This window comes from Oxyura jamaicensis (genome assembly GCF_011077185.1).
Source record: "Oxyura jamaicensis isolate SHBP4307 breed ruddy duck chromosome 5 unlocalized genomic scaffold, BPBGC_Ojam_1.0 oxy5_random_OJ106518, whole genome shotgun sequence".
Taxonomy (NCBI): domain Eukaryota; kingdom Metazoa; phylum Chordata; class Aves; order Anseriformes; family Anatidae; genus Oxyura; species Oxyura jamaicensis.
The window spans coordinates 1-144179 of record NW_023303969.1 but is presented as its reverse complement, the minus strand read 5'-3'; the positions used below and the strand labels follow the sequence as shown (position 1 = coordinate 144179).

The following is a 144179-nucleotide window of genomic DNA, read 5'->3' as shown; positions in this document are numbered from 1 at the left end:
GCAAAGGTTTGCAGCTGCTGAAAACTGCCACAAACCAATCTGAGTCAGAAATTGTTACCAAAATTCACGATTGAGAGAACCGATCTCAGAACTACGTGACTGCATGTATTAAAAACAGCTTTCCTGTAAATGAAATTTAAGGTAGCATTTCAAAAAATAATAAAATTGCTGACACAATCCTGCTGATTCTATGGATTTGGTCATCTAGGCTTTTTTGAAGTCCTCTGAATGTGTTTACATATGTATTTACACTGAGATTTTTTTCCATGTATATATATATTGTTATTATTTTTCACCCATACTGGATTAAGCAACTCTACTGCTTTACTTTCTTCAGGTTCTGTTGTAGCAGCTTCGGTCACTGGGCATTTCCATTCTTCAGGAGAACTGTGCTGTTTTAAGGCATTCCTTAATGGCTTCAAAATTGTGTTTTAAGGGCAAGTACAACTTTCAGTGCAGAATTTACTCAGAACTGCATTGTACTCTGGTATGTATTTGCACTTCAGTATGCATTTCATTTGTGGATATGTTCATTTTGGTAAAACACAGATAAACAAATGTGCCTGAATCTTTGAGGCTTATTAGTTGTGTTTTTAAATCACATATTAGCAAATAAGATCCTGAGTAACTGCTTCTCCTGTGTCAATTCTGAATACATTTGTGTGTTGTTTTTCTGGTTTTGGTTTAAGGGGATTTATTTTCAGGTACATCTGCAAGGACAGACTATCTGGCTCTTAATCTCCTACAGATCTGTACAGATTCTGTAGACGAATAAATAAGTAAAAGCTTCTCAATTGCACCCGACAATATTCCATATGAATTCAAATTGAATTCTACAAAACTGCAAAGATTAAAACCAAAAAGCCTGACCCCATGTCCTGGAGTACAATGAGTTAGTGACAGTTCTTTTACTGGGAGCCTGGCAGACTTCAGGCCATGCTCTCACAAGCACAAAGGAGCATAACCATAGTGCATTGTTCCTTTTATCTCTTTTATACATCCCCCTGCAGAATCTCTAATGCATTATATTGGCTGAAGAGGTGACTCAAATTGAGTTTATTCCATTAAAATGTGTTTTCAAACCTTTACACAGACTTTATACGATCTTATTTCTGTGCATTTGAGTTACTCAGCTGAAATAATGTGAAGAAGCCCCAGAATTTGATATCAGCTTGAGTATTTGTTGGGCAGAGAAAGATGCTAGATAATTCAGCTATGAGAAGGCTTATCCGTGGAAGTCAGGGACTAAAATTCCTGTTCACTTCTCCAGCCAGGGGAAAAGCACAGATTTGAGCAGGTGTCTGTCACATCACAGCTGAGATTCGTAACTCCTCAGCCAGCATGCGGTCATGGCCCAAATACAGTTCTGTGGGGCATTTAGCTTATACATACATGGTTTATTGAGGAGGGACCAGATAGCAAAGCAGAACACCCAAGGTGAGACTCCTCGCAGTCTGTCACTACAAAATGAACAGCATAAACTGCATGTGCCAACCCACAGACATGTCAGTGATAAAGCATTAGGTGGCAGCTGGTCAAATTTTAAACATGCTACCTAAGTATTAGATCTGAGCATCTAAACAGGTGGATTCACACTTTTTGAGTATTTGGGGAAAAGTCTTCAGAAAAGACCTACAGCATCAGGACTTACCGGGTTACTAGAGTTGGTCTGATTCAAAGGGATTCATGTTGAATTGCTTTTGCCAAACCTGTTCTTAAAGTGTCCAGGGATACAGGAACTCCACACTCTGGGTAAAGTGTTGCTGTGCTAAACTGGGGAAATCTTTAGGAGCAGGATTGCAGCAAGGCTGGCCTTACTGCTTCTATTTCAAGCTTAATAAAGATTTATATGCCATAAAGTTTGTACATCTTTATCATATCAGTCGGTGTAATAAAAGATACAAACCGTTTTTATTTCATCATGGCCACCACAAGCAGAGTAAACATTACCACTCCATTTTAACTTCCACAAGCATTTTACATACTTGGTGTCTGTTATCAAAAGACCTCTGGTCTTTTTTTTCCTAGACTAAACAACCCCATTCCTTTCAGATTTTCACCCTCAGGCCTGTTTTCCAGACCTAGATTCATGCACTTGTGGCTGTCTGCTGAATTTTCTTCAGCCAGGTCTCATCTTCCCCATGGTGCAGCTGGATCTCAGCTGGATGGTTCAGCAGGTCTAAGGACACCTTCCTCTGTTTTACAGGCTGTTCTCCCTTTTCAGCATAGTGTTTGCCTTCTTTTGCAGCCATGTAACATTTTGACTCCTATTCAGAGAAGCATCGTGGTCTCCAGAGTGATTCTTGTTGCTTCTGGCTTTGTGCCATCTGCAGATTCAGCAAGTGCACTCTCTATTGCACACTCCAAGTCTTTCATGAGACGACAGAAGAAATTTTGAATCACAAGCAGAGCCTTTACAGTTTGATCTGCAATTTGTCCAAATGAATTCTTTACTACTCCCAGCTTACAGTTCTTCAAGTGCCTGTGCACCACTATAATATTTTTATCAGGGCAGTGAGCAAATAAATGTTTGGTGAAAATGTAGTTCTGAAAAGAGACAGTATAGTTTTGATTAATTTATTCTGTAGTAAATCTTAAGTACACTGTTTTAGCCATTTAGGCATATATAGCTTGTATTTGCTGACCTGAAGTAAAAAGTGTTGTGTATTTAATCTGAGTAGGCAGATCTTTGAAAGTTTTTCTGTGAAACTGCAAAAATAAAGCATTTTTAGGTGGTTGGTTCTAATGGATGAGCTCCGAGGTACAGGCAGCTCCCCTGAGATCCTAATACTGATTCTTTGTCAGGACCCAGCACCAGGGGACAGGGAAACCATATACCTGCAGCCTTTACAAGTCCCATGTCACTCTGCATGGCCTCCCTGTTAATCTCATGCATTTCTCAATCTGCAAGTCAAACATTTGCTTTGAAGAGAGCAAAATCTACCTTTAAGATTAGATTTTTTTTTCTCATGTCAAACACAAAAATGCATTTAAATCCATTGATTTCAGTGAATTTGAATTTGGTTTTAAATTGGTATAAGAATAAATCACTTCAAGTCATTAACTTCTTCTATGCTGAGTTAATGTATTGAACTTTTATAAAGACATTTTTTTCTCCCAGTAGATCAGTTTGTTTGTAAATTTTTCATTATTATTTTCACAAGAAACAGCTTATGGAAATGGAAGGTTTAATATTGCTAGCACTGGAAAGAAAATGCAGCTGGAGTTTCTGAACATCTCAGAAATACAGTGGATATCTACAGAAATGCTGAAGAGAATATCAAAAATTCTTCAAACTTCCTAAATCTGAAACAATGTAAAAGAAAAACAAAAAATATTTTAAAATACTTTTTTGGCTATGAAGAGCTGAGAAGCTGCACCTTTCTTTGCACAAAAAGATGTGCAGAAATTTCCTCCAAACCAGTCAAGGGCTGAGAGACACAAAGAAAAGAAAAAAAGAAAAAAAAAAATGAAAACACTGTCATCTGTTAAAAAGGCTAGATTCTGTCCTTAAGCAGGGCAATTTACATATATTCAGCCCAGAATATTTTTTTGGTAAAAACAAAACAAAAAAAAAAACACAGCATGACCAACTTTTGCTCTGTGATGTGAGTTCCTACACCAATAGATAGAAGATATGATAAAGAGAGAAAAAAGCCATGCAACAGTGGCAATGCTAATGCCACAAAAATCATTACAACAAATATAGCTGTGAGATCCTATCTGTCTTTGGAGTGTAGTTCTGTGCAGGTTCTCCTGCAGAGAAGGGTATTTTTATATCCTAGATGTGTGGAGTTGTGACAACTGAGTGACACTGCTGATGATTTTTGCTGTTTACAAACCATAAAAAATCCATAAATGTAATGCCTGACAAGTAATTATTCAATAATGAGATGACTCTCTTTATTATTTAACGAATAAAATGATTTTGCTATTAGGCAGCAAAAAACCTGGAAGATTTGATGGAACAGTAAGGAAAGCTTTAGAGGAAACTTTGAAAGAAAATAAAAGCCTGGAGGTGAATGAAACTGGGGATAAAGCACAAAAGGAATGAGCAAAAGCAGAAACAGATCACTGGCACAGGCTTCCTTTGCCAACTATTGAGACAGAACAAATGTAGGTAGGCACGTATTTCATTAAGATACTCAGTGTGGTACTGAATACGGGGTGAGTACAATCACAAAGGGAAATAAGGTATTAAGTAAAGAGAAGTTTAAGTCACTAACAAGAATTTCAGCTGCACAGCAGCAACAGGCTGACTGCAAATGGTTGAAGAGATGGCAGACCAGTGCAGAAGCTTCTCAGTTAGGTCCATGAGCTGCCAGTGCATGGCTGTAATGAGAAATAGAGCCAGTGCTGGCAGTTCCAGAAGGAACAAGTTTGAGCTCAGCTGGTCTGGGATGCTGGGCAGCTCTAAACTGGCTGGTACAAAAGTGAGAAGCCCAAAGAGACTCGGGTAAAGCCTATGTTTGAGTTGTGGCCAGACATTTGGTACATATGGGACCAAAGGGATCAAATATCTTAACAGACTTTGGAGGAATCTTCCATCTGAAAGAATGGTCAAGACAAAAGTAAAGGTTAAAATTTTACAGTGCAAAATTCTGAAACCCAAGCTGGAGGCTTGTATTTCGGGCCATGTTACACTGCACATGGTATCTGAATGTGAATATATATGCGAAATGCCAAGTAGCAGTATCTTGCATGTGAAGTGCAAATGGCAGAAAGAGGTAGCAGCATTTCAATGTGTGGAGAAGTGTGGGAGAGAAGCTGACTTTCAACATGTCTGTGAAACTTGACAAGTCCAGGAATGTCTTAGGTGAGATATTTCCAGCTGAGAGGAGAAGACATTAGTTCCTGTGTAGAGCAGGGAACTTCACGTGGACCACAGTCTACAATTCTAACCACCCATGCTCAAGAAACATGAACTGAGTTCATAACAGGTGCACGGCAGGCAGATGAGAAAAGGGAATTGAGAGATGAGTGAAAAACCTTACTTTTTTCAGCCTAGCAAAACAAAGTCTGAGACTGGATGTAATTCCTTCTATAAATACATATGTGGGAAAGTGAGAGGAAGTATTTAAACTAAATGACAATGTTAGCACAGAACATATGGATATAAATTGGCCAGAAGGCTAGAAATTAGCAGACGTTTCTAACTAGAACAGCTCTGGAACAGTTATTCAATAGGAACAGCAGGGTGTTGTATCATTTAGTTGACATCAGTAGCGGGGAAAACTAGACCCAAACATCAGGAGCTCGCTTCCAGTCTTCTCTTCCGTATTTATCACCTCCACTGATCAATGCCAAATACTCAGCTGGAGAACACAGAGTGTTAAATCTTCCCTCCCTCCTTTTCCCAGAGGAAATACTGCAAATGCGAGAAATGAAGTAGAGCAAATGTCTGCTCTGCTTGCCACCATGAATGCTGACGAGGTGCTGGAGCCTGGAATATGTTCTCTCCATTTCTGTGCATGCACATACACAAACTCTCACATACATGCATATGCATACAGATACACAGAGCACACAGATGGGCATTTGAAATGGACTGTGCACATTGTTATATTTTTATTTCTCAGGAGTTAATGCGAGTGTTCCAGTAGTTTCTTTCCATCCTTATACTGGCAACAGAGTGTATGAGTATTTTAGTGCATTCTGACCACTGCAAATACAACATATTTGCATGATTTCATATATATCATAGTATCTCTTCTGAGCCACAGTGTAAAATAAGGAACATGTCACTATGCCAGGAGGGGACACTTGAAAATGCTGAATTTTTGCCACTTGTGTGCTTGTGTACATGTGCGTGCAGGCATGTACACACATACACATGCCTGCTAACACAGTTGCATGGGTCTTAGTCTGGCCTGTGATCTGCCTCTTTCCAGGTTGCTTTTGGAGGGACACACCTGGGGTTAGCGCGTTAACACAGACGTCAAGCCCCTCGTGTTGGTGTGCCACACCAGGGAAGCGTGTACACCGATCTGTTCCTGGGACGTGGCCCGGCGTGCCTCACACTGAGCTTGTTCGCTTGCCTCATGATGAAGGCCCCGTGCTTTTTCAGGTCAGCGTGCGAGGGTACGCGTGGATGCATGTGTGTGTCCCACCACAAGGCTCTCGGGTGTCGCAGGCCGCCAGGGCAAGGCACGTGCCTGTCAGCGCGGTGCGTGCCTCTTCGGTGACAACACCCGCGTACATTTCAGGCGCGTGCGTGTGTCTGTCAACACGCGGCTAGCCGTGCTCCTCAGGTCAGCACGTGTAGCTGTGCCTCATGGCCACAGCCTTGTGTGCGTTGGAGTGGCCTGCGTGTCTGTCCTTACGTCGGTGACAGCTTCGTGCCACGGCACACCGAGTGTGTGTGCACACTACCCCACGTGTGCTGCTCGTTCTCTGCATGTGTCCCACAGAGACAGGCCCAGGTGCCTCAAAGCTGTGTCCTGCGGGTTCACAGGCCCAGTGTCTGTCCGTCTGTCTCACAGTGACAAGCCTGCGTGTCACTCAGGCCTGTATGTGCCTCACAGCGACCCAAAACCCAGCGTGTGTCATTCCCCGTGTCCCTCAGAGCCATGTGCGTGACTGCGAGTCACAGCGACAGTCCCCCGCACACACCAGCCCTGCAGCGACAGCCGCGAGGCCCTGTGCACTGCCTCGTCCCGATACCCCCATGCCACGGCCCCATGTGCCCGGGAGCTCGGCGTGTGTGGGAGGGCAGACGGCTGCGAGAGGCAGCGGAGGGCGAGAGCGCGGCGGCGGCGGCTGCGGCCGTGCCCGGCGGGGCTGGCAGGCAGCGGGCCCGCACGTCAGCGGGGCGGGCGGCGGCGGCGCCGTTAAAGGCCGGCGGCGGCAGGGGCTGTGCTCGGAGCCGGCGGCGGAGCGAGGCAGAGAGAGGAGGCGGCGGCGGCGGCTCCTCCGGCCACCATGTCGGGCACCCGGGCGTCCAACGACCGCACCAGCCACGCCGGCGGCGGCGGGCTCAAGCGGGCGCGCAGCGAGCCGGGCGGTAACAAAGTGACGGTGGTGCTGGGGGCGCAGTGGGGGGACGAAGGCAAGGGCAAGGTTGTTGACCTGTTGGCCACCGAGTCGGACGTGGTGTGCCGGTGCCAGGTGGGTCCCGGGCCGGCTCTCGCCCCTTTGGGGTCCCCCCTCGCCCTCTGTGCCTTGCTTTTTTTCCCCCATATCCGTCCCTCCTGTCCTGCTCCGCCTCCCCCCGCCTTCCCCTCGCTTCCTGCCTTCTGCCCTCCCTCGGCCCCGCTGCTTTTTCCTCCTCGCCCCTTCCCTCCCTCGCCCCGTCCCCCTGCTCCCGCAGCCGGGGTCGGTCACCGTGCTCTCCCCCCCAACCCCTCACCCCTCCCCGGCTGCGTATGGAAATGCCACAGGGGGAAAGAAAAAGCCCAGAACTATAAATAAAAACAGCTGACCCTCGGCGATAAGCGACACAAGATCCCCCGGGGGTGTCAGATGGCGGCCGCGGCTGGGGGAGGCCGGGCGGGCAGCCGGGGGTAAAAAGGCGTGTTTTGGGGGTAAAAACCTCCCTCTTGGGGTGGGCAGGTCTCTGGTCCTTGCACAGCGCCTGGAATTTTATTCTAAAAATAGCCGCGAGAGGAGCGTGAGTGGGTAAAATGGCAAAAAGTTGTGCGAAAGCAGAGGATTTTCACAGTTTGAAAGCGGGGAGCGCTTCCCCTGGCTTTGCTTACGTCTATTTCATTGGATATAGTGCAAGGGTTCTTAAAGCCTTAATCCACTTACTGCAAACTAAGTTAGATGCAAGTGATCACAAATAACTGCAATAACTTTTAAAAGAACCATAGTAAAACATTAATCATGAACATATTAAACTAATAATGCTTATAGCTGGCCCTGCAATTACTTCAGTAAGCTATCTGACTACGTTAATTAGTCAGCTTACTTCAGCTCCCTTGCTATATGCCATGAAATGCATTGCTTCTGAATGCATGGTAGGTATTGAAAAGCTACAGATACGATAGGTAGTGAAAAGCTACAGATATCCTTGAATCTGAGGTGATAAACCCAAGGACATCGGTGTAATTAAGCCTATTGTATAAATAAATGTTGCCCTGTGAGTTAAATATTTAGAAAGCAGAGGAAGTATTTTATATTGGAACATTAAACTCCTGTAATCTTGAATCACCTTGGGGAGAAGTTGCCCTGCAAAAGTTAGCTGATTAATATGTATTAACAGGGCTAATAGCAACTTTTCCATCTTTTTTTTTTTTCCCACCCTCCTCCAAGTTGTTGCTAGGAATTTCCCTTACTCATGATTGCTTTGGGGAGTTTACAAGCCCTAGCAGCGGAGAAGCACTTCACATAGGCCGCAGTCGTGTGTTTGCCATTACTACTGCAAGAAGCCGTATTGGCTCTTCTTAGGCTGTCTTTTGAGTGATGCCCTGAGGCTGCTTTTTCAAGACAGCTTTGCTGTCCTTCCAGAGGGCTGTCTCACAGGCACGGCCTCAGGCACAGCCACAGAAAACCAGTGGAAGGATGCGGGGCTGTGTGTGCATGAGCATGCTGCAAGGGTTGGTGTGTTAACAGCAGACTGGATAGCTTAGGTGGCCTAATATGCTGCTGGGCACATCTAGATCAGCTTGTGGTTCCATGTCTGTGAGACCAGGATGGATGGAAGGCAGGTGGATCTGGAGGACCTCTGGACTCTTTTCAGAGCAGTGTTCGCTGATACAAGTGCGCACACCATGTATATGAAAACACAATAGGGTTACTAATGCGCTGATTTAACAGAAGCATCCTTGGGGTTAGAGTTCAGGGAAGAATGTAAAAGACCTGAAAGAGGAGATTCAAGGAATTAATTATTTGTGAGTAGCAAAAAATGTACAACTTAAAAGTGATCTTTTAAAATATTTACATGCTTCTTTAATACACCTTGCAATACAGAGGATGCTTTTTAGAAGGTGCTTCTTTAATAATTTAATACGTTATACTTTCAAAGAGAGTCATGCAATTAGATAACAGTTTAATTTTTGTCTGTGTTAGAACTTGGATAAAGGATCTGCATGTTTGTAAGCCTGTGAACAGTACTAACTAGAGTTCTCTCAGTGGGGTAATGGTACCTGATTATCTTATAGGAGCAACTAGTTTCAGGGGAATTTATTAATCATATTATTGACATCATTTAGAAAAACAAACAGCAACAACAACAAAAACCTTCAGCATTTGGGCCAGAACCTTGCTTATTTCCCATTCCTCCTGGAAACTAAGAAAAAGCTTTCTTCATGCAAGAACACTTGTCTACTGGAATAGATTGCTTAAACAAGAAACACTGAAGGTTCCCCTTACTAAAGAATTCAGAAGTTCTCTCAGGAACTGTTGATGTCTTAGAATATGATGATTGACTAGGTTGCTTCCTGATGTCCCATTTGCCCAATTTTTTGAGACACTGATGGAAACAGTGTTCAACAGCATGTCTTAGTCCTCAGCAAAATGGAAATCGGGAAACTAGAAAACAAATAACTGAGAGGGAGATATTTATGTCTTTTAAAACATTGTCTCAGTGAGGCTAATTCTTCATCACTGTAGGGTTCTCTTTGGTCTAACATTTTAAAAAGCTTTTTTTTTTTCTTCCCCTTTTTGGAATAGAATTTAAGCTCAGGGCCAAATGGGATTTTCAAGAGCTTTCTCAGAATAGTAGTTCCCTAATATTTCTACGAGAGGAAGTATAATTTTCATTAAACATTTCTCAAGTATTTTTAGCTTGTTGATTTAATGAAGAAAATCTGTTGCAGCTGGATTGCTGTACAAGAAATAACATGATATTTCCTGGGATACAGGAGGAAGGGCAAGCAAGCAAATGAGAGCAGGGAGTCAGTCCTTCACAGGCACAAGGAGGGTTTCAAGTAGTGTTAAATAAAGAAAATTCAACATTAAACCCCTGGCATCTTTAATTTCCCTGAGTTTTTGGAATTTGATTTCAGATGAATGGAAGATTCTCAGTTTGATTGCATTGTTTCAGTTTTTCTCAGTACTTCAATTCTACACGATCCAAGTACAAAACATTATGATGTATTCCATAGTTTATTTTTCGTATTAGTGATACTGAAATGTTTAGTATAAAATTTTAGCTCACCTGAAGAAATTGATCTCAATTCACCTATATATTTGAAGAATTCTTCCTGTAAGGAGGATATTTCAATAACTTTAAAGATCTCTGGATATTATCATAGAAGATGCAGAACAGAGCTTCTTACAGGCTGGTTTCATAAAAACACCAGATATGTGGGCATGCTTTTTTTTTTTTTTTTTTTTTTTTTTCCTAAACAAAACAAAGAAAAGGCATTTCCAAATAAATGAGTAACAGCAGGCAATTTAAGGTTGTTAAAGAACCGAGTAGGTTTCAGGTTATTAATGGAGAACATAAAGAGCATTTTTCCTCTAAATTGCTCTTTCAGCTGGTGAAGGCATTCAGAAACAGAACAATGACACGGTTAATATTTCTTCCTTATTTTGGCCTCCTGGGGCATAGAGCTGTCACATTATGCTATGCAGTGCTTTAAATCCCGTGTGTATTTTCAGGGAAAGTGTACAGTCAAAGTTCACCTGAAAATGTTACATTTTGCTGTTGGCTTTAGAAAGAGGTTTTGTGCACTTGTGTAGAGCTTTTAACTACCAGAAAATAAGGCATAAAGAGAGAAATTCACATTTTTCTAGTCTTCTATTGTGTCATAAAACAAGAAGTCCTAACTGGAGTTTAAACAATCTGCATACATATAATCATGTTAACAAGGAGAGGCTTGAAATGTGGCTTCAGACTGTGCTTTCTTCAATGACAGCTCTCTGTCCAGACACCGTATGTCACAAGCTTCTTTGTTGTGTGGCTGCCTTCAGGACTAGAGCTTGTGGACAGACTTTTCTGCCTGTTTTTTAATCATGTAATTTTACAGATCTGGTTGAGGGCATGACCAATTAAAGAGTTGACTGTCAGCTGCAGAGGTGCAGCTCCAGAGCCATCACTTAAATTATATTTGTTCCCAAAAAATCATACATAGAACTACAGTAATAAGGTCACAGTTACTTGAAGGCAGCTGGCTGGCCATACAGTTCTAGCTGTTTCCTTAAAGGAAGCTGAGGCTTTGTAAAGTACATTTGTAATAACAAGCTTTCATTGAACATATTTACTGCATGGGTCGGTGTGGATGTGAATGGAAGAGGAAATAGCATGTATTGTCAGAAAAAGGTATGAAACGTACTACTCATCTTTGCCAGTAATGGTAAATTACTCATAAGATGTTTTCTCTTTTTATAATAAAGGTGAGTGCCAAGAATATCTAAGGGTTCCTGCTGTAATGGACAGTAAACAACTCTGCCTTTCCTGATGAAGCTTTTATGTGCAATAAATTTTTTCAACGCTTTGCTGAAAAACATTGGAGGAAAATGCTCCATAAACAATTCCATTTAAAAAAATGAAGGGGAGGAAAGACAAAATAGTTTTCCAAAAGTTCAAAGTGAAAGTTGCAAAAAATGCTGCTAATAAATTCTTAGGAAACACCCTGTGATAGTAATCACTGTTTGCAGTGGATTTGACTTCAGTTACTGAACAGATTAGCAAAATAGCTGCAGTACAAATGCATGTCTTTCCTTCACTTCCTACTGAGAGCAGTCACAGTGAATCAACAACGGGGACCAGCCTGAGAGTTTTAAAGGGTTTTCAAGCCATTGTTTGGCACTGCTGTTCCAGTGTCGCCCAGGCCAACGCTGGATGTGTCAGACCCGTGACACTTGGAGTTTCTGGATGTCTGGAAACAATCTGCCTGATATTATCGGCATTCCCTTAAGAACTGGCATTGAGTGAAAACACCCACCAGCTTGTGAGAATGTGTTTGTAATAAGGAGGGTTGTTACTAGATTTGTTGAACTTTTAATACCAATATGCTTTTAATTTTCACCCAATATGCAGTCACTTCTTAAAACATTGCCTCTACCCATCACTGTTTGCTTTCAAGTTAAGAATTGCTTCAGTTTTAGAAAGGATTGTCTGATCTTTTGAGATAGAGACAAAAATTGTAGCTGTATTTTATACTGAAGAAAAGCTGAGGCAATTGGAATGGGTGCAGAAAAACTTAGCTATGGTCACTTGTGGTTGAATAATATGCAGTTATTTAGACAGAAAAGATTTAACCTAGCCAGTATACACCGAGGATGCTGAGTAGTTTTCTCAGTGTATTGGATGCTAACAAATAATGCTGCGAAGGGCTAAAGCCATAAGAAGAGCATAAGGAAGTTTTGCAATGATATCTTAACCCCCAAATTAGAGAAAAATGTAGGAAAAGGATGTACAGAATGAATGATACAAACAACTGTTGCATATTCATAAGTTTCCTATTTCCTTGTTCTAGTGAATGTAAGTACCATATGTACTAGAAATGGCACTTTGAGGAATGCAGAGGAATATACTGTGGGCAAGTGATCAAATAATGAAAACCAAACAGGCAGAAATCACAGAATCACAGAATTGTAGGGGTTGGAAGGGACCTCGAAAGATGCCAGACAGTAAGTTTTTTTTTTTCAGTGGTTTAAGTGTGAGACAAGAACGCTTCCTCCATTTCTCTGTTGTGCTGCTGAGAGGAGGCAAAGCAGCCACATGTTGTGACTGTCTCTATTGATCCTGGGCTGCTGGGACTGTGCAGCAGGGTTTAAATTAGGTCACTTTAATGCGATGAGTACGTGCAGTTGCAGGGGCTTGTTGTTTTTCCTCTGTGTTTGTGTGTATGTGTCCTGTTGCTCTCCTTTAGGTGAGATTTAACCCTGGTATTTAGTATGATTTCTTCCTACAGGATAAAGTAGCATGTAAAGACTTTAATGTCCTAATCATTCAGTGCTTAATGCTCATCAGTAAAGGGCCTGACCTTGGAGCCATGAGTGCGCAGTGACAGTAGAACTGTTGTGTTTGATTTCAGTAATGATAGTGAAGACTGATAATCCTGCTGACATGCATACATGCATTTATTTAGACAGTAGTCTTTTGTAGGTTTCCCTGCAAAAAAGCAAGTAAGATTTCTTTTTCTAATCAACACAGAAAGGAAAGGACTCATTAAGTGTGAGTATTGGTTTCCTTAACTAAAATAAAGAAGGCCACCCTTTGAATATGGAAACCTTTTGGTAAAATGTTTGACAAAATTTCACTACAAAATTTTATTTTTCGTTTTACTTATGCCTAATTAAATGCTACACTATATCATTTTAGAACTACATGGTGACATTGCTATTTTAAACCAGCCGCTGCTCTGCGTATCAGCGAGATCATCTCAGGACCACCAGGATTATAAATACTGTATGAGAAGGTCAGGTTTAAAGTTTCCAAATCTCCATAAGAAAGCTAGCTTAATTTCCAATCCCTTCATAAAACCTGATAAATTGATTATCCTCTACAAGCATTGAAAGAAAACAGCTGAAAATTAAGACGAAATGACATCTGTTCTGTTTCATTCCTAACTCACTAGCTGTTGCTGACTTGTTTACAGATATAAGAAAAGTTATGTTCATATCCTTGGGTCATATTACTTCCCACAGGGACATGACTACACTTCTTCAAAAAGAGAACTAAAGATGAGGAGATGTGTCTAGATTGTTCATGATCCTTTATTCTAGGATCCCGCTGACATTAGTCAGAAAGCCTTTTCCACTAGCATTTTCAATCCGTATGCCTCAAATTAATCATTTTCTTTACAGCTACTGCTGGAGTTCAGTTTGTGTTTTGTTGTAGCCGGCTGTCATATTAGAGTGTTTTTGTTGTTTGTTTTTTTTTGTTTTGTTTTGTTTTCCCCTGGTTTGACAACAATTTAATTTCAGTTTGAAAGAAAGTAACCAAGGGTTAAGAATATCTAGTTTCTCTATGGATTTGCCTGATGATCAGCGTCGGGGTGAATACCTGCAAATCAGGCCACCTCCTTGTCACCACTCTAGTTTTAAAAACCCTGTAGTTCTTCTTGTCTAAGTGTACTTCTGATCATCCCCTAACCTAGCCCTTAGCAATGGCTTTGGATAAAATAAAAGTTTTGATGCTCTTCTTGGAACTAAGCTGGGGGCTATTGGGTGGAAGTTCTACTGGAGAAGTTAGAAAGGAGAAACTTCCAGTAAAGGAAATGCTAAGCCCTTGTAGCAACCCCCTAGCCTGAATGGGCAGCGTTTTCAGTCATCTGGCAAAAGCTTTCACATACCCATGGTTTTGTGACATTATGTGTAAGGATATGAGCGTTCAAAGCACTTAAATGCATTATAGAATCACAGGATCATTAGGGTTGGAAAAGACCTCCAACATCACCTGCTTCAACCATCACTCTACCACCAATGTCACCCACTAACCACATCCAACCTTTAATTGAACACCCTGAGGGGAAAGTGACTCCACCACCTCCCCAGACAATCCATCCCAATGCCTGACTACTCTTTCTGAGAAGAAATTTCTCCTACTTTCCAATCTAAACCTCCCCTGGCACAACGGGAGGCCATTCCCTCTAGTCCTGTCACTAGGTACCTGTGACAGAGGCCGATCCCCAGCTCCCCACACCTTCCTTTCAGGCAGTTGTAGAGAGCCATGAGGTCTGCCCTGAGCCTCCTCTTCCCCACACTAAACAACCCCAGTTCCCTCAGCCACTCCTCACAGGACTTGTGCTCCAGGCTCTTATATTTGTCTCTGTGTTGGATTTTTTTAATCCGGTGATCCTCTGAACTCACAGTAGCATAAATCAAGAGAAATACCATGAGGGACCATGGATTTACACTATTAAAAGTTCATGTAAAATCCAGTTATGCTGGTAACGCTTCACCTGTATTTATTCAAGTTCATTCCAGGCAGTTGCTACTATAAATTAGAAATAGCCATCATTTCATTAAATTGTAAGAAGAAAGAGGAAACAATTTATGTAATGGTGCTCCTTTATTCAGAATCATGGATGAAATGCTGCAGACCCAAGGGAACTGCCCAGTCCAGTTAAGAAATCTGAAGCCTTTTTGCAGTTTCATACTAAATGAGAGGTGTTTGGCCTGCAGATGCAGCAGTATGTCAGAAATGTTTTAGTTTCATGCAGATGGAATTAGTAGAGCTGGGACACTTCTTACAGAAAGAGGTGGCCAGGAATTGTGGCATTTATTTTCTGATGCAGACCTCCCAGACTGTTGGTTTGTTGCTGGCATTCAAACTCATAGATTAGAAACTCATAGATGATAATGCCAGAAGGGATCATTCTGTAATCTTGTCTGCCTACCAAGGACACAGTATTCCAGTAGCAGTTGCACCGCTGCCAAAAGGAGAAGTAATACAATCTCCCTACTCCTACTTGATATTCCAACTTACACTTGCAAGGATCGCATTAGGCATATCAGCCCGTGTGCCGAAACTGTGTTCAGGCACCTCCACATGCTTCCTAGCGCAGATATCCCATGCCCACTGTTTGGCATACCTGTTTGTTTCTTATTAATTTATCCTAAACGTGGTCATGACAAATTGTATGGTCATGACAGAGTCACTGCTTGCACGGTTTGGATAAGGAGTTCAGACTTGTGTACTGTTGATACACCACTAAAGTGATTCTTGTGCCAGCTGCAAGTTGTCAACAACGAGTTTCTATTTTCCCCATGATATTGATTAACGTTGTTGACTGGCAGAGAACTGATTGCTATGGGACCCATCAGAAACATAAATATTTAATGCTCATCCTCTAGTTGTAGTTAGAGACTATCGGTCAGGTTTTAAGGGATTTTATATGAGCTGCGTTGATTTTTATATCAATCCAGTTTGGTAATCTAGTTAATCAATGTTCAGACATTGTGGGGAACACTGCATGAAGTAAAGGTGCAGCAACCAGTGGAAACCAGAAAAGCATCAGGAAACAGCCCTCCCACATATGCAGAACACCTTCTCTTGTACACTGGCTCCCTGGCAAGAGCAGGCAGAAATTTATCTGAGCATCAGGACATGTTTCTGCCTTATTCAAATGTGTATCATGAGGCTAGGTGGGAGCAAAGAGTTTCTGCTGCAGGTACTGAACAGCCTCATTACTGCTCTGAATGGAAACTGTTTATACCTGGGGATATTTCAACTTCAGATAATCAGATAATACAGGAGTTGATTTAAAAAATAAAATTAAAAAAATATATATATGAAGCCAGCCTTGAAATGGCTGAGCACTTTGGAAGGTGAATTTGTTTTTTAATATTTTTGGTAGACTCTACTAAAAATAAGGTAAACTGCATGTTCTCCTCTACCAACCTGTTCATAATAATTATTAATTTCCTTGAAGATATTATTTATACCAATAAGTGGTTGGTAAAACTGGCAAGATACAATAGATTGAGAAGCTATTCCATTGATGCAGTAGTTTTGTTCATATAGTATAGAATAATAATCAAAGTACATCACTTCTATACAATGATACAATATCACAAATAGGTCAGCAATAAAAAATTGGAAAAGCATTTTCTGAAGAAACTCATGTAGTGGGAAAAATCACCATATAGGATTATTCTGCTCTGAAAGTAATGCCTAGTATGTTTCTTGTTGCTTGAAAACAATGTTACAGTTCTTTCCATTATTTTTTAATGCTGTTAATAGAGCGTCAACTTGTAGAGTTTTAAAAGTTAATAAAAACTTCATTAAGCAATGCAGGTGCTTTCATAAAACTGGATATTAATATTCCACTGCAGGCTGTGAATGACTTCAGTATAAGTTACTTTTTCCCTAGACACTTGATTAAATTTAAACACCTGCTCAATATGGTCAGAAATGAGCGTTGTTCAGCTCTGAAACTCGAATACAGCCATGGCCATGCAGTCAAGAAGTATTCATGGGTCTGGGCAGTGCTGACAAAGGAAGGATTTCTGTGTGCTCTCTGGACATAAGATTCCTAAATGACACCTATGACTGTTGTAAGATATCTATCATGTTATCTTTGGCATGCTTAATACTTTCTAGTTCTCAAATTCCATTTCATTGCTGGTGTTTGTTGCTGTAATTGATAGCCCCGACCCAATCTCATCATAGAGGCCTCACCAGCGACTACAGCCTTTACAGAGCACCTAGTAGGTTTCTTGCATCTGGTACAGTTTCGGTAGTTGCTAGAGGTGCAGGTGGCTGCAAAACATGTTGGAACTGCTGCAGGAAGGCTTCAGGGTGAAGGGGTACTGATGTTGTAGATGTCATCCCAGTTGCACTCAACCTCTTGAAGCTTCAGTAGCTCTCTTAATGGTTCCTTTGGGGCACAGAACTCCCCACACCATACTAGTTTAATGGGAATGCCCATGCTTCAATGCTTCCCAGATTTTGGTATGTCACACGAACCATTATTTCTGGTCGTACCATGGTTTCACAGTACAGATGATGCCAAAGTAGCACTGGTGATTAACCTGTCAGTTGTCACCCTAACACTCCCATCAATAGAGAAGGCTTTTCAGAATCACGACAGAAGGCTGATATGACCTAGAAAAGTGCAAGCGTTGGAAGCTGTTTAAAATACAAGTGAGACCAGTGGACAGTGCTGCAATTCAAAGGACAGATTCTGTGAGCTGGGTCTGGGTATTACATGGAAGCTCATCGTGCAGAGCTGGGTGCAGTGTGCTAGGTAGGTCTCTGGGCTTTCAATCATGTAATGTTGCAATTAAGCCCATGCAAGCTTTCAGGCTCCCCTTATATATACTTCATTAGAAGAAAAATGGCTCTCAGATCTTAGATAAAAGTAGAAAAGAAGTAGGTGTCTCTAACATCTGAGCTATTAGACTGGCAATATGTCATCAGAATATCTGTGGAACTCAATATGAGAAATATATCTAATTTACTAAGGTGACCAGGTAATAATAAGAAAGTATCCCATCAGACCAGTTATGTTTTGGATGTTTGATCATGTCTGTAGGACAATTCAGTGCTCTGCTACCACTTTAATTGTATTAGTAGAAATGTGTTTAATTCAGCTGTAAAAATATACTCAGAAGATACTTCTTCAGGAAATGCAGATGAATGTGAGCAACATAAAAAAGCAGTTCCAGTGTTGTCAACTCTAGCTTTAGGTTAGAAAAGTACTGTTTTGTAGGGTCTGTCACAAAATTCTTCATTTATATTATCTGTCCAGAGGGACTGAAAGTGGCTTCAAAGATTCTGGCAATTAAAGGATGCACTATATATATATATATATATATATATAAATCTGCTGGTGTTTCTGTGCTTCAGCGTTTTTTATATATGCCAGCTCTCACAGCTGATTGATTAAGATGTTAAAATTAAAGTCTGTTTTTAAGCATTTGCTAAAGAAAGAGACAGAATTTGTTTGGGCGTCAGTTGTTCCGGAAACATTTGAAAATCATAAACTGTCTTTCATATACATTCTCATACTGTTATATCCCAGCTTCTAAAATTTTAGTATTTTAGAAAGCACTTTGATTATAATTTAGGAGTGGTTTTCTCTCAGATGGTGAATTCTCAAGCCATGATTTCATTTGTTCATCTTCCTGTTGATCAACAAAAGCAGAATATAGTTATAGTATTAGTAGCAACAAATACTTTTGAAGGAACCAGGTTCCCCATTTTCTCAGGGAGCATGACAATTGGTGTTTGTAGCAGAGATTAAATCAGTGTTAAACCAGACTGAGTTTATTTCCATCTTGCCGCCTTCCATACGCAAACAGGAAAGGAAAGCTCATTGTCTCAATAGTTACTAGCTTCTTTCTTAAGCCCCATACCTCTACAATAAAACAAGTTAGTTTTCTATCACTACAATCCATCCAATCTCTGACCTTTTAATTATCATGTAAAGGATTCTCCTGCATGATTTATTAGCCTGCTAGTTAACTCAATACCTTTGACTGGATTCAGGTTCCTATGGCTGGCCTATTATATCTGATGGGCAAGGTAAATACTTCGGAAGGTTCTGCTCTCTTCAGGATTCTCCGGACAAGTTATAACCCTGCATTAGCAAGAGACTTTAAAGTCCTTCCCAGCCAAAGGGTGACCTACCCAGATGTTTGCTAAATCAAATGAAATTTGTGCTGTCCCTTGGTACGGTATATTTTTAAACTTTACTGTTGACCTCGCATCTTCCAAAACATGAGAATTACTTTTGTCATATGTAAAGGCACTATTTCTTTTTAATGTTTTTCTCCATACATACTTCTTTAAAAGTTTTTTTTTTTTTTTTTTTTTTTATAACCCATTTCTTTTTTCTTTTTTTTTTTAGTATTGTTTCAGCATATACCCACATCTTGTAAGGAATGTTAGTTGCTATTTTCCTGTACGCTACGTGCAAGCAAATGGGCAAATGAGTAAATGAAACTCTGGATGAATGTTATGTTATTAATTGTTATAAATGACTGTCCCTTCTCACAGAGCTTTCATGTATCATTCCCAGTCATTCAGCCAACACTCTTTATTATTTGCAAATTACCAGGAACAGCATCAGTTCTCCTTCTAGTAGATGCCCTCATTTCAGATACTTCCACATCATTCAGACCTCATATCAAATCCACTAAAATTTGTAATCATTTTAGAAAATAGAAGGAAGTCCTGTAGCACCAGAGCAGACAAGCAGTCGGGTTTCCCAGCCTTATCAGTAGAAGAAAAAGCTACATCACTGTCAAAACAGCAGCAGGCATTATGTCTACTGAGAAAACAGGATGTTTAATTTGTAAAGTTCTTTGCTGTTTCAGTTTCAATCAAGGCATGACCTTGATTTATTTACTTCTTCCCAAGTCTGTGGTGTCTTACCACCATCTTTTAAAGCCTTACTGGTAAAAATCTGTTTCTTGAGAAAATAACAGCTCCACTCCAAGGTGTGGTAGATGATCATCCAAGCTAAGAATTGCAGCAGGCTCTGTAAAGGTGAGGTGATGGTGTTTAGCGGGATGCCAGGGATACTCTGTGAAGCTACAAAGACTACACATTCCCTACTTTTTCCATCTTGAGCACCTAGAGAAGTGGCAGCTGCTTTTTTTTGTTAGCGGGCAAGAAGAGCTTCCATTCAAAAGGAAATCCTGGGAGATGTAGGCTTAACCCCAAAGAGATGACCAGGCGCGGAAAAGGGTGGGTTTGTGTGGGTATGCCAGAAATCTTTTGGCTTCATAATTCTCCTGTCTGAGCCCTTTTTACAGTACTCCAGTATCTCAAGAAACTATAAGGTGGAGAAAACAGTGACCTAAGACATAAACACATAAATAAAGTGCATTTAGAGTGAAGATAGAGGGTAACTAACCTTGTCTTTCTTTCTGTTGCAGGGTGGTAATAACGCAGGTCATACTGTGGTTGTTGATGGGAAAGAATATGATTTCCACCTGTTTCCTAGCGGCATCATTAATCCAAAGGCAATTTCTTTTATTGGTAAGACAAATTTGGAACTTACTTAATGAAGTAATACTTCAGGGCAGCTAGCTACAACCACAGTTTATAGTAACAAGCAAAGAAAAACAGAATTCACTTTAGCTTCAGTTGTTTGACTTTTCATTTCACTGCTGCTTTAATATAAAGTAATTCTACATTGTCTGCTGCTAGAAAACAAGCTAAGGATCCCCCTCTTTCCATCATGTTGTCCTTTCTTATACTTTGTTATAAGCTTGGATCCTGTCCTCTACTTCTTTTTTCCTGTCATAATTCCAGAAATGTAAATGCTACACTTTGAGAACACAGAAAACAACTAAATAGGCTAAATAAATATTATGTATCCCTGGCATCCGCTTGTTGACATTTTAGAAATAAGCCCCAAGATACAGGGTTCTCCTTGGAAGGTTGAAAAAAGATTATTTATATACATATATTTGGTTCACATTGCAAACTGTTTAAGCTGATGTTACATTTCACTGTAATGATATTTGATGCAAATAGCATCACTAAAAAGTTTGTTTTGCTTACTGGGCATTTACCTCATATTTAAGTGATAGGCAAACTGAAAGCCTAGACTTATCCAAAATTATGATCCTTTCCAAAAGAAAAAATGCATACAAAATGTGCAAGAAATGAGTAAATGAGTGTATTTCTGTGAGTCACAGATCTGTAATTTGTTTTGTTCCATTTGATAATTTCCAAATGGATGTTGGAAATATATGAAACTTGTTTGGTTTTTTTTTTTCATTCTGCTAAGTATGGCATACTATTTGGCTTTCCAATTTACTCTCTTGTCAAGTAGTAAAGAGTGTAACTAAGTTACCCTAAATTTAGGCAGAGACTGTTTGCAGATATTTCTGTTCCCAAGAAGGAAGTAGCAGCTGTTTTCAGCCCACTACATCATTAATCCTCCACATCTCATCAGTTCTGTATCGCTTGTGGATCTTAAATTGTAGCTCAATAGTAGGGAAGAAGGCATTGCTAATGTATTACAGCTCTGGTTTGAGCTGGGTTTGAGATAAATACATGAATACTGAGGAAAATTTAAATACTGTCACACAGACTTGTCAGTATTATAAGGCTGCAGACTTCTTTGAGCTTTCAGCAGTGAACAATGGCAACTGAATTCCTTGTTCAGAGTCCACCACAAACAATGAAAAGAATCTGCTTAAGTCAGCTGACTTCGGATCAGGCCCTATGTTCAAACTTGAAATCAGCAAGTTCTGTTCTTTCTGATCTTAGCAGACTTGCAGCTGCTTACCCAAAGTGAAGATTTATCAAAAAAAAAAAATTGCTCAAGATCACATAGTGAGAAATGTGAGAAACTTAGTCGTCTTTTTTAAATAAAATTTCAGACATCGAGTATTTGCATGCCTTGCATCTAAGAATGAGCATTTTATTGCTTGCTTTAAAATAAATCTTTTGTGTTCCCAAAGGTAATGGAGTGGTTATACATTTACCAGGCCTATTTGAAGAAGCTGAAAAGAATGAGAAGAAAGGTTTGTATCAAGTAATTTAACCTTGCCTGACATTGTCAGCCAAGTTGAGGTTTTTTATTAAGCCTTGGCTTATAACCATAAATATTCACCGCGATAACATTCTGGATTTTAAATAATGAAGAGAACAGTATTAAAAATTGTGTTATAGTCTTCAAAGAGATTTTCAAAAGTAATATTTTCATGTGTTTTCATAGCGATATGTGACATTTTAAACTATATCAGATAGAAAATAAAATCCTTAAGTGTGTTGCAAAGCTTCATTTTACCTCAAAGGGTAATGATTTAACCAAGAGTTTCTTCGTCCCTGTTTCCCCAGGTGAATACAAAGTCCTGCTTTGAGCAAGGGTTTGGAGCAGATGACCTTCTGAGGTCTCTTCCATTTTAAATTGATCTATGATTCTTTATGTAAACTCTCTATTTTCTAGGCACAAATGGAGTTTGCAAGTTGCATATAGCAAGTTAAACGAGGATCTTATTTCCTTATATACTAGATTAATATTTTCAAGAAATGTGTTTAAGCCATAGCATTCTGGTGTTCAAGAAGAACAAATAGCTTAGTCCATACCAGCATGGGAAAACTGAAAAAAGAAAATGTAAAGCTTGTTACCAAAAATTTGAGAGTCACTTATGTTTTATTAATTTTGTCTACAGTATTCTTGAGAACCTAATTAAACTAAGAAAATAGGTAGAGGAAAAACTCAAAGTAAATCTCCAAGTTTGACCAATCTGTGCATCTGAAATCCTACTTAGTTTTTTTATATACTTTTTTTTTTTTTTACAGGTTTAAAAGACTGGGAGAAAAGACTGATTATATCAGACAGAGCACATATAGGTAAGTGATGATTGAAGGGTAAAGAAAGCTAAGCAACCATTTTAGAGTTATGGTGGAATTATATTATTATTCTACAAAGCAGGCATGCATTTCATCTAATACGTCTTCATTCTGTTATGCATCTGAAATATAACAGAATTTGTACCTACTAAAGAATGATGCTTCACATGTTTTCATAGTACTGGCTTTGTTTTCACATTAGAAGTCCTTGAACTATTGTTAATAACAAATTGAAAACAAAATTAGTTCTGAAATTATAGATGTCTGTGATTTAAAGAATGTTTTTCTCCTTTGGTCTGCAGTTATGTCTGTTTGGTTTTCCATTGCAGTGTTTGACTTTCACCAGGCAGTAGATGGGCTCCAGGAAGTGCAACGTCAAGCACAAGAAGGAAAAAAGTAAATATTTTCAGTACCTTCATATCATTATTAATAATTTGGAAAACAGAAAAGCAATATATCTATAAAGAGCCTTGCTGATTTTATTAATTTTGACTATATTCTGTCCCTACTTATTTTAACGTATGAATTCTGAGGTATTACTGAGGATAAAAATTCTTACTTCAATTTCCTAGTTCTCTACAACATATAAAGACATTTTCGAATTCCTAACAAATCCTCTAATCTCATTTGTGTTAAAGTGATGCTTCCAATCCTCTTTAATATCAACTAGTGATGCTTTTTGAATAAGGTCTGAAGTGTTGGCAAGATTAGATTACACACTGGTAATTGTTTACTGTATATTCAGTTATACTTTGTGGAGATGTTTCTATTTTAACCTTACACAGTATGTAACTATTCATAATTCATTATTCTTGTTTCTGAAAGAACAAAGGTTTATGTGAACACACTATTTTTCTGCCTGTTAGTCTCCTATTAATGTTGATCCCATTGGACAATTTCAGCCAATCATAACATACAGAGGTCTCAAAATTACTATGTTTCTAAAATACACTTGAAAATAGGCATGCAGATAGGAAAGCAGCTTCATTTTTGTCCTCATCAAGGTAAAGGCTGTAACAAGAGTTCACAGGGATATGCATGGTATAAATAATGATTTGGATGGAGTTTTACTCAAAAAGACTATTGGAATCAAAGCCATAGGAAACAAGTTTAATCGCTCACAAACTGGTTGTTTACAATATAGTCTGTGCTGCAGCTGTGACAATGACATTTGTTTTCTTTCCTTTTTAGGAAGGGACTTAGTAGTACTACAGGATAGCCTAGTAACCATTCTTGCTTTGTTAAAATCTGTATATACACACACACTCTAGACTCAGCTTGTTTCAGCCAGACCCAAGGCTTAATGATTTTCTGCATACCATTAATATTGGCAATATTTATGTAAATTCACTGAAGCGTGAAAGTTGCTTTATACTGACTATTACAGAATGTTTCTGATTGTTTTTTTGTCTCAGAACTTCTGCCCAGTATATAGCACACTGAAGAGCTTTAACAAATTAATTAGCATAAAAATATTTTTGCATATGTTAATACATGTTAGGTTTTTGGTTTTGTTTTTGTTTTTTTTTTCAACTAGTATTGGCACAACAAAGAAGGGGATTGGACCAACATATTCTTCCAAAGCTGCACGAACAGGTCTTCGAATTTGTGACCTCCTTTCTGACTTTGATGAATTTTCTTCAAGGTACAACTATTTTCATTTCTAAATATTATGTTAGTCATATATTTTGGCAGGCAGGTTTACTTTTAAGGAGCTGTTTATAAAAGTGTCTGAATTTTGTATATAAATTGTCTAGAAGAGGAAGAAACTGGAAAGAATGTGTGTGTATTTTCTATACTTCTCTGAGTTTTTTGTCATTTAAATTATAGTTTTATATGTTGGGAAATGCACTGGTTGAGGTATCAAAGTTCTGTGTATTTTCTCTATATAATTGCCAATGTATACAGTGTATAATATAAACTCACATCTTGACAAAGGGTCTATGAACAGTAACTTAAAGACTGCTCTTCATAGATACAATTTTAAATATTTTACAGATTTAAAAATCTGGCACAACAATACAAGTCAATGTTTCCAACATTGGAAATAGATATAGAAGGACAACTGAAAAAGCTAAAGGTAAGAATATAGCACCTAATATTTGTTCAGTTTTGAGTGAAACTGTAGAAAAAAATATTCTAAATTGAAATTAGAAAAGAACTAATTATTATTCAGTGAATTATTATTACTGTTAAACTAATTAATTTAAATGACAAGTGTATATGTTAAGGAAATATATGTTGTCATTATAAAACTTTTTTAGTGGAAGTAACTGTTTTGTAATAGAATGTTCTTCTGTTGTGGAAATTAAAATACATTTTATAGTGGATGTAATTATTATTCCCATACAATGTTTTTCTTTTTAAACTCCAATAACTGTGTTGTGTTAAAGTAGTCAAGCAAATGCAGACTGATGTAGGCTACCTGAAAGACTTCCATACTTACTGAAGAATTGCTTGTGGAAGCTGAGTTTCAAGATCCTGGTGTTATTTATAAAAATGCATTTTTCTTATTAATTCAGAAGAGCCACTGCTAATACATCTTCAGATATGTAAGAAAAAGATACCGAAAGAATATCTCTTAACATCCCCAGGTTTTGTCTGGTACTTGTTCAGAGCTAATACCATTCCTTTAAAGATATTTTTTTTAATATTCATGGGAAGTGTTTTGTTTTGTACTGTTTTTCCTCTGGAGCTTGAACTATTTCTAAGTCCCAGTCTCTATTATTAATCAGTGTGTCTAGTCCATCAACAAAATGAGGTAGGTATACATCATCTCTGTGAACAGAAATGGTGTAGAAATTATGGCATTCCAATGCCAGAACAAACTGTGTTTTCTTGCATGACTGGTTCAATATATTAATTTGTTTTTAGTATACTATAAGCTAATCTTTGAAATTTTCAGATAAAATACAGTTAGTGAAGCTGGTATATTAGGATTTATCTGTATGTTTTGTCTTTCAAAAGCAATCACAATGTTCCTTCCAGCCATTCAGGTAGTATTATATGGGAAAGTTGACATTTACACTCAAATTTGCAGGGATATGCTGAAAAAATAAGACCGATGGTTCGAGATGGTGTATATTTTATGTATGAAGCTCTTCATGGCTCCCCAAAGAAGATCCTTGTTGAAGGAGCCAATGCAGCACTACTTGATATTGACTTTGGTAAGTTAAATTGTAAACTCGATTTAACTCCTAAGAGTCTAGTTTTATTTTGATTTGTGTTTATATCTTCTTCGTAAACAGTAGGAAAGTAGAGACACAAAATAATCTTTAATAGGATCAGATCTCCCAAAAGTAAAACACAGTAAGACCAAGATTGTATCATTAATAGGATTAAATGCCGACGGTTTAAATATTGATTTTTACTGAAGTTTTATTCCAGCGGAGTTGAAATTTCACTCTTAGATATTCTTGCTTTATCACTTCTAAATGGTTGTGCACCATGCCATACAGCTAGCCCACTGCAGAGCTGCTGAGAGTAATTCCTTTGCTGTGGAGAGAGGATTAAACCAGTGCAGATAACCTGTAAGCCTAGTTTCTTCAGTTAATCTCTGCTCTGCTCTCTTACCAGAAGTCTAATTAAACCACTTAAGTCTCCACGGAGGAGAAACAAAGAGCTGGAGAGATGCTCTGATCCAAAGTCACAGTGTGTAGATCATGACTTCCCTCCTAAGGTGTAGAAAATTTTGCAGCAGATAAACAGAGCTACTTGTGTAGGGCACTGGGAATGTCAGATTGTGACCTTTACACCAGGCTGTCTGTGGATGTTGCAGAAATACTTTCTGTGATACATAGGGCAGTGAAAAAAAAAAAGAGCTTTACACAGCAACAGCGTCCTGTAATAGATCGAGTGTCTGATGGAAGTAGTACTGAGATGCTTTTAAATTTCTCCCTTGTGAGCAGTCCTCAATGAGAGCTGTGAAGGATGAATGCAGAATATCTTGTGCATTGGAACAGATCACACATACTTGATACCTCCTCATGTGTAAGAAAGTAGTACATTTTCTAATTTGGCTGAAGTTCTTGATCAGTAATAACATGTTCATACAAAAATGCCAGGAAAAGTCCGCTATTTGACTGGAAAAAGTCATACATCGGGGGGGGAGGGGGTTGTATGTGGAGCCTTAGAAATCTAAATACATATCATTCACTATAGGAGGAAGCAACTTCGGAAAGAACAGCTTAATTTGTTCTCTTAGGGCAAAATGGGGGCAAGTAGTAAGGGATTTACCCTCCCCTTTGACTACTTTTGAGTTCAGCTTTAAAGCCAAATATACAGATGAAAACCTCCTTGAAAGGAAAACCTTCTCAGAAAGGCATGTCAGTCTTAGTTTCTTTTCATTGCTGAAACAGGACTGTGCTGTTTCTGTTTTTCTGACAGGCACGTATCCTTTCGTGACTTCATCGAACTGCACTGTAGGTGGTGTATGCACTGGACTTGGCATTCCCCCCCAGCACGTTGGTGATGTGTATGGCGTGGTGAAGGCGTATACTACTCGGGTGGGAATTGGAGCCTTCCCCACTGAGCAGATTAATGTAGGTTTACTGTTACAGAATGTAATATATACAGTTGCCAAGAAATAAGTTCAAGGGGTAAGGGTATACTGCCAAATAAATAAGCTCTGTAACAATGCTAGGCTGTTGCAATCATGAAGACAGGAGTTGCCTGATAAACTTCAGGTATTTTTCTTCAGAGGAGAGAAACACAACTGTGGTGACGTTATTTTGCAGTGACAGTTCTGTTGCAGTGAACGATATGAAAACAGATTTCATCATTTTATGTAGTCTAGTTAGGTGCGTTTCAGTGGGTTTGTTGTACACTGGAGCTGTCAGTGCATCTCAGGAAAGCTTAAATTACAAGATAGAATTTATGAGCTTAACAGCCTTTGTTCCATATGATTTACTGAATAATTTTGGTGTGTGTCAGCCAGTCATGCACAAATTCATCAATAAAAAGAGGGGGACAGATTTTGATTCTTTTAAACTCTCTATTATATTTTCATTATCATGAAACCAGAAAGCTCAGGATATTGATTAGAGCCATATACACAGCATTCTCCAGGTCAGTGATCTGAATTTGATTTAAGGTTGTAGTCACTAAAATCCATTCTCTAATGGCTGCAAATGAATTGATGGTATCCTTTAGTTTTATAGATCATTAATGTGAAGTTTTCTTAATTTTTTTTTCCATGTTGTAAAAATTGCCAACCCAAACGGAACAGTTGACGTTCTCATATTGCGGTAGAACCTAGGAGCACTAGGCATGAACAAAGCATCTGTTATCCTAGACATTGTACAAGCACTGGTCTGTCCTAAACATGTACGGTCTTGCCTCTGAAAAAAATAGATGCCGAAAGACAAGACTGAGAATGTAAATGCAAGCTCATAAAAGAAAAAAATAGTTATATTAAATAAATATATTGGAAATGCTAGTGATGGAAATATAAACATGTTGTGTTTGAGGGGCTTTACTCTCCAACTAAGTCACATTCTAAGAAAACTTTTATTTCATTTTTTATATTCTTTTGTTTTTACACACACACACACACACAAAAGCCTTGGGATTTAACAACTGCATTTTTCTTGCTATCTGCCTGTATTTGTTTATATTTTCTTTTCTCGCTGTATTTGTTTATATTTTCTTTCCTTGCTGTTCTTCAGTAAAATACCATCATCATTCTTTCTGTCTTCTTGTAGGAAATTGGAGATCTTTTACAGTCCCGTGGCCACGAATGGGGAGTAACAACAGGCAGAAAGAGACGCTGTGGCTGGTTAGATCTTGTCATTTTGAAATATGCTCATATGATCAACGGATTCACTGCGTAAGCATCACAGATTTTGCGCTACATTTGGAAGTGATTATTTTGTGCTTCGCAGAATAAATATGTAGGTAACATTAATATAAGTCAGTAAAGTGTTACATTTTAAGCAATTAAATAATTCACAGCGGGCAACTGAAAATTGTCTTAATGATATAATAATTGTCAGTGGGCAACTGAAAATCATCTTTATGCTAATAATAATTTTATCTCCTTAGATTTTTTTTTTCAAATTGAGTGATTTTGCATTATAATGAACATGATTTTTTTCATACATGTTTTCACTTTGCTTACATCAGATGACCAGTGTAGTTTGGATTGATACAACAGTTTTTGCACAAATTGTTTGCTCTAGTATTCTTGATCCAGTGCTTTCTTTTTGACTTATTTAAAAAAAAAAAAGGTTTTGAGTTTTGGTTGGCTCTAGTGGATCAGACTTGTACGACCCATTCTCCATCATTCAGACAAATTACCTCTTTAAGTAAAATAGGTGGGATCACACAGTGTACAGTAGCTGGCACAGCTCAGACAGGTTCATTTACTGAGAAAGATGTGTTCTCGTATTGTATTATAAATACTGCTTTTAATGGTCTGAGCTTTTATTTTAATTGGGACTGAGTGACTTATTTGGTTGACGAAATATATTTTCAATTATAAAATAATTTGAATTGATGTTTTAAAGGAAAAGTGGCTGTTTAAAGGAATTGGTCTAGACCATAATGCCATCAGGCTAGCTTATGGCAAATGCTGCTAACTATAGTGAACCATTTTAATTTAAGACTGAACCATTTTAATTTAAAACTGATTATCAATCTGTATTTTCAGAAGAAGTTGCATTACAGTTGTGTTCATATAAGGTGTAGACTTACTCTTTGCATTCAGGCAAATTTTCATGTATGCAGATATGTTACTTCGGGCATTTCAGTATTTTATAATCTGAGACTTAACTGGTATTGTTTATGCTGCTAGTGCTGCAATGAAACAATACGTATAATGATCTTTGTTTATTAATTTATCAGAAGGGTTTTTTAAATCCCTTTTTTTGCTTGAATTTATATTTTTCTTTTTGTTAAAACAGCTCTGGTTTATGTTGGAATATTTCTTAGGAAAATATTTCCTTTCATTTCAGTTCTGTACAATTACTTCACTTACATCAACAAAACTGTTATGTCTGGTAACTCTGACACTTAAAAACAGGGGAGACAAAATCTTGGAAAAAAAAAAAAAAAAGCTGAAGAACTGACTCTGTGTTGGTTCTTTCCCCAAAGTTGGTCTTGTTTAATCATTACATTCAGCAAATACTTACTGGGCACATACAACATGGGCTATATGTGCATAAATTTGGCCAAATCCTTCTCTATTCATGATCAGTCAAGGCCTGGCATATTCTTTCTAGAGGATTTGACTAGTTTTAAAATGCAGTTTTATTCTGATCAGTGACTGCTATGATGTCTTCTGGAGGTTCCATTTTTGTCTTCCAATACGCTCATTCAAAAGATGGAAGAGGTTCATTAAACTGATGACACTGATAGCTCAGACAGAGTACTGGAAGTCAGACTGAGATCTTCCCGACTGTACTGAATACAAGCATAATCTGGCATCTAAAACCATGTGAAGTCTGTTTTAAAAGTGTAATTTAGTAAATAAGCTTGTCTTATAGTTGTTGTGAATTGGGAAGAATAACAGAATTAATTACTATTGGTGACGTAAAGTGACGTGCCAATGTACACACCCAAAAATCCAGTAACTAGCACTTCTACACAGTCAATTGGCATTTTAATGCACTCAACTGAAAACTGTGCACCTGTATGAGCAGCCAAGCATTTGGAAATGCATCTTAGTAACTCAGTCATGTATTCAGCCAGAGGCATGAATTCAATTAACAATGTTCATATTTGTGTATTTTCTGCTACTGGGTTGTCTGAGTTGGATCTCTGAATACAGAGCTGGGGGGAAACAAACAAACAAACAAAAAAGGGCAGAAGGTATTGAAGAGGAAGATGACTGAAATATTCATCATGTGTATGACTCTAACCAATGTTTTTCTGTGCAGCTTGGCCTTAACAAAGCTGGATATTCTTGATGTCCTCGATGAGATTAAAATTGGTGTTGCTTACAAATTGGGTGGAAAAAGAATTCCATATTTTCCAGGTATGTTATTAAATGTCTATGTTCATTTTTCTCTTTCCTGCCTGTTAAGTTGCATATGTTGGGAAAGACCATCTGCTTCTTGAAGTCAGGCTTGATTTCTTTATTGCTAGACCTTGTTGTAGAAATTGTATTACTTGTGTGTGCGCAAATCTGAACCAAAATGGGAACAAAACTTTGAATAAATTTTTTTCTCAAGATTACTGCTGTAGTTTACTGACAACATAGAGGACATCTTAAGGTTTTGACAAGAGGAAACTGGATTACTGGGTCCTCTTGAATCAAAGTTATCTTCCCAACTAACAGAAATTAATCTAAATTAAGAATGATTTAACTAACCAACCAGTAAAAATCCCATGAGTTTTTGTTTGTTTATTTTCATTTATCTATTTTTAAATGTTGTCAAAAAATCTTGTTGGTCAAGAACCATAGGTGTGCTCTGTTAAGGTGGAGTAGCTAAACTCAACTGTGCTGAAAATTGTTCTCTCACAGCTAATCAAGAGATATTACAGAAGGTGGAAGTAGAGTACGAAACAATGCCTGGGTGGAAGACTGACACAACTGGTGCACGAAAATGGGAGGACCTCCCACCCAAGGCCCAGAATTACATCCGATGTGTGGAAAACCATGTTGGAGTGCCAGGTAAATCTTTCTGCAGACGTACACGTGAGGATGCCACAGTACACAGAAAAAACTATGTCAATGCACTCAATTCATTAGTCAGGGAGTGGCCTGATTTGGGCAAGAGGTAATGGAAGTGTCCGTGGTTGGGCTGATGATGGTAAATGACACCTTGCCAAGAAGGTACAAAGGGTGATGTTCTGCAGGCTGCAGTGCTGCAAACAACTCCAAGGTGCTGCTGACAAGAATTTAAGCAGAGGAAAGATGAACGCATTGTTCTTGGCAAACTGCTGCCTTCTGACAGGGAAAACTTAGGAATCTCTGCACCATGCTTCAGTGCGTAGTTAGTCTAATGTGCTTCCTTTACTAGTCTTCCTTTTGCTTCCTGCACTGCATCGCTGTTTGAACGTAGACCTCTCTACTTTTAATTTTTGTCCGTCTTCCACACTTCTCAGTGTAAGGAGATAAATGCGTAATGGGTACATGACTATTTAGCCCAATTCTTCCACTTGGGAAAATTAGAATCTTAACAGGTGTTTAGCTATACATTGTATCACTCAAGATAATGAGAGTTAAACCTGCAACAAACAGGCTGGACCTTCTCTTAGGTCTTCCATCTTCAATGTTTTAATTATTTTGTGCATTCTGAATACAGTATGTTGTGCATCTAGTCTGGTAATTCAACAGAAGTAAAGTGATTTTTGGATGGTAAAACTTCCTAGCAATGTGTTTCAGCACAGAGTTGGCTATTTTGTTTTGAAGCATAATAAAAAAAAAATTACCATTCATTCATTGTATTTACTCTCAGTAATTCTTCTAATAGATGTTTTTTTCCTCCCTAGTCAAATGGGTCGGAGTTGGAAAATCAAGAGAGTCAATGATCCAGCTGTTTTAAACAAAGGAAGAACTTCAGTGATGAGAAGCACAGTTCAGCGTTCATCTGTTCCTTACTGCTGCTTCTTCAAATGGAGACGCTGTGTAAAACCAACATGTTCTTCTAGGAATGGAATAGAAACAAAATACGTATTCTGCATTGTATCATTTTATTTATCTTAAATGTCTCAGTACGTTCACTGTAAAATCTACTTGGTGGCCATCATCAAAAAAAAGTGCATAACAAAATAAGGAAAATATATATTTTAATTTGAGCCATGTTACTATTTGAAAGACATCCAGAGTTATTCCTTCTTGCTGAAGCTGGTATTAAGCCTTTTCCAGCAGTTACTGGGTGACTTTAGAATTGTAAAGATTGCATTTATTCTTCAGGTGTTTAAAGTCTGTGTCTTTAGATTGGCAGTAATAAAAGAGACACTGTGTACTTAGAGTGTAGGATTATATAGATTTTCAATTTATAAAATACAGTAAAGTTAGGTAGGTATTTTTGACTGCACAAAGCAAAGCAAATACAATTATCTATAATTTTTATATAACTATTTTTTTAATAGCCCACTAAAATGTATGGAGAGAAGCTAAAGTATTTTTATCACAGAGCCTATTCAAGTACCTGAAGTGACATCTGCAGAGGGGCCAAGCTGGAGAAAGTTGACCTAATAATTCTTTCAAATACCCTGTGTACTAACAGGCAGTCCCTGTGGAGACTGTCAGATGTGCAGTCTTCATTTTATGCAGTAGGTAAGGAGTGAATGAAGATGGAGGAAAGGTCCTCAGGGTACAGAACACATGGGGAGAGTGGAGCCAAAACAACACGTGTTTTCTCAGTGAACCTGAGATATTTCTTCCTGCTAATGCAGTGATTGTCATTTCCAAAGTTTTACTGGAGTTATCTGTTGAGGAACTTGGGACTTGCGGCTCTGTATGGCACACTTGCTTCCACAGCTCCAATGTTTCCAAGAATAAATCAATGCATGACTTAATGATGACTGCTGCAGTATTTACACCCCTCACACATATTGACCTTCCTCAGCAAAATGTAATACCTAATAATAGAAGGGGATGACATATGGCAGCCAGGGTTCAGACATGTAGAAGCCGTGGAGAAGTCCCCAGAATCTTCAAGAAGGTTGGATTTCTTTGTGGAACTTCTATAATGGCTATATTGCAAGAGCTCTCAAAAAAAGACCTACCTCTTGTAGAGGAAAAAGAATACGCTAGAAGCTGAGTTATTCCAAAACTGGAATTTTCAGAGTAGTTGTTTCTTTTCTATATATGTCTCAGAGAGCTATAAAAATATTTTTATATCATTCCCTGAGGCTGTGGAAAAAGGCATCACAACCAGTAATGTCATTATGTAATGTGTGAAAATAATCCCTTTTCTGTGATAGTAACTCAAAGGATACAAGACAATAACATTCTTTGCATCAGAGAAGGGGAGAAACAAAAACCTATCTTGTGTAGCTCATGTTCAAATCCATTTGTGTTAAGAAACAATTGCAAAAGTACCAGTGTAAGCACATAGCATGCGCTTATTTTAACTCTTTACAGATGTGTTGCTGCTGGTAGGGCAGAATTTTTACACCTTCTCACTGCAGTACCGTCTTGTCCTACCCAGGTCACCACAGACTATGGCTTCATGCCTTAATCAAATGCTTAACATCTAATAAAAAGATCCCAAAGTTGTGAATCCATAATTCAGCCCCAATTCCTTTGTTGGTCTTTGACAAGTCATTTAATTTCTATTACCGTTTTGCAATCTATAAATTGGCAATTAGGAAAACTTCCTCACCTATTTTACACTATGTTTCAGATGTCTGTGGGACAAGTCCTGTAGTCCTTGCTCTAAAATACGTGAAGAACCTCTAGCCTTCATATTAATGAGTGCTCTTATGAAAGAGCAATGAGATTTGTGACCTTCTTTAATGTTTGCAAAGCACTTGTGAAAGGTGCTTGGTAAGTACTAATTAGTACAAGCACTGTGAAATATATGTCATTTATATGAGGTAATTTAAGCATAAGGATGCTTGGAGATGCGGTAATTAAATTTTGTTTTCATGTGGCTTAACCTTGTGACATTGGCCTACTGGATGGTCTAGATATATTCCTTTTCTTGGCCTCATTTTCACAGGTGTATTTGTGTTAGGGATGGACACTACATTTAAGCTTTATTTGATTTATAGACTAAGTCCACAACAACTAAGAAGCCACTTGGTGCACTGAATAACTGGATTCAATCTGAGGGAAGTATTTGGCATATTAAAAAGAATAAATAAATAATAAAAAACTACAGTTTTAACCTTAATTTTCACAAGATTACTCTCGTTTGCCTTATCTTTCACTTTCCAGTATTTTTTTCCATTAAGTCTCCATTAGGTGTACATTGCCTGTAGTTCCATTCGAGGTTTCTTCAGAAACACAGTGATGTTGACAATGGACTTGATACAGTAGACAATTACCCTGTGATTTACTCTTTTGCAGTAAAAATATCATGCATTTCATTTCATAGCATTTTTTTTAATGAAATTTTACTCCTACTGAATTTCACGTGTTGTCATTGAATTAGATGTGAATAAGTTCAGTTTTTTATTGAAAAGCTCTCTAATCTACTGAGTGACATAATGCTTGATTAGAACTCTTTAAATGTAAAGCTGTTTTCATTCGGGCTGTTTCCCATTATTTGTTGGATTATTTTGGATTGTTTGGAATTTCATTTTAATAACAATCACTGTGATGAATTTGACTTCTTCTTTCTCCCCAACTAAATGCAGTAATAATGACTGAAATAGGTTGATGCATCATCCTGTTAGATATCGTGATGGAAGAATAAGGGTAAATGTCTACCAAAACAACACAATTTGTTGGAAAAATTAAAGTTTTTAAAAAGCAGCAACTACTGATTCACTCATGCACATTAATATAGTTGACATATTTGCTCACACTTACCCTTATAACATGGCCTTCTTAGTCAGGTGTGTGCTTCTAACACGTGCAGTATAGGATTTTGAAGCTTTTGTAATTTTTAATTTGGCTTTCTATGGTCTGACAGTTCTGGCATGATGCACTTTATAAAAGGAAAGAAAAGCATTTCCATAGTAATGTGCAAACTATGCTTACATCTTTCCCTCTATGCAGATTTTTCAGATGAATTTTGGATCCACACCTGTTATTTTGTCCTGGAAGACACATTAAAATCAATTTGAAGTAACAGTGCTTGCTCTCTCTCTCTCTCTATCTCCCTCTCTCTCTCTCCTTTTACTTTTATAAAACGCACTTCATACAAAAACCTGGTTCAGTATTTCATGGATTCTAGAAAATAACTAGCAGCACTACTGAAAGAATGGATATTTTCTTTCAGTCTATGAGGAAAAACATCTCAGTATTTGGATTTTTTTTTTATTAATTACATGTTCTATAAACTTTATCAGACTCCTTTTCAGAAACTGGGCAGTGATCCACTTTTACTGATGCAGGGTCAAGGTTAGTCCTCTTCAGTTATCTCACAGGGATGAAGAATGGTTTTACAATAAAAACATTTCCTTTCTGCATCGATTAGGAAACGCACAAATGTTCTTTCTGTAACAGATGGCTCAGAATAACTCAAGTGAATTCCATCAACATTCACTGTACTAGAAAGGAATGGCAGATATCAAATCTACAGTGTGTAAGGGCTTCAAACAAATCCTGTTAGGGCTTTTCAGAAGGCTTTTCAGAAGCCTTGGTAGGAATGACTCTACTCATCCATTTCAAAAGCACTTTAGAAGAAGCCTTGAACTTCAGGTGAGTGACCTGTCCAGCAAACGAGAGCAGGTGCACAAATTCACAGCAATGCCTAAGAGGTGTAAAAGAGCTGTGCTGCTAATTAGCTAATGTTTCTTCATTTCCTTTGCATCGGTTATATATAAATTCATGTAGAATGATGCTTGATTGGTAGCCAACACATCTGAAGCAGTTTGATCGAACTCCATGTGACACTGGCATCACTCAAGGCAAAAAAAAAAAAAAAAAAAAAAAAAAAAAAGTTAAGTATCTGCTGAAATTACCCGCTGGGCAAGCACTCTGTTTTGTTGCTGGTCCATCTGTCGTCTATCAGCTGGAGAGCAGAGTCTTAAGGCTGGGAGGGAGGAAAGAAGGTACACAGCATGGTAAAAATGGGAACAGTGGGACCGTCTGGCCGTTGCAGCACTGCAATTAATATGACTTCTCTGCTTGTACCCACTTCCCATAACAATTTATATGGGGTCAAGCCTTAACCAGCTCCTTATGCCCCATGGAAGTAGCCTGGCTTCCTAATATTTAATATGTTTCATTTCCATCGGAGAGCCAATTTCAAGTCCTGGATGTTTGCAAAATGGATGAACTGGCGTCGCCCTTTTAACTAGGCATCAGGCAAAAAAGAAAAATACTACTCCAATCATAGTATCTTTAGAAGAGGTCCCCATTTGCGGTGCAGGCACTGTAAAAAGGGAGCAGCTTGTGGATTTGTTAGCTACTAAATATAGGGGAGTTTATCAGTGTTGGTTTCATGTCTTCATTAGATCCATGTTGCCGATTAAAAAGAAGGTGCCTGAGATGTGGAGCTGCTTGGCCGTCACTGTACTACTCAGGATTCATGGCGTGTGAGGAATGCATCGTGCAGCCTGCTTCACGGAGGTGAGAAACTTCGCTCTTTCCTTCCCAAATAACAGGTCTGTCAAAAAGAAGCTCTGGGAGGGAATACCATGCAGAAACTCCTTCCTGTTGCTTTTATTCTTTGTGAGGCTGAACCTTTACATATTGCTCAAGTTTAAAGTAAAAACATCTGTGCACATATCAGCCATAGGGACATTTAAAGAAGTAAAGCCTGAATAAGAATTTCAAGATTTTGCCTTTTACTTTCCTATATATTCACAGGAAATAAGTTGCTCTAAAATACCTTTGTGTGTTACCACTGTCTGTTCATTTCTTCAGTAGAGACTGGGTTAGATCTTTGCCCGTCAGCCCTGTGAGACTGTCCAGAAGCAAAAAAAAAAGATCAGGAGAGGAGATGTTCTGTAAACACAAAGTGTTCATAGCTTCCTTTCATATATCAAAGTTTGGCCAGCAGCTGCGTTTTGCAGTGGTTGGAAGTAGTACACACTATAAAACTGTCTACACAAATGTCTTTGGCAAGGAAATGTCCTTTTCAGGAAAAAAAAAACAATACTTGTGCATTTGAATGTTCTTGCAGTTGAGCTGATGTACCCTTACGTTGACAGGCATTGCCTTTTAGACATTGAGCCCATGTACTGAAGTTTGCATTACAGGCCTCTAAATGGTGACTCCGACAACAGCGTTAGGCTTCAGGAGACATCTTGCCCGTGCTTGATAAGTGACGGAGTGCTCGGAGGGTTTGGTGACTGCTGAAATCCTTAAAATGCCCTAGGCAGAAATACTGGTGATTTGTTTAAGAACCACGGAACAGCCAAGTGCCCTTACAGCAGAGATGGCAGTATGCATCTTCATCTTCCCCTTTATCAGGCAAAACTTTTAAGGCGATCCGGGTCTAATTCTTCAAATGTGTGGAAAAGGCATTTGCTGCTGAGGTATGGGGAAGCCCAGCTGGCCTGTGAATAGGGATGCTCCTGTGCAGGGGTGCTGTAGTGAACCTTTGGTGCACGTGGCAAAACAACAAACTGGATAAATACAGTGTATTACCAGTCCCTGTCATAGAAAGGTATTTATTGGTGCTTTTTGCTTCTGAAAAGGAAATTCTGAGTCACAAGCCTATTGTATTTAGAGTCATCTTTCCGCTGAGAATCATGAAACAGCACCATGCTCTGCCATGCATGGAAACCTGTCCTGTGATGAGTGAAAACACTTTGAACTGGGAGGAATGGCTGCCAGCAAAAGGCAATGACCTCAATAAGCTTGAGGGCTGGACAACAAAAAGCTCATGACACTGGGATAGAAGAACAAGGTTCCCCGTGTCTCGGTACAGATGGAAGCACCTGGCTGAGTGGCAGCTTCACTAAACAGGACTTGGGCTTCACAGCAGGTGCCAGGCTGGACATGAACCAACAATGCACTCGCATCTCGAATAAACCAAACAGCACGCTGGGCCACAACACCAGGAGGATAATGGCCAGGAGATCGAGGGAAGTTATGTCCAGTTGCTCATGCTGGTGAGTAATACCACTCGGCCATGCTGAAAGTCCACTGGCATCTGTTGCAATGTTTTGAGTCCCTGGTAAATGGGTGAAGAAGAACAGGAGAATCAGGCGAGATGATGGGCCATTCTTATTTCCAGAATCAGCCTCACTACAGATAAGACTAGCAATATTCCCAGTGCACAGTCACATGTACATCAGTACTACAGTTACAGCTTTACTGCTTACTTAGCACACTACAGCATCAGAAATAGGCAATGCTGGCCAAATTCTGAACTTTGCATGTTGTACTCCAACTTTTGTTTGCTTCACTTAACCCAGCCAGGAAGGCCATGTGCAAACTACAGAGTCTAGGCCATCAACCCTCAAATTGTCAGCATAATTTTTTAACTGTCTTCTTTAATATTATTACAGTTGGTGTCCTTAAAAAATATTATACTGTTCCCAATTTGAAAGATTTATTAAAAACATTTCTTCCTGCCTTGCAATCGCATACACACATTCTTTCAGAATGCTGGATTGCATTTCGTATCTGTACCAACAGAGCTGTAAACACATCTGTGTCAGATAAAATGCACTTAGAAGACTTTTATTGGATAAGTTTGCAAAAGTTTTGCCTTGCCATTCTGAAACAGCATTATGTTTCTCTCTATAAGTTCTAAGATTACTGGAAAAGGTAACTAAGAAATCAGACCCATGTTTTAGGTTAGGATTTGGTCCAATGACTTTCAGCATGTACATTCTGCAGACAAGATCTCTACCTCTGCATCAATGATCTCTACTTGCCTACAATGAGTAGTGAAATAAATTTGGGGGCTGGACCAAAAAGCATCTCCAACTTTGCCAAAAGAACCAAAGTTGGAGTAAAACAGCAGCAAACTCCTGCAGAACAGTGCAGGGTGCTGAACTCAGCCAAAAGAGCTACCAGGGACAGGGACAAGCACTGGAGGGCAGTGAGCTTTGAAGAGGGATGTCGAGCTACCCTTCCACTGTTCTGTCAGTTATTCAATGCCAACATTACAGTTTTATATTTGCATCAGATTTAGTGATGCTACATTTATAGGGTAGCTTTTTGTAGAGTCTAGGTCGCTATAATCAGGATTAAAGACAGAGGCAATATTGAATGTCTTTGCCATCAATCTGGAGATCTTCCAGATCCTGAAGACAGGAAAGATACAATAGAAGATAAGAATATGCTGTTGTCTGTCACATTGATATCTTCTCTGAAATTCTGATGCAGCAAAACAAAAGACAAAAGAAAAAAAAATCAACACAAATAAAAAACCAGAGCATATAAATGGCAGGAATGTATTGAACATAAATATACAGAATATGATGCATTTCAATATACACAACAAAAGGTCACGTGGAAGAAATAAAAGATGCTCATTAAGGCATTACAAACGAGATAAGACAATTTGCCTATTAGAGATAGCTTTGCATGAGATTACATGATTAAAAAACCAAAGCTGGTACTGCTGGAAGTCTGAGCCCTACGTAAAATGTGCTGATGATTTCCATCCCGGGGAAACACGCCAGCAGCACAAAAAAAAAAAAAAAAAAGTCTCTATTAATTGGCACCCTGGATAGCAGGCCTAGGACTGAATGTTACGTTTACAGCTTGTAGCACACCACTCGTGCAAACCGCTCAGCAGAGAGCAAAGAGAGAGAGTGAGTGCCTTGAAGACTTCGCAGCGTAAACAGCTTCCAACCTAAAAGGCTGTACAAAGAAAATGTCCACGTTAGCCCTAGTGACGGTAGCGGTGGCTGTGGCATGTTATCCTGGCACTGTTTGGACACTTGCTTTGACGCTGTGCAGTTTCTGTTTTCCAGACGGAGATCCTCTCTGTCCAGGGTTGACAAGATAGTCACACAGACTTAAAATAAACATGCTTTGGGGGCTGCTGCTGTGGAAGCGCCTGTATTACCTAGTGAGCGCAGAGTGCCTGCTTCTTTACCAGCATGTGCTAGTTCTGTCCTTTGGGGCTGAATGGGTGCACCTAGAGCTGTTCCAGCTAACGGCTGCTTTAGGGAGGGAATAAAGAGAGCACGCGAGGCACAACAAACAGCGCTGGCCTGAAGCAAGGCTTCATTCCACAGCAAAATAACGAGGCCGAGCGTGGACTGGGCGCAGTGCGGAGGCAGAGAGGTTTTCCCAGCTGTGCAAGGAGGAGAAGGGTGTCGTGTACTGCGTGGAGCTAGCGAAAGGGCAGAGGTACCTGCACACACCGAGTCACGGAACAGCTCTTCTTGGACTGTAGTTTAATGATTTTTTGCAGTCTCTTAGATGAAAAACATTGTCAGCTCTAGAGAAAGAAACCACCCCTCTGCGTCAGTAACAGCAGTTATCACTGCCTGAGCTGGCAGACGTGGGCATGGGGCTGCTCTCACGTCCAGACACTCATTCAGCTTCACACAAGGGCCGGTTACATGCCGTGGTTTTATATCCACACAAAACACGTGGATGTGCATTGCTAGTGGGTCCTTAATTCGGTATCCACTAAGTGTGTGTGCATGGTGAGCGTGCACGGGTTGTTTCATACCCAGCTGCGTGGGTTTGGGGGCTGTCTTTCTTTCTGATAGATTAAACTGGAAAGAAGCAAACTGAAAGGAAACTGTGTACAGCAGAAAGGCAGACATGACTCGAAAGGCCAGAAGCAAAAATAAAAACTGTGGAAAGCAGCCCCTTTGTACGTCGCTGTCAGCAGAACAATCACACCTTTGTAACAGCAGCAGCAGCTTACAGAGTGCCCTCTAGTGTGAGTGGGACCTTCACGTATTTTGATCTGCTCAGCAAAACTGGTCTGTCTCACAGGAACACGCTATGAAAGTCAGCCGTGCCATGCTAATTTAGGTGCAGGCACTGGCTGCGGTGTCAGGGTGGCAGAGGCTTGGCTTAGCAGCAGCATGCCTCAAGAGCCAGTCCTTAATCCTGCTCCTCCCTGGCTTAACAAATGGTTTTTGATGTGCGAAGCGACTCATCAAGATTAGGACATGAGCTGTGTTGCTCACTAGTCATAGTAAAATGACATGCAGCTGTGTGCTGGCACTCGCTCACAGGTGAAGGGTGCAGCCCTTTGATAGGGGCTGTAAACAGGTTGTCTGGTAGGGCTGACAGTGTGACACGGAAATAAAAGGGCACAGAAGAAAGGAAGCAGCCCTGAGCCATTCTAATAAAAACAGGTGTGTTCGAGACAGTTTTATTATCTTCGAATCCCTTCTGCAGATCACGGGAAGAGGAGCACAGTGAGGCTGATGGCACAGCGTGCGGTGTTGTTCTTCGGTCCTGCACAAGGAACACGTGTGCATCCTGATCCTGATACATCACCTGCCCCAAAACAGGCTGTGTGCTGCCACATGGCCGCCTACATCCACCGCTGTAATGAATGTTCTACCTAAAAGAATTTCCAGAATATTCATTTTACCGTTTTATCATGAAAATGTTAGAATAGAACTTGAGAATTGGCCAAAAGGCTCTTCTCTGCATCAGTACAAACTGAGAGGAATCACTGAGGAAACTCCTGATGTACAGTTGTGTGTAGGCAGAGCCCCACCTTTGGTACAGAGTTTTGATTTCTCTATAAATGGTCTAATAATGCAATAAGAGAATAAATCGGGAACTTTAATTACAAATACATGTAGGGGAGGGCTTTGAGAAGGATGAAATATATTTAATGCTCTCCAATGCTTATAGGAGCCTAATATTAGACCCTTGGAACAACTTAAATGCTAGTATAATCATCTGGATTGCTATTTTTCTGCCATCTGTTCCTAAAATTGAATACTTTAACTTGTTACAGTAAATGGATAAAGGTTGTTTGTAAAGCAAGGCACAGACAGGAAGATTGGAGTGATGAATATTTAGATTTGCAAAGCCAAATCAGACATTGGGAATATTTAGTCCGACACTCTGACTAAAACACAAGGCAGAATTTTCCTCAATTTGTTCTTTTCCAAATGCTTAAGTTCTTTTCCCTTTAAGAAAGCATCCAATCCTGATTTGCAATGTCTGCGATTTACATGGTCTGTGATTTCTATTCCAGACTACCCGTTTATTTCTAATTACCAAAAATTACATTTTGGAGTAGTTGAAAGCATTGGCAGACAGGCAAACATTTACCTTGATTGTGTTACTGAAGGATCAGAAACAAAAATTATCTCAGTGCTTATGGGAGTACTGAAAATCTAAATCTGCCCATTTTATAGGCAAGGTCTAATTCAGGTCTAAATGTGATGTGTTTACGTAAATTTGTCTTGGCGTGAAAGGAACGTGGTGCCAGTCTTTACAAAGGGATCACTGTGATCCTGAGGACTAACCTCAGGCAGGTTCAGGCAAGATGTCTGTGTATGTCAACATATTTATAAGCAATCTGAGAAAAGAGATGAGCAGAGAAGTATTGGTGTTTGCTGCAATATTGTTTAAAGTCAAATCTAAAAGCCAGCGGGGAAGAGGTACAGCTGCATATTTTCAATACCTTCACTACATCTAACAGGCAATAAATTGGCAGTGTCAGTAAGTGTGCAGTAACACGCATGGGGGAAAAATAACCTCAATTATATACGTAGAGCGATGGGTTGTGAATTAAGCGATTAGCACTCAGGGGAGTGATGCTGCGAGTCATTTATGAACAGTTCAGTGAAAACATCGGTTTAGTTCTTAAGCAGTAATCACCATGATCAATTAGATGTTAGGAATTATTAGGGAAAGGGCCAAAAAAAAAACATCCTTAGGCTTATGCTGCCCGGATACAAAGCATGTTCACAGCTGGAGCGCTGGCCACCCTCCTTCAGAAAGGACGTTAGGGACTGAGAGGTACAGAAAATGATTGGTTTGGTTTTTAATAACATTTTGCAAAGTTGTACATCTTGCTGGACCAAAGAAGAAATTAAATATTATCAGTTTTGAGATGAGGACTGGCCAGATTCACGATGAAGGCGCTTACTGACAACTATGAAGCATTAAGATCCAAAGGTAAATTTGGGCTCAGAAAGTTTCTAGTCTCTAAACTGGTAGAAGAAGCCTTGAAGTTAAACTGTGGCCAGAATCCTCCTGTGTGTGCCCCAACTTCACTGAAGCACTGGTAGAAATGGAGTATTAGAAGAGACAGAGTTAGTGAGCACAGCCCAGTCCATTTTGCTCTTCAAATTTGCTTGCTGGAAATGGAAGCTATTGAAAATTTGAAATGCAATTTTTCTTTGTTCTATAAGAGAGAAAGCTATCAACCAGACAATTTGTCTGTAATATTCACACAGGCACGGGAGAAGCAAAGTAGCAAGAAAAATGTTGTCATTTTTATTCTCTGCTTCCTTTTACAAACATGTTTTCGAGGATAAACCAAAATTATCATATTTCACAATTGCCATTAGTGGTTTGGGATTTGTTTGGGCTTCTTTTTCCTATTCAGAAGCTGTGTAACAACACACAATCTCTACAAATAACCTGGGAAATTGTCAGCATTAATTTTCATGAATGCTCAGTGCCAGCAGTCTTTGCCAGATCAGATCTCAGCCTTTTTTCTACTTCCAAAACACCAGTGGATCTTCCTCAAGGCTTAATACTATGGCATTAATAAAATACCGGGAATCATCCTGTTGGGTAGCAAGTCAACAGACCGGCAGGTGAACCAATTCCCTCCCTATAGGATGCTAAGATACATTGATACAGGCAAAACAAAATTATTTTGCCTTAGTAGCTCTCACAAATAGGAAATATCTGATCAGTAACTGATGTTATTAAGGTTGAGGCTTGCAGAGCAATTAAAAAGGAGTTGTCAACACCCGCAGGTGACTCAGTGGCAATCAGATTTCTGCGTTTGCCCTGCAGCGGGGTGGTGGTGGCAGTCTGCAAATGTAACAGCCCTCAGAGAAACTGTCCTTAAATTTCCTCTTCCTTGACAGCTCCAGCAGTGCCACTACAGCACATGCTGCTCACTTTCAAATCTATTTCATATCCGCAGATCAGAGTTTCGGAGCACTGCAGGCAGAACAGCGCTTTTAACGTTGTTCTTTGTGTCTCATCCAGTCTGCAGGCAGCTGAGCTCCATCTTTTGCCATGTTAATGAACCGTGTGTGGCCTAGTGCTCTCTGTCCTGGCGGGGCACGGTCTGAGCCAGTTTACATTTCCGCTCACTCATGTGCCTCAGAGAGCTTCAGGGACACCAGGGCATATATTTAAAGATTATTTACAAAGCAAATTCCTGAGAGATAAAGAAAAGACCATGAGTTTCCACAAGTAATGAAAAATTTTCTGTAGAACGTGTTCAAGCACATATTCAGAAGTACATACAGAAAAGGCCAAAGTATAAATCTTTGCAGCTGTGTGTGGCAGGAGCCAGACCTTGCAGTGTGGAAGGTATTTTCGTGAATTACAATGTTGTGCATTACAACTGTAGCTTCTACTACAGGCAGCAGCTACTGGAAGGAAGCATGGTTTTGTTCATCAGTGCAGAACCCCCTCCTACACTGACTGCTACTTGGCTTTGGATGTGGCACTTAAGCTACAAAATAAGTACATTGCTGCAGCCAGCTTAATAGGAAATTAACTGAATTATTTCCACATCAAACAGCGAAAGCAGCAAGTACTAGAAAACTTGGAGATTTTAGTGAAACTGAGCAGCAGCCTCTGGGATCCGACTGAGCCCAGCCTGGTGGCCCTACATGTTTAACCTGGGGAACTGAGAGTCTCCGACCAGCCTGAGGCTCTCAGACCTCATTTCAAAACAGTAAATTCTTGTGTTTGTGCACGTTTTTGGTAGTTCTACAGCATTTGGACTGATACAGCTTTAGGAAGCAGCTTAAGGAGGAACTACTTGAAGCTGTAAACAACTGTGACACACACGACATTTACGTAGGTAGATGAGTCCAAAACAGCCAGCGAGGAAGGAGGATTTATCGAGAAATCCACACCCCCAAGCCTTGCTGGCGTTGCGGTGCTTTCCACAACAACAAAAACTTTGGAAGTGTGTGGGAGGCGACCTGAGGCGCGCTGACGGAGCCTGCGGGTGGCGCAGCCCCCCGGCAGCTCCCACGCCCCCTGGCCAGGCACGGAGGGGCCGGAAACCCGAGGGTTTGACTGCCAGAAGGGCTCGGCAGAACCGATCGGCTCCCGCCGGGGCGCAGCCCCCAGCCCTCAGAACCCGGCAGCGGCAACTCCCCTCACGGCGAGCGCGTCCCGCCCGCTCCCCTCAGGCGCAAGTCCCGCCTCCTCCCGTCAATCTCCCTCTCCTCGCGTCGCCATTGGCGGGGAGCGGCGGCGGCGGCGGTTGGCGGGCGGGAGCCGCCGTTACGGGCCGGGCCGGCGGGGAAGGGGGGGGGGGGCCCGGCCGCCATGCCGAAGCGCTCCTGCCCCTTCGGGGAGGTGGCGCCGCTGCAGCTGAAGACCCGTGTGGGGCTGCGGGAGCTGAGCCGCGGGGTGCGGGCCGAGGAGCTCCGCAGGGAGATCTTCGGTGAGACGGGGCGGGCGGTAAAGGCATGCGGGGGATGGGAGGTGGGGGAGAACTACACCGTCCCGTTCCCTCAGAGCCCCCCGGAGGGCTGAGTGGCGCCGCCGGTAACGCTCATCTCGTGTCCCGCGGCAGAGCGCACCCGGCGGCTGCTCTTCAGGGGCGCCCAGGCGTGTTCTGAGGGCGCCTGGAGCCCGCTCCCCCGGCCCGCTGCCGGCCGCTCAACGCAGCCCGACGGACAGGGCCCGGCCGCCGGCCCCGGGCGGCGCTGGAGCGGGCAGCTGCGCATCGGGCACGACGGGAGGCTGCTGAGGAGCGCGGCCGGCACGGAGAACGGTGAGTGGGGGCCCGGGGGTAGAGGGGTGGGTTTGGAGCCATGGAGTGTGTCCAGAGAGGGGCTACGAGGCTGGTGAGGGGCCTGGAGCACAAGTCCTGTGAGGAGTGGCTGGGGGTGTTTGGTCTGGGGAAGAGGAGGCTCAGGGGAGACCTCATTGCTCTCTGCAACTGCCCGAAAGGAAGGTGTGGGGAGCTGGGGGTCGGCCTCCGTCACAGGTACCTAGTGACAGGACTAGAGGGAATGGCCTTCAATTGTGCCAGGGGAGGTTCAGATTGGAAATTTGGAGACTTTTCTCCTCAAAAAGAGCAGTCAAGCACTGGAATGGGATTCCCAGGGAGGTGCTGGAGTCACCGTCCCTGGGGGTATTCAAGGAGAGGTTGGACGTGGTGCTTAGGGACATGGTTTAGTGGGTGACATTGCTGGTAGGGCGATGGTTGGACTAGATGATCTTGGAGGTCTTTTCCAACCTTAATGATTCTGTGAGGTGCCCCTGCCCGTGGCAGGGTCATTGGAATTAGATGATCTTTGGAAATGGTTTCAGGTGTGGTTTGCTTGTTACTGTCTAAGTGATCTCTCCATTAAGAGGAGTGGGGGGATAAGCCAATAATGGGGTAAGCAGTTGTGTTTTTCAACGCGCTGCTACCTGTAGCTGTAATATCCAGCAGAGACACCGTGCTCTTGCAATTCTTAGAGTTTTCAGGTTCTTTCTCCATTTTGCTATAAAGTACTTATCTACTTAATTGCATCTTTTCCAAGCAGTTCCGCCAGTGGGAGTTTCCAAAGCCTGCTCGTCGTGTGTAAGAACTGCCGATGTCAAGGAAGCGTGCTCGCAGTGTGACCGGTTCGTATGCCAGAGCTGCAGCAGGCTCTGCAGCTGCTGTAACACAGTCACCTGTTCTTTGTGCTCAGTAATTGAGTAAGTGCCTTTTGAACTTCTCAAACTTGTAACTCTGAACATCGGTTGTAGCTTATGAAGTCCCAGCAGTTACCTAGCTCATGCATCCAATTGACTTAAACTCTTTGGTTATTGAATTAGGAGCAGTAAAACTGTCTGAAGCATGAGAAATAAAGTGCTTGTGTGAAGTTGTCTAATCAGTCTTAGTACAAGTTTAGTTCAGCTTCTAATTTAAATGATCTAGGAGGCAAATGTTCCTCTTGCTTTTTCACCAGAAAAGTATGCTAGCCAGTGACGAATAAATACACTATAAAGGAGTCATCTTAAGTTTTGGACACTATTATTAACAAATCTGTGATGTAAAGAAAGTGTGTTGGAGTCCTGTGGTTACAGTTGCTAATAGAATAGGATGGCATTCTTTATGTTCCAAAAGCAGTAGACACTGACTTTGTTTATCTGGTTTTCTTTTTTTCTTTTTTCTCCTAGTTATGGTGATGTTGGTGAGCAAGTTCTCTGCAATGGTTGTTCAATATTTCAAGTCTGAAACCTGATGAAATAGCCCTCAGGGCTAAGATGTCCGTAAAATTCATGAAGTCTCTTCCTTATGGCTGATCAATTAATCCTTTTAGCATGTGAATTAATTATGGAATTTCTATGTTTTATATCTTTATATTGTACTTTTTAATATTGTAGCTAAATAAACTTTTATATTTTGAGGATGTCTAGATTATTTTGAGTCAACTTTCTGCTTTGTCCCCCCATTTGTGATATGTCTATCTAGAAGGGACTACTTTGTGCTCTTAACTGGTATTCCTTGTGTTATAGAGAATTCCAAATATCTATTCAGTTTCTCTCTGCTGCTCATGTCAGGACACCCCTTTTATGGATCAGAATAGAAATAATTTGCTCCTCTTGTGCTTCCAGGTGAGTGTAAATCTGTTCTGGACACACAACCTTTTGTTTATGAGCTAATTTGGACTATCAGTCATGCCTGAAGACTTCTCCTAATAGAGAGTATGCCAATATCTGGTTAAATTTTCATAAACTGTCACAACCATTTTATGATTACTGGCAACTTGAATAGTTTTAATTATTTCTATCCCTTCTTTGATAGGGAAGAACACTGGTGCTAAAGCTTTTGAGTGCAAATGGAAAGCCAACACTTCTCCGAGAGTGTAGTGTCAAAGACTAATTTTGCTGTACCTTCCTTACTAAGTCACTTGCATAGAAAGCAGCTCATTTGTATGACTTGATCATCTCTATTGTACACTTAATACTGTCCTGAATACCCACTAGAAATAGCTCATCTATAGGGGTCTGAGAAATGGTCAGCACTCAAGGATGCGCCTCCACACACGAGCATTCCTCATTTTCCTTTCCTGACATAGCAGAGACCAGTTTGCTTAGTATTGTTTGTGCTGTAGGGGTATGACTGTCATTAAGTACTACTGGAAACCTCCCCCCCCCCAGTAATTTTCTTTTACTATTTTGCTACATTAAGAAAACAAAACTGACCAGACCTTTCATCTTGTGAACCAGCTACAAACCTAAATGGCCTTTATCTTAGTAAAAGGATGACTTAAGTGGATACAGGGAAAAATAAATGACAGATTTGGGAAAGAACAAGATCCTAATATTACTTTGAGCTAAAGCTCCATTTTCCCTTATTACTTGCCTTGAATTTCTAAAACAAGGCCTATCACTTTTGCTTCCCTGTCTTCTCAACTGTCATTAGTCTGTTTTGCAAGAAGTAACTTTCTTACCTCTTTCTAACCACTATAGCAACTTCTGTTTGAAGAACCTCGAAGGCCCTTGCAATGCTAGCTCAGTTGAGAGATGTATTTGTCTCATGGGGAGCTGTTGAAAAAGAATCATAACATCAGGGAATGGCTTAGGTTGGAAGGGACCTTAAAGCCCACCCAGTTCCAACCCCCTGCCATGGGCAGGGACACCCCCCACCAACCCAGACTGCCCAAAGCCCCATCCAGCCTAGCCTTGAACGCCTCCAGGGATGGGGCAGCCACAGCTTCTCTGGGCAGCCTGTGCCAGGGCCTCAGCATGAATAATTTCTTCCTTATACCTGATGTAAATGTACCCTCTTTTAGTGTAAAGCCGTAACCCCTTGTCCTGTTACTACATGTACTTATAAAAAGTCTCTCTCTGGCTTTCTTACAAGCCCCTTTAAAGCACAGAACGGCTGCAGTAACATCCCCCTGGAGACTCCATGCTGCAAATCTTCAGTTTCAGAGCAAATACCGCAGCTCACCAACCGGACCGGTGAGCACAACCAGGTGGGACGTTAGCTGCCACTGAGCAGCAGCACCTCGAGGTGCACGTAGCGGGGCTTTGGGTCTGTCAGCCACAACGCGGCGTGGGCTGCCATTCTCGCTAGGCAGGGAGCGATGCCTCTGTACCTGTAGTGACACTGTAACATCCTTGCGCCCTCTAGGGTGCCCGGGGGGGATTGTGCTGCTACCGTAGCCTGGCTGGTGCTACGTTTCCTCGTTCCGCATACTTTGTAGCCAGCTGGAATGGGAGAGAGCTTACTAGTTGTTACTGCAGCCTGGAACAACTGTAAAATGCGCCTCGTTTCCACCTCTAAAGCAAGCAAACAAGCTGCAGCACGGGCAGTTTAAGTCGGTTGGGTGAGCTAGTAGTGAAAGGATTTGTCAGTCTGTAGTAATCCCATGGCGTTATCTATTCTTTCAAAGCTATCATAGATTCGGAATGACGGCGGCACTCTGGTGCAGTCCCCGGTTGTCAGGATCACAGGGCAGGCAACAACATTGTTCCTATGGTAATCATTGAACACAAAGCTGAGTTTTGTGAATGGGAGGAATCTGAAGCTACCGTGTTTAAATGCTAGTTTGGGGAAACAATTTTAAAACTTGGCTTTGCTTCATTTGAAGCTCTAAGCAGTGAACAAAAATGTTTTTCACTCCAGCGTATTTTTCAAACTGAAACCTTTAAGTGTGTTTCTGTGTTGTTGTTTTTTTTTTTCATTCTCTGGAGAGTGAGAGACTGAAAGCACTGTTTTGCTTCCAGGCTCCTGGAGAGAAGAGCCTTGTTGTTTACAAATGATTTGTGTTTCAGAGAAGTTGATATGTTTTTTGGCTCAGTCACTACTGTATTTCACATAAAGCTGTCTTCTCTAAACCAATGACATGGAATTTGTGGCTTAAACTTGTATTATCCTCTAGCCTGGCCCTTTGGAAGGTGTTTGCTCATCAGACTGAGGAGCTGGTAGAAGAAAAAAGCAGGAAGAGTAGAGTCAGGAAGAGACTGGTGAGAGACTGGGAGGAGTAGGGATGCTCTTGCATTGGGGTTGTGCATCATGTGTGTAAGAAAAGTTTTTTAGTGGTTACCAATTCCTGTGCTTGTCTGGATTCAGAAGGTGTGAAAAACTGCTTCTCATGGGCTTGTATTTCCCAAAGCTTCATTACTGAGGAAAGCTCCAGCTCTTGTTTTGCAGTTCTTAGATGAACAGTCAGAGGTAGGACTGGGGACTGGTTTTCAGTTTTTGTCTTGCCTTAAAAAAACAACAACAGCAACAACAAGAAACTGTGAAAGGGAGAGATGTCCAAGCTTTTTTTCCTTTGTCTTGTTAATGTCTATTCACAAGGCCTTGTTGTCTGTCACTGGTCACAGAACTGTATGTTGTGTACTCAGTGGACTACGTGGTAGAGCCAAAGAAATCATCTGTTCTATTAACTGGGCAGGAAGATGTTCTTTTATCCTGTGCTTTGCTGTTTTGTTCTTCCCCTCCTCTTCAGTGCAAAGTACTAAAACTAAAAGTTTTCGTGGCGTTCAGAGGAAAGGGGATTAGTTGAGGAGCTAGCGTATGGATGGGTGAAAATATCCTACAGTAAGGTTTTGGGGGATGGAAGCAGAACTTCTTTTAAGGCCTGTCTATCATTACTGGTGAAGTAAATCTCAGAGAACCCAATCTGATGTCTAAAAGGGAGCAAACTCATCTGATTAGGATTGGCCAACGCTTTGTTTCTGTGCTATGTTTGCTAAGTTTCCCATCAAGCTGAGATCCCAAGCTGTCATAGAAATGTGTGAGGTTGTCCTGGAGCGGGAACAAACCTCAAACCATCCAACGGAAGCAGTCTACCAATGGGAAGAACAAAACCCATACGGGTCGTATAGGCAAACTTTGGGTATCACTGTTTTGTAGATGTGAAACGTGTGGGTTTGGTGGCAGACTCGTCCATCTTTTATTCCTCCTTCAGGCTTTTGCATGAGGACAGATAAGGCTAAGACTGACCGTGTATACTTAGGTTCCTTATGCTGTTTCTTCCACTCTTTATGGTTTTTCCATGCTGGTTCTTCCAGGAGAAGGCAGCAAAGCTTTGAGTATTGTTTTGTTCATATTGAAATAAATTGGTTAACCTATTAAAAGTAGCCAAGAGGCTTCAAAAAGTGTTAATGCTAGTTTAAAAAATAAATAGAAGCAGTGTAACTCAAAGACCAACTCTGCTTATAGATAGAAAATAAGAATACAATTACTCTAAATGTTACATTCCATTTTATGTTAATAAAATTGTTATACAGTGAGGGATCAGATAGTTGCTAGGTATTTATAATGTTTTAAGGACTATCACAGCTATACCAATAGCTTTCTTTTATATAGTTATTTGTAAAAATGTTGAAATATGCTCCCTACAGTTGATTGGATTTTGAGCTGCTACCATTGTAATACAAGTTTTAATGATATTTGTTACTGCCATATTCTCTGGGCGTTTGTTATTTTGTAAGGTTTGTTTTAGTTTTGTTTTGTTTTTCCCTTAAGGAAAGTCCTCAGCTCCTGGAATCAAATGATTACATTTTTATTACAAGTTTAGATCTCATGGTTGTAATTTCCACTAAAACCTAGTGACAAGACATTTTATTGCATACCTCTCACAGAGGTGGTTATTGCTTAAAGATCTTATGGTTGCAGGATTTATTTTAAACGTCAGGATTTCTTTAATTCTATTTTCTTACATTGCTTTATTCAAGTGTAATAGCTGAAATCACAATTCTCATCTCATTTGTTATTTTCTGTAAGAAATGGGTGTTTCTGCTTCTTTCCCGGACAAACCCACTTGCAGGTAGCGAGGCCAGTTACCTACTTGATAAACCCGCACAGCGATGTAAAAATCACCGCCGGTCCACCAGGCGGTGTCTCGATCTGCTCTACAGACACATGCGCTTAAATCTGCAGTCAAGTTCTGAAAATCGCCTGAGGCTCCCTGAGCAGAAGTCGGCTTTAACCTGATCAGCCTCGGGACGAACGAACGGCCGTGTTTTCTCGCCTTTTCAGAAGTTTCGCGCTATATCCACAAGGTGGCATCACTTCGCTACTTTTGAGTAGATTTTTGCCAAAGTTCCCTTTGTAGCCCTTACAGTTTGATCCATACCGTTATAATTGTGCTGACAGTTTTATTTTTCTTTTGTTTTGCCTTTAAATGCCCGCCTTATAAATCCGTAGGTCCAAAGCAGATATTTACAAAATAATAGTTTATCCAAAATAGTAGTAGTTAAATATAGCCTGAAATTCACGATGAAACTCACCTTCTTGCTGTCTACAAAGACGAAAGCAAACTGTAATGTATGTGCATAAACATGAATTAACAATTTTTTTTCTTTAAATTTTAAGGTGTCAGTATCATAAAACACATTTATTATTTATGCATATGCCAGGCAATATGCAAGTTGTTTTTTTTTGTTGTTTTTTTGTTGTTGTTGTTGTTTTTGTTTTTAAAGGAAAAAAAACTACGACCTTGCATCACATTCCACATCTTCGTTAAATTAACATCACACACAAGTTGCTTCTCAAGGACGTGACAGTTGTGCCAGTGGCAGGAGTGTGAAGCTGTGTTTGGAAATGTACCAGAGGGTGCAGAGTGAGGAGGACAGCGTCACTACGAAGCTGCAGGCCATCATCTTTGGAAGGCAGTGCTACCTGGGGAATGGTCCTGATGATTGCAGAAAGATGAAGGTTTGTGCCATTCTTCAAAGAGAACAATTTGAGGAACTACGGGCTGGTCAGTGTGACCGAAGTCTGTGGAAAGGTTACTGAGTGAATCCTCACAAAGCTGCGTCCAGCGCTATGTCCAGACACAGAAAGGTTAAGAACACAACTGGGAGCAATCAACATGGATTTATCAAGGGCAAATTAGTCTGACCAAGCTTAACTGCCTTTTGTGATGAGATGAGCAGCACTGGATGAGAGGAGAGGAAGCAGCGTCATTTACCTTGATGTTAGAAAGGCATGCAGCAGTCCCCAAAGCGCTCTTGTGGAAAGCAGAATAGGAGAGGTGCAGTTTGGACACATGAATGACAAGGTGGGTGGAAAGTTCACTGAACTCTCAGACACAGAGGGCTGGGACAAGCAAGGCAAATGCCAACAGCAGCATTCCCTGGGACTTGCTGCTGGAGCTGCTGCTGTTGAACATTGAACACCTCCACTACTGACCTAGGTGATGGGGCAGAGCAGACCCATAGCAAGCCCCTGGCTGGCACCAGCCCGGGAACAGTGCGGGTGAGCTCTGCAGGGCAGGAGCTGGGTGTCCCAGTGGGCAGGGTGCACGTGAGCCACAGACCAGGTGGGCAGCGTGAGCGAGAGCAGAGCCAGCGTGGTTCTGGGCATGAGATCCAGAGGTGCCGTTCCGCACAGAGGCTTTCCTCATCCCGAAGACCCCGCAGTGCAGAGGCAGGCAGGAAGCCTGGCTACTTCCGTTGCACAACAGGGCACGTCTGCGGCCTTCGCAGGCTGTCACAGGCACTAATGTTTTAGGATTGTAAGGCTGACTCTTCACATGTGGTGCTTTTGAAGACTGAAGAATTTACAGTACTGGTGAAACCCTCTGACACTCTTTGACCTGCTCCATTCTTCTATGCGTTGATTACTGATATCTCTCAGAAATGAGGAACTGGTAAAAGGATATGTGGTCTGAGTATGTCCACTCTTGCATCCTGTTTACTCTGCTAGAACTACTCGTATGATGAAAATTACCCATATCCTTCTGTGTTTTGGTGTGTTGTGCTGTAGAGTGCAGGACTTTGCAGAATGCAGGTTCCTGAGCCTATAGAAATTGATAAATTTTCAACCAAACAGCTTATATACATAAATGCATTAGTTTCTGTATCTCAGTCCCAGCAAGTTTCATTTTAGGAGCTTGATTCTCCCACGCTTTCTTGCACTGAGTAATAGCTTGCTAAATGAGTAATCTAATTGTTCTGATTTCTCTTTCAATGATACCAAGATTATTTACTGCCGCAAACTAGATTGGAAAATGTTTTTAAAGCCAGTAAAAAATAAGGTTAGAAACCTGGGATGGTACTTGTTTTGGAGGAACGCTGTAAGGAATTATTGCGGTATAGTAAAACATACGTCTGAAAGTGTATTCAATGTGCAAATTTTCACAGTCTCCTCACTAAAATGTTAAAAGAAGAAAGCTCAAACACTTTCTTCATAATGTTTCAAATTCAGCTGAGTGGTTTAATTTGAGGTTGTTCTAGAAATCTTCACTTCTCTGAAAATGAGAGAACTTGCTTTCAGTTGGCTGCAGTCACGGTGATGGTTACTACTTAAGGAGCTGGTTCAAGATACTTGTGTGTTTAGATGGGTCAGATTTTGACATGAATTCTAATTCAGCAATTATATGGAGTAAAGTAAAGAAGCTCTATAGAATAGTACTTAGTTCATATTAGCACTGTTCAACAGCAACTCTAAGTCCTGAAAATACCTTTGAGATCTTCCTGAATTGTTTTGGGTCTTTGCCTAATGAGTGCAGCGTCTTAGTGAGACTGAGAACTAGAATTTACTGTAAACCAAATTAGGGGGGATTTCCTTCTTCACTAGCACAAGTCTCCTACCCTTTATTTACTCTGTGTGTTTTCATAGACTGACATATTCATGTTTATAATCATTGCTATAACCCTGCATTTCCTCATACGTCGTCTACCCGCTCTGTCCATTTTGTGCTGATACAGCAATGACTCCTGCACTTCTGTCCACTTCAACACTATTAATTTTTCTTTCTGTTGCTGTAGTTCTGTCCCTTTTCCTGATGAAGAGGCCAGCTGAGCTCGTGATGCTGTCCGTTCATTGCTGATGGTGTTTGTAATCTGCTGCCAAACGATGTCATTTCTGGTTCTTTGATCTTTTCTGGAATGCCAGGTATTGTCTTCAGCTGTTTTACAGTGCAATCACAGCTTAGTATGCAAGAGTCGTGACTTGGAGCTTTATCTGAAATTTCTGGAGTAAGAATTTCACGGGCAGGCTCTTCTATCCGAGTTAAATGAAAACTTTGATAACGAGTGCTTCGGAACTGAGACTACCTTTTAATGTTTTTAGTGGCGTACATCACTTGCACATGAAAACTAGTTCAAACCTCAACATTTGCTCTCTGTATTTCCTGAGAATTTCAGTTCTTGCAAGGATTTTAACTTTATACCTCCGCTCAGAATATTTTCGTAGTTTGCTTAACTCCTGCTACCATCTGTTGTTCACTAACTACTCAGAGCCAAGAGGGCTGATGGAGATCTGAGTTCTCTTAGATCAGCACTTGGCACTGCGAGTTTTTTCACAACCCAACAAGCAGTTCCAACAGCTGCATGTATGAATCACTTAAGTTATAGTACCCTGCAGCACTCGGTTAAGAATGGTTTTTGACAATCTGGTCAGATGCCACACAAGTGAAAGTGCTGTGAACTGAGCTTCTTGGAAGGTGTGACATAAATGTAAGATCATTATTTTGATGCTTATTTTAATGTAATGTGCTCTAAAGTTTCATTCTTGTTCAGAATGCTTTTGAAATACTAGATTGCACAAAGATTTACCATTAACTACAAAAAAAGTCAGTAGGTTGGGAGGGTTGTTGTTGGTTGTTACAGCAAACTATTCTGGCACGTTCCCCGTGGTATTTCGTATTACTGAGATAGTTTGCCCCAGCAGTAGAACTGCTCTTCACGTGCTCTTGTGTTAGTCTATATTTAAACCTGTCTCCAGCAGTATTTTATTTCAGTTGTTTTAGTCTGGTTTGCTGAGCTGTGGATATATTCTTGATTATGTTGTATATTTATTGAGAGATTTGCTACCATTTACTGTTCTTTTGCAAATGCTACAAAGCCTCATTTCATTCAGCATTTAGCAAGCTACAAGACCACTTCAAGTTTTATCAAGGGGATAGCGTGGATTCCGTGTTGGTTTTGTAGCAGGTAACTGCGTGTACTAACAGAGAGCCCAAAGGATCGGCTTTTCTACAGGTGTAAACCAGCCCCGTGTCATTGAGCAAATAGAGCTACACAGCTGAGGATCTGGTCCTGCGTGTAATTTGTTATGCTCTACTATTGTCGTTGTTTGTTTAACGATAACCATTGCTTTGGCTGAGCATTTTACCTGAGACCATTCACAGAAGAATTTACGGAGTCCCTATGTTTGTATTTCACTTAGCTGCCTAAATGGGGAGGGCACATCAAGACACAATAGATAGACAATCAAGACGATGTATTATCTTGATTCTATTTTGAAGCTCATCTCTAGACTGGCTGGAGCCAAGCAGGGTAACTGGGACAGTATCATTCAGGAACAGGGTGTTGAATTTTCCCTTGCCTCTGGGCAATTTCCCCAGAGCTGCCTGTCAGGACTTCCCCATGGTTTCTCTTCGAAAATGACACCAGTGGGTACCCAGGGGACAATGAGGAATGGGCGCCAAAGACAGAAAGCATCAGTCATTCCCATAACTAGGGTGGGAAAGGGCATGATTAAGTCTTCTGTTTCAAGGGTTTAACTTTTTTTTTTTTTTTTTTTTTTTTTTTGAGTCAGACTGCCGGCCTTTCACACCACTAGAAGAGAGGATTAAATTGGTTTTAGGATGTGCAGGCTGCAGCCCGAGACAGTGAACTTGAACATGGCGAAGAAGGTTGGTGTTAGTTTCCCAGATTTTAGAGAGTTCTTAAGAGTTTATGAGAATTTTAAAGAGTTAAAGAGAATACGGAACAGGTTGGAGGGCCTGATCTAGTGGGTGGCACCCCTGCCCGTGGCAGGGGTTGGAACTGGGTGATCTTTAATGTCCCTTCCAACCCAAACCATTCTATGATGCTAAGTAAATGTCTTCCAGCTGAGACTTTAAGTCAGTGTCTTATCAGGGATTTAAGTGCAGCTTGATATAGCACCCTGGATATGTTAAACTGTACTTCTTACTACAATGAAAAGATAAGCTAGATAAAGGACTGAGAAATGGTCGGGTTTGCTTTTCCCAGATTTGTTATGTTTACCAGGTGGAAGATCACACAGCTTAGGGATACCCTGGAACAGAAATGGATGCTGTGCAGTGAGGGATGACCAGAGTTCTTTTAAAGCAACTCTATTCTAATTCTACTAAAGAAAAAGGAGCAAATGACAAAAGGTGTAAGGCAGTTATCTCTTCTTCCTGCCCTAGTCATTTCTAGTTGTGGATTAACAACAGAGTTAATACTTAAAATACCAGGAAGAGGAGGAAGTAATTTTAAAACTCAAGGGGAGAAGCGCTCTTTGCTTTGGTTGGGCCAGTACTGCATGCCAAGAGGTCATGTTTCTACAGGAAAGCCTGAGGATGTAGGTGTATAGAGAGTGTAAGGTAGGTTTGGGACAGGTGACAAAAGTTCAGTTTACCTAATGTAAAATTAAGATTTATTGCTTGAGCACGGGTAGAGCTGAATACTTAGAGCCAAGTACTCTGCTGACTTCAGTATTGTGTGTCTTCTAGGAAAGTCCCTATGCCCAGAGAGGCAGCAGACGTAGCCCTGACCCCACTGGAAACTACAGCTAGGGCTTTCTTCCAGTCCGTACGCCGTACCAGGTAGTGTTAATGGGGGAAGGAAGTCGTGCACCACAGGCCATAACTGCCCTAACTCCTTCGGTCATTCCATCCACACCTGTCTGAGAGATGAAGGAAAGAGTGTTGCAGCTTCTTAGTACCGTTTGAAATGGAGCATAGCTGTATGTTGGGTTTCTGAAGTCTCTGTAGTGACCTGAGGAGCAGCATCAGGATACCACCCAAGAAACAAATAATTATTTAAATTAAGAGATACTGTCAGTTCTTAACACACCCGCTAGAAGGGACTGCAGAAGGTCTGAAACAGGCTAAGGCGGCATAACAAAGAATGAATGAAGGCAGGGGGAAAGAGGGGAAAAAGATTCTTGTCTGCTGCAGAGAGATGGGAAGGACAGTGTGAGAAGGAAAACATCAAAAGGCACAATGAAGAGAATGGGGATTCAAACAAAACTGACTTAAAAGTAGGTGAATGGGGAGAGGGTACAGAACAGTGGGGCCTGGTCTTTGTAGGTAAGGCACAGCAATCTGCATCCAGGCTCAGTGCGGCGGGGAAGTGAAAGCCCACCTCCATGTGCCAGCTTTTTTCTGCTCCCAAGAGAGGAGATCTGCTCTCCCGAAGCCAGACAGATGGCATTGCCATTGCCTGTGCTCCTGTGGGGGATTTTTCCAGATGGGGAGTTGGAAGCTTCTTTGTGCTGTTACAGCCTTCCTCTCTAGCAGCTCTCGACTGCTCGGGGCCTCCACCAGTCTGTGTACCCATATCATATGCTACTTGCACATGCACACACATGCGTCTTGGTACTGTGCGAATTTCAGCTGAACCTGTTGGAGATTGCTAACAAAAACTGAGTTACCAGCGCTGATCTTAAAGGAAAGATGAGGTGACTGCTTTGCACAGAGGAACCGCAGGCAGCGCCGCCTCACACAGGAACTTCATCGGTCAGTCTCTGTCCTTTCCCACCTCTGACAGATACAGAAGATGGCACAGAAATGACAAGTTTCTTTAAGTTACCTGGAAAACCACTGGGTGATGCAGGAAGCATCACCTTCATCACAACTCAATGAGCTGTTCACTGGCATAAAACAGGACAAATCAAAGGAAGGCCATTTTAAATAATACACAGCCACCTTTGATCTCTGCTTCCTTAACAGCTGAGCAAATGAGCACAGAAAGTAAAACTCTGGAAAGGTAATGTAATTTCAGGTTTTACAATCAAGTAAAGGGAGACACTAAGTTTGTTCCTTTTATCTTGGTTACACATTAAATTTATGACAACCTCACCACTGTACATAAGTACATTCTGTTTTGCTTTCTTATATTTCCCTTCCTCTGCAACTTTGCAGCCTGCAGTTGCACCTTCCCTCTGCTTTCATTCAGTTTCATTTCATGCTTGTTACCGGATTGTCACCAGGTATTCCTGGCTTCCTGGTTAGCTTCATTTCCCCAGGATTATCAAAAAAAAAATACATGGAAAGCCTACTATATGCTGCAACTGCCTTAAAAATAGTGTTACTCTATTTTCATTGATAAAAGTCACAAAACGGCAAGTGTTCTGGTCTTTTGCTACATCAATACATTCTATAAAATAATCTCATCAATTTATCAAACAGTAGGAAAGTTCATCTATCATTTAGAAAAGCGGCCAGGCCAGGCCTATGTGTGGGAAAAGGCGTTGTAGTTGTCCTTCAACATCAGATTCGCACTTCGTTGAATTTAAATAAATAAATAATAAACAATAAAAACAGGCTAAGGAGCAGCACAGACCTTGCCCTCAGACATTCGTGGGCTCCTGAGGCACTGCTGAAATGCAGAGAGCTGCTGGAGTCGGTTACGTCAGGCACTGTAAATCAAGCTGCCATTTTCAAGAGCAGTCAGAGAACTGGAAGCATCTGGAAATCTGTGGGGTACAGCTGCAAAGCTCGGGGTGCAAGGCACCTTCAGGGAGCTGGCAGCCGCAGCCTGCACGAGAACTTGTGAGTGACCTGCATCAGATAGGTGAACAAAGCATTAAAGGGATGGAGATATCTGGGGCATGGCACTGCGGAAAGAAACAGCTGCAAGCTCCACATCCAAGCAGGGATGGAAGTAACTGGTGGCGATCCTGCTAATGCAGCCTGTCAGAAACAGCCAGAGGGTCCTGCTCGATTGCAACTCCTGCAAAGCAGACATCCTCCCTCACTTCAAAGTGCAAATGTCTGTTAAGGTTTTCTCTCCATAATTCACTGCATTATGCCAGGAAGGACTATCGAGCATCCCACCTGCCTGCAGCCAGCTTAAGCAACGCAAGGGCAAGTATTGGTGCTCCTGCTTTAGAGGGCTGCTCTGACAAGCTCCAGCTTGGTGAGTAACAACGTGCTAGGTACAGCGTACTTCTCATACCCCTGGGACAACTACCCGCAAAAAAAATCTCCAACCATAACGCAATAAAACGTGCGTGAGTTTAACAAAGATCCATACTTTGCTTAAATCAGTAATTACAGTGAACTTGGGATGACCAGCACCAGCAACAAAGTAAAATGATAAAAAACAGGTGATTTGTACTACTGGGAGCATCCAAAGCAAGGATGGTGCTCGGTCACACAGACTTTCATGAAAGTAGCATAGAGGTCTTGTCAGTCCTGAGGTACAAATACACACCAGAGAAAAATGCACAAAGAACCTCTTTCACTGAAGTGTGGGCTCTCAAATTCAGAGAAAAATTAATTTCTTAAGTTGTGTTTCTCATCTGTTTCTGTGATGAATTTTCACTCTTGTTCTCAAAATAGTTTTAGTACCTGCTGCAGGGTGAGCATGTAACTTAAAAAAATGCAGAACTGTAAAGACCCTCAGAGTTCTGAAAATACCTCATCCGCAGTCTGTGAGATCTGTGCTTAGCTTCTTGAAACAAACTCAGAGACCCAAGGAAGATGCAAAATACAAGCAGGGACAACGATGTGACAGAAGACAGGAAGAAACAGTGTGAAAAAAAAATAAAAACCAGATCACTGGGCTTACATTTAACACAGGAGGATGTTCACAAAGTCCATCTCTAGGGAAAGAGGTAGTGAGCAGCAGCACAACCACGTGAAGCAATGCTTCAGTGAAGGAAAAACACCAGAGCTACAAGCACTCTGAAAAAACACAGAGAAGTGTTTTCCCATACAAAGTCCTTCATCTGGTCCTCAACAGAGGACCCACCATGCCCACAACACCAGGAGGGCGACCAGCAGTAAACAACTAAACAAATAAAGAGGAGGAAGAGAAAAAAAGCACGCAGGGACTACTGTAATAAAATGGCTTTGTTAAAATGATTTCAGACACAGAGCAACCAGTCATCACCTGATTAGAATGCAACATATGTTCCATTAGACAGAACTACGAAACGTCTGTACACTCAGCTGCATTTGGGATAATAAGCTCTCATTTGCTATAGGCACTGTATGTTCTTTTCGTTTTACTTCTAGTGGCAATTAACCTCCCTGTTATTAAGAAAATTGAGCTCGAAGTGGAAGACAAACACACTCATTTGCAGCGCTGAAGAAACAAGATCCTTTTACATAGGCTCATTTCTTCAAATGTGTTTTTTACCTCCCTAACTCTTTTAGACAAAGTGAAGCAAATCCAACCTTCCTCTGAACTTACCAACTCCCAGACTCCTGGCAGAAGCCCCGTGCAATGCTCTCAGGTGCTTTTTGCTTGCGAGCTTCTCTTCTGCAACCCCATCTCCCTGGGGTCTGTGTTCCCACCATACATTGGGACCTCTAATTTTGGACCACCATCCCAAGTTGTGCTACTGGAGATAAAACCTCACTTAGCACAGGCTTGTCAAAAAGAAAAGGTTATTTTATCTGACAAGGATTTTCTTTCAGGAACCACGAGTATTAAGAGTACAGCACTCTTGCACTGATCATTTAAGTGCACGTAAACAATCCAAGCTACATACAAGGAACTTCACCCCCAATTTCAAATAATCAAGGAAAAAATTCACCTCAAATCTCAAAAAAAAACACCATGGTTTGGAAAACTGGGAGCAAATTCAAACAGCAGAGTATTTCAGGCCTGCATGAGAGCAGCACAGCAGCTGGGGAGCATGCAGAGCTTACCTTCTGGAAAGATGATGATGCACAAAGAAAAATGAAGAAAGAGCAGTTTGTTTTGCTTTGGAGGTGAGAGGTCAGAGTTTGTGCAGAACTTTGGATGCCATAAACCACAGCGGTCATCTCCCAGTTTAAAGAGAAAACAGCCTGCCAAGCCTGATGGGATTGCAGTGGATGTTTCGGTTTCTCAGGAGAACACAAAGTGGAATGTGCACAATCACACAGGTTTGGCCAAAGCCTCTCAGCCCCAAACAGCACAAGCAGCAGTGTCTGTGCTGACCAGCACTCAGCTGGCCTTGTCTCCTGCCTGCCCTCAGTGGCACACAGAGAGCCACGGTACTTACCTGCAGCTGCGAAGGTTGTGTTGTTTTCTTTTTCCCATTTTCCTCCCAGCCTGAGTTTACAACCAAGTTCCTGGGCTGCAGTGCACGCATATGACCAAAGTGCTGCAGGCAGACGTTATAGCGTTTGTCCCAGCACAGTGCTCAGGAGGCACCATCTTCACCTCAAAATGGGATTCAACTACCCTAACCTCTGCAGATGCTTCGGGGTCAAGGATTAGACGCAAGACAAAAAATAAAGAGGGAAAAGGCAGGAGATGGCACAGGTCCGTTTGACCAGCCAGGATACCTGACTTGCCATCACAACAAGGAGAGTTTTAAGCATGAGTTCAAGGAAGGGAACAGTTCAGTAGATGTTTGGGGGACATTCCTCCCACGTACAAGTAAAAAACTGAAGGCAAAAATGGCTGCACAGAAATAGGGGTTAGAAGACACTGAGACCAGCATTGCAGCAGTAGAGGAGAAACACTGACAGCGAACATGGGAGAAGGCTGTAAAAAGGAGGACCAGTAGCACGGTCCAGTGGAGGAGTCACACTCAGTACAGGAACACATGGTGAAAAAGAAAATAAAGCATCAGATCAATGATCCTTGCTGCAACATCTACCACCAGAACATGCTAACATTTGTCAGCACCAAAGGGAAGAACAAGGAGGTCTGAGCAGCATAGATGGTTTGGAGAGTTTTGTTTTAAATAAAACAGCTAAAGGAACGTACAACATTTAAGCAGTTGCTGGATATATGAAAGCAATCTGAGGTGAATGAGATGGTTCGTAGACTTTTGTGACAGGGAAGGACAACAGCATGGAAAACAGCTACTAGTTTTCTCTGCTAAATCCAAACTTAAAAAACATGCTTTATGTTTGCAGTAGACAGCTGTAACAGATAAATATTCAACCACAGATGACAGGCTTTGAATATTCACAGGTGAAATGAGATATAACACCCAGAAGACCCCACTGCGTTCAGGTGTGGCCCTCAGTTCACTGTTGCTAACGCTGTTAAAATTCCTAGAATCTTTTAGCCTTTCAACCACCCCCATTCCCCCCACCTCCATCTTACATGGAACAAAAATCCAATAGCAGCAACTGACAGAAAAATACCGAGACAAAATCAGCCTCACCAGAACAACCTGATCCACATCTGTTCCTGCACTTGGAAAACCAGATTTTCCTTGGGGCAGATGATGGTAACCTTTGCTCATTTGTGTTGCCTATATTTGGATGCACAAAGTGTGTCAGTTCAGAACTTGTCGGGGCTTGTAGACATGCAGAAGGGTTCTTTGGACTTCATCCCTGGGCTGGCAAACTCGGATTAAGATTTAGAAGCAAAGGGAGAAGAGGTAGATCAGACCTGCAGAATGGGAATAGGCAGTCCAGCATCAATTTAAGGTACCCTCTATAGAGAAACAGATTGCTCCTTTCACCTTCCATCTTTGCATTAAATGTGCTGTAAATTCTACTGGGAATGACAGCCTATTCCCTGAACCCGGAAACGTTCTGGATATTTAATGGCTTACTACAGTTGCCACTTCTGTGCTCAGTTTGAAGCTCACTAGAGTTGTTCTTGGATCTTCTTGCCTTTTCCTCTGTACTCTTGTTTGAAAAAGGAGATTCCAGCCTTGTGTAACTAGCTCCTAGAAGCGATTAATACTAGTCCCTAGAAAGGAAATGCAGTATTATCTATTATACACTGGCCAGAGTGACTGGAATAGAAATACCTTTGAAGATCAGGGCATCAGTAACACAATCTCACTGGCATCAGGAGGACAGCAAATAGAGGCTTGTCCTCATTCACCTCAGGACCATGTACTTCTGGAACAGGGTGTATTTCTCTTAAACATTTTCCAAAATTGTCTTTGCATTATGATCAGCACAGAGATGAAACAACTTAAATCTCTCAAAGACGTGCACACTTCACAGGCTAGTAACTGGAGTGAACGTTGTATCTACAGCTTCGGAAGTTTCCTACCACAATAAATAAGAACCTAACTTGTTAAAGCAATTTTTATTTAAGTATTTGGAGGGAAACTTTCATATCATAAGTAAAAATACTAAAGTTGAATGTTGTTAAAAAAAAAAGTCAAGATGATGGGTTCTCTGTGCAAACACAGCAGTTTCTGGTGGAAAGGGGAAGCAAGGGTATTCATAACATACTCCCTTTCAAATAAAAAAAAATAAATGCTAGTTAACTGCAGTACATGTCATCATTTTTATACAGTCAAGAGAATGAAAAACAAAAAATAAGCAATTTAAGAGAACGCAACCTACAATGGAATAAATTCATTCGCAGGAGAGACAGAATAAGACTGCTTTTATGAAAATTACAAAGAAACATGATACAACAAAAACAGGGTGTGGGGAATTTTTCCACTAAGATTAAAAATGAAAAAAAAATTCACTTTTTGAACACCATTATTATTCAAACACATATGAAGTTTCAACCTAGGTTTTTTTTTTATACATGGGAAACACTGTTAAAGTGAATCTTCAAGAGTGAGAAGGCACCATGAACTGTCAGCTGATACCTTTAATGCACACTCAAGAAAGAGGAAATGATCTGGCATGATGCAAAAAATCATTAAGTGTTTATATATATTCATATATCTTTCCATAAAAAAAAAAGCGGCAACAAGTCATTACTTCAGTGCCAAAATGTACTTTTGTCTGGTTGACTCACTCGTAAAGACGATTTCTCACTTAGACCTGTATGGTATTTGTATACAGTGGTGCAGGTGGGTGATTCTGTGTTGTTGCATTTCATATTAGATTGGTAAAGTAAGCATTTTCTATGTTCTGAGAAGCCAATCCTATGAAGTATTCCTAAACTCTACGCAAATGGAATAATTAAATGCACTGTCTTGCACGGAATACTCATCTGTACGATGTAGCATTGGACTAGATTCCACTGGATTCAGTTTGATATGTAATGTCTTGTAGCAGATGTTATAACAAAAATAACTCTTGCTTTTTGATTTACCTCACTGAGGCCATTAATGCTGTTCCTATAGGTGGTTTTCTGGAGCTGGATGACATTTCACTGCTGTCCAAAATGAGTTTGAACCTTAACCCTCCAGAGTTTGTTCACTTTGTTGCTTATATTATTGCACTAGCTACTAAAGTCTTATATCTTCCTATATAAATCTAATTGTTCAGAGTGCAGATTCTATATTTAGATAATGAACTGTATGAAATAAATAAAATAAGGGGATTTTCTGGTCAGAGTTGATGATATGTTGAATACCTTAATTAATTCTAAAGTAAACAGTTTTGGTGTATATTCGTAAAAACACCATTCAGCATAAAAGCCTTGACGTAATACTTTAAGAATGGATTCATTTTCCTTCTCAAAAATGCATCAAAGAATTGTTTTAAATACAGAATCTGTGAGGCTTCCTACAAATTCATCTAAATAGTAATACAAACACAGTTTGTAATTCAGATAATATAGAAAGTTCTCTAGTGTCCATTGAAGTAAGGTCCCCAAAATGCAGTCTGTTTTGTTTCTGAACGGGAAAACATTGCAAAATATTAAGCGGTTCCACTGGCTGAATAGGAGAACTGAGGAAAATGAGGTCTTCTCTCATTATCTATACAATCCATGCTGTCATCTGAAAAATGGGGGAAAAAAAAGGCATTAAGCAACATTTGTAACCTTTTTATTGTACATAAACAAACAGTAATGCACAATAAAGCTCTCAGAAAATTCAGCATTGCTTGCTTTTCTCTTCCACAACTTGAAAGGATAAAGACACAGCAAGTCTGAAATCTCGCCCCATTCAATGGGCATCAGAAAATTCCGGTTGTTGTATATGCATTCCGCTGTTTGGATGTCCATTTGAAATTGCCAGGGGTTGCATTGCTCAAATTCATGTTCAGTGTTTGAATCTCTGGCAATTGCTATTTCAAAGTATTGAACATGCTCCGTCAGCATGAAAAATATTTTGATTGAATATGGACATTACCCCATACTCAACCGACTGCCTGCACATACACCAGTGTGTGAACAGATGTACACATGCAAAGCTCATGAACAGATTTTTTTTTTTCCAACAGGAGACTATCCAGATTTTGAAGACAACAGTACAAATGACATCAATATACTCTAAAACGGGTTTTTCATTTCCCTAGCAGGAAAAACATGTGGAAGAGTTGAAATGGATGTTTTTCTGTATGTTCTAAGAGACTGGATGACCTAGCAGCAAATTATTTCTGGTCGTCTGGAGGACGCAGTGAGAAACATTTGGGAAAAGTTTACCTTGGTCAGGTGGAGTGATTGTAATCATCTGTGCTGTAAATTCTTCATCAAAGTATCTTGTGTCTGTTTCAGATGTAACTTGTGGCTTAAACGGAGGTACAAGCTGCAAAAAATAGAAAAATACTGTCTGTTTAGACGTTCTTAAAGTACTGTTTGAAACAGGTACGCTCTGAAGTAGAGTTATAAGCTAGAGTGGCTTTTTGTATGTTTTTGAACATAAAAAAAACCTTAGTCCATAAAAAAATAGTATACAGTAAGGCTAGGTGGGCACATCCTGCTTATTGGTCGTTTAAGGCATTTTGCTGCTAGAATTTAATTGCAGAAAGAAAATCTGACACTCCTAATGTTGCTTCAAGTAATGAATAACATGCATATAAATGTTTAAAATTAATAGCAGATACCGTTTCCCTACCTAATTAGATGTAAATTGTAGGCTGCATCTAGTCTGATTTCCAACTGAGGATGAAAACGCATAAGAATCGTGTTCAGCACTACCAAACTGATCAGCTAGCCTCACACATCATCATAAGGCTGGTAACGTTCCCAAGAAAGCTCAAGCTCCAGAGCTGCCTTCTCCATGCACTCAGAGCATGTGCAGAAGACTGGACCTGCTTGGCAGAATTTAGGACACAGCAGCAGCAACATCAAGCATTGTGCTCCAGGTCCCCCAAAAGTAGTTTCAGATCCACTCTAAACTTAGAAAAACTGGAGTGTTTACAAAAAAAAAGCATGCAGTAACATCCTCCTCTTGTTAGGGCACTGTTTGCATCCTATTCTTGAAACTTGCATGGGCAGAAGGGCGAGAAATCATCCCCGTGCACGCAGGCAAGCGCCGGCAACAGGCGCTCCAGATGGAGCTGAGCTGCTTGGCTGGGGCCGGAGGAGGCGGCAGCCTGGGAAGCGGGGCGGCAGGGCTGGCTGCGCGCAGATGCACAGAGCTGGAACACGGACAGCTTTGGAGGGCAAAGGAGCTGGGATTCAGAGCTCGCTCACCTTCCCCGCTGCACGACAGGCTGGAAGCAGAAGGCAGACACGGCTCCTCGCCCTCCCACAGAGGACACGCATAGTGCTCGGCACTGGGCTGCCGCTCGCCCACCGCTGGGGTTAAACGTGGCCATCTTTTAATAGCACGCGGCCACACCAGGCAACAATTTAGGAGCGTGATTGAGGAAGTGTATGGCTTCCAAGCTGAAACCGCAGGGAGAAGTTTATCTAAGCAAATGGTAAACTGCTCCGGCTGGAATTAAGCCGTGACCCTGAGACTTGTGCTCCTGCTCTGACAGAAATCAGAACGACGCTGACACAAGACAAGCAAACCATCAGCAAACCCTGGGTGTATGAAACATCTCCCCACCTCCAACCTTTCCACCAACTTAGACCTGGAGAATCGTTTGCTTGGCAAGACAGCTAAGAAAATCACTACCTTCAGGCTCCCTATCACTTTTTTTTTTTTGAGAGCACCTGACAGAGCGTTGTCCTGTCTTTCAAACACTACAATACAGCTCCTTCATGTTCAATTTAAAGCCTTTAAGAAGTGTGATCTACACATATGGTGCTATTTCCAAATACAAAGAAACATTCCACAGTTTTAAACCGATCTTTAAAAAATAAGGGACATAAAAATCCTAACTTTACTATAAGCAAGCCAAATTACAGTATACATCCATACTTTTTTTTCTAATTGCTAATTATTCTGTTCCCAAGTATGCCTCAAAGGAGCCTGGAAAATATTCCTGTAAAGAAATAATCAAAAAATAGGTCCTTTATGTCCTGAATTTAAAAAGGAAAAGGAAACAGGATATCCCAAAGCCACCAGTCACTCCGAGCCTCACAGTCCTCCTGAAGCGGGAACGCTGTGCATTATAATGTTAATAACACTATTCTCAAGTCAAATCTGCATATGATGTCTAAAAGCCCCGTTGGGGACGAGTATTATTTCTTTCACATTTTAACTCCATTCCCTTTCTCCTTGCAGCAGCCTGTTCCTTACAGGGAACCTCGGTATGTTTTTGACGAGCTGCGTGCGTGCGGATCCGAAGCTCTCTGCCCTTTTAAGCTAACGGGGGTTTTGGCACCCGCCACGCTCCCAGTTGCTGTAGCTCGCTGTGCGCAGCACAGAGTGATTTAGGACTCGGGCACTGCAGCAGACACCTGAACTGCGCACGTCAGAAGGACTGGGAGCGGCAGCCCTAAGTCTCAAGGCGTGTGTAACGGGCAAGCGCTGCCTCTGTCGTTTTTTCCTTTTATTTTAGGATCTGTTAAAAGCAATTTGAGAGAGATTATGATGCACCCACAAGACAAAATTCTTTTCCTGGCTGTCAAATTCAGAACATGAAGCTGGAAACAGAGGGGAAGCCGCAGAAAGCTATAATGCTGGCTTTACCAAGCAAATATGGTGCTTTACTGAAAAGCTGTCAGCGCAAGAGCTCTGCAGTTCAACTGGCAGAGAGGTGCCACCTGTAGCCTCCCACTGCTGCAGACCAGCTTGACACCCGCAGGCTTATGTTGGTTTAAGAGGCAAAAAAGACAAGGCAAAAACAACACGTGATTAAAATCTCATTGTGTACGTTTCAATTGAATGTGGGCAAAAGACTGCAAATTAAATTGCACCTTTCTTTATAGCAGAGACAAATCGCAACACTTTTCCAGGCTGGCCTAATGAATATTTTCAATTCCTGGGACAGCCCCGGTTATTCAGAACTGCTCGTAATTCACAGCTACACTACGTTTCCAAAAAGCCTAATTACAAAGTAAGTGTTCTTGATTACCCCAAGCCCATGCTCACAAACACGTCCGCTGTTATCTGGAGGTAGCGGGTAACCAAGCTTAGCACACGAACACCTCTGGGCAGCTGACAAAATCCTGATTTTTTCCATGACACCGCACTTCAGGTAAATACAGCAAGATCCTCCTCGGACCACCCAGAACTCCGGCAGCAATTACTCACAGGCTTTCTGAAATATCTTCATTGACACAGCATGGTTATTTCTACGATAGCTAACAGTTTACATCCGATCACAGGTGCACCTAACGGGACAGGAGCAAAACCAGAATCTGGCCTCCCTGTATAGGCCAAAGGCAGAAGCAGGCTCACTTAGCATGCTATTTTCTCCAAAATGCTCAACATTTGCAATTTCCTGGTAATTTCCACAGCAATCTGAGTCAGTACTACAGTGGGATATTTTATGAAGGCTTCCTCAATCACACAGATAAATAAGTTGCCTCCGGCTTGTGTGATTTCTCCTCCATTCAGGGAAGCAGGACTACCATCATACTGTTAGCAAGTAACCACGGAAAATACCTGAACCCTGTTACCAACTTTTAACCTTAAACTAAATACCTGGGGGTTTTGCAGTGTGCCAGCTGGGTGAAAAAGGGGATAACCCATGGCTTAGAACAGTAATTCAGATATACTTTTTACATTATATTGGAAGAAGTCCTCACAATTCCCTCCTGCCCATATCTACCTCCTGGCTGCATGCAGCTCTCTCTGAAGGGATACTTTGAAAGGACGGAGGTCTAAATGCTACATACGCTTTCAGGGCACAAAAAGCCATTTTCTCATTTTTCACTTTCCTTTAGCCATACAAATCTGTGAAGGAGTGACCAAGAAGGAAACAGAGAACTCTCAGTAATAGGAAAGCACCGGACAGTTCTTCCACCGCAATACGGAAAGCTGTGGCATTGTTCTGACTTCTAAGTCAACGAAATCTGTGCTGTATTAGTTTTAGGAAAAATTCAAAACTCATTTTCTGCTATGTTTCTTACCTGCTTCCAGCAACTGGAGGGAGAACTAAACTGTTCTTAGAGATTAAACTAAATCAGGTACCATATGGGGGTGCAGGGGGAAGGAAGGAAATGAGGGAAGGCTGAGATCACAGTGTCAGTAGGTGGGAGCCTTGAATCACCAGACCCAAGCTTTGGTTAGCTGCACTTCGTGTGAGTGCTATGCAGAACGTGGCTGGTGAGAATCAAATGGGAGAGGAACACAGCAGGACCCCCTGAAAGCACCAAGACATCTTGGAGGAGTGCGTGAAGTTACCTGTGAATGAAGGGACAGAGCGACAGAGACAACTGGTGTCACTCGTGCTAAAGGGACAGGTCTCTCCCATCTCAGTCTCTCTCGTTGGAATGCCTACAAACTCAGCGGGTCTCAAGGAAAACTGATGCAAAACACCACCAAGTGCAGCCACTTCACATCAATGACCAAAAATATATGTATGCTAGGTTTGACTTGATGCATAGGCCTTCGCTTCCTTTTGCCTGCTGAATTCAGTCGTATTTCACCATTCAAGACAGGAAAAACAGAGGGAACAAGCAGTGTTCCACTTCTGCTTCTAGAAAGTTTTACTTCCAGGTGCTCAGGAACCAACAGTACCTAACTTTTGGGCCCCATAAATCACAAGGGATACATCATTTGATAGCAAAAAATGGCAACAAGTACTCACAGGAAATGTCACTTCAAAAACTTATATGCTGTCTACACTTGGAAGCAATTTTGGCTACATCCTATTTATTCAGTGACAGAAGCAAGTATCTTGTTGAGAGACACTCCTCACTGGGGGAAAGAAATGCTTTTGTTCAGAAGTAATCCAGCCACAGTTTAAGAAGCAAGAATCAATTTAGCCTTGATAAAACAACTGCAAACCTCTTCCATGTCGAGCTTCTGTACACCTTACCAAGGGCAACAAAATCTGAACCATTCAGGATACCGACAGCTGTAATTCACCTTGGGAGAACAGTTGTTTAAGTACCTTTTTCTCGTATACGTCTTGCCAAACAATGCCAGCAAAGAATTTGTGTTGCATAATCTCCTTTGCATCATCAGGACCACCACCTAACCTGTTTGGGGCAAAATAAATAAATCAGTGTTTGAGTACAGTTATTTTTCTCATACAGTTTTTATGAAATGGTACCAAAGAAATTCTGAGTTCACATAATACATTTTGGAGCATCTGGCATTTGCTTCACTCTTGGTTTTTGTGCAAGGGCTGTAGGATACTCTACACTTCAGATCACAACATTGCTCTTCTAAAAGATTTGAAAACATACTAAGATATCTTAGCATGCAACCAAAGTTTCTCTTTAACAAACAAAAATCACAGTTCAAAAGATCTGCCTTCAGAGGGGATGCTGTCCTACAGCCCTGAGCAGATGCAGCGAATAAAAGGTCTGAGCAACCCGTCTCTTTCTCCTTTCTAAATTGACAAGCAACTACCCTTTATAATTTTCAAGAGCAGAGCGATGGCGGCAGTAAAACTGAATTTGATTTTGAAACATAAGAGAGGCAAGGATTCTGAAGACGAACTGATTTATGCCATCTGATTTAAATTTCCATTAAAGAAAACAGTTGACAACTGCAGTGATAATATCACGTTGTATGCAAATCTTTCCTCCTCCTCAGCTTCAAGGAAGCACAAAGGGTGTTTTATTGACTTAAAGGTATATCAAGATAAAGCACTTTTATTCCAAAATAAAACTGTCCACACAGCTTATAGATGCAATCAGTTCAGTTGCAGTCTCGGGCTAACAGATGCTTAAATTCTGCTGTGGAGGTTAAAGTGTTCTCTGAAAGACTGAACCGCATCTGCACGCGAAGACATGCGCTGGGAAAACCAACCACACACTGAGTAATCAGCAGGAGACTCACTTCAGGTTACAAGGTTAAGAGACTCTCAGGCTTTTAAATGCAAAAAGCGCTGCCACGTTCATCCAGGCTGACCTCTAGTATCTGCAAGCCCCCGATTCCTGCTGCATCACCCCGATGCCACTGGGGAACTGGGAAGTTACCCCTTATTTTAAAGAACAGCTCTGAGCGACCTAGGCTGTAACTACACTGCTAAAGGAAAAGGGGCAAGGTCTGTTCTCTGGACCTGCAGCCAAACTGCCCAAACATTCACCCATGCTGCACAGCAGCCGGCCCCGCATCCCCCCATACGTTATTTTTTGGGGGTGGAGGTCAGGGGTGCAGTTCACCATGTCAGAATAATGTGAAGGCTGTGCTGCAGCCCACTGACGTGGTATTTTTTAGCGCATGCTCTGGGGCGTAGCTCGATGCCACAGTGCAATGGCACAGCGTGGTGTGACTGCCTGGGGTGGAAGGAATCAAACAAGGTCATGTCCAGGCTGCCACTGGGGAACGGATGCTGGTGTGGGCAATGCTCTCAGCCACGTCTGTGCACTCTGCAGAGAGAAGAAGCTGGCTGAGGCCACAACTGCACCAGAGGTGACAGATGGCAGAGGTGACAGGCAGTTCAGCAGCCATGCTTGCCTCCTGGCCCTGTTTTATTTAGTACCACAGTAGTAACCCAAGAGGTTTGCTCGTTCCTGTTCCTCCAGGACACCTGCAGTGGAACAGGAGACAGACCCCAGGCTTCATGTCACGATGCAGGGGACACTCTCCCACCCCAAGTAAACGCTGAGACCAAGCCTAAGTCCAGCCTAGAGCCTCCTGGGCCAAACCAAGTGGACAATGGCTCTCCCGTCTGCTTGACAGCATGGTGTACAGCTGCCAAGCCACCTGGAACAGAGACAAACTCCAGGGTAGCCTGGGAACAGAGACAAACTCTGTGAGTAATCATCTCTCGGCTGGTTCCCTGCAGGTCCAGAGGCTCTGCCAAGTCTGTATCAGGCTCCTCGCTGCTTCCCCGGTGCAGATGAGGATGGCCAGCGAAGAAGAGGGTGGAGTTGATCAGTTCTATCCTCTTTACTCACAGATGTCAGCAGGCTGTACTCCAGCATCAAAGTTCGGGAGTTATGAAGTGACTAGAAGCTACAAAGAACCTAAATACTGTTTTGCACAAGTATGCAGAACGGCTGGCTGATTGCAGCCATACACAAGTGCTTTGGAGAATACATTATCTATTACGAGCCTTTGTTCCATGAAGGGCAAATACATACTCAGGGAAATGCCAACAGAAACCCCAGATGTTTTACTTACCTTTTAAAAATCTATACTATTAAACAAATTCATTCCAACTGAATGGAAAAACAATAAAAAACCCATGTTTTGGATAGGAACTTAGTCCAAAACATATTTGTGGCTTTTACAGCTATCATGAAAAGACCGTTTCAAGGTGAACAACATTACGTCAGCACCTAATGCAAAAAGCATGCTTAAAGAAACACTGAGAACTGAAAGAGCAGTGAGTTTGTCTCTCGTAAGGACATGCAACAACCAAAAACAAATACAGCATGAACAAAAGTCTTGAAAAAGACTCCTGTGCAATGAAGGTAAATTTTATGCATGTAAGTCTTCAAACAGAACCAAAAATAGTAGAAATAGCAGTTAAAAATAAAAGTCCACTGAGGATTACAGTATACAAGGAAACATAACAGGAAGTGTAGAGGGTGAAAAGCATTTTAAAAAAATCTGTCTTAACTGGTCTCCTTAAAATATACCTGCTGAACATTGCTGGTTATTCATTAAGCTTCCATCCAAGTTTGAGAACTTTAGCTTTTGTGTTTCAGTTAAGTCCCAAGGAGAAAAATTACCACTAAAAGCACCATTAATATTAAGCTCATACCACTTCCACACTTTTAATTTTTATGAAACTGTGTGTTGCTTGCAAGTTACTGTGATCATTTCATCGTAAGCTCCCATGCTCTGCAAGCCAAGGGCAATCAGCTATAATACTATAATCATCTGCAAAAATGTTTTAAAATATGTACCCTATATGTGTATATATATATATAAATATGTATTTTATATATACAAAATAAAAATATATTGTGTGCACAGTGGAAACATTATCATCCCAGACCAGACAATTGCAATTAGCAAATCGCAGCAAAAACATTGTTTCTGTCCTTGTCCCTGTAAAGGTAAGCAGCACGCAGCACCCAGCGGTCCATTCCTGGTTCTTTAAAAAGAAACCCACAAACTTCTACAGTGAAAAAGTTTCTACCCTAAGGGCAGCAAGGCTTCAACACAAAGCAAAAGCCGCCTTCACTCTGACCTGCTCTGACCATCCTGCTCTGGTGCTGCACCATTTCAGGAGCCACAAAAAGATTGTGACTGTGAATCCTCACGTGAAGACGGCCGTACTTCTGCATTACAGGTTTCTGGTGTTCACAGATTCTCATGTGCACCATCCTCAGATGGAAACAGTCGGCTTATGGCTCCACATTTGGGCTGCTGTTTTGTTTTCACATGAGTTCTCTTACTGCACCCCCAACCCCAGAAGTGGTTCTTTAACAGGGTAAATACACCCACTGGGCTCAGGAAAATCAGCCCAGCAAAAGCTGTTTGTGTTCAGCTGGCTGGAGCACACGTGCTTATTTCCCCTCCTCTGACACAGCCAGGAAGGTGACGGTAACGTACTGTGTTATGGTCCTTGCCCTGGGAGCCCTGCAGCAGTCAGCCAGGTGCGAGCATTTAGGACCTGCACCTACATCGCTTCCCTGTGGCCACTGCTGGCTCTCCAACAGCAGTTTGTAACTCCCAACGCAGGAGGAAAAGGCCACGAATACGCAGTCTTTGGGGGCTTTCCTGTTCAGAGGTGAAGAGTTTGGAAAGCAGCTCCCAGCCCTGTGCTGAGCCTCACATCCCCACCCCTTCCCCAGCCACACGTGTGTGACACGGACGGGGCCCATCCAGCTCCCACCCCCAGCACTGGTAGGCAACCACAAAGCTGTCACGTTTGAGGAAGCTGAGGCTTGGGAAGTTTCCACATCACTGATTTCTAGAAATCTGGAGGGGAAAAAGAGAGTTGCCTTTGATGTTTTCCTCAGCCTTGGATCAGATTTCTTATGGGTGAGCTGCTCGAGTGTGCCCCAGCTCACGTCCAAACTGGGTCTGGACAACCTGGTACTGAAGTGATTTACACCAACACCATCACATCCAACAGCCCAACCTCAGTGTCCCTTATCGGCACCTGGTGAGTTGTGAGGACTCGATGAGGATCTGCAGCATAAGAGACAGCCAGGACACTGCAGTGTCCGAGCTCTGGATGCCCACAAGGCTGAAGGCTGCTGCACAAGAGGCCCAGCTATTTGAGAAGCACAACACAGCACAAGCAGGCAGCCTCCTGCCCGCCCCAGCCAGCCGGGACTTCCCCCGGTCCCTGCAGCCCTACAGTTGTCACCTCCACCTCCTCCAACCCCAGCAGCAGGGGCTGCAGGCCTTGCTGGGCCAGAGGGCAGGTTCACTCCAGTTGTCAGTCCTTCACGTAGCAGAGCATGACAGAGCGAGCAGACACACCTCAACTTCAAATCATTGCCTTCCACGAGGAAAAAAGTTTGGGTTTCATGCAGGTGGAGGCTTGACTGACCCTGCTCTTTCTGAACACCTGCAGCCAATTTGCTCTCAGGTTGTAGGAAGAGCCACCACCACTAACATGAACAAAGTGCTGGATCTCCGCATCGCTGCAGGGACCGATCACCAGTTACCAGAGACCAGCCTCAGCCCTCCAAAGCCAAGCAACAGCTACAACTCCGTGCAGTCATCAGACCTTCCAACGGGAGTTGTGAAATGCTGCATCTTCTTCCTCTCGCTCGTCCTGCATGGTAAGGTCCCACGGCATCATCAGCGAAAGAAGCAAACGAAGCAGCCCGTGACAAACCCATCTGAAAGAGGCTCAGCTCCAGAGGCCAGCCTGCCCCAGGGCAGGGAGCACCACGGCATGCCGTGGGGACAGACACGATCAAAATTCAGAGAAAGCAGTGTTGGACTTCCCTCTGGTTTAAACCCTGCCAAGATTCAGCACTTGTGAGATCCTCTTTGCTGGTCACATACACAGCCACCCACCTGAACTCAGCCCCTTGCAGGGAGCCCTCCGAGCCATGCCCACCTTCACAAGTCAGAGTCGCCAGAGAAAGAATAATAAAAAATTAGGGGGAAAAATACTCTTTTATGTCTAGAAATATGCTGTGATTACCCCCTTCCGCTTGATGTATGTCACCAAGCAGCAAAGGAGAATTGCAGGCCACATTAAAAGGAGATGTTTGTAGAATAGATTTTTTTCCTTCTTAGGAAAATTAAGGCTCACGTTACAAGATTAATAAACTTATATCAATCCCAAAAGAAACTTCAAAATTCCTTTTCCCTTACAAAATAGATTTCCTACATATGACCAAATTTAGAAAAGAGCCATGATTAAAAGCAGAATGCGATTTATTGTTCTTCATACTTCCCCCGTATGCCTGGGAGTTGCAGCTGAGCTGGCATTACTGAAAGCAGACTGCAAACGCTGCTCCCGTGCATCTAGCTCACGTACGGCAGCTAACTGTAAGGTTTAAATCACCAACCCAGACCACGATTCACTAGCTCCTTGATAATTAATTTACACTTTATATATCAACTTCTTTTGGGAGGGGGGAATTTTACTGGACAGGAGACTGAGTTTCATTTTCCTCAAGCTGCTGCCTCTCCCCTCCGTCCCACTCTCACATCCACCAGCAGTAACAAAATGCTGCCAATGTTTTCTGCCACAGGCATCACAGTGACACCAACTTTTGTCAACCCCTGGGCTTTGGTGAGGAGGGGATTTTGGGGGAAGAGTTGTGTAACCCAGCAGAACGTCATCAACAGGGTGATGTTCACTGGCCTATTGCGCATCATCTAACTTTTCACTGAATGTATTTTTGTGGCTATCTGGCTGGTTTTCTTTAGCGTGGCTCCATGATCTCACTATGAGTCAATGACCAAGTAACCCAGGCGCCCACCCGAGCACACAGACCACACTGTGAGAGCAGCTGACAATAAACCCCATAAAACTACAACAAGGGTGGGACTCGGGACTTCCACCCCCAGCGCCTCCAGCTCGGTTCTCCGTACTGCCTGAAAACACCACGCAGAGCAGTGGATTTGCAGAATCCACAGTTAAAAAGTTGGGTGCGGAGTGGCTGGGGAGAAACTAGTATTTAAGAACGGCCCACAGTCCAAAAAGCTTGGGAGGCACCAGTGTAATTAGCAAGCTGCAGGCATGTGTGCAGGCTTGTCTAGCCTATAGTTATTTCTATCAGCAGCATGAAAATCATCTGTCCAACAGATCAGAGCATCGCTAGTTCCAAGCCTGCTGAAGATACATGTGAAGAAGTGGCTATTTGTATAAAATGAGCATATTGTGGAGTAATTATTGGCATTGGAAAAACCTTGTAATTAGAAACAAGTGGGCGTTCTTTGTTTGTAAACAAATTGCATTTTGGTTCATCAGAGATGCTCCTTTAAGAACAAATTACAGCAGATGCTGCTTGTGTTTCCAGTGATTGAAAGGCCCCACCTGAATAAGCTACAAGAGGGTCACAATTCTATTTAACCCAGCACTTTCCTGGACAGGAATCCTCTTGGCACGGGCTGCAGCCACATTTGCAGAGCACAGTGCCCAGGGGGCTGCTAATCTATCACACAACCTTTTCCTGGAGGCCCCACCGGAGCCCCTGCCTGCTCCAGGGGGGGCGGGCTGCTGTTGACACCTAGCACAAGGCTGGCCACCTTCCTGATACAGCTGCTCCTGGTTCCCCATGTCACGGCTGAGTTGAACACTCCTCTAGTACAAATGGAGGGTTTGCACCACGAAACCCCTCCGCAGGATTTTCTGTCAAGAGCAGTGATGGGAATAATCCACTTGGATGATAAAAACCTTTGCTCTAAGTATCCACTTACTGGCAAAGAACCGTTTTCGTGCTATGTGCATGTGCACATACAGACAGAACACACCAGAAAGCAAACTGAAATACTCTACGTACACCTCACATGAAAAGTCTCCTAGCTGGGGCCTATTTATGGTGGAAAGGTTCAGGACAGGAGACTAGGGGCAGAGTCACAACTTTTGTTTGTTTAAAAATGTCTGGGTTGACAAGAGGGCAGGTTCTTAAACCGATGTTTACTTTGGTGCAAAGGTCAACATCCTTTTTGGATCTTGTTCTATTTTTTGTTAGATAGCCATTATAGGATTGTTTTTTTGTTGAAGTTGTTAAGTCAAAGGTTCTTTTTAAATAATAAAGAATAGCAAAAAAGCAAAAGGAGGAAATGGGAAAAGTAGATCAATCATGGTATAAACTCCACCACCATCATGGCAGAAACACCACTACCTGCCATCCAGAAAAGGATGATAAATCAATGGCACAGATTTCACAGAAAATTCAGAAAGCTTACAGCAAGCAGCCTGAACTTGGATAGAAGGCAAGAACGTTCACTGTAGAGCTTATAACCCACAGCAGCCATCACGTTAATTATGATCGAAAGCAAGGTTAACTTGCATTGTTCCGGGCTGTAGTTTTGTGTGAATGGCAGCCATCATATGCCAAAGCTCAGCCTCCTGATCACCAAAATCACTTCATGTTGCTATCTGCAGGGTCAGCTTGTTTCAAAAGGTAAGACAAAAACAAATAGTTTCATTTACGGCATCTCAGCTATTCTTGGTGGATGCTAGTTGTGACCTGATTAGAAACAGAACTACAATTTCATCCAAAATATCTTCCTCAACTTTAAATAAAGACTGCCGTGCGTGCACTCAATAGCCCTTTGTGCAGTATCCTCTTCAGTTGTTTCTGAAAGATGGCAATACAGATCTTAAATGGCAGCACACGAGGTCACTTTTATGTCACTTGGCTTGAGGATGGTTCCCTTTCACAGACACGCCTCTGAACAGCACAATTGCTATCTTTTTTGTGAAGGCTTTAACAAATATTTTTTTTGATTTCTCCTTATTTGGTATTTCTGAGGGCACAGGCATTTCAAATTGCAATTATTAAGCAACAACCTCACCTTTGCTTCGGATCTTTCTTCAGCAAACCTGACAAGAGAGATTTTGCTTCAGGTGACAAAGTGCGTGGAAATCTAATCTCCTCCATAAGGATGAGTTCAAAGAGCTTTTCATGGTCCTGGTTGTAGAAAGGGAGCCGGCCACACATCATTTCATACATCACCACGCCGAGGCCCCACCAGTCCACTGCACGACCATAGTCATTGTCTTCCAGCACCTGCAGAAAGGCAGAGAGAAGGCTTTAGAAGGCATTCCTAAATCAGCAATGAACACAGAACTCAAGAGGCAAGGTTTACACCAAAAATTTCATGGTTTTGCATTTCACAGATGAGTTTACCAGCACAGAGTATCTGCAGAAGGTCTCGAAAACAACTGGCACTGACGGTCACTGATCAAAAGAGAGCATTTTAGGTAAGCAAGAGAGGGAAAAGGATGAAGTGTTATGATATGGCAGATTCCTTCTCTTCCTCCAAGCCTCCCCTTCCCATTAAGCCCACCGTAAGCACAACCTTTGAAAGCCCAAAGGCTGAGGTCTGTTCTCACATTACACAGCCAGCTGCTAAATTCTCACGTATCATAGACTGTTCCAAATGGGATCCCATTAAGAGAAAAAAAAAGCCACCAAGGAGCCATTCTGGGGAGAAAAGACAAGACAGCCAGGCTATTACTTACTATTCCTTCAGAAGCAACAAACTGAACAGCACAATCCTCTCCATACTCACTTGCCTCTACCCAAAGGGTATGTCACAGACCACACAGCATGCTAAATGACTAATTCGTATTAAACACAGAGCCAGATCTCCACTCCTAGCACTTGACTAGCTGCAAGGCTGTGAAATGGCAGCCAGGCTGTCTTGAAATACTTCCCTTCCTCCCCTCCAGAGGGGAACACTTGCACACCAGCTCCAACACTTTGGGGTTGCACTTTCTAAGCAGAATGTGTTGGGGGGCAAACTGCTTCCAGCTCTCAGCAGACAGGGTGCAGCACAGGACATTTTGCCTTCCTCCTGGGCATTTGCACCTAGCAAATCGCCAGTTTGTGCACAGACTCAGGACCCAGCAGTGCCCTTTCTCCCTCCTGCTTGCTCCACAGAAGTGCTCTCGTGTTTTATTTCTTGTCTTCTCCATCAAAGGCTTTGTTGAGGAGGTAGGAGTGTTTCGTGGCTCGTGGAGTAGATGTTACAAGGACTTCTCTAGACTTTATGTCTCCTAAGCAGTTGTCTGTAGCTGACACCGACAGTCTCATATTCCAGACCCTGTGCTCAGGTTTTAGTTGTCATCTTTAGTCTTTTCACAGGTCTGCACTAACAGCTTAGTATTGCCAAGAGTAAAAACCACCAGCACCCTTCCTTGTAGCAATGTAAAGCTCACGCAGCCACCGTGCACCAACTCACCCTGTGCTCAAAAGGGTGAAAGAGACAACTGAAATCGACAGCTTTCCCTTTAACAAAACCAGGATCCAAACCTCCAACATTCAGAAAGCACACAGAAAAGCAGTGGAGACACTCCACAACAACCCTTTGCGCTCTGCCTCTCTGTATTCACTAATTATGCCCCTTAATTATCCGAACGAGGGAAAGGGCCTGCAGTAAAACTCCGAAGGCTGCCAGGTATTAGATTACCCGGCGCTGGTCTATTTACAGCATCCCCTGCCGTATGATTCACACCAAACGACAGCTGGCTCTGCAGCTGCCCCGCGCATGTATTCGGCCGACACAGCTGCCGGCCGGCCGGGATTCCAGGAGCCGGCCCCGTCCTTCCCGAGGCACCGCAGGAGATATTTGTGTGACAACGCTGCTCCGAGCCGCCTCCTCGCGCTGCCCGGCGCTTGGGTTTACCGAAAATAAATTAGTCACGGGGTCTCTGCCCGTTTATTTATTTATTTTTAAACTGCTGCGGGAGCTGCGCGGCCAGAGGACTGGAAGAAAAAAAAAAAGCCACAAAGGTTTTGTCTGTGTGCACAGCCAGTTCTACAGGTGCTTTCAAAACGCACAAAATCATTGAAGCATTGTTTTAGTAAAGATGCTAAAACTCCGTTATAATACAGACTGCTAACTACAGCTCTTTCCTGCACCTCCATTAATTCCACACAGAATGAAAAAAATGCTTGTTTCTTCAAAGTGCTTTATCCCAGACAGCAAGTGCTCAGATTTAGGATTGCACAAAACAGAGCAATGGTTATTAAAAATATACTGTATCAGAAAAAGGATTACGCATATTCTTGATTTATTGCAACACACAGGACAGCAGAAGTAACAAGGTCATTTCACTTAAGTTAAAGGCTGATCAATCCCTAACAAGCAGCTCCACGCTGCCGTGAGATGGAATTTGAAAGAGAAGGCACAACAGCTGTAAACATCACCGCCACTGATGTATCTGACACATCAAAGTTGACATGGTTCAGTCACTGTCATCCATGCACAAGATTCCAATATGAACCTAAAAACAACTATGCAACAACTGTACAAACACGCTGCTATGCTGGACTCCAGTTACAGACACAGATAACGAGAACGAGCCCCCTGCTTTTAAGGCTGCATGACCTTAAATGCACAGCGTATCACTCAGGCGCAATTTCCAGATTTTTTGCATGCTATCAACCAGATGACAAAAGCCTCCAGAATTTAACACTCCAGCTCGCAGATGGGATTTGCAAGTAAGGGAGAGAGCTGGGTTAATCAAAAGGATTTGTCCTTCAGGGTTTTGGATGAGCCAACTCATCGTAAATATGAAAAAGAAAAATAACAGCAAGTAATACTACTGAAAGAACAACATAATGCCTGCACAGGGAATCCCCGCATTCCAAGCTAAGAAAAAAACAAAACCAAAACAATATTTTTAATCACCTCATGAAATCCTTGGTGAAAAACTGGAGTTCAGCAATTGATTTTAAGAGGGAGCCACCAAATAAAAGCCATATTTATGAATAATAAACACTATTTGTCGTGCTGCTAATTACTCCCTGCATCAGTGAATCTCAAATCGTGGTGCACGAACCCCCATTTAGAAACACTGAAGACTCCTAGCGATCCATGGAGAGCTGGCAGCTAGCGTGAGACTGGCTCCGCCTCTTGCTGCAAGCTACTTCGACAGGTGCCCACGTTCTTCATTATTATGAAGAGACTGGAGGCCCTTGAGAGCAGCTGGGAGTTTAAAAAAACCAACAAAAACAAAAATCCAAGAGCACACAACTGCTTCCACTGCCACCGCTACGCAAACTGAGTGCTCGGAAGTGCTGATCAGCAAAGACACCAGCTCTCCGCAGCAATATTCCTCCTCCACTTTGGTTTTCCCTACTTTGTACCTTGCACTTTGACTAAAGAAAGGTTTGCAGCGCAAGTTCTCCCACCTTGGAGAAGGAATATGTCCTGGGAGCGCCTGCAATACATAACCTGCCAGCAGCCCAAGACTTGCTTCTGCCTGCGCTCCCAGCTGGATGGCAGCCTGTGCGCCAGGGGTAGCAAGGCGCGCGCTCCGAGGCAGCGAGCCCTTCTGCAAGGCACGGCGTGTTATTAGCTCAGGCTCGGTGCCCTGCTCACACAGCGACTGCTTCCAGACAGCTCCGAGCGTGGGCAGAGAAAATGAGCGTCTGCCTGCAGAACACCGTGTGTACATCTCCTCTATCACACTTCTTCACTTTTGATCTGCCCTTAACTAAATCGCTGCTCTACCAGCACCTGCTGTGTTGCACAACTTTCCAAAGGAGTATTTCCAGGATGAAAGGTAAAGACTAAAATCCAAATGCGTGCTTCCATGGAAAAATTATTAGCACAAAAATCCCCCCAAAATGTATTACTGGGGACTGGAGTCTTATGTTTGGATTTGTTTCCTCCAAAACAGAAAGTTTCAAATTAACCTTGAGAAACAACCTTGTGCACTTACAGCCATGAAGTAGCTGGCACTTTTAACATATACAACACTAAACACTGAAAAAAGAGCTCGCTCTGCCTTGTTGCTGGCCTCCCTGAACACATTTAACCTTACACCGTCTTCAAAAAGAATCAGTCAGTACTTTTACTTCTTAGCCAAAGTTCTGTTGATAGCTTTCAGGTAGTCCAATACACAGCAAATATATCACAAAAGGGTTACCAAGACATCCAGTAATATTTTCATGATTTAGGAGTTGAGTTTTTAAATTAGACTTCTTAAACTAGAAGCACTGCTCCAGTAAAATGTACATATTCCCTTACATGAAAAGAAAACGCTACGCCATGTGAAAATTATCACGTCTTCATACTGAAGGTATGTCCCAGAACATGATGAGTAAAAGATTTTCAGCACGTGTTATTATATCACAGTACTGTATGAACACATTATGGCATAGGAATTATTATATATTGCCACTGCTATCGTGGATGGCATTTAAGGATATGATTTAGTATGAAAGTCTATGTAAACATACCTCTGGTGCAAGATACTCTGGAGTGCCACAGAAAGTCTTCATTGTTGCTCCATCCTTTATGCCTTCTTTACATAGTCCAAAGTCTGTAATTTTTATGTGTCCATCTTTATCCAGCATAAGATTTTCCAGCTGAGAAGTCCAAATGAAGCACAGTATTAGAAAAAACGTACACTGCTCCTGAGCAAGTCGATAAAAGACTCGAATTTCCAAAGATTACAGTTTTCAAACGTGTTCTCACTGGAGTCAGAACCATAGCAGCTGCCAAAGCATGCATGATGTAAATACACATTTATATCACTTTCCTTAATTCTTTAGGGAGCATTAAGTAACTAATTTGCAGTCCTTGGGTAACCGATCATATATACAGCAAGAACACAGAATGTAAACATTGTAATTATGCTTCTAAAGTATTATCATCAACAGAACACCAGATTCTTTGTGAGGAGGAATACTTATTACATTTTTTAAAAACTTCATCCCTGCTTTTACTCTAAGTGATTTTATCAAGCATTCTGTACCATTAAAGGATAGCAAGTGAGCAAAGTAACTAAGTGTAAGCTTAAAGAAGCATTTGCTAAAGAGATTTTTTTACATGAGCATCACTTTATCCATCTACTCAGCACTTTATATTCATACTTCTCCGCACCACTAATTTCTAACAAGGCCAGCTACGTATGAAACAAAGCACATTTTCCAAGGAATCATGGTTATATGGGATACAAAATCACAGCAGGAATTCCCAAGAACACTTTGAAGTAGGCTGAAAATATTACGTAGCATACTCCTACTAGTATCACCTTACCCTCCCCTGAAAGCACTTCTCAGAAAATAAGTTTTGTTGTTGCATTACCCTCAAGAACATCCCCAGTTTGCCTGCCCTAAGATTTCTTGTTTGTTTCTTTTCCCAATCTGGTCAACAAACAAACAAGCAACTTGAACTTGACTCAATTTTCTAACTGCAAGCAGGTACTACAAAGATAGTGCTGCACAGCCCACTGCAAGGAAGCACATCATACACAGCATATGTATTTCCATACATCTGATAAGACCCAATAATGAAAAGCCCAGGATTATTCTCCAGCATGTGAACAGCCAGCAACGTTTCTCTTGGAACACGATCAGTCAGGTAAAAACACAATCCATGCTGTTCAGTACCCCTTCGTATTCTCTGAAGCACTGCTAGAGTCCTGATAGATGTGCTATACAAGCGCCTAGACGATGGAAGTGTTTAGACATCCTGTAAAGCCAAGCCCAACAGCTGCAACAACTGTTATGTTGAAGTTCAGTCAGAAAAGGCTTTCTTACAGTTAAGGCTCATTTGCTTTTGTGATTAAGAAACAGAAAGCCCAAACCCCAAAAGCCTGTGAAGTTGTTTTTCTACATACCTTCAAATCTCTATAAACCACATTCTTCTCTGAATGCAGGTAATCCAATGCTGAAACAATCTCAGCTCCATAAAACCGAGCCCGGTCTTCAGAAAAGACACGCTCTCTTGACAGATGGAAAAACAACTACAAGAACAATAATTTGTTGCATTTAGATCGCATATGTTTCTGAGTTATGTATAACACTTCTCAAGCCATCCTGCTTAGAATCCAATGTTACCTAAGAGAAAACTCCTTCCCATCCACACTCAGCTGTGCTCCCAAATGTTTTAAAAAACATCATAAAGTAAACAACCAGGCAATTATAACTCATATTCACAGATGTACGCTGATCACTAGTTTGATTGCTACACGTTCTTGTACATATAGAAAATAAAACTTCCTTTTAATTGAACTACAATTAGATATTAAAACTAGCTTAATGCATGATTTAGAGAAATGTTGGTATTTCACCTTTTCCTTCTTAACACTTACTATCTTTCCTTCCGTGCTGTGTTTCTACCTCTCCAAAGTAACACGTGCTCGCAATATTCATTAAAAAGGGTTAAAAGCTGTCTGAAGAACAACTACAAAGCAACTTATTTTTCTGAACTACTAAATGTCAGACTACAATATGTTGCTGTTGTGCAAAATACAAACCTACACCCAAAACCTCTAAAAATGGAGTGAAGAAATTAGAGTCTTAATTCTTAATATTAGTTAAAACTGCAAACAGCTCTGTTTAACTAGGACAGCTTGGATGCACTAGAAATGGAGACACGGACCCCAGCTAAGTGATGCCAAGCAGAATTAGAAGCAGGACAGGAAAATCCTGAAGTATTAAACATTACTGCATTTCCCTTACCTCCCCTCCATTGGCATACTCCATCACAAAACACAAGCGATCATGTGTCTGAAAGGAATACTTTAAAGCCTGAAACAGATTTAAACAAAAACTCAGAAGATCGATCACACTGACAGTTATAAAAAAGAAACATTTTGAATTAATTTTCCAAAACACAGATATAAAATCTGTATTTTAGTGGACTTTTTGTTCTTGGCTGTCATATAATATTTGCATTTTCTTTTTGCAGCTGATCTACTGCCAGCTTATTTTGAGAAATATATTTAATACATTAAAACAATCCCTTGCAGAAGCTATTAGCAATGCCTACAATGCTGTGAAACAAAGTCCTGACCCATTACAATGGCACAAAACGTACTGACAGTGGCACTGAAGTATCCTCCCCAGGCCACAAACTCCTACCATCTGATCTCACAGACAGGAGGCCACAACCAAAAAAAAACAAAACCAAAAGCACAAGGTTTTGCCACACTGGCTGCAAGTCCACTTGTCTGAAACAAGGGAGCTTACAAGCACCAGGCCCCTGGTCTCTGCCCCGCTTACTGCGACGGCTCGCTGTTGACAGCCTGCCAGGGGATTGAGCAATGCTGTCAATATCCATTTGTGAGCAATTCACAAAACCAGACCAGACACAGGGTGTGATGGAGTGTCACAAGGTGCCTTTGTACAGCCCTGTCATGTGTATTCCTTCAGCAAGAGTAACACCAGCTTGTTTGCCATGGTCTTAAGTTTCTTGGTGATATCCCAGTCTGACAGCTGACTTAAGACAGCTCTTGGTTTGGGTATTTGCATTTATGAAAGCGTTAAGAAAATAGCATGCAGTATATCATTATCTTCATTATTAGGGAAAGCACTTTTAAAGCTGATGTGTTTTTGCAAAGAAAGGGACGATCAGGTTTTTGGTCTGTCAACAAACATTTACTGATTATACCCAATTCAACCAATATTTACTTCCAGAGGCCACACTTAAAAGGTCTAAATTCCAGTTAAACCCTCGTGTATCTGGAAAAAGGAAACCACCAGGACACTACACAGGTCTCTTAGGGGGCTGAAGCTGTTGGAAAGGATTCAGAACCAACTTGTAATGAACACTACAAACAAAATCTTGAGGTAGAACTTGGGTATCTGAAGTCAACCCACAGAGACTGCTGGTGCTGGAGGTCTAAACAGACTATGCTTTCATTTTACAGTTAGCCAATCTAAAGGGAGAGCACTGAAAGAGGCATGGTCTTACCATCCTCTGTTCTATCTCCCAGTGTGCTCCACCTCTATACTTCAGCAGATACTACCAGAGCTCTGATTCCCCAGTAAGCTGCTTCTGGCAACAGTAAAAGGAATTTGTAAAAAAGAATTAAAATTGCCATTTTTTTTTTTTCCCTTACTCTGCTGAACTTATTTATCACAAGGTCAAGGTCACCCTGATCTCTGCCTCGAAGAGAACACCAAGCATTTGGAGGCCAGGGAAAGCAAATACTTCTCTCAGGATTGCAAACCGTTACATGGGTGAGCTGTAAAACCAAACCACACCCTGAGACACTACAAGAAGTCTCTGATTTCAAGAGGTACTTAAGACCTGCTCTGCAAGAACGAGAGGACTCAGAAAAGCATTTTAATTTGTGCTTCCCAAAAATGGAAGCATGAAAATACACACTGAGTCCAAAACCACAGATCTCAGATGCATTATATAAATAACAAAAAATAAGGAAAGCCTTGGTTGTCACAATGTCAAGTTCCACTCAACAGCAGGAGAAATACGTACTGTTAGGAACGGATGCCGCGAGTTCTGCAAAACACGGTTTTCTGTCAGCGTGTGTGCTACTTCATCCTGAAACACAATCAGAAGGAAATCACCAAAGTGATTCCCCAGATTAGGGGATGCATTTCAAGCAATTATTTACAAGTGCTCAGAGCATCCTTGCTATTCCTTTCCAGAAGGCTGTACATATTTCCAAGTTTCCCATCCACTCACCTTTGCTACAATAACTTCCTTCTTCAGAATTTTCATGGCATAATACCGTCCGGTTGCTTTTTCTTTAACTAAAATGACCTTTCCAAAAGTGCCTTTTCCCAGTAGCTTAAGGTATTCAAATTCATTCATGGTCTGTTAATGACACAGATAAACAAAAAGTGAATTACATTAACTACCAACAAGTATATCAGACTAGAATTTCTCATTCATAGGAGAATACTATGCATTTTTAATTTTTAAACCCTTTTACTTAGTAGAATTCAAGAACAGAAATGATTCTGCCATAAAAATGAGTACCAGTACACTTCCCAAAAACAATCAATCAAACTATTTAGGGAAAACCATAAACCATCCACCAACAGAAAACTCATTCACATGACTCACTCAGTGTTCAATTGTGCTAATGCCATTCCGTGTATTATCATCACTCCACAGACATTTTGACCACTTTGTCAGTGCAGAGGTTCACTAAAAGTTGTATGTTGCTCTGAATCTAGGGACTGAATCCATACCCTTTTTCTGATGTTCCCCACCTCTCTAGGGGATCAACTTTCTTGTGGTTCAATGACTGGCACCAGAACCCACAGAGAAAACAACTGCTTCACGGATTAGCTACTCTCTCTTACTTGTTTTGCCATTAGGGAAAATGCTGGGGAAACTGGAATGTGCTGCAGGCCAAGGACAGTCAGTGTCTCTCTTACAGTACCAATGACCATTGCCAACATAGCAGTAATAGTACTTGAACAGCCAAAGGCTACTGCAGCCTCTGTTGGGGAAAACTTCCAAGATGCTCTCAATAGCAAACTTACTCCATATTCTTCCCTACAGCTGGCTGAGGAGACTTGCTGTTAATTGTTCAATACAGCTGATGTCAGGACCCCAATAATCACTTTGATTATCCTCACTAAAATGCCCAGGGAGAGTCAGTCACTGACTCGGAAGAATGTGCCTCGGAAATCTGACCAAGGAGGTGGTGGTTCTTGCATTTCTATTAGGAGCCACTCTGCAAGAGTAGTATCTGCTCGGTCAAGGACACAGAAGGCTAATGGCAGCTACAATTTACAGTGACACGTAAGTAGCCACCCACATCAGTCTAAAGCAAACAGCATGACACAAGGCTGGCAGGCATACTTAGCAATCACATAATGACTTAGTTTTTTAAAAATTTCATCAGTTTTCCCCAAACTGAAGCAAAATTATGAACGTAAATGGCAAAGATAATAGTGAGATAAGAACACAAAGAAATGCCTTTGGTATAATCCACAGACACAGCATTTGCATGGGAAAAGGTTCTATCAATTATTGAAAGAGTCAACGGGAATGCTTTGGAAAATGGAAAGCTAAATAGGAGGTGCTGAGAGGGTAGAACTAAAGGAAGGGAGGTTGAAGAGATTGAAAGGAGATACCTAAAAGGGCAGAGATCTATACTGGTACACATTCCTCTTACACAAGGCCATTCAGTCAATGCTGTGCACAATGCAAAAACCCAAGCTGCAGGAACGCTATGGACAGACACCCCAGTGGCTGTCTGGGATTAGGCCTAGGTCCTTAATCCAGAGCAACCTCAGGCCCTGGAAATTCACTTGTGCATCTTTGCACTGGCCTATGACAACACAGCAGACAGAAATAGAGGTTACACAGACTCAAGGTCCAGCAGGAAATATGATTTCATTGTCTGTACTGCAGGAAATTAAGCCAACTGCTTCCAGACCTGAGCTGGCCTTGGAAATCCTGCAGTGTATCTGAGTTGAGAACTCTGGTGGATGCAGCCAGGTTTTGACCCATACCTGCTCACATCAAACAACCTTTTCATCCAGAAACCACATCTACAACTGTGTAATTTTTAGGGAACAGAAAGGCCTTGATGGCTGCTTCTTGTCTACATTCAAGATCTAATATTTAGTGTTCTTCCTGCCACGTTCACTTACCACTTTGTGTTTTGGTTTTGTCATTGAAACCTCCATTTCTTCAGCACCTGAATTATCACTGGGAGAGCCAGATCTGAAATCCATCATCTCTTCCTCCTGTTTCTTGAGGCTGTCTGCTACAGTTTGGATGGCTTTCGTCCATTCTTCCCTGGCAAAATATAAGCAATGACATTTGTTACCTGTGTCTTCAGATTACTGTCTGCAATAGCAAGGGTCTCTGAGGAAAACAGAGCAACCAATGCTCTAAAATGAACCAACGCCACATAACGCTGCATTTTGTGCGTTTTCAAGCACTGCAAAAAATACATTTTAAGAGCACTTTTAGCCTACATCTTTATTAATCACACTAGAAACGAGACAACTGAAGTCCCCACGGTCCATATACAACATAAGGCTCTTCAGCAATTTCTAATACCCAGTCAGTCATCAGGTCAAGATGTGACCTACTGATACAGAGATTTACATAACAAATGCAGACTCGCCAAGACCAAAAAGCAAAAGGCTCCCATGCAGCACAAAGGAATTAAAGTTTTTCCATTCCTATGGTGCACTGGAAACACATTTATCTAACTGCTGGGGGCACTACTCCACCTCTTGACACACACATCCTAAATTTTAATGCCAAGGAATGTCCTAGGAGAAGTTTTTAAAGCCCGGGATACTTAGGTAATACATTTCTTACAGAGATGATGCCAGAACTACAGCAGTTCTTGTGTAAAGCTTAGCAGCACATCAGCAAAATCAGCAACATTTTATCTTAGCCATAGGTCTTGGTTGCAAGAAAGTTTCCACAGTGGTTTCAGCAATGGGTGCTCTCATACCGACCCCTTTGAATTCTATGCAGACCCCTTCCACTCCACTGAATTTGGGGAAATTTTACACCTTTGGAAACTATTGAAGTGAAAGTTCTTGGCCTTCATCTAACTTCACTGCAAATTTATTGAACATAAAACATGCAATTCAATGCCTTAAAGGTTTTTGGGAAGAGCTTTAAGGCATACAGGGGCCAAACAAATGTGGATTTACTGCATTTTACTGTCTGTAGCTCTGTGACTACAGCAGGAACACAAGCAGCCAAAGCTGAACAACTCCATGCACAATCTGCCAAATACTGAAGAGGCCATGCCATCCTAATCAATATCAAACTTTTCACTGGTTCTGTGAAATTATAAAGTGAAACATAAGCTTAAAGAAATAAAATCATATCCGAACATCTGAATTGCAGTTTGTGTTGGGTGGAAAAAGAGAAACATTCCACCAAGGAAGCAAAGTCCATGGGAAAAATTACCTGACACAGTATTCTAATAAAAGCTACACCAATTACACATAAGGTCTTTTATGTCCTGCGCAGTTTTTATTTTGGATTGTGCCTGGTTGAAGCAGTATTCATTTCTATATTACAAATACAGAAGATATCTAAGGAAGATTACCTCCATATTATCTCCAAAAGAGGAGAAAGACAGCTGTACAGAATTACCATGTTGGGGTTAAGGAAAAAACAAACCACCTATTCACTTTCTTCAGCTAACATTCACCTGTACCATCTGCTTCAAAAGGCTGGTCTTCGTACACTATCCAGTTCTGTCTTGGGACAGCAAGGTAATGCTAAATGTAGGAATCGTTTCCAAATGTTCTCCTGTGTTTCCATCAACATCACAAGCACATTCATTTATTTACTAGTCGTTTTTATTATTCAGAACCATTACAGAAAGCCAAGGGCTACCTCCACATCTGTTTCAAGATTTATTGCTGACTTGGTTGAGATCGTGGCCCTCCTGAAGTAGACAGATCTCTGATTTCTGGGATACCAGAATTTCACCCTCAGCTTTTACATCTCAACTGTGTACAACAGAGGTGACTAACGCTCCAAGCCCTGAAGTGTCACAAAGCTGACTTAATTGGCTAGGAGGGAACAAAACGAGACCGAAACACAATCCTCCCCCAAGTGGAAACTGTTATTCACTCATTTTAGGGTCACTGACTACAAAGCTACTAAATGAATCAAGGACCAGTTTATTTTTCTTTGCTTTAATTTGATTTCTCCTGCTTGTGAACACTGTAATAGAATCAAAAGCAATAAATAGGAACCGTCTAACTCAGTGCACACAAGCTGTAATAGAAAAAAGCAAAGAATATTAAGTAGAATTTGCTGATCTTAAAAACAAACATGCCAGTTTCATACATAGGGAGGACCAGGGTTTTAAAATACCCCTTCCCCTAGGGCAATGATACTGGAATAATTTACGTTCAGTTCCTGAAGAGCAAGTAAATATTTAAATACGCTGTAGTTGTAGAGTAGCTGTGCTGGAAAACTCTTCTCTCAGGAGGTAAGAGATCAATTCTCCAATGATGAGAGCACAGGATGCGTGCTCTTAGCTTTGTTTCCTAACAGCTGAAACAGAAATCTGCACCTGCAGCAGATAACTATCACCTTTATTATCTAATTTGCATAAAACATTAGCAATCAGCAGTGATACTACTGACTTTTTTCCTTTAAAAACAAGGTGTCTAAAAAGACTTTAAAAGGTCAGCATTTTGATCCAACTCAATTTTGCCTGAATCTCTTTCACTTGTGCTCACCCTTCCAGAAACTCCCAGGTCAGAAACCCTTTATTTCACATAGCAGAAAATTTCCAGTGAGAAATGAAGCCTAACTTTCCAGAAATAACTACCTGTGTGCTGGTACAGACACGCATCTGTGCTTTTTGGATACCCAAACCAACAACATTCATTTACAGATACCACTCAAAATCCACTCCCTGAGAAGTCAACCTTCCTTTAAGGTACCTTTTATACTGGAACATGCACTAAAACTGTGACACTCAAAAATTATTTGTCACTTTTCAGTCCTGACGTACATCACCTGGTAAGTAAGAGCTTGAGCAAAGGGCTTGCTATTAATGCTGAACACTTGCATCTGCTTTTGCGAGTAGTTTATGTATTAAATATGAATGAAACATACCGCTCCTCTGGAGTCTCCACATGAAATGTTCTTTCAATTACTGTGGTCCACTGGAGGCATCTAATGATAAATGTGTTTGGTTTAGGTCGTTCTGTCTTCATCAGCTGGCACTCTACCACAATCAAGGAAGAAAGAGTCATGGTACATAAGCAGGTTTAAATAATCATTTGTCTTTATTCTTATCTAGCAAACTGTTGCAATTAATCAGCCATAGAAATCTCTGTAAGTACTTCTTTAGGCGACGTGAAACAATTTACTGTGTTGATGAAACCAATAAATAGCTTAAGAGATAGTCATCTAAGCAGCACTGAAATCAAATTCTGCTTAGAAAGGGTCCACGTTTGGTCGGTCAGAGAGGTAAGTAGAAATGTGATGTGATGATACAGAAGCCGTTCAGACTCAGGTCTGATGCTCCAAAGGTCATCCAGAGCCGAACACATGGACAAAGTCAGCTGATAATGCGGTAATTACAGCCACTGAAATTAACGCTGAGCCTCTGCGTTCCCTCCCTTCGACTTTCCTGCCATAAAATCCCGTCCTCGGCTCTCAAGGAGTTGCTGGAGAGCGTATTTGGTCATTTTTCAGGGACCTGACGAAGATTAGACTCTGGCAGAAAGCATTTCCAGCCCTCAAACACTAGAGGGAACATCAAACTGCAGAGGCACGCCCCAAAAAGACCCCATCCCAAATGCCGCCAGGACAGCTGCCACTCAGATGCCGGATGGACACACAGCCAACAGTCCTCAGCCCTGCCAGTAAATGCCACCTAAAAACTCTGTGGAGACATGGCCATATTCAAAAATCTCACGTTCTTCATAAAAAGCACTCTCTCTCAAGAGGAGAGCATGAATTTTGTTTTTAGGAAAAAAGTATCACAGCTATTTTAAGCTTCATAGGATACAATGAGCACTTATCCTTCACGTCTCAGCCTGAACCAGGCAGCTGATTAAGGGTACACTAGCTGTAAAGCAACCAAAACAACACCCAAAGTCAACGAAGTGAGAACAGAAGCCAAACCATCACATTTCCCAGAAATACATTAATAGAAACTCCAATGCTAATTAAACAGCTCCTGCTAAAGCAAACTCAAAATAGTGAGTGGAGGAGGAAAAAAAAGGAGGAAGAACCCTTCTTCCATTAAACTCTCCTCCTTGCAGCTGCTGAGCCCACAACTTCACTGTTATTTGGCCTTCAAGTACCAAACCAACTTGCAACCAAAGAAGGCACCATGAAGACAAGGAGAAATGTCTGCTTGCTGCTAGAGCCATGAACATGCTCCTCATTTAGCAATATGAAGTCAAGGACAGAATCCGTCCGGAATAACAGCTGCATTAGTAAGGCTACACTGGTATCGTGAGGTTAATTTTATTATTGTGAAAATGTGGAGTGCTCAGTTTTAAATTCAAGCTCTTAATTAGCACCAAGATAAAATATTTACTGCCAGTGTTTTTGGGTGCTGTAGTTTTGGCAATATATTTCATGCCTCATTTGCTGCTGGAGTTATAAGCTTTACAATGAGTAACTTTGCATTTTTCATGACAAGAAAACCTAATTTTTCTTTAATAGCACGCTGAGGTTACACCGCATCCTACTAAAGCATCGCAATTAGATAAGAGAAAGTTTATTAATGAGTCATGAAAAGGTTTTAGTGTGATAAACAGCACTCCTTTATTCACCGAGATTAAAGAACCTCCACAATTCGAGGCGGCCGTGCCTTCGCAACGCTGCGTCCCAGCAGCCTCCATCCTCCTTTGCAGAACAGCAATTAATGCTGAGCACAACTGCAGGAGCTGGCACACACCAGTAAGCCCAGTTCTGAGAAATTTAACTCACGACATCTCATTCCTGCTTCAAGACCTGCCACCTTAGCCTAGCTACTCTTCCTTTTTTTTTTTTTTTTTTTTTTTTTTAATGTATCTCCCATTCTTGCCTGCCTGCCTAACATAATTAGATTAAGGCTGGGGCTGTCCTCTGTGAACCTGCACAATGCAGCCACAACAGACACCAAACGTGGCTGAAGACTCCCATATAGAAGAAAATGAGGCTATTTCTAACCTCGTGCAAACCCAGAACTGTTCGCCTTCACTTACCCAGAAGTACAACACTACGAAGAAATAAACGGAGAGGTTTTGTTTACTTTTTAAAGCAGCCTCTAGCTGCACATTTCGTACCTCAGAATAAATACTCTGAAGTAGCAGCATAGATATTCGAACCAACCATGAGCTCCAAACTTTAACCATTTAATTTCAGCAAAATAAACCACAGGAGGCATTTTCTGTCACGGAAGGGGACCAAATAAATATCACCGCTTTTCCCCTAAATCAGCACTGTCCATCGATATTTGTTAAGCTTGCTGATCCAGCAATCTTTAAGGCATACAGCAAGACAAATAATAGAGATTTGTCAGTTAATAACCACTATAATTCAAGTATGTCACATAGAAGTGTTTTGTTTAGTGAACAATATGCTGTCTAATTACCCTGCTCAATCATAACAGCACATACGAAGAAATACAGAAGGCTTTATTTTTAACTTGCCTTACCAAAGTGCTGTACCACTCAGGTTTCAAAAGTTTGAAGCTGCCACACGGCTGTATATGGGCAGAACCAGCTTTCATCAATGAAACAAAGAAGCAGAGGGTTTCTTCTTTCCTTTACAACTGACTCTGAACTCTCCTGAGGCTGGAAAGCTACCGCACCACCAAACTTGTCTCTTACCATCATGTACAGCAACATGCGGCACTACAGCAGGGTACAACAGACTTGGTATTACATTAAGTCTGATTCATGGCACGTTTGGGGGTATCGTTTGGGGCATAAAACCACTCACATGTCAGACACAGGCTGATGGTCACTTACCCACTTTGAAGACAGTTTTTCCTGTCAAACAGGCCAACATATGTATTCTCCTTTTGCAACACAGTAAGTACTATAAACAGCAGCCTGTTAAAAATGATTTAAATTGCTCTAAAGAACCTCTTGATTCTTTCCTGGCGTTTGGTCTTTTAAAGTAAGTAGGACAGAGAAATTGTTCCTAACGGGAATAGACACCAAGGCATTCAAATGTAAATTACCATTTTGTATTTGAAAGACACTTAGTATTATCCCAGTGACTTTCTAAAATGTCACAATATTTGCTTCCCCAGCACTTAAGCTAAAAGGCAGATTACTTGTGATGAAAGTGTCAAACTCTGCTCCCTATATAATGACATCACACTTCAAACCAATAATGTCAAGAATCCTTCCCATTCCTGCTTTGGTTTCTTTAAGGAAAGAGATGAAAAAAAAGGGCAATCAAGGAAAAAAAAGAATGATGAATAAATAAAACTTTGGAAAGTGGAGCAGGAATACCATGTTGGGGTGCTCCCTTTCTGCTAGCACCACTTAACAGATTACCTCCCAGACAGCTCAGCATGGCAAAAGCGAGGAGCTGGGAGCCCTGAGTTAGAGACCTAGACTAAGGCAGCCCGAATAACAGCAGACACAGAAAATCTGCCCGCTGATCTGGCCGTCCTGTGCCCTGCGATAAACGCCTGACTACAGACACGCAGCCCTGTCCCAAAAGGAGCGCTCATTGTTGAGCAATTATGTTTTCGGCTGTACAACAAAACCACCGCAGTCCGCCCTCCTTTTGGACAGGCAGAGAAATAATAATCCCTTCTTTCTAACAGGAACAGCCACTCTCTCCGCGTTGTTTTTCACTATATACCGCTCTTCTCAGCTATACGGTTTTAAGGGCTTATAACCTAATGGGCAGACATACACGATAATCTGAGATTACAATCAGTATGAAGGCTACTTATCCAAGAGATTTACAGCATGGGCTCTATCGGTTATTTATCTGCTGGTGTCTCTGGAGCATAACTAACTAGTTAGGTGCAGGCTTTTTTATTCCTTCTGTCTCAGCAGCGAAGTAAGGAACAGGAACACAAATATGACTCAAAAAAATCACAGTTAAGTGCCAGGCACCATCTTTGAGAAATTTGATAAAAATCACCCATAGGTAACTTCCAGGGAAAATAAACTCCTTAAAGTATCATTAAAATATAACCATATATACATGGCTATTTTTAACTGGAAATTAGGTGGAGAAAAAAGAATTAAAATGCAAGAGTCTCTCTTTACCATGGCGGTTCTGTAAACAGGTTTTCAAAGACATCTGATCAAAACTCTCTCAGATTGAAAGGACAGGGCTTAAGACAAAGAAGAGACTACTAAATGATTGTCAAACATATGAAAAAAATCCTATAAAAGGAAAGCACATTCTGTATTTATTGCTACTACTACTATTGCTATACCTGTTACGTGAAAAGACAGAACATCATCAGCAAATGTTACTGGCCTTCATTGTTTTTCTCCTGCACCGAATATTCCCTACCTCTCACGGATAGCATCTCACTTAATATGAATTTTACATTGCAAGTGAAAAGAGCCCCCTAGTAATGGGGAAAAAAAAAAAAAAAACTTTTACTTGCAAAACTAGAGAAAGCCTACTTTATTTTACAGCAGAAGAGGGTAAAAATTTTAATCAGAAACATGGGACCACTTCCAAAGAACAGACTGACAGACAGCCTGCCATCTCATTAAAAAAAAAAAATCCAGTTCACTAATTAACAAAAAAGTCAGAGCTATCATGGTCACTTAGAGAAAAAAAAAAAGGAAATGGGAGAATTTTTCCAAAACATTTAAGCTAAATCCCCTCCCACTTCCACTGGCAGAGCCTTCTGCAGGCACCCTCTGCAATGCGATGCTGCTCTGGCCTGAGCACTCCTCCAGAGCTCACTCCTCTTGTGCTAACTCGACAAGTTAACTCAAATGAAAGTACGAGGCAAGCAGATTCAAAGGGAAAAGTGGTGCTGCAAAACAAACCCAAGTGATACAAGCGTGGCGGGTACCTAGAAGGGAACCGCAGCACATCGGGTGCTACCAGCGCTGCGTGCCGGTGCCTATACTAAAAAATTAAATCCTGGTGAGGCAACAGCTGCTTCAGCGAGAGCAAAACCACAAGAATGACTTCTAGCAAGGAGGCCTTCCCCACAAGCATCGAGGCTTCCCAACCTGCTGCTGGCTCACCAGATAAGAAGCACTGCTAAGAGCATCCCTCCACCTCCCACCGTCCCCACACCCTCCCTTACGGGGGCTACACCTGATTGCATCGGCATGTGTCTCGTCTTTTTTTACAATGCTCTGATACCATGGAAACAAACGTGTTTATATATAAATGCCAAGACTGACAGGCTCAATTTGCCAAAAAAAGCAACATATCCCTGTTGTGAAAACCAATTTAAGTTAACTCTTTCTGAAAGCAACTTGGACATGGAGAAGGCAACCAACGCATCCTTTTTTATTCCTTAGCAGTGAGCTGCAGTAAATGATTATTGGAAGAAACACAGCAGCAAGAGAATGGAAGTGTCCTGCAAAAAAAGTGCGTTTGTTAAAAGCCTCTGGCTACAGACCAAGTGCCGAATTAATGTATGAACTAATAGCATTCTGCTGCCTTTCTTTACCTTCTTGATCTATATGGAGATACCAGTCTAAAAAGGCAAGTACTATGTCATTACTGAAGTGACAATACTAAGACAACTCTCTAAATGAGACAAAAATCCCCAAAGCACTCCTGGCATTCTGCACTGAAGCACCAGGCAATAGCACGCCCATTATTTTTTTCCCCACCATCAGTCAGAACAGGTACATGTCACTACCAGGGGAAAAATGAACATTTACATTAATTCCTGGCCTTGTCCAGCCCTCTCCCCTGTCCAAGTTGTTCTAAAATAAATCTGCTGAAAGGTCAACCACAAGGATGAACCCCGTGCATTTCAAGCTACCGGGTGACAAAAAGGGAAAGCCCTCTACCCTTCCCTCTGCCCAACTTCGCTTCCACTAGTCACCAGAAACAGATCACTGTTAATAACAGGTGCCACAATGATCTATTTTTAAGTGGTGGAACGAGACACAGGCAGATCATGAGACAGGAAAGATTAAGAACAGGAGAAAATAAAAGCTGGAAGTATACAGAGAACGGTTAAAAACATGAGTAAGAAAAGGAAATTATCCTCAGGTTCTTCTGTCACATCCTGTGCTGCGGCACCTGAGCAAATTCGGAAATGTTTGCGTAGGACAGAGTACAGAGGTTAGGAGATGATATTATTTCCAAACCCTTTTGTTGGCTCTAATAAAAGAAATAAGGTTTTATTTTCAAAATTAAGAAAAACTGAGCATGTTTTATTAAAACCGGTGCTTATTCCATGTTCTTTTATGCTAACAAACAAGTAACTTTGATCTATGTTAATGCCACTTGCACTCGGCTCTGGTGGCAGCACACAGGATGAAATACTTGGGCTGTGTCTACCTGCCAAGTACCACTCACTTGGGTTAATTTTCACTTTAAAGCAGCTTGCTGAATAACAGACATACAAACCGTTAACCAATAAACCTGTTTGATTCCAGAACCAGAGACAGTACATTAGTAGAAAACTGAAAAAAAGGCAGAGCATCAAACCTACATATCACATCCATTAGTAAGAAACATGGTTTTTTGTTGCTGTTTTTATTTTGTTTTTATCTGAGACACATTTAGTGTTTAGATATATTGGTCTGGGCAGATTTGAACATTACTGATGCAGATTCCCAGCGACTGCAAGACGACACCAACCCCCCACCTGGATGAGGGAGCGTGTAAAAAGCACTTACGAGCTACCGAGAAGTTATTTAGCGGTGATTCCCGCTGGTCAACATCCTGCGGCCGCTCCTTGTAGCCAATGAACGTGCCATCGTTCTTCAAAAGAAAGTACCGCGGCCTCCATGTTTTTATGTATTCTCCTGGAAAAAGAATGGGAAAAGGGAGAGATCGTCAGAAAACACCCCAAAATACTGACTCACCAATAAACATATTTTTAATATTGAAACTAACTCCTGACATAGCAGCAGCTCTAAGAACATTCAGTTCGTTCTGATACAAATGGTGGAAAAACACAGGCATTGAGTCAGATATTGTTAGCGATGCTAACCATAAGAATGGGACTTCATAAAAGGTAAACAGCTATGTTTTGTTCTCCTATCTATTCCTCATTCCATTCAAATTCTGCAACATCTGCCTTAAATGCATTTTAAATTTTTAAAAAAATCAGAGCAGATGTCCTATGTATTATTTTTGCTATTGTCATTTTTCATACTGACAAGTGGAGAAATTTTTTTCATTTACATTTTGCAGAGCAAGTATTTTAAACAACAATGGGTAATTTACTAATTAGTCAACTGCTTTATCAAACCAACAGTCACTTTTCGAACATAAGAAGATAATTCTCTGCTTAAGTTACATAACATCACTCACTCCTCTCACAACATCTCAAGCATGAAACATGAGACGACATAGCACAATGTGAAGGGGAAAACATGGGTTGATGGATAGCCACCATGAAGAAGAAAACAAACATCTATTCAGAAATATTCTCCACCTTGCTTTTTCAGAGAACACGTCCCTTGATCACACCATGCTACTGCTCAGCTGAGTAACACAGCGCAGGTACCGGTCGCATGATTATTGCGGCCATGCTTTAAATCTCCAGCAGTTTACACTTATTGGAGTTACTTGATTTGGCTTCAGGGATGGAAGACTGAGGTTCTACCTGCCTCTCTTCTGGGTGACTTTGTCAACGTGCCTCAGTTTCCCTTTCTGGTTATCTCCAGGTCTCTAGGTCCTGCAGTGACATTTCTGTTTGGCTGCTCAAATCAGGGTACCAGCCACACTTCAACTTCGCCCATCCCCACCAGCAACTGATTTAAAGAGAAGCAGCCACTGCAGAAACCACCCATGGCTGGGCAGCAGCTGTGCTCTCCTCCCTCCAGCATAGTTTGTTTGATCAACATCGGGAAGAGGGTGAGGGAGCAGGCTAGAAACCAAGCGTCTTTCGGGTCTGCAGAAGGAACAGGTCTGAACAACCCCCAGGACTGCGCTGGGAGGGCTGGTGCCCAGGGCCCACTGCCTCACCTTCCTCCAGCCCTTCAAATGACTGCCAAGAGGGAGAAGAAAAGGCTCCCAAGGTTTGCTGGCCACAGCAACCTTCTGCTGCTCATCCCATTCTCCCAAGTGCCGCTCACACCTCCTTTTCCTGCTGCTCGCGTTCCTCCCTCTGCAGGTAATTTCTCTCCAGGAGCTGTGTGCGCTGCCCCAGGAACTCCCCTGCAGCTGCTCTTCTCCCCGCAGACCTCCCCTCCTTCTGGGGTGCAGTTTCACCCTGCTTCATGCCAGCTGCGCATCTTCTCCCTTCAGCCTCACACTTGCGTCTCCAGCACATTGGATCGTCCACAGCCCCAGCATCCCCAGCTATTGCTTCCACCTGCCTAGCCCTTTGCTGGGCTTTTAACTTTCTACTCTAAAGCAAAAAACTAAGAGTTACTGAGTTACCCTTCAAATAACATCCATTTGCTCTGATAAAACAGAGCAGTGCAATGACACAGGCGAGAAAGATGAGAATAAAAGCAATGAGCCCAAACCCACACAGCCTTTCCTCTAGAGATGCCTGTTGCAGCTGCGTTATGCTGACCTAGAAGAACTTTACAGAAATGTCACCGTCACTTTCAGAATTTCAGGACTCACCTATAGCATGTCACGGCATTTATAAGCAAGGCAGTAAATGTAGAAGGTTTTGTTGTCGTCTTCATAATTCTGACCTTAATTAAAAGCCCAAAACTTTCTGGGATCAGCAGGAGATTATGAAGCCTTTCACATTTAAATTATCAGTCCAACTCAGCCCAGATCAGGGAGATTACTCCAATCTCATTACTATTACACCACAGATATAACTACAGGGATAAGAAAACCCACAGCGCTCAGCCCAGCGCTTACCGGGGAGGTTTGCCAGGTAGGCAGCTGTCGGGACTATCGGTCGGTTTGGAACGCGCTGCTGCATACCTGACACCTTGCCATTTTCTTCTCTTGCACAAAGCCAACCAGAAGAGCTAGGAGCCATCTTCCTTCCCTTCTCATACCTGCATTTACGACTAAATCCAGATGGATGGAAAAAACTGAAGAGGGGCAAGTTAGAGTCTCACCTAATCCATGCTACTTCTTCCCAATCAGTATTTACAGAGGAGATTTTCTTTTTTTGGTATTCTGAAAATACCTGATTGTTTTCAGTGAAGCATGCATAATTTTAAACAAAACAACACTCTACTGTCACAAGGGGCTCCTCACTCCTCCTCTCCCTCATCCTATTTTATGTTTTATTAGAGGCTTTTCTTTGGCTCTTATATGTTCTCACAGCTTTATTCCACTCATCTGTTTGTGTTGAAAAATAAATCATCTAACAGGATTAATGACACAGTCCTTAAAATGGTTCATTCCATACACACACACACACACACACGGCATATGCACGCACACTGCATCATCCTCCGCACTCACTCTTCACTGGTTATCATTTATCACTCATTCTTTCTGCGTAGGAGACCAGTGACTTCATTACCATTTTACAAGGACCACTCTACTCAGACCTTCACTTACTTTAGCTGGTTTTTGTTCCTGATCCACCTTTTTAATTTGCAAATAACTAACGGAGTTTTAAACTTCCTTTTTCACGTTTGGAGCTTAGTGAATCCGGTAACATGGCAAGCTTACCCATTATTGATTATTGCTCTGGCCAAGGACAGCGTGAGGCACACTGCAGCATCTGCAGCACACATTTTATTATGTAACACTGAGGTTATGCTTCTGCATCTTGCAGCAAAGTGGCATGACACTGCCTTGTTGGCGATATCGCAGGCAGGTTGGTTGTCTGTAAGCCTAATCTCATACTCAAGGCTGAGCCAACAATCTTTCTTCTACAGAAGTTCTGAAATGCAGACTCACCAAGAAGTCATCCAGAAAAAGTATGAAGTGTATATGCCAAAGAAACTAGATTACATTTCTTATGATTAGCTAGAACATTATAAACACTATAAACTGTCTGGAACCTGTGAGGAGGGTCAAGTTGTTCGCGGTAGCTATTACAAGCAGTTTAAGCACAAAACAAGTTTGTCGATATAGACAAAAATAATTGCGTGCAACTGCTGTGGCAAAGCTGATTGAAAAACGTTAACACCTTTTCCTTCCTCTGATATACTCAATAAGCTGTCATGCCTGAAGAGTGAACTGAACTGTTTCAGTTCTTGACCTGTGATTTTTGTTCCTGCTGAGGCTTTGTTTTTAAGGACCATAAGCAAGAAGTTGCTTGAAGTCACCAATGCTGTTAGTTACGCGGTCTCTCTAGAAGACATACAAAATACAGTAAACGCAAGCATGTGTGGCAGATTCTATTAGACAACACTTATAATAATAATAATAATAATGATCCACCATGGAAAAGTGAACAATTTACAAAGCAAAACATTTTTTCCTCTGTGATTCATTGCTTGTGTAATGCCCTGGCAGAGCCGCCTTTGTTTTCAGTAACAGAATGCTAACACTGCAGAGACAGAAAAGCAAAAGCATGGGTTATAAATCCTACATATAAAATCCTGAAATCAAATAGACTCCTCTATAACTTGCTGCCTTTATTATTTAAAATCTTTATGTACCATTCTGTTTACTCAAAGCAATTTTCAAGTTGCAAAGATTCCCAAACTGTACATAGCTGCAAATACACACCAAGATTGTTATAGACCGATTTCGCTTTATTGCTTTGTGTCTGCCCCCACACACTGCACATTAAAATACTTAATACACACTTAGAATGTAAATCCATCTCATGCCAAAAAAAGCTCTCCACAATAACACACTGCAGAGCACCCTTATGCCTGCAGATTTTGGAAAGTTAAGCACAAAACTCTTCTGGTTCATGAAAAGTTAATTCTGCTGAGGATTTGCAATACTGCGGGGTTAGGTTATTTTCCTCTCCTCTCCCCAACAGTATCTCACCGAATCTGGAGCTGTCTACCACTGATAGAGTGTCTAACATCAGAAACAGCTGCCACTCCCTGGGAAGCTTACGGGGTAAGTGGAGAATAATGAGCAGCAAGCACCAGCAGAACAAAAGAAAATCCATCTTTATTTACCAACTGCTGCATGCTTGTTGCTGCATCAAGCTCATTCAAAGCCAACACCACACCCTTTAATTCAGAACAGACTATATTTAAGACGACTTTGCTTATTTTTTTAATCAACTCATACATACTGATGTTTTTTTTTAAAAAAATGATTAGGTTAACCAAGTCAGCATCCAATGATATCCCTGATATTTACAGGAGCACTGGACCAACTGTTAACTTTCCTATGCCCCAAAGAAACCAGAACAAGCCCAGCAGCGCAGAGCGAAAATGAGGTCCCGGTTATATTAAACGCGCTCAAACGGCTACCGCAAATCTACGGGTAAATAACGCGTTATGCTTTCTGCTTTGAGCATCAGAGGTGGCATTGTTAATTACAATTAAAGTTAGCACTCAAAATATTACAGCGCTGAAGTTATGCAAGCCTTCAGTACGTTCCCACACGCTCCGAGGACACGCTCCGTGCCTTGATTGTGCGGCACTCAGCCATCCGAGCGAGACACCGAAGTTATGCCAACTGCAGCGCTAATGTGCCACTGGTCAAAGGCAGAGTGACTCATTTCTAAAACTTCAATGGCAGCGAAAAGTGGTCTGCATCCTGTCTGCCTAATAAGGCTTCGGCAAAACAGATGCCAGCTTCCTTCAAGACGCAAAGCTTTCGGAAGCTGCCATCTCATGCGCACTGGCACGTCTGGGAGAGCAGAGCGTGGATTTGCAGTTAGTTTCTGCTGGTCGAGTAAATAAGTGCCCACTCCCTTACAAACCAAAGCAGATTTGAGAAACAGAAGGAAAAAAAAAAAAAGCAGGGCTTGAAATTCTCCTTTGCATTTCTAAAGCACTCAGAAGAAAGTGAAAGGGAAAGAAGCCCTTTCCAAGCACAGAGAGCTAATTCTGGACTATAAATACTTGGTACTAAACAATTAAGCACGGCTAGAGTGACCCAAATGAAAAATCTCAGTTCAATTTTTATTATCTTTTTAAATAGCTGCACAGACATCTCCCAGGCTGGTGCTGCACTCTTCCCTTCCCTCCCCAAATTGTCAAAACAAGAGATTTAGAAACAGTGCCAGGTTTTAGGTAGCTTGGGGAAAGGAAAAAGAAAAAAAAAGCAGGGCATGCTAATGTCTTTCCCGACACGCTTGCGGAGAGCAGAGGACCTCTGGTCTGTCTGCCTATTCAGAGGAGTACAGAAGGGGGCCAGTTCTTTGATTATTTCTTTTTTTGGTCACTCTGGATGCGTTCTCAGCCCTTGCCTCCAGCGTACAGCTGCGGACGCGCCACCCGTGCCCTGCATCTCAATGAGGCGGCTCAGACTGCAGCCCCGGGTGCTCCCCAATGGGGAGGTCAAGCCTGAGTCAGCAGCCCGTCTGCAGCCGCCCGGCTCCGCGCCTTTCACCGCCCTGGCGGGGACCCCGGCAGCACAAGGAGCTAATTCAGGGCCCAGCAAATCCTCTCCCCGGCTTTATGGCGACCTGCTTGCCGTGCAGCTGGATGGATGGCAGTGCGGTGCAGGCGCGACGGCGATTGACGCTGCTGCCAACAGGTTACGGAGGAATGCCTCCTCCTCCTCCTCCTCCTCCTCCGGCGTGGCTCCTGCTATTCTGAACCAGCGGCCGTTTCTCACGCTCGCACAAAGCTCCGATATACGGCACCTGCTTAATTATCATATCTTCGGGGAATTTGGGGAGGGAGGGGAGCAAGAGGGAAGCTGGAGGTGGGGCAAAGGGGAGTGATTAAATGGGTTCACGCTCAGCCTGACAAAGGAAGATCTTCGCACCGTATTCAGAGCCGAGCGCCTTCCGAGCCAGCAAGCTGCAGCCTTTCTTCACCTGGCATCACACATCTGTAAATTAACTTTAGAGAACAACAAACAGTGTTGACTTATCGCTTCCCACAAAGCTACGCACGCACCGGGCAGAAAAATAGGTGTATCCAAAGCTACCTCTGCCTTTTGTTACACAACAGCTCCGAAGTAAAACACTGCACGCCGTCGAGAAAGGGATGCTCTGATTCACGAAGCTAGACCATGGGAGAGATCAAAAGCCAGATTATGGGGAAAGAAAACCAGATTCACATCCAATAATACTTTCACGCAGGGCACGGACAGCTACCACAGTCTCTGATTTCACCTCTTTCAAAGGGTTTGGAGTTTGAGATCGCCAGCCAACACCACTACAGAAGACACCTCTGTCTTTTTTTAATCACTGTATTCCAACTGTATGGTTATGTAAAACTGAAACACTGAGGTTTACCTTTTTTTTTTTTTTTTTTTTGCTGAATTTCAGTTTAGAAGGTCAAAAATGTTGCCATATTGCTTACAGCAATCAATTTAAGCAATACCAGATATTCCCAGAGGAGCGAAAGAGAATTAATCAGCATGTAAAAAAACTCCTTACTCCTACCTTTGGCACAGCTTAGTCAGGCTAGTCCTAACCTACAGCTGTCTCCAGTGGGAGAAGATGTAAATGAAGTTTCATTAAAAACAGCAGTTTTAAGGATAGCTTCATAAATTACAGGAAGATATAAAGCGATTTCTTAAGCTATGCTGAAAGTCTCGGAGTGAATTTCATCTCCATTAGTTCATGGTGGGAGCAAAAGGACTTAAATGTACCATGAGGCGTCCAACACAATTAGAGACATCTCTTCTGCTCACAAGCACCTACAGGATTTCAACAAAATAAAAGACTCCTGTAACGAACATAAAATGCCATCACATATGCCTCTGCTTTTGACAGGTGCCCAACTCTCTCATTTTTATAAATAAATAAAAATGACAGAGGATTTGTCAGATTCACTGAGCTGAATTAAACATGCTTGGAACAATTATTTCTCCCCAAGTAATTTCTACCTCGACACTTGATGGAAAATAGCACAAGCAGCTAACGAGGCACTTAGGCAAATAAGCCTCTGCGACTTTTTAAATATCTTCTCTTAGAGGAAGGAGGTACCTCCAACTATTCCTTGAGCTCAACGCGAAGTTAATACAATCAGCATTTCTGTAAATCAGGCTCTTAAACACGCGGGATGTATTTATACAAGGGTGTGATATAATCCTCCAAAGATTTTATGATCTCAACTAAAAATACAAGCACAAAAAAAAGAAAACCACCAAACACACCACACCCTGGTACATTTGAACAAGGAAGAACTTTTCTATACATCACCCGAGAGCCAATTTCATTATTTTATCTCTTAGCACAAGCATCCTTAGCAACGATTCCTGCACTTATCTGAAGCCATTCCTTGTGTGAACGTGACACAGCCAGTTTTGTTCTCCAGCAAAATCCTGTCTAGAGACTGACGGGTGGTGCAAGTGGGGACAACCCCAACTCTGCCCCATTAAAAAAGGCTAGGAGAAACGAAGGCTGACAGGAGACTGATTTTATGATGCTTTGTGAACATGAAACCTGCAAAGTACTCAGCTGAGGCTTACCATTAAATTCCCAAGTTCGGGGGGCTGAGGGGCGAGCTGGAAACTTGGAGGTGGGCGCACACGGGCACAGGGGAAGGAAGAAGCAGGATGCAGCCGCACATAAATCAGCTGCAGCGAGGACTCGCGATTCCCCGGCTCTCTCTTCCAGGCTCACATTACTGGATCATTGTGTCATTTACAAAAGCAGATCAAAACCTCAGGGAATTGTAAAGAAATGGTGAAAAAAGCCAGAGGACATTAGAAGAGATTTATGGAAACAACAGCTTTTCTAAAACAGATAATACAGACCAACTTCAGAGGCGGTCTGAAAAAACAAAACAAAAAAAGCAGCTCTATTTGTAAAAACTAAACTGCTGAACTTGGACTTTTATAAATAAGCATTTTATGGAGGGTAAGAAATTAACACATCATATTGTTATCCCTTAGCTTCTGTTTTTGAGTCCTAATTCACAATATAAATAAATACACAGCGTCAGTTTAGGCCACTCACAATAAAAACTCAGCCAGTAATGGTGTGACCTCGTTGTGCATCAGGATATTTATTAAAAGTGCCAAGAAAAAAAAAAAAAAAATCAATGCAGAATTTAAAACATATTTACACAAACAGTTACCAGGTAAATATTTCATAGGAAGATGCATTAAGAGCCAAGTTAGGCAAATATTTCAATGGCAAAAGCAAGCAACATAATAAAGGGGGAGCTGTTTATATGGCCAGGGCTAATGTAGATTTCCCTTCTTCATTTCCTTACTAGCAAGCCTGCAAAAGCCTGGAAGAGCACAGTGAGACCAAGCTAGTTCTAATAAAAAGTTTCATTTATCTTGAGCCATTTAAAAGGCCATCAGAGGAAAAATTACAAGCACTTCCCAGAAAGTGAGTTCTAATGTTTGTTATCATGGCAACCTCCCGGTTTCGCCTCCAAATTTAGTATTCTAAGATAACTTGTATTGAGTCACTACCCCAAACTCAGCAATGAAAGTCTCCTTCAGATAAGCAACAGGAGTGCCTGGCTCAATTCAGAGAACTTTTGCAAAGTAACTTCATTGCATACTGCACATTTACTAGAGCAACTTCATCAATGGGTAACACGAGAGCAAACACTCATCCAAGCCCCGGTGCTAAGCTCCGCCGAGTAATGCAGGAGTAAGAAACCTTGCCAAGGGTCCTCTCTGCGGAGCAAGAGCAAAGAGGGGACAGCCTGCTCAGCATCAGGGGAACAGAAGGGTTGCTTCGAGGCACTCCAAAACTCAGTACAGCCATAGGAAGTGCCAGCAGCTTGAATGCACAGCTGAAAGTGTGGCATCTCACCCATCCTTCAGGGCTTCACTTGAGCGGTGCGTATTTCTAACAGTCCCGAAGAGATACCTAGGGCCAGCTCGGTGCCTGGGCTGAGATTTGCCTTCGCTGTGGAGTAAGTCCCACTCTGCTGCTGCACCAGGGTCACAGGCTCAGGCAGACAAATTTCTGTCACCTTCGACACTCTTAAAGTTATTTTAGTTTACAATGCACAGTAGAAACATTGAGTCTGAGTATAATCAACCAGAAAAATTCCTACTGGATTTCAGTGGTAATTCATTGCTTCGGATATGAAATGTACATACATACTACTAAAACATATTAACATAAGCATGACTATCATTTTTTAAACCCCAAAGCCATCTATTCCAATAAGCTCGTAATACCTCTCCCTAAGAGCTCCAAGCTCCAGGAGAGATGCACTCCATCCATTTACACAAAAACCTGTTTCTCACTGAAGGAGGAATGAAAAATAACTGATGCAGCTGAATAAAGACCCTCCTACCTCAATAGCATTATCATGAATTAATTTTCATGTTTCAACAGCATCTTGGCACATTAAAGCTACTGTACATTAAACAGAAGCATTAAAATAGAAAAATAGAAGGTATACACCACACAAAAGCAGAAAGCAGATGCGACAGTGTGAATGATGCTTTCCAGCCTGTAGTGCCCTATTATTTTGGGAACACATGGCAAAAGTTTGAGCCTGCCTTTACAACTCCTCCTATTCCCCAGAAAAAACAAATGTTGTCCCCTACCAGCCCTAAACTCACACCGGTTTCTGTGGGCAAACCTGGCACTTGCCAAGTGGGGTTTCCGAGGTCAGGACTGCTGCATGGGCCCCATTTTTCCTTTGCACCTGATCTGCCAGGCGCAGGGCACCACATGACTGCTCCTCACCACACATCCCCTCGACCACCTGAATCCCAAAAGCCCCATCCCATGGCCACGCACAGTCCACTCTCTGTAGCTCATATTCCCACTCTTACCTTAAAAGAATAAGAGCAAACAAACACAAAGACACATCCCTCGCCTAACCAGGTTATAGCTACCCTTTAGGTTTGTAGGAGAGCTTGCAACTACAGCAGCTGTCCAGTAGAATCAGATACCCATACTTTAAGAGTAACAACACCAGAGAGCAATAAATAAAGCTTAAAACTTGCATTAAGAACAATAACAACAACAAAATAAAGGTCACCTGGGGTAGCATTCCTGAAGAACATCACCTGGGGCAACGTTCATGCCTCGGGGACTTCTGCAGAGCAAGGCACGTGTACAGCAAAGCCCGTGTGCAAACCCCACTTTGCAGTTTGATGCTTAGTGCATGCCGTGGATACAGCATTTTCTTCCACGAACGAGTCCCTGACCCGATGCCATCACCTTGCCAGGGGTTCCTCAGCTGGTGTAGGGGCCAGGCCAAGCAAGGCCACCCTAGAAACCCTGCTGCTGCCTGCAAGGTGGGACAGGAGCTGGAAGAAAGTGGGAGGACAGAGGCCAGCTGCAGAGCAGGGTACTGATGGGCTGAGACGTGGCTACTGAAGCCTCAGCCTCCTGGTTGTGGATGCTGGAAAGTTCAGATTATTTCCAAATTGATGTTTTATTGCAGTTATTTCTCCCCTTCCCGCCCCCCACAATGAAAATAAAAAATTAAAATCAGGATTACAATTTCACTATCAACCCAAGAGACAAATAAGGTTTCCAAGCAGCAGCCACAGCACACTTGCAATAGTTAATCTGCAATTTTCATTTATCCGCTGAATGCAAAATTGGTTTTTGGAGTGGACAGAGCATCTTGAAAATTATGGTTTTCTGTACAAAGCCACACGTGGGCACAGAGTTTGGAAGCTACAGGTAACACCACCAAACAAAGGGCCCCCAAGTAGTGTACTGATGTCATATTTGGTAATAAAAAACACAGTTCAACTACATAATTAAGCACTATCCATTAATGGGTCCCTATCATTAGTTTGAAAGTATTTTTCCCTGCATAGTTTTCCTCCCCTCGTCAGAGAATCCCAATTTCCTACTTTAATCATCATTCCTTTTCCAAAAAAAAGCAGCCTTCTCAAACAATAAAGGCACCTTATTATTTAATCAAAGGACAATAAAAGATTGAAGTGGATTATAAAAATTAATACAAGCTAAATGTCTCTGTTATGATAGAGTTTCCCAATGAACCTTAAATCACAATGTTCCCAATTTAAGGTATAAAACCTGATTAAAACTGCTGTCGCTTTGCAAAACTACTGTCCTCCCCTGCCCCTCTTATTAAAATGTAGCCCAAATTGCTGTTTTCATACAGAAATATGTCCAATATTGACAGCAGTTCCGTGAAAATTCTTGATGGCCTTTGGGGAGTCTTGTAGTTAACCAAAAGGTAAAACCTACAGTAATTTATCATACAAAAATCAGCTGCTCTGCAGCTCAGGGCTCACATTCCATGCTTTCAGTAGGATTTCTACAAAAAGGACGGGTCAGGGGGAGGAGGATAATTAAGTAGTTTCATTTGCAGTCCTCAATTCTTTGCACTTAGTTCATGACAAAACACAGGATGGGGAGAAGAGCAGATACTGCACTCTATATAATTTGTATTTCATCAGGTATGCTTGTTTTAATCTTTAAAGAGGAAATTATAAACAGTAAACTGCAAAAAGGCTTAAAAGAATAGAAACGGCAGCCAAAACCAGACAGGGGTGGGGGAAGTCAAAATAATTGAAAGAAGATTCCAGCATTACAAGCACCGATTCCTTTTAAGAAGGAAGGGATGCAGCCAGAACTCCCCCCTCCCTTTGTGCTGAAGTTTAATAAACATTTTCTCCAAGTTACCAATTTTGCGAAAATCGCTGGATAAACACTTGCATTCACCCAGCTCCGTGGCCCCGTGCCAAATGTAATGCCAAACTTCCCAGTTGCAAAACGAGCTGTTTTTACACACCAAAGTAACCACACAGCAGGCCTGTGGAGTCTGAAGACAGCTGACAGAGATGACTGTTGCTGTCCCCCCATTGCACCGACATCCATCCAAATACCAACATCTGCTGTGCTACAATTTACTTTTTACACAACATTTAGCAAAACAGTGCCTCTGACTGCAACATCATTAAGGAAGTAACAACAAATAAATCGCAAAGTCCCATCAGACAATTGTAAAATTAAAGCGTAGTTTGTCTTGCGTACGCTGAGCTTTAGTTCAGATGTATTTGACTTCAGAAATAAGCAGCATTAGAATCTGTTTTCTGTTATTAAGCGCACACGACAAAATGCTATGCGCTGTGACAAGTGTAATCCGTCATTACAGTGAAAATTACAGTTTTGAGGATATTGACTTGACTCAATAGACAGCAAAGCAGATGTCTGCAAGGCATCCTGGCCTGCCCACTACAATCCCAGCAATCCAAACTACTAAAAGGATTACGCTATGCCTTGAAGCATAAGAAGTGCACTTTCAATTCAGGGCCCGCTCCCTTTTAAACGCTCCCAACGCATATTTGTGCTCTTGAAGTGAGGAATTAACATTCCTAGAAACTAAAGCGACCTTCTCTCAAGAAGCAGCACAGAACACGGGGCCCGGTGCGATCGGACCCTGCTGCACAGAGGCAGGCCAGGGCAGCAAGTCCTCTCAGAAAATTTGTAGCCTGGGGGTTCAAACTCAGATTCAGGCTCCTAGGTGGAAGCCGGATTTAGTCAGAGGTTTCACTCCAGTGCCCACTGTGCAGAAGTCACAGAAGAAGCGATGCCGTGAGCTGATAACTGCCGGCCCCAGGGCAGTCACCCTGCAGCCCCATGCCACCACAGGCCCTTCATGCCCCAGAGGCCTCAGCCATGGCTTCTGGGCCATAGCTGGCACATGAAAGGAGGAGGACAGGGGACTTGGGATCCTTTACAACCGAGCTGGCTCACAAACACGATCCTTCCCACCTCCTGTCCTGATGTAATTCTACGAGAGCAAAAAGAAGCAAATAAAAGGTTTCTCATGGCCTTTTAAAAAGCAGATCCTGAATGAAAAAATGTCCACGAAAAACAACTGGAATTCTCTACTCAGTATCAATTCAGGGCTTTTTCCCCCTCCATCTTTCTGTTCCTCAACACCACCTTTAATACAAACTAAAAACTGCTGAAGTTTCAAAAAGTGTTTTTTTTGTTTTGTTTTGTGGGAACAAACACTCCCCTTCCATCTCCAGACAATGTGTCTCTTCAGAACAACAACACACTGAACGCTCAGCTCAAGACAAAAAAAACTTGGCAGGCTGCATCCCAAAGCAGTTTCACCAAAACAATACAGTTTCCCTCAAATCACTATCAACTTAATAGTGGAAGACAATAATATTTCAGATAATACAGGCAGCAAACATTTTGCTAAGTTCAGTGGACACTCTTCATCCAATTTGCAGATAAAAACCAGTCAACAAGCAAAGCTAGGTCAACGAACGTGCTTAACTAATTTGGTGTTTAATGAAGTCAAGGGCTGAGGCACTTCAATACTGCTGGTGCTGATCTGTGACAGACATTACGATGGGGTACGTCAGTGGTGGGACGCAGATGATGTTTGTGCTGTGCATGGCAAGGTGCAGATCCTCCTGTTCTGAGGTAAATACTACACAGCACTTGCACAACACGAGTCAAGGTCCATTGGAAACTTATCGGCAGATTTGCTCCTGTGCAAATGTTAGGTTCAGCCTCAGAGTTCAGCGCTGAAACGCTGTTTGTTCATTTATCCCCTGGCACGGTTGGCTTTTTGTCAGACAGATGTATGCCACATGCAAGCTGTTTCCCAACCTCTCTGCTCCACCTCCCTCCACGCGCTCTGCGCACACTCTGACCCCTCAACAAGCATTGTAGCAGAGGAGGAAGTGTTTCTGATAGTTTGCATACTCTTCACAACAATTTTATTGCAGGGCATAAATGCTTTTTCCTGCTCCTGAGCCCTTCTTGCAACAAAGCAAAACAAACAGAAAATCCACCTCTTTCCAAACAGCCTAATGCCCCAGACCAAGCAGCAGGAAAGGAGAGGGGAGGGAAGGGGTGGAGAAGAAAGGAAGGAGAGGATGGATTACACCAAAATTATTTTTGTCCTGTTCAAGTGGATGGGCAGATAACTAAATATAGAACTTGTCAAAGCAGGTGAACAAGGAAGATGACATGAGCCCCAGGTTTCGCGAAGCAAGCAGTAAACGAAGTACATTACTACTTCCTGGCCCAAGAAGCGTCCCTAAAAACACTGCAATTGGCATGTACAAGATTTGATGGAATAAATACTCAACTTGATATTTGATAGAATAAATACTCAACAGCCTTCCTTCTGGACACAGTGAGCTGATAGGGTTCCTGTCTCATACCTGCTTGTACTATCCATAAACAAGCACAATTCAGTCCCTGTTAAAAACAGAAGTATTGCAATCCTTTGTGGTGTCTTTGAACAGAAATTCTTCAGAAGAAAGCATGTTTGCATGTACATCTGGGTAATAAAGCACCACTTGAAATCAAACGTTAAGGAATGTTATGTTGTCAGTGGCAACACAAAGGAAGTGGTTTATATGAAATTTAACCAGTTATGTCATGGACAATTGCTTTGTTCTGGTCAGACTGCAGTCCACTTCTGGCTCATAGGAACCACTAGATTAGTTTGAATTTCACAAGTGAAAACCCATTCATACCTATTTTTAACTCCTTCCAGCACGTGAGTCAGTCTGTGACATACACTGGGTGGCTGCTGCCAGAAGCACTTACTCCATTCAGTCCCCATGAGTAGCCCACACAAGCAAATACAAGTAGTAAGTCTTGCCCAGGCTCTCAGAGCCTGCAGCCAATGGTGCAAACAATAGCTTTTAGTAAGGACATTAAGTCTTTTGCTGGTATGCACACAGTATTCGAGCAAGGAAACATTCAGGGAAAAGACATGGCACCAGTCATGACTTGAGTGGAAACCACTCACATCAGGGCTGTAACCTACCACTGGGCTTAAAGAACAGAAAGCTTTTATGCGGAACGTTTCCCTTCTTCCATCTGTGCCCCCAGTTACCACAGCATCCAAGAGCCCCACGGCCTGAGCTGCATTTGTCCTCACAACATCCCTGTGAAGTAGGGAAGTGCCGTTATCACCATGTTACAGATAGGGAACTGGGGCACAGAGAAATAAAAATAGCCTTATCCGAGATGATCATATAGGAGGAAGTCTGGGGCAGAGCAGGGGAGGACTGGCTTCGACTCTCAGTTCCAGGACACCAATATGCCAGCCACCTCCTCAACTTCTGGATGCTCAGCCTGCAGGTTGACCTGCCTCTCTGCCCTGCACAGCAAGGTATGGGAAGCGCCTACCCCTTTTATTAGCAATGTTTTCAGCCCAGCAGAAATGGAACAGGATATCGGATGCAGTCACTGTTTGCATTCAGAAGTCCAAATGCGAACAAAGAAAATTTCCAAAATAGTCAGCACTATCCTGGTATTGTGGGAAAAGGAAGGAAAACATATAAAGTTTTCAAAGCAGAAAAATAAAATAATCTGTGGCAGGTCATAAGTACATTTTCAAAATAATTAGTGAAAGTTTTAATAGAAAGCTGGCATTAGAGATGCATCCTTCACGAGCCTCCCTGCTCTGGAGATTTGGGGTTGTAAAACAATAAGAAATAAAAAATCCCTTTGGGACTACAGCTATCTCATTTCAGACACAGAACGAAACGCAGATCTGATGCAGATTCATACACAGACCCTGGCTGCAGGCTTCACACAACAATCTTGTCTCAGATAAAACAAACACCATAGGCTGCAGACTGCTCAAGGTTTCTCATTTTTGGCACAGTCAGGCTTCAACCCTGCCCTCAAAGGCTCTCTCTTCTGAGTGAAATGGCACCTCGAGTCCAAAATTTACTCTGTCCTTCGGGACTTCAGCTGCCGCCATCCAGAGCGCCAGTTGTGAAACAAGCTTCTACAACTTGAGGGAATTCACAAAATAGCATTTAACGTCAACTGCTTGCAGTCATTATTACCACGTTACAAACAGTGCAGGTCTGTGACCCTATGGATTACCTGATTTATCGAGCGTGACTCCAAAAGGTGGCTGCTTATCCTAGTGGCCACACAGACTGCTACACCGTCACTAACAGGCCTCCGTGAAGGCCACCATCACTGTTCTGACTGGGGCAAAGGAAGAAACTGGTGGGCTGATACTAGCTGATGGCACCAGATCAACCGTGCTCAGCTTCCAGGTCACCTCTGCCTTCAGTAGACTATCCGGCCCATCTCTGCTGATAAACTGGACCTTCTGGCCCAGGTGTTGGCTTTGTAACAGGTTGCTGCTGTAAACTTTAACCACCATGAACACAATGTGAACCCACAGCATGCCTCGTGTGCTTCACTCAGCCACCAAGTCCCAAGGAGCAGCAGCCAACCAGTGAGAGTTGAAGATGACCATCACGGCTCTTAACCCCCCTCAGTGAGATAAAGTAACACTAGTCTGCCTTGGAGAGAATCAGAAAGAACAAAGCTGGCCCCACCACACATTCTGCTACCCATATTTCACCCCGAGATCACTCCTCTCCCCCATCTTTTGCACCAGGACTACAGAAGGGAGAAGGAGGAAAGACAGGATGAGGTTAGAAACATTCCTGCTTCCTCACAGCAAAATAAACATAACAACAAATCCCAGCAGCTCAAAAGCCATGGAGCATTCTTTATAAGCCTGACATCCCCTTAATTAAAGCAAAAAGCAACCTCTGGTTCCAAAGCACAGATCCAGATTACTAACAATAAGTACTGAACTAGTGAGGTTTATTATTGCATGATTTGAAGCTTTTCCTTGAAAAAATCCAGATTTCTGTATTTGAACAGATCAGACAACACTGGAAAATGACAAAGCCTGTTGACAACAGAGAAACTACTATTTATTTTCTATTTGTTGGCCATCACGAGGAATCTCAAAGCTAAAACCAAACCACTCATCTACAAATAAGTTTATTCTCCCTCAAAATTTGACTCAGCTTTGCAAGAGATCCCCAATACCAAACTCGTCAAAAAAAAATCATAGTACTTCAAGTCGAAAGGAACCCTTAGAGGTGATCTAGTCTGATTTTCCACCCAAAGCAGGGCTATACAAAACTCCACAGAAGAGATCCTAACACCAACAGTACATGTAGGTAATTCAGGAGGACTATAAAAACTCTGGGGGGGGGGGGGGCAATTAATGCAACTTTATCAAACTCCTACTTTCAAGTCAAATTTGAGGAACAAAACCTCAAGTTTTCTTGGCTGTTTGCCCTCATTTTAATCACCTTGCCTCCAGTAACTGGTTTGAAGATTGTAAGAGTCCACAGAAAAATGAATATCAATAAATATTCTCTGTGTGTAGCGAGCATAAAGAAGAGAAATGCATTCTGTGTTCCTCCATGTTTTATTCTACCACATGAATCGTGAGAGAAACAGAACAGGATAGTACATGGTCAAAAAGGTATGCACTGCCTCTGAAGTATCAATGTGTGTCTACAACCACACATCCTGTTGAGTGTCATTCCACTTCTAAAATGGTGCCCAAAAAGTGAAGAGTCTCCAGAAACATGAGGTTTTGCCATAATCACAGCCAGTCTAGCCAAGGGAGTAAACAAACCTCTTCAAGAAGCCAACAAGCACTGAAACAGCCCTCTCCTAGTAGCCTGGAGCTGCTGCTGAGAAGAAAGCTTTCCTCTGGCCTTAGAGAGAAGCGTTCCCTTAAAGTGGGAAGAAAACTTCATATATATTCATTTTTTGCACATTCCTGCTAGTCACCTGCTAGTCAGAGAACGCTAAAAAAAAAATTAAAAATTCAGAAAAATAATCACACTAAATCTGACCTCTTCCCCTCACCCTGTGTTTTACATACAGCTTTCTATAGCCTAATTTGTATTACTGCAGTACGCTGCAACTTCACATGCACTTCAGGAGCTGAACCAGCTGCTGCCAAAATAAAACAATAAGATAGGCCCTGCTTTGCAGACTTTAGTGCCATAAGGCAGGGACAATGGAAAGCCAGAGAGAAAAATGGAAAGAAAAAAAAAAAAAGGACCGATACTGGGCATCACAGTGAAGAGCAGTCACAGTGCACATGCAGTGCAAGTTCATCAAGGCCTTTTATAAGCAACGCAAGAAATGAGAGCTTTTAAAGAGGATAATAAAGCAGCACTGCAGATGTTTACAGGGAACATTTCCCGAGTGTGAAAGGGTAGCAGAAGAGAAAGCACAGAAGTGTTTGCTTGCCCCCATGTTGTAGTCACAGCATTGAGACATGCTAGGTTAACTGGAGGCAGAAGTTAACATCTTAATAGCAAATTAGAGGCAGTAAAAATAGGTATGAAAAGGAAAAGCAGCTGCTTTTGCAGCTCTGTGCCACAGAGGAACTAGCAGATAGCAACAGAGCAGCAGCCCAAGAGAACTGAGCTCTGCAGCAGCCCTCTGAATGGGACAGTTACACGCCAAGCATACAAAGTTGCACGACAATGCAAATCGATGAAAAGTATATTTGTAGTCGAAAAGTGTATTTGTATATTTGTTTCCCATTTTCATGAATAACAATATAATACATCAACTACAAAAGCTTTAAATACATCAGTTACTCTGAAGATCAAAACATCCAGTCTCTGCAGACAATCTGGTTATAGCTGCGGCAGAGCTGAGAGAAGTCAATATTTCAGAAAGAAACCTGGCCACCTGCTGCTCTGAGCAGAGCAGGCAATACAGGTATGTACGTAAAGCCATGCTTTTCTATGAAATTACAACCAATATTACCCAGAAGACAAACTAGACAGGGAAAAAATGCATGAACTCCAAATGGTGCAGTTATGATGAACTGCCTAGCTAACAGCCTTCACCCAATTTTCACAGATTTTGCCCATCTTAAAATCATATTATATTGTTCCAGATGAACCATCTACTACAGCCATTGTACATCTGTCTACAGCCACTTTAAAACTCTTTCCTTTCAAGTCAGAGGGTAGATATCTGTATTGCTCGGACATCTCAAAATCTGAGGCATTAAAAAAAGTAATGGCAGTTATTATGAAAGGATGAAACACCTACAGTGCAAAATACTCCTACTGCAGCAAGAACAGGACATTCTAACCCAATCAAAGCACTTAGGAAGTCCAATGCTCAAGTTTACTCAGGATGAGATCAGTCCAGGCCAAAAGCAAGGCTCAAGTTTTTCATGACTGCAGCAGCGCCACTACAGCTGAAGAAAAGCAGCAGCTCCACTGCCTTTGACAGGACCATTTACATTGTTCAAAATACAAGGCCAGGTTTGCCTGCTACGTCTTCGCAAGCCCATTGTGCAAAGGGAAAGAATCACCCCAGCCTGTAAAAGGCCTGAGGAAGAAGGCCTTGTTTTACCTGAGCACGCCGAATGTGGCAAGAACTGGCGGCCACAGAACAGGCAGAACCCTTTAAAAATACACAAAGTCATTTATTACACTGGGACAGTACTTCGCGTTGCACAATCCAAGCTTTTGTTTCAAGCAAGAAAATGTTTTCTAAATATTTTGTCACCATGACAGTCTAGCCTTGGACTCGAATTCTGCCCTTGGTTACTCCAGAAAAGCCCCGTGAAGCCAACCGTGCTGCCCAGCTTGTCACCGAGTCCTTGGGCCACCGCACAGGCCTGCCTGGCAGGGCAGCCCTGTACGGAGCTTTGTGATCCCAAGTCACCTTGCCTACTCGTAAGCTAAAGCCTTCTGTGTAAGAGCAACAAAAAGAAATGACATCGTATGTAAGGGGAAGATGGTTTTGTGACTAGGAAATACAAAACATCCCTCCAACAGGTTCAGCTTTATCCAAGGAATACAGGCAAAACAAAACAATTCCCCAGATAGCAGAAACGAAGTATTTCAAACACACAGAGAAAGAGAGCCATGGCAAAACATCCAGGCTCTGAGGGCCCTGTTCCAAGTGAAAACATTTCTTTCAGGGACAGGAATCTGGCAAACTGAGTCTGAGCAGATAGAGCCGAGGTCCGCAGCGCTGAGAAGAGCAGCCGGCCATTTGTGTGTGACTCAGGAAGGCCGCAAAAGACTTGTGAGGAACAAGATCAACGGGGTGTTTATATACAGCCAGCAGCGTCATGTGAACAGGCGGGTTAGTTTGTGAAATGAATGTTTGCATTGTCAGTTAAAAGAAAAAAAAAAAAAAAAAAAAACACCCTCTATTCCACACTTTCAAGTTTCCAACATTAAAAACATAGCAGGGGAAGGAAGCGCTCCAGCAGCCAAAATTTACAAATTCTTACCATAACTTTGGCACAGTAAGCTTCTCCAGTGTCACAAAGGCCTATTCTTCAGGGGGGTTTTGTTGTCTCTTTTTCAGAAGGCCTGATCCACATGTGAAATATATTAAACACATGCGCACACAAAATGCCAACAGAAGCATAAACACGGGCACTTTTGTGTATGTGTGTGTGTTTCCAAAGTTATATCTGCCTTTTCTTACACAGAAACATGCCTCGTAACAGCCTGGAGGCAGAGATTTCTGCTTTCTCTCTCTTTACCAGCAAAGCTCTGTAAGATTTTTCCTTTCCCCAGAAGACTGCAATGCTATTTTATTTTAATTAAAAATTCAAATCAGTGACAGATATTCCACCTCGGGAGTTGCAATCAGTGGCCAGGTTTCAAGAACTTAACAAAGAACGAAGCTTTCCACACAGAGTTGTTTATGGTTTTTGTTTGTTTGCTTTGTTTTTGAAACTGGAGCAGAAATTCCTCAGTATAACCTTTCATTGTTTGAGAGCCACCTCACCAGAACCTGAAAGGGAATGCTAAGACTCCACGTAACACTCGGCATTACTGCATTGTAAAAACAAATCTAAGCTTTGAAAGTCAGCACTTTTTCTTCTTATTATCTGAAGCTATTAAAGAGCCCTAACATAGATGTGAAAGAAATAAAACAGAAAATCCTGCCTAATCTAAATACATACAGCTAAATTTATCTTTCAGTTTTCAACACACCGCTCGGTGATTGGGCATTTAGACTTCTATTCACCGGCTAGAAAAAAAGCCAAGTGGTACATTAAAAAAAAAAAAAGACTTTGAAATATTGTTATGAGAATGGGGACAAGCTACGTAAACCCTAAAATTCTGTGGGTCTTTGTATTCACAATTATTGTCACAAACTAAAGGGCTCATATTCCCTACTAAGCAAACATTTACAATTAAATCCATTCTGCACGATGCATTTGCATTTTGAGATAGAACAGTCAGTTGTTCAGCTGCTGTGATTTAGATGGATTGGTTCATTATTGCTGCTGTTCGTTTTCAGCTACACTGTATAACAAAGGGGTGCCAATGTAGTCTTGAATGGCTTTAAAGCTAACTATTCTGGTATTCTTCCATGATGATGTAATTTAACTATCTCCCCTTCTCTTAGATCAAGATACCTCGACTTTACAGGCTAAACTTCAGCAGAAACAACAGAACTGAGCTGACACAAGAGCCTTCAATGGGCAGTATCTATGAAGGCTGCTGCTGGCAAGCTTTCAATGATTTTCACATACAAAAAAAGTAATTTTTCCTAATTCTCATTTAGGATAAATACTTCTCCTATCATGCAAGTAACATGGCAACCTCAGCTTCCACACCTAAAGATAAATCAGTTATGTAGTAAAACTATATCTTGTACCAGAAAAGACAACCTAGAACTACATCAATCTCCAATACAATGCAAACTTCAGGCTGAAAAAGTCAACTATTATCCTACTCCTTCACTGCCTGAAATGTACCAAAGGCAGTATTAAAGCAGTAACACAATTTTTCAACTGAAGACTACATTAAAAGTCCAGTTTTATTAATATATATAGAGAGAGACACCAAAGAAAAAGGCATGATGATAGTGGTGTTTCACCTACCAATCCAAAGCAGGCTTCTCAAAACACTGCCAAAGCAACACAAAAAACATTTATCACAGAATGACTTGATTACTGAATTTACAGCAGCAAGAAATTTGTCCTATGTTCAGAAATCACTTTCCACACATAAAATTCCTTCCAAGCCCCGCAACCAGCACTGTCACCATAAATTATCACAACAGAATTCTACTCTGGTCCATGCATAAACCTTCAGTGGAATAATAAACATATGACGTAGCTAAAATGCTACAACTCAGTCCTTGAATTAAGAAATGAATGCCTTCAGCTGAAAAGTGATCACTTCTCGCAGTGTTCCCAGTTTAATTTCTGCTTAATGAAGGAGATTGCATGGTTGAAAGTTAAAAAATGAAGTAAATCAATACAATGAAAACACTTTCATTTAGGTAACCGACTGCTATTTATAGAAGCTTTGCAGGCCACAGACAGAAGCAGGGATGTGTATGACACGCACACAAAAAACAATCCAGACAATCTGTGCCTGGAAGTCCCTGAAAAGCAACTAGCAAGTACGAGCCAGTATTCCCACTCTGCAGCTGTGAAGAGGCCTAACAATGGATTTTGAGCTGCTCAACAGTTTTGTGCAAGGGTTTAACTTTTTACCGATGCTCCAATTGTTGAAGCCCAACTGAGGCACAATGGCAAGAATATATAAAATAGCTTGCATCCTTGTATTTCAGGGCATAAACCCTAGCTACTGTGAATATTTTGCACACTAGTGTTAACTACATAATTCCAAACAAGGTGGTGTTATGCTGGCAGATGGGATATAGCACACACAAAGACTCATATGGAAAACACAGCAAAAATTTTAGAAAAGTATCTCTTTTTCTATTAACTCGAGATTTAAATTAACTGGAGTTTAATGGGTAAAAAAGCAGTTCAAATAGAGTTTCATTTATATGTGTCTATTATCCATTAGACCTGTCAAGCCTCTTGCAGCAAATGTAAAAGTTATTCTTTCTTAACACTGGCTTTCTAAAGTATAATCAGGATAAATTTCTTGAACCCCACATCCTCTGACAGAACTGCAGAAACAACAGGGTACAATGTACAGCTGAGGATTCAAAAAAATATAAACATATAAATTATTTTAAATCATATAATTTTTGGCACTTTTCTTTAAAAGCAATTTAAGAGCCCTTTTTCTTCTCCTTACGCTAACCTGTTAAGAAGCGACTCAGGTTTTGTTTTCCAGTTTTCCTCTCCAATTAGCACACTTCTCCACTTCAGAAAGAAAAAGGGGTGAAACTGTCAAAACCTTGTGATGTCTACAGATAGGGACAGATTTTATGAAACCAGAACCAACATAAGGCCTGCACCTAAAATCTGTGAATTAGCAGCGACTTCTGCTAGCAGCCACTACTCCCATTGGGGCCTGAAGTCCAGTGCCAACCCCGTGAGCCAGATATTTCTATCAGCACATCAACACGTATTTTGGGAGCACGTTCCAGGCTTCAAACAAGCACCTCCTGTGAAGGCTGTGGTTCATGGCCAATGTAAAACCCAGCTCCCCAGCATGCACGTTCCATGGTCTTCATTACGAGTACGTTATTAAAGCCAAACAGAAGAGACTGATGTGGTATCACTGATGTGACAGCCCCACGGACAGCTCAGGTGGTGTGCCCAGTCTCAAGAGACACCCAGCACCTCTGCCTGCAGTCATGCACAGCCCCGCTGGCTTGCACTGCATTTCAGCATGCAGTTGACCCAAGGCCCAGGCTTTGGACAGCACCTCAAAGCTCTCCTGACTTACCCCAGAGACTCAGGAAAACAGTAACTGACAACTCTCTGCTGCTGGCAGCGTGTGATGATTGTTTACTGCGCCTGTCCTCAAATATGACTGCGCACTTTTGCATAAATTGACAAATTTCACAACGCTGTTTGACCAGTTATCTTTTCCCATTTTTGGCTCAACTTGACGAGGTGGGAGAACAATCTAAGAGCTCCTAATACGTTTTCACTCAAGTTCGGTCTTCGTTATTTCCCCCTTTCAGTTGCAATAAACATTTCTCACAGAAGCACACTACTTCACACCTAATATGGTGCTATTCTTTCTCCATTCTTTTTCTTCCTCTTTCCTCATATAGTTTCCTGGTTTTTGTTCCCCCTTTAAGATGCACATTGTACCTGCAACATAATACATCTGAAAATAATAATCCCTCCTCTGTCTTCGCCCCTTGAGAGATGATTTTTAAATAAGGCTCAACTTGTTTCTTTTCTTAGTAAATCAGTTACTTTGATATGTAAAAGGGGAAAAAACACAAAGCTGACAGGGTTTGTTTTGTTTTTAGTACAACAACGCTCCATCTTTTAAAACACATTCAAATGAAACGGTTAAGCAATCCTCTCTTCCCTACACATATTAAGGTTTGTTTCCTTATTCCTTGAATGAGTCGGAGACCAACAACTACACCAGCAGCTTTTAGGAGACCTTTACAGAGACACAAACAGGATAAAGGGGGACCCACTACACGTCACCATGTCATGTAAGACTCTAAGAGCATCAAACTCCTTTCCAGCTTTTTCGGATGGTGAAGCCTAAGGCTGATGGTGCTAAAGCAGAGGAAGTTCAGGGAAGTGGTGCAGCTGATGGTGCATACACAGGGGAACACAAGCAGGGAATTGTGGAAGGGAAGGAAGCTTCTGGCATTCATACAGGCTGCAGGGGAAGAAATTCTGACAAGACGACGAGGCACCAAATTTAAAAGGCATAGCACAGCCCCTCGCTTAAAATCACTCCTGCAAGAACAATGAGCACAGTTTTACTCTCTGCTCTCCTTACCTCAAAATAGCATACTCAATTAGTGCTTCTTCCTAAGTTCAAACCTGATGACTTCTCAATATGCCTACTGAGGGAAAAAGAAAACAAACAAAAAAAAAAAAAAACAGAAAACCACACGTGGACTACTTTTTTTTTTTTTCTTTGCACAGACCTAACTTTTATTTTCCTTCTCCTGTAAAATAAAGGAACCATGAAAGAGAGAGGATCAAAGACAATTCAGGCGGTTTCTGTGCAAACCACTGTATAAAGTGTTACCAGGCTCACTTTAAACCATGCTTGTAATGTCCTAGATCCTTCATTCCCAAATCTCGTTACAAGAAGTAGCAGAAATTCATGACACTACGCCAGTTTTAGAGATAAAATTGAGACCTAGTTTGTTTAGTTTCTGACATACAATGAAACAGAATATGAAAGTAAACTTCCAGAACTGACATCAACAATCTGGCCATCTACATCTGAGTTGTTCCTCTTTGTCATTCAGACTCCCATGTAAGTTCCAGTCAGTCAGTTTACAAACACAGAGAAAAATATCTAACCTAGCATGACTTCTCTAAAGAACTTTACTCTTCTCTAGAGACCTGTGTTTTCCAAAACAAAGGTGGAGGAAAATGTTGGAACGCAAATTCTAGGAAAAGTCATTTTTACTGGAAAAAAATCATTTGGACTTCGCTATTCAAAAATATGAAGCTGTGACTTAAAGAATGGGTTTTCATAAATGACAAAGTTGTGGCCAGAAAGACATTTCAAAAAAGATACTGAAAAATAAAAGAAATGGACAAAACCTGAAGCAGTCTGCTCAGGGGAAGGAAGATGAGCCTTCTCTGGGCTGCACTAGCTCTCTCCCCGCTCGCAGACATGGCACAGTACAACTACACTGCACTAGGTAATTCCCAGCCTTTGACTTCCCTGTTGTCCACAGCAGACTTTTTACAGTACTCTGTACCCAGTCTGTTTCCTATGATCTCTCCACAAATAATGCCGTCAGATGAGGTTTACCCTCCAAAGTCTAGCTGACTAGCCATTATCAGCTCATATTTCTCCAGATGTTTTGTGATCTCATCCTTTCTTAATGTCTCTAGCATCTTGCCTACCACCAAGGTCAGATTTATTGGTTGACGATTTCCTGGTTCCTCCCCAGTCCTCTTTTCCCAGAACAGGGCTAGCAAAATGAAAGCAACTGAGAACTAGCATTGCAAAACCATAGCCCCTTGTGTTGAAAAAGAGACACACAAGAAAAACCACAAACTGACACAGCTTATCTTTTGTTTTCAATAAGAGCAGCAAAAGATTTCCCTACACACCCGAACCTTGAGCTCTGGAAGTAACATCAGCATCTTTCCCAGTTACAAACTTCCCCCCTCCGTTCCTCCTTCAGCCCCTGCCTTGTTTCTTACCTTTCTTTTTACCCCCAGTTTTTTCTCTGAAGCAGCTGCATCCTCTCTAGCTGGCATCTTCAGAGTTCAGATGTGTCTTAGGATCCTTTGCAGCAAATGCCACAGCCACTCCTTTGAAATACCGTGAAAGCCAGCTGATGCTTCAACTAAGCTGAACCTCAAAGGTTCTGGTTACACAGGTCAGCAAAAAAGTGCACTGCTACGTCCCACAGACAGACAAAAGCCAAGGTAAAAAACACACACAAAGAACACCCCAAAATAAAACAAACACACGCACATACATACAAATAGAGGTAGGGAACATGGTGAGCACAGAAAAGAGAGAAGAAGAGGTGAAGGAAAACAGCAACACAGGAGACCCCAGAAAAAAAGTTAACTGCTGGTCATACATCTTGAGATCCCCTTTTGATTCATACTAAAAGGATACTAAAACTATGAATCTGTGCTCAAAATAACAAAATTGAAGTTAACAGTCTGTGTTAATCTGCTAGAGAAAGTTAAAGAGCACCAATCAGCCTCTTAGTTGGTATTTTATATAAAATACATTCATTTTGTGCAACGGAGCTGTAGGAAGACAAGCCACCAAGGACTAGTGGTTATTTATTAGAACATCTGTGTCACTCCATTTCATTACAGAAATAATTCTTTAACAAATTTAATACTATTTCCAGCAATGGAGTATCTTTTGTATAATTCCTCATTTAAGGACCTCTAGTAATTCTGATCAACTTGGCAGCCAAACCCTAAACTAGCCGAGCAGTTTTATCAGCTTCAAGTCCACTTATATTGACATTGGAAGGACATGTCCTGGTTTTCATGGTTACAATTGCTGTGCTGTGCTCATATGCCATTTAAAGACAAGAAAAATTAAAAAGCAGCTCCACATTTGCTGCCAGATATGAACGGATGAATACACAGGTTTCTCCTGTTGCTTGTAATTGCCACAGAGTGAGAAACTTAGATTTCTATTTCCTTTTTCAAATGTCAGTGTACATTTTTCCCTCCCCCTCCTTCCGTCCCTCCCTCTCTCTCCAAGCCTCCTCTTTCCATAAGTTTATGCCCTAATAGGAAAACCGGACATAGGAGGAAAGACAGAGATGACAGAGTATCGAAACGCACAATCCCACTCTTTGTTAGCCTTGCAGAAAGGCTTCAAAAAAAACAGGATGAAGACTGAAGACAATAGAAGGACTTTTATAAGCAGGGAGCAGAGCAGAAAGATGTGAGAAATCCAATGAGATCTTTAAAAATGAAACAGTAAAGTAAGTAAAATACACTTGGGCATTTCTCTTTCATCTAAAAAGCTCCACAACACGCGATCAGAAGTAAGGATACTCATTATACACATCCAGAAACCCAGTCATCTCAGAACTTCAACAAGCAATTTGGGCAGATAATGTTCCTCCTTCCTCCCTTGTCTTCAATCCCAATTACAGCACCCCTGGCACTACCCATTTCCCCCGTACTTCCCCACTAAGCAATCCTCTGACACACCACCACTGGGGACTACGTGTGCCGAATGCACACACACACTGCACCACCCCAAATCCGCGTTTCTCCCCTCCACGTGTGTGTTTGAATACTCAGCTGTGCAGCTAGGCAGAAGCGGTTAGTGTTTTAACTACCGTTTTTGTCTTGCAAGAGTCCCTCGCCTCGCTGCGACTGCAGTAACAGCATCAAGTGCTGCCAAGTGGGAAAAGAAAAAAAAAGTTCATTCATGAATTCTTATATTTCTGCCCAGTTGAGGTTAGACATGTCGTGGAGATGACTCCAGCCTCCGCAAAAACAAACATCTGCGCTACTGGAAGTGGGACTTCCTTCATGCGACCGACTTACAGAACTGCCAAGAGCTCTCGGCCAGGCAGAGATGTTTAATTTCATTTCTCCATTTGTATTTTTAATCCTGGAAACAAAAACAGAAACGTAAAGCAAGCTGACAGAGGAAAACAGCTCCAGAATTCTCGAAAGCCCTGCTATTTCCCTGCCAGGCCAAAACACCTGCTCCTGATAATGATGGCTTTATGCTTATATACACCTGCCATCCAGAAGGGCTCCAGAGCCCTTTGCAGGCTGCTTTATACATACACAAATCATTAAAACCACCAAAATTAAGCTGCTGCTGGGGCGAGATGGAGCAACTGTTCTACTGCACACAGCCACGCTGTTCAACTGTTCAGGACGTGAACTAAAAGATACCATATCCAAGCAAAGCTACAGGGGAAATCTGGGGTAGAGAGAATGTAATTGCCCAAACTGGATTTTGGCCAGTCGCTACTGAGCATATTTGCATGTGGAAAGCCCTAGGATCTTTGAAGACCACAAGCAGTCCAACCTTCAGTTTTATGAATTACCCCCCAGACAAACAACATACATTTCCTATATCGAAAATCCTCCTTTAGAAGTCCCTCCCTGCAGTAATTACTGTTTATGCCCTAACTTCAGAAGCTCGCAGTATCTGACATCAGTTTTGGAAACATCCTGTGGTTGTAGCACTTGATCTTGCAGAGCTAGCAAACTGATAGGGTCTGACAATAAATGTCGATGATTAAAAAAATATATCATTTACAAAACACACACACAGTGGATCGGTTCCTCCTCCACGCTCCCACAAGCCTAAAGAACCGAATTTCTCAACAGAACATAAAGCAGAACAACTGAGAGAGTAACGGAGCTGGCGCGCAGAGCACACCGAGGAGATACAGCGCTGCTTTCTAAAACCCTCCTCGCACGGATAATCCCAGCTCAACAGTTGCAAAATCAATGAAGTGGAATTAAGTAGGTGTCACCACACCTACCGAGAAGAAAAAAAAAGGCATTGGGGAGCAGGTTAAAAAAGATCAGGAGATCTGGCATCCAAAAAACGCCAAGGTACGTTTAATAGTTGAGGCACAAATTTGCAATCTCAAATATATGCAGAACATGCAGAGTAACGTTTTGGAAATGGAAATGTGTTCAGCAGATAATCTCATCATACTGCTATCAGCAAACCATCAGAGATAATAATCTGTTTCTGTAAGGTAATTTAAAATAGGAAAAAAAAAATAGATCAACAGATCAGGGCATCTTTTACTAAGACCTCCTCCACAGGTCTCTTTACTTGACAGTAGCTTTATTGTAATCCTAGAAACAAAGAAAAATCAGTCCTCCAGAGTACACACAAACAGATTTCAAATATGCCTGTTTTAAAGTTTCAGACACATCTCCCTCTGAATCCTCCTATGTGGTTTTACATTTCCATTTTTATACTAAAATGTTTCTCCCTCAAATTTTTGTACTGTGTTCCTCAAAATATCTTTTTTAAAAGTTAGAGGTAAGTATAGAAATAATTGTAACAAAGGAAGATTAAAAAACCCACAGTCTAAAAACACCATTTAAAACTAAAAATATATCACTTACTTTAAAAGTTTCTAGATTCATAAATGGGAATGGAAACATGGTTCTGTGTTTCTTTCTCCTCTTTTATCCAAACACAGCAATCCACAAGTACCTTATCAGAATAAAGTAGCCTGGGTACACCAGAACTATCCAGGGAGTTACTTAAAATAATGAGTCGATAGGAGCATTCCTACTCTTGCTTCTAAGTAAACAGACCAGAACAACAACAACAACAAACAACAAACTTTATCAAAGCATTTTTACATCAAGCATCAGATAATTTGCTCAACTAAGCTGCATATCCAGCTGTTAAATACATATAGTTCCACTTTTTTAAAGCATGGATTATAAACTTTATTGTTGCAGAAGAGCCATCAGCCTTTATCAAGGTTATGGCAATGTATTTCCATTTCTTCCAAAAACAATTACACTATACCTTTGCACCTTCAGGCATGTTGTTGCAAACCCTCTAGAAAAATCCTGAGTCTGCAGAACCACGCAAGCTTCCCTACTGCTGGAGCATACAGATTTTGCTTTTGGTCCAAAAAAAATGACGATATTATGGAAAGTACCTAACACGGGTCTCTCCTTTCCAAGTAATGTTAACAGAGGACACAGAAACAGGTAAGCCAAGAGCCTTGGAGGAGCAGCATCACAGTACTCAAAAACAAACACTCCCCAACCCCCCAATAAAAATAAGTACATAAACATTTAAGGATGCAAAAAGCTTACTTGTACACATGACTATGTAATTTCAGTTTCACCACTCAGTTGAGAAGACTTTTGATAAAAATCAAGTTTCATCAGTGGTAAACCAGAAACGCACCGAGCACACAAAGTCAAGGCTATTCTGCATGTCCAGGACACTGGTACCGAGTGGTTCAGACACAAACCAAACACCACATTCCCCAACAGGTCTCTGGAAGAGAACATCACTGCTTGCAAAATCCAGGGGTATCGATCACCGTTCAAATGAAGATTCAACTCAAGACAACTCTACCTTCCAACGGCGTATGAAGACAAAAAGAAAAGCTACAGCCATACATGTGAAACAAAGAATTTGCCACAGTTGAACCTATAACACTCTAAGTATCGTGTCCTTTAGTTGCTATATTCATCATCATTTTAAAACCCAAGAGCTGGTGCAGTTTTCAGCAAACTCACACGCGCACAAACCCAAAGAAATCCCCTTACAAGGTGTGCTTTCTCAGCTTGACAAAGTCAAACGCGTTCCTTAGATGCAGTTTCCCACTAGGGTGGACAGGAGAACAAGAACTGACAATTTCAAGATACCCTGTTAAGGGGCAGATCGCACCCAGAGACACCAGATCACACCAATTTACTGCGTGGCCCAGCACCCAGTCGTCCTGGAAAGAAAAGACACTTACCTCGTTTGTGAAGCCACCCTTCCTTCACTATTGCTACTTCATTCATAATGGCAGGAATGTCTCTCAGAAGATCAGCTTACACCAAAAGATCACTGTTGAAATTTCTGAGCTCCAGAAGTGTCCACAAAGGGGCTCTTGTTGGGTTTGCCGTTTTTCTCCTTCTCGGCTACTTCTGAAAGGATCAAAAGAAGAATCCACCGTCATTTGAAGTGCATCACATGGTAAATCGGGGATACAACAGGGAGTAGCTTTCATTGCTGGTTTGTTTTTATTATTTTAATTACAAATCCTAAATGAGGGCTTTGCTTTTCAAGAGGATTTTGCTGTCTCCACGGGTGGAGATGTTGGGACAAGTGCCTGCTAGAGCCCTGCTTCTCCACACTGGCTAGAGCAGAGGTGGCTGCAAGACTTGGCCCAGAAGACATCTTCCAGCTCTCCAACAACACCAAGCTCCCCTCAACAATCATAATTCTGAGATTTAGCAAAGTCTTGTATTTCCTGGTAAGAAGACAAGTTCTGGAAGGTTTCCTTACAGCCTGCTGTACACCAGTCCATCAACTAACACACAGTGCATCTTAGAGATAAAGCATTGAGAGTAAAAATTCCCAGTGTTTCACTTAACATCTTCCTAGCTTTGGTGTCATCCTGTTCTCCCACTCAAATCTCCATGACTTTCCTCCAAATTGTCTTATCTTTGATGTTTGTAACTCCTACCTCTCTTAGACGCATGCAAAGAACCTCAGATAAGCTCACGTACCTTTCTGCTACCCTAAATCAGCCCTTATAAGCACCTTGCTCAATTTTATCACCCTTCTCCGAACTCGCTGCATTTTGCTGCTGTCCTTCCTGCAATGAAATGCACCTAAGCATGACTTACAATTTTTACCCCTCCACCTTATGAGATAAAGTCCCTACCTAAATAGCTCAAAATTGCTGCATCTTATTGAAAACACATCTATCTCATGGCCGGCTAGCACAGAAATGTTCTCCACCTCTCCCTCCCTCACTGAAAGCAATCTCTTCCCAGATGCATCAGCTTTCATTATTTTCCTAAATTGAATCTGATTATTGTCCTGCTTGCGGTACAAATGTTCTCTGTTTGTTTTCCTTTAACGACTTCTGTGCTCTCGGAAGCGTCCGTACCTCCATCCAGCTTGGTGTTAAGCGATCAGAACTACAATTGGTGACGCGTTCTCAGCAGTAATTAAGGAGTTTAATACAGCAGAACCGAACCTAGCAGCATTTGGAACACACCACCAAAGACCTGGCTGTTACCAGCATCTCTCTAAATTTGGAGACATCCCATCCCCACCTAACAAATATGTACCAACTCTGCTAGCATTTGGCAGGCATGCGTCAATTACTGGTGAGCACGCAGGTGATATCCATCAGAAACTAGATTAAAAAGCAACTAATTCCACATAACTCACTAAGACACAGCCCTGGGTGGAAGAAGCAGGTGGTCAAAACGAGTCCAACCCAGAACCCAAACACCAGCAGGGACACAGGGGCTGTGCCTTTCGTTGTCAGAGCAATAAAACACTCTGCAAAGCAGGGGAATCAAATCTGAACCATCACTGCAAACTGAAATTCACAGGGGGGAAAAGATGCAAGAGAAGCAAGGTTGCTACCAATATCTTGCCTATGAACTTTCATTGTTTGTCACTAGTCCTCAGCTTTTCCAGTAACATTTTATTTTCTGGGGAAATGATTAAAAAAAGATTATTTTTTTTTTCCCAAATTATGGATCTGCCATGTCTTTCTGCTTGTAATTATCACTCCGAGAAACAGATAAGATGTTTGCCTGAGGGAGGGAAAACACACAAAAAAATGAGACTGGGACAAGAGACTTGTAAGAATGCCTCAATTTCCCAAACAAATATGCAAGGACCATATGCTGCGGAATAGAGACCAGCAACCCACTGCTACCAGTTGTCCACAATAAATTCCTTCTGGTCCAGAGCAATTAAGACACAACTTGATGAACATTGTAAGCTTTCGCCCTCCTTTCAAAAACACATCCACAACAGTCACACTAGCTAGACTGACTTGTTGATGTCAACAGGAGATGAGACCTCACTTCAGGGCTTCACAGAAGCACCCAGCAATTTGCAAAGTGTTGAGCAAAACCCCCAAGATTATCACAGCTTAGGTATGGAAACGCAACACCAAGGTGTGAAAGTTAACGCATCGAACGTGGTCCGTAACAGAAAACGGGGACGGCGTCACCTGCCTCTGCGCCTTCAATTCAGCATCTCAACTGCATTAAGCCGACAACATCCTTCTCACGAACTAGACTTTAACAAAGCTATGAGCCAAGCTAGTCTGTAGAAAGCACAATCCTATTATTTAAAACAGAAAAAGATGCGAGGGCACAGAACTCAGGAACCCCCCGCTAACTTATTCCAGGTTTGTCTGGGTTAACGCTTGCCAAGATTACCACCACCTGGCAACCTCCTGCTCATCACAGCCTATATCGTCTCCTCAAACTGAATCAGAGTGACTATGCAGCCCAAAACTGCAGATCAGCAAAGAAACCCAGAGTTCAGAGGAACTACTTGTTCTGGTTTCTGCGGTATCCAAAAAGTTTGGGCTGCCCTCTGCCTACAGTTCCTATACAAGGAGCATCCCCCAATTGCTACCGGAGCCCTGCCCTCAGGGATGTGCCTACCTGCCCACCTCCTTCCAGGGGAAAGAGGAGGTGAACAGGACAGAGGATATGACGAAGGAGCCACGCACAGAACATCAGGTAGCACGGCACCATGAAGGGGGAAAAAAGCATGGAACATGCCCTACCACCAACCTGCAGTGTGGGCTCCACCTCACTCCTTCAGTGCACTGAATTTATTAGGGGGACTTCGTTTTTCTTTAGTGTGAAGAGCTGGGAATCCCTTCTCACCACGCAGTAAGATGGCTGTAGATGCAGCTCCAACGGCAGCAAACCCACTCTAGCTGGTGTACTTCAAAACACATGTCCAAGTTGGGCTTAATATATGTATTTAAATAAAAGATACCAAATAGAGTGGTAGCAAGTAATAGTAATTTCTTGGAAGAGAAGTGCAAGTTAACTACAGGTCAGTGTACTTCTAAAGATGTGTAAACCAGAGAAAGTTCTATTTGCATAAAATCCTTAGAGGGAAAAAAAAAAAAAAAAAAAGTGATTACAGACCTCATTTATGGCCATCTAGGAATGGTTCCCAGTGAGCAGAGGGCATCCGAGGTAAGTATGACCTGGCTGCTCCAGCCTGTGTCTGCACATGACTGAATGCTGTCAAAAGCTCAACAACTCCGTCTTTTAGCGTTCGGTTTGCCTATTTTCAGCAGGCATTTCTGCAATACCTTTTTCAATTCCAAAATATTTCTCACACGGGTGAAGTGCAGTAAATCACAAATAGCGTGACATCAACATCCTATCACGGTGTGTGCTGATTTTCTGCACGCATTAATTCCGTAAAGGCTATTAACTTCTTCACAAATAATGAGATAACTCACTTCCCTGTGCACTGCAGCAGTGAAACGTGCTCTAAGGAGTCAGTCAAACAAACAGAAGGTGGAGCTGAACCATCTTTTTCCGTATTTGGGAGAGCTCCTTCTCTTTTGGCTCTTCTACTCATGTTTGCTTCCTTTTGCCTCCAAATCCCTCTTAGATGAATCTGTCCTCCTCGCCCTCCTTCCAAGGTGAACTGTTATATTCCTTTCTACTAAAACTCTAAAGGAGAGCAGGAAGAAAATGAATTCTTCCATGATGCTGAAGCTGAAACTTAAGCTTAGGGGATGCAGGAGCATCTCTGGTAATTACTTCATCTTTGTGAAGGAGAGAAAGACTTGCTGGAAGGAGGATCAGATCCACCAGATCCAACCAGATCCTGCCCAGATCAGCTGGCAAGCTGGCTGTGCCCATCAGCCCAGATCAGGACCACAGCAGGATGGCTCAGAGAAGGACCCAGATGCCTGTTTGCCTACCTTGGCCACGGGACATGGTCACAAGAGTAGACAGGACATATAAGAACCACATGGGAGCAGAGATGTGTGTGTTTGGGCCCATGACATGAGCTATCAGAGTAACCTGCGCTCTTTCACATCTCATTTTGAGCTCACAGCCAATTGCATCTAAACTGCATAGGCACACAACGAAGTTGGGCTCCAGCCAACGTTTTAAGTAGAGCGTGCAGAGAGGTATCCCCACCAGGCTTTGACCGGTGAAGTACATCTCCTGCATTATGCAAATCCTACCTTCGGTGTTTCGCAGGAGCAGCAGTGCTTCCAGCGCACCCGAGGCCCTCTGAACTCACAGCAGCCTCGCACCATGACCCAGTTACCAAATCTGGGCAGGCAGCTTTCAAGAAAGCCCAGGACCAAGCAGTTCCAGCATCTTAGCTTACTTTACAAAAATGCATTGAGGGCCTTGAGTTAGGCGTGGTCACCAATGTTTGCTCCTAGCCCATCTCAGAACAACACCGCACAGAAACAGGTATTTCGTGACTGCTTGTGCTGCTTATTGCAAGGCTTGGAAGTGCTCCTCTGATGCTAAGAACGGTAGAAAAAACGGTAACTGGAGGAGAAAATAATCTCTAAAGCCACTTCCACTTTTCTTTCAATCTGTCAGCGTAATCTAGGCGCACAAAGCTGTAATTTGTCTTTACTAATCAATAGGCAGGAGGTTAATTTTGTTCAGGTGAGGGGCCGGAGTTACAACACTCAGGCTGCCCAAGCTGCAACCACAACTACAGTTTGATAGGACAAACGAAGCTGCGTATTTCAAAACCGAGCGATGGCAGAAAAGAAACCTCTTCATACTCTGTCAAAGACACTGGCTAGACAAAATCCTCTTTATGTTCCAAAGCAAGAACAAGTCCTTTTACAGTTTACAGTCATGTAATTTAAGAACTGTGCTGCTCAGAACTTCTGCGCCAACTTAAGATGCAATTATTCAAATTCTATTTTAAAGTCTTTATAACAGAAGTTTTGTTCGCGCTCCCCTCCCCCCAAAACAAACCAAGACAGTCTCAAACCTATTTGAACCCTAAATGTAATCACTTATGGGTCGTTTTTATAAGCCAGCAAACCCCAGTGCTGGAGCTACAGGTTACTTGCGGCCACTGGATCAATTCTTCCATTTGATTTATCACTGCTGGGCACCAAAACCAGCTCTATAAACGTCATACACAATGAAAATCCTCCTATTTAAAAAATCAAAGGTAGCTCCACAGCGTCTTTAAATCTATTAACTCAGACAAACGTTGTGGCTGTCATCAGGAAATTAGCTACTACAAAAAAGTAATTACTAGTCACGCAGTATGTCAAATGTATTTACCTGTAAACAAATATTCTCCTGAATTAAGTGTTAGTAACTCCCCTTTATAACTGTATTTTGAAATGTACAGCCCTCCCCTGGCACAAACAAAACAAATAAATAAAACAAACAAGAGCAAATCACACATTTGCTTCTTATCTATTCGGGATGGTAGAAAAACAAAGCGGAAAGAAAAATTGTTCAATATTTTCCCAAGGGTATAAGGGGCTGGGGGGGAACCCCAATAAGGTGTAATCCGTACTAGCATCAGTACCACACTGTAAAACATATAATAAGTCTCAGTGTGCTCACGTACTCTATTAGAATTGTGTGTTCTGCAAAGAAAGAGAAGTAAAAGTCCTAGAAGTCTCCAGGAACATCTCAGCAATTGCAGAATTTCACCTTTGGGGGGGGGGGGGTGGAAGGGGGAGCAGGATGGGGTGAGAGGGCACCTGCACACAGCACCCTACAGGTCAGTGAATAGAAGAAGGGGAAAAAATCAGCTCCAGAAAGGCTGCCCGAGGACCTGCACACACGGTGGGGGGGGGATCACCCCCCATGTGCAAACACTCGGTGGGCTGCCACAAAAGATAAGGGCAGAAAACGGGGGCGGGGGGAGACGGAGGGGAAGGGGGCGGAGGAGCTCTCGGCTACTTTATCTGCCACACTTTCAGAAATAACCCGCGCCCCCCTCGTTTCCCCTCTCCCTCCCCCCCCAACCCCGTTTCCCCCAGGGATGCTCGGGCAGGTCCCGACCCCCGGCGGCTCTGTGGGGGCGGGGGCCCGGTGGCAGCCCCCCACCCCGCCACACTTCCACCCACCGCCCCCGGGGGAAGCCAGCAGCTTCCTGCTCTCCCCGAGCCCCCCCCCCCCCCCCCCCAGGCCGGCTCCACCTTCCCTAGCCGGGCCGCAGCCCCCTAAAACCTCCCCCCAAAAACACTTCCCCCCCCCCCCCCAGCTTGGCGGCCCCGGGGCTGGGCGGCGGAGGGGCGGCGGCAGCCCCCAGCCCGCCCCCGCGGCCTAAGGCGGGGGAGCCGGGGGACAACGGGGGGCGCCCCCCGAGCCTCGCCCCGGCACCCACCTCCCCTGCCCGGCCCCGCACGGCTCGGCTCGGCACAGCGGAGCAGGCCCCGGCGCTTCCTTCCACCCCCCCCCTTCCCACCCGGGGGAGCGGGGCACTTACATGGCTGGAGCCCGGGGAGGAGGTGATGGGAGGGCGGCGGCGGCCGGGGAAGGGAGCCGGGGAGGGGAAGGGAAAAGGGGGGAGGGAAAGGGGGCAGCCGGCCGGGCCGGGCGGGCTCTCCGGCGGGTGCCGAGCTCCAAAGGCCTAACCGGGCTCACGGCAGCCGCCGCCTCCTCCTCCTCACCATCCCCGGGCGGCGGGGCGGCGGCTCCTCCTCCTCCTCCCCCTCTCGCAGGCCCACGGGGCTCGCACAGCCGCTCCGGCTGCCTGCCGGCCTCCCTGCCCGCCTGCCTCCCCCGCCGCTCCGCCTCCGGCCGGGAGGAGCAACCCTGCCTTTCGCCTGCCTCCCTCCCCCCCAGCCTCAAGGAGCCGCGGGTGTCCGCGCTGCCGCCTTCTTCCCCCCGTTCCCCGTTCGTAACCCTCGCCCAGCGGCCGGGCTGCCCGAAATGCTGACTATTAGCCCCAAAATGCAAGGCTGCTGAGAGGGCCGTGGGGACAGGCCCGGCGGCCTCGTGGCACCTCGGCCTGTGGGGAAGAGGCAGCTGTGTGACATGGATGTCACCCTGCCCGAGCAGGGGGTCGGACAGGATCACCTCAGGGTCCCCCCCAACGCCAACAATTCTGTGTCACCTCAGCTCCACAGCACCGGGGCGATTTCATAAGGCAACCCCAAAGCCATACAGTACAAATCCACACGCACGCTGCGCTCACAGGCTTTCCCTGCGCCTACTGAATACTGATCGATCAAGTAATGGGGTGTCTCGGTACCTTTCAATATTTCAATACCCCTTTCCACAGCAAGTGGGCTGCGAGGCGCAGAAAGGCCAAGCGACTGCCCAGGGGCTCAGGTAGGACAGCAACCAGGGCCACAAATCTGGCGGCTGCCTCTCTCTAGGCCGCCCTGCTTTCAGCAGGAACACCCCAAAACGCCCCAAAATGCCCCAGGTCGCTGGAGTGACTCGAGCTATTGCTTGCGGCAGGGCAATATTTTGTAAGGCTTTAAGAGCCGCTCTGCTCTGAGAAGAAAACGATGTTGCGGAAACGGCTTTGACAGATTTATTATTTCTTCTGTGCTTCCAGTATCAAAATTTGCCCTGTTTACTCATTAAGGGATTTTGTTTATTTTCTAATTGACAGTGCCATAAACTCTAACTGGGCTGTAAGGATGATTTGATTTGTTCAGGAATGTACGATCACTGATGATCGCGTTTCTGTAATTGGAAGCTAGTTAGAATTTAGAAAATGGCACATCTTCCCACAGTGTTGCTTTGTTAACAAAATAAAGGTGCATAAAATGTGTTTACAGCAGTAAAGCTGGGGAATACGACTCTGCATTTACACTGGCAGCAAATCTATTTGATATAATGAGAGGCTTTCCCACCATGTCATTTGAATGATTATGGGTGATTACTGAAATTCATATTTTATTTTTTTCTTCTTCCATTTTGATCAACTAGGGGCTCTGTCCAAGCTATCATCTCCACCACAAGTTTTCTGAGCGTCAAATGGATCACTGGATTTTGTGTACATCAGTGCGTTAGAGGAGCCAGTGACAAGAAAGAGGAGGAAAAGGTTCACTCTTCTTCAGGATGGAGGGAGAAAGAATGAGACTTCCTTACCCGCCAGCAAACAGACCATTTCCTCCTGCCAGAACTGCTTCAGCAGTATGGTATTTTCTGTAGCTCTCCTTTAGGATTAGTAAGACATGTTTCAGCACAGTTTTAAAAATGTAACATTCGGGTAACTTAACAGAACAAGCAGACCCCCATGGTACAAGCCTAATTGCTTAGTGTAGGGTCAGATCCGCATCTACCATCAGTGGAAAGATTTGTATTGATGAGAGGGCAGAATGAAATGGCTGAGAGAACCCTCCACACCCTAATAATATGCAAAGGTAATGGAAGGAAAAATCTGTAACAATCTCTCACAATCTCTCTGGGATTGTGATCACATTTATTCTACAGATCATGCATTAAGTTCAGAATATTAAGTGTAGATTAAAATGTAGGTTGGTACCAAAGATATCTTTAAAAGGAAATTATTTGTAAGTGTGCAAAGCTTGCAGTTAAGACGACATTTATAGAACTTAAATGAATTATTTTCTTTTATTTTTGTTATGAACTAATTTTGAGTTTTCAGCCTGTAATTACATTTAGCAGTAGAGTGTAAATACTGGACTTCAGGGCTGTAAGACATTTTTGTATAGGCAGGGGGATCTCTGGTAACAGATCTGATTGCAGGAGAGCTTTCTTGCCTTCCTGCCAAACTCTGTTCTGATTGATAAGCTCCCAGGCTTGGTGAGCAAGGTCATTAGGACTTCCCCCCTGCAAACGAAGCAGCAGTTTTAAAAATAAGGTCATACGGTAAACATAGATTTCAGTCCTGAAGAGAAGAAAATAAACCTCTGTTGTTTGCTAAAAAGGAAGTGCAATTAAAAAAAAAAAATCAACGTGAACAGATTGTTTAGATTTGCCAACTGTTGATTTACCGTGATGAAAGACAGGCCCAAACTAGAAAGATTGGATCCTGATCTGGATCCGACATTCCCCCAAATTTGAAGGGGAAGTTAGATTCGGAGTCTGGAGTAAGGCTTATCTCTCAAACACAGCAAAGTACAGTGGATAAAAATACCCAGGTAAAGTAGGAAGTGCCTGGTCTGCAGCAAGAGTGACTTTGTATCAACAATGAACAAAAGCAGGCCTTCTTTTCTCTGAGAACAATGAAATCACTCAAGAATTGTTATAAATGCAAACAATGTGGGCTTTATCATTCAGTTATCATCAACGGGATTATAGTCTATAAACCCTAATTTTGAGGGAAGTCCCTAGATTTCCCTGAGCGCTTCCTCAAATTTCACATCTATTTACTCTTGTTTAAATCATGCAGGATAAGGCGCATCACTGTTCCTTGGTGTTGTATTACCCTATGATACTGAACACAGGGGTTAGTGCCAAAGAATGGTTGATTCCTAGACCCTGTATCAATACCACAGCAGAAGGACAGGCACTCCTGTTCCCATCCATTCTTAACAGATATATAGGTAACGTATAATTTGATGTAACTTTTCAAGTTATTTTAAAATGTCTGAATTATGCAGCTATAGATAAAAAATGTTTTTTACCCAGTCAGGCGTAAAAAGAAAGAATAGCACGGTAAGATGAAGTGGAATTATTGAGTTCACCACCAGTAGAACAAGTTCTGTTCTATAACTGCAAGTAGTAGCAGCACATTTATGGTCCAACAGGGAACTTGCACCTCCCTTTTTAAAAGGTGGGCTGTACTCAAGGGAAAAGACTATATGAAATCCCATTAGGTTTACAGTATTTCAGGATAGGCATTAAAAGTTTTTAAACGAACAGCTCAGGTTTGATCTAAGACAAAAATCCATCTTAATAAGTATGCAAATTGAAAGTGCATTTCACAGGGCCAACTGTAATAAACATGTGTGCTGCTAAAATTGAACAAATCCAATGTTTGAAGGTGTATTTCTCGACGGCAAAACAATAGCAGGCCATCTAGAAAAAAAAATAATAAATACAGTCATATTGAAACATTGTGACTTTGCTTTTTAGAAATTTGTCCTGTCAGTACAAGACTTAAGTGGTCTTACACTGGTAACTCGAAGAGCAGCGATCTGAATTATGCCTGTTTGCTAGAATACTTTTGGGAGCTCTTCCCGATGACTTGCTAAAACTCCTTGGAGAGGTCAGACAGACCTATGTTTAGTTTCCAGATCCTTTTTCCCGGTCGCCAGCATGCTAAAACTGGGCAGCACTGGGGCGTCAACACGCTTCCTCCAGCTGGAGCAGGAGGAAGGCACACTTCCCAGTCCTGCAAAGAGCTTTTCTGGCTGAGTCATGAATGGTGTTGTTGACAAACTCCAAAGCCAGAGCCTTACAGTCCTCTTCATCAGGAATAATGATAGCTGTAACATAGGGCAGCAAACATGCTGGGGGGAATTTGGTATATAAACAGGAACTGAATGGTTTGCATAGAAAATGCACTAGTTTTAGAGCATACAAAAATAGCAAATATATCAGTTGTGTCCCATACACCACCACAGTTGTTTTTGTTGTTGCAGTAGTAACCACAAGTCCCTTTCTGGACCAGGCACCATTAGGCGCTGTAGAGACACATCAAAAGACACAGCCTCTGGTGTTAATGGACTGAAATCTACTTCAAACTGCTGATTTTCTCCCTTATTAGTAAAATAATATTTCATGAGTTCTTAGTTCTGGGAAAACACCTGTGAACGCTGAAACTCCAGTAATCTGTGTGAGGAAACATTGCGATCCTAGCTATACTCAGAAAGGAAAATCCTGTGACACTGAAATACTGAAGTTATATGCACATATTGAAAATAGAAACCCAAAGTAAAAGCTGCAAGGTTCCTGTTACGTTCCCATCTCTCACACTCCCACCACTGATTATGCTTTTCTCTTAAAATTACACAGGTAAGCACAATATGGGCATATCAACTTGAGGGCAGTGTTAGTGTTTGATTATCCCTGCAAATCCTGACAAGGAAACGTGGAAGGAGCAGCAGCGCAGCTGGGCATGGGCACAGCAATAGACCATGGGAGCACTGGTCCTGGCTGTGCTGAGCTCCAAGTGGAAGCCATCACGGAGTTGATCTTTCTCATGATCATTACAGTTTCCTTCAAGAGCTTTAATGGAGCTGTTAAAGTTTTAGGTGTTTTGGTGACAGAAGCTTATTAGTTCCTTTAAAATCTAAGTGAGACATGTATCCAGTGAACTGGCAGGTGGGTTTTTGTATTGCTATTATTCGTACACTAGCGCTAGAAGAGAAGGGATTGCTTTTAATTTCTTCAGTGTAATTTTAATGGCATCTGCTTACACACAAGAACCTGCTACAGTTTGAATCACCTCATCAAAATTTTATAGTTTGGAAACTTTTAAGGGCAGAAATGGCCGTCCCATTATCATTCTGGGCTGACCTTCCAGCTCCTGCAGCCATAAAATTGCACTTAGTGATGTCTTCATCTGTATTCACACTTCGTAGGTAAAAGAGATGACACTACCATGAACCAAATAAAATCAGAGAAAGAGAGGAAAGGTGAATTCCTATCTTTGGTGCTCTCTTTACTCCAGAGCCATGCTGTGCCTTTGTTTCTGCAGTCAGACACCAGCCGAAAGACAATGGGCTTGTGGAGCAACATCAGGGAGAGGAATTTCTGCTTTATTTATTATACAAGAATCTGTCCTGTGAAAGGAAAGGAAAGCCCCAGTAACACAATACCATGTGGGACAGTGTTGTGTTGGTTGCTTTTGTAGGTGTCCAGTAAGTGCAAATTCTGCTCAGAGCATTTTTGGGTGGGTTGTTTTGTTTTCTTTTTCAGTTTAAGCATCTCTCCCCTCTAGTTCTTTGGTGTCTAACCAGGTTTGACCTCATGCTGCCGCTTGTCCTCAACACGATTACTGAGGTCTTTCCTTCTGCCTGACTTCTTACTGTCACAAAACTCTTGAAAGCTTTTACTGACCTTTGGCTCCATCTTTGCTGTTTTTGTTAGCTGTGCCTACATTTAGGTTTGTGGCTGTAGCATACTGTGGCCAGAGCAAGTTAGTCTATCCTGCTTTTAGGGGCAGGGCTTCTTTCCAAGCCCGAAGCCTCTTCCTCTCCCCCCAGCCTGAAGCTTCCTGTGGGTAATGAGGTGAGACGGCTGGGTCTGCGTGAGCAGTAGTGGCCCTTCAGTTGTCCTCCAGAGCGACCCGGCTGATGTGGAGGACCCTGTGTCTACACAGACGGAGTACTGACAAAGGGGGATGCTTCAGCTGAGTTGTAATTGGGTCCCGTGGACTGAATGCCTGGCGGTGGTTGGACTTCACACGAACTGGAGGACATCTCTGCTGTGCGTTCACTGGAAGGGAGCCCAGCTCATGCACTCCAGGACTGGTCCATGATATGAACTGAAGCATGGTAAATTGCCGTGATCAGGAGAATCACTTTCGAAGCCATTGAAAAGGCTGCTGCCAAATGAACTGAAACTGTCTAGAAATCTAAGAAGGTATCAGAAATGAGAATCAGGCACATGCAAAACACCGCCAAATTCAGGCTGAAAACAACCTGCTACTATAAAGTTATCCATTTGGCTCTTGCCCCCTCACCTCTTGCCATGCTCATTACCTAACACCAGTTTTCTTGGTCCCTGACTCTGCAGGTATTGCTTGGTTGTTCACGTTCCCATCCCAGCCTCGAACAGGATGGCTCACACATTAAACTGGGTCCCCCAAAGGCTGTGCAGAGCACAACCATCCCTTCGGGGCTGTGTGGAACAGGATGTCCGTGTGTCTGTACGTAGTGCCTTGCATGGCAGCTGCAGGAGCTTCTTGGTGCCCCTCTAGCATGCACACTACATCTTAAAACCATAAAGTCAACCATGAAAGAAAGCCACCTGTTGACCTGTCTTGCAGTCTTTCCTGCCCTCAGGCTTGTCATCTGCATTCGGCTGGAGAACCATGTTGCAAAAGCTCCTCAGCCAGCTCCTCCTCACCAGGCTGGAGGGAACCAGGCCCGCTGTGTTTCTGTGCCGCATCCAGCCTGGCTCGCGCACAGCATTCCCGCTGCAGCCCCTGAGCCTGCCAGGACACGCTGGAAGCAGTAGAAAATGATGTCATGGCACGGGCAGGGCTTCCTCGCCACCGATAACATCTCGGCAGATGTCCTCCAAACGTGCTCACGGTTCTTCCCAGGATAGCATCGTTATTTCCCATTTACCGTTCCCCCCTCCACCTTTTATGTTAGCAAAGAAGTGACTTTTGGCTAAAGACTGTTTATATGAAAAAATGAAAAGTCGCTTTGCTGCAGTTGTTTTAAATATTTGTTTGTTTGTTTGTTTTTAATTTACTTTTGAGCAGGAAAATGTTGCGATTCAGTAAAACACCAGTACTCAGACACTTAAAAGCACCTAGGTACCAGACTCCTAAACTTTATGATTTTCCTTTGTTCATTCACCCTCTTTCAAAATAAAACAAGCAATAAACAAAGTTTCCACACTGCATACGTTATGCAGGCACCCCTGTGATCCTATTATCTATAATCCAGCAGGTTTTACTCCCACCTACTGCATCTTGTCCATGTTTTGAAAATCAGATCTACCCCAGGGCACCCTCCTGGATGTGTAGAGTTCCCCTGAAATCGGTGGGGATCTGCTTAAGGACATACCTGCAGAGAGTATCTGTTGTTCTATATTTACACAGTACCCTGCATAATAGACATGAAACCTGATTAAAGCTCCAAACGCTACCGCCGTGGAAATCAGTCTTGTTATTGACTGATGACTCAACATGTCTGAATTTAGATGGAAGAGGGCTACTTTCAATTCCCAGCTCTTTTATAGGCCCTCTGCATAACCTAGCCAAGTCATTTAATCTCTGTACCTCAGACACTCCTGTATTTAATACAGACAAAGTCAATAATTGATTAGTTCCCTTCCCCCAGCCCTTTCTTTTTTTTTTTTTTTTTTTTTGGTGAGAGGTTCTCTGGGGCAGACACT

General features: G+C 42.2%; 3 protein-coding genes across 3 annotated transcripts; 2 read left to right on the top strand and 1 right to left on the bottom strand.

Moving 5' to 3' along the window:
• Nucleotides 1-6712: 6712 nt before the first annotated feature.
• Nucleotides 6713-35349, top strand: LOC118157414 (adenylosuccinate synthetase isozyme 1 A). The gene is made up of 13 exons (XM_035311724.1): nucleotides 6713-7107; nucleotides 20224-20326; nucleotides 21763-21825; nucleotides 22607-22657; nucleotides 22987-23053; nucleotides 24195-24302; nucleotides 24656-24737; nucleotides 25698-25824; nucleotides 27044-27198; nucleotides 28360-28484; nucleotides 30535-30632; nucleotides 31122-31271; nucleotides 32093-35349. Exons 1-13 carry the CDS (start codon nucleotides 6922-6924, stop codon nucleotides 32143-32145), a joined length of 1368 nt encoding a protein of 455 aa, XP_035167615.1. The 5' UTR covers nucleotides 6713-6921; the 3' UTR covers nucleotides 32146-35349.
• A 10205-nt stretch (nucleotides 35350-45554) lies between these two features.
• LOC118157415 (apoptosis regulatory protein Siva-like) lies at nucleotides 45555-47668 on the top strand. Its single transcript, XM_035311725.1, has 4 exons — nucleotides 45555-45714; nucleotides 45847-46047; nucleotides 46808-46964; nucleotides 47430-47668. The coding sequence occupies exons 1-4, from the start codon at nucleotides 45597-45599 to the stop codon at nucleotides 47485-47487; spliced, it is 534 nt and encodes a 177-aa protein (XP_035167616.1). The 5' UTR covers nucleotides 45555-45596; the 3' UTR covers nucleotides 47488-47668.
• Nucleotides 47669-64160: 16492 nt separating this feature from the next.
• Nucleotides 64161-136766, bottom strand: LOC118157413 (RAC-alpha serine/threonine-protein kinase). The gene is made up of 14 exons (XM_035311723.1): nucleotides 136666-136766; nucleotides 130190-130361; nucleotides 99315-99443; nucleotides 92623-92734; nucleotides 89661-89808; nucleotides 87733-87864; nucleotides 87523-87588; nucleotides 85764-85832; nucleotides 84920-85045; nucleotides 83535-83663; nucleotides 79135-79349; nucleotides 71180-71267; nucleotides 66426-66528; nucleotides 64161-65778 (listed from the first exon to the last, which is right to left on the bottom strand). Exons 2-14 carry the CDS (start codon nucleotides 130233-130235, stop codon nucleotides 65699-65701), a joined length of 1443 nt encoding a protein of 480 aa, XP_035167614.1. The 5' UTR covers nucleotides 130236-130361; nucleotides 136666-136766; the 3' UTR covers nucleotides 64161-65698.
• Nucleotides 136767-144179: the final 7413 nt, after the last annotated feature.

Excerpts from the sequence above, each read along its gene's own strand:
- LOC118157413 (XM_035311723.1), bottom strand. The coding sequence starts at position 130,235 with ATGAATGAAGTAGCAATAGTGAAGGAAGGGTGGCTTCACAAACGAG. Across the intron at positions 83,664-84,919 it reads TGGTTTATAGAGATTTGAAG|CTGGAAAATCTTATGCTGGA; the intron begins GTATGTAGAAAA and ends TGGACTTCTCAG. Across the intron at positions 65,779-66,425 it reads AATCACTCCACCTGACCAAG|ATGACAGCATGGATTGTATA; the intron begins GTAAACTTTTCC and ends CCCATTTTTCAG.
- LOC118157414 (XM_035311724.1), top strand. The coding sequence starts at position 6,922 with ATGTCGGGCACCCGGGCGTCCAACGACCGCACCAGCCACGCCGGCGGC. Across the intron at positions 7,108-20,223 it reads ACGTGGTGTGCCGGTGCCAG|GGTGGTAATAACGCAGGTCA; the intron begins GTGGGTCCCGGG and ends TTTCTGTTGCAG. Across the intron at positions 30,633-31,121 it reads AAGAATTCCATATTTTCCAG|CTAATCAAGAGATATTACAG; the intron begins GTATGTTATTAA and ends GTTCTCTCACAG.
- LOC118157415 (XM_035311725.1), top strand. The coding sequence starts at position 45,597 with ATGCCGAAGCGCTCCTGCCCCTTCGGGGAGGTGGCGCCGCTGCAGCTG. Across the intron at positions 45,715-45,846 it reads GCTCCGCAGGGAGATCTTCG|AGCGCACCCGGCGGCTGCTC; the intron begins GTGAGACGGGGC and ends GTCCCGCGGCAG. Across the intron at positions 46,048-46,807 it reads CGCGGCCGGCACGGAGAACG|TTCCGCCAGTGGGAGTTTCC; the intron begins GTGAGTGGGGGC and ends TTTTCCAAGCAG.